At 34.7% G+C, this 140,350-nt stretch overlaps 3 protein-coding genes, 2 long non-coding RNA genes, 1 other non-coding gene and 1 pseudogene across 6 annotated transcripts in view; 2 read left to right on the top strand and 5 right to left on the bottom strand.

Moving 5' to 3' along the window:
• Positions 1-25,480: 25,480 nt before the first annotated feature.
• LOC112737628 (isoleucine--tRNA ligase, cytoplasmic-like) lies at positions 25,481-37,762 on the top strand (annotated as a pseudogene).
• A 16,765-nt stretch (positions 37,763-54,527) lies between these two features.
• On the top strand, positions 54,528-56,976 carry LOC112735807 (uncharacterized). The gene is made up of 3 exons (XR_003168548.2): positions 54,528-54,551; positions 54,661-54,775; positions 56,937-56,976. It is a non-coding gene; the product is annotated as an uncharacterized lncRNA (long non-coding RNA).
• A 2,690-nt stretch (positions 56,977-59,666) lies between these two features.
• On the bottom strand, positions 59,667-67,900 carry LOC112737627 (indole-3-acetic acid-amido synthetase GH3.10-like). Its single transcript, XM_025787602.2, is given in 6 exon segments — positions 59,667-60,303; positions 64,194-64,443; positions 64,611-65,190; positions 66,822-66,894; positions 66,897-66,922; positions 67,307-67,900. Coding segments are annotated over 6 exon segments (1,848 nt in total). The 5' UTR covers positions 67,684-67,900; the 3' UTR covers positions 59,667-59,761.
• A 3,916-nt stretch (positions 67,901-71,816) lies between these two features.
• Positions 71,817-72,735, bottom strand: LOC140178115 (uncharacterized). Its single transcript, XR_011870358.1, has 2 exons — positions 72,221-72,735; positions 71,817-72,116 (listed from the first exon to the last, which is right to left on the bottom strand). It is a non-coding gene; the product is annotated as an uncharacterized lncRNA (long non-coding RNA).
• An 8,110-nt stretch (positions 72,736-80,845) lies between these two features.
• Positions 80,846-81,223, bottom strand: LOC140177482 (uncharacterized). The gene has a single exon (XM_072210595.1). It carries the CDS (start codon positions 81,221-81,223, stop codon positions 80,846-80,848), a length of 378 nt encoding a protein of 125 aa, XP_072066696.1.
• Positions 81,224-99,047: 17,824 nt separating this feature from the next.
• On the bottom strand, positions 99,048-99,153 carry LOC112739469 (small nucleolar RNA R71). The gene has a single exon (XR_003170404.1). It is a non-coding gene; the product is annotated as a small nucleolar RNA R71 (small nucleolar RNA).
• A 40,664-nt stretch (positions 99,154-139,817) lies between these two features.
• The window catches only part of LOC112737626 (uncharacterized), a 1,424-nt gene continuing 891 nt past the window's right edge, over positions 139,818-140,350 (bottom strand). Inside the window, exon 1 of the mRNA XM_025787601.3 lies at positions 139,818-140,350. This exon is cut by the window's right edge and continues 891 nt beyond it. Within this exon, the coding sequence (XP_025643386.1) occupies positions 140,006-140,350 (345 nt within the window). The 3' untranslated portion in view covers positions 139,818-140,005.

Raw genomic sequence — 140,350 nt, 5'->3', positions numbered from 1 at the left:
ATAAGAATAAGAATAGACGAATGATATCGAAAACCAAGTTCTATTGTGCTGAACTTACATTTTAAATGGAACTGGTGGCACCGTCGGTGTGCTTTCATCAACTTTCTGGGGTTGTGGAGTGCTACAAGGTTAAAGAAAACGAATCAAATTAATTTTCAAGATATACACCTAAATAAGAAAACAATAAACCCAAATAATAACTAAATACACCTGAATATTATTCCTCACCTCTCTGTTGGGGGGGGGGATGGTTCCAATGGTGGCACAGGGCTTGCTGATATTATCTGGGATGAAGGCAGGCATAGTTGAATTGGAACTCTAAACAAGACAAAAATAATACGTTAAGAAAGCCCTTTAAAATAGATGATTAGAAGGTTGAAATTTAGTTGTAAAACTTACATATTAAGCGGTTCAGAGGGTGGTTGAAAAAAGACCATCTGTTGTTGAGCTGGGTCACTAACCGATTCTTTTTCCCTACTCAACCTGAAATCTACTCAAATAAGAAAACAATGCACCCAAATAATAACCAAATACACCCAGAAAGGCTCTTTTTTTTTTAGAACTTATGCAGTTGCAGATTTTTGTTTTTTTCCTACCTTTTTTTTCTTGAATAAAACATTAAAGGGCTCTTTGTTCTAAAAAAATATATACAGAATTAGAAGAATATGGTAAAAAAAGAATTTAGAAAATGGTACAAGAAAAAGAAATTACATGCAATCCGAGGTTTGTTTATACTGCTTTGATCCATTTGTCCTTGAAACAAAGGATCAGTCTCGTTTGCTAAGTTCACCTCTGGCATTCTAAGTATAGAATAAATATCATTCAGAAAAAATACTATTTAGTTAAATCAGGATATCAAAATTCTATCAAATAAAGCAAGAATAATAATCAGCAACCAAAACACCTTAAGAAAGGTAATATACACCCAAATTCAACATACCCCTGTGCAGGAGCCTCTTCATTTGTTTTCTTCTTTTTTGATTGTCTTAAAAATTCTTCTATTGTTTCAGTTCCAATTTCAGTTCTGACAGTACATTCAAAAGTACATATTAACAAAATATAGTTTTGATTATAGAGTGTAAGATAGCTTTAGAAAGTATCTTATACATCATAGGAATGAATTTCTTCTTCCGAAGACGAATCCTCAATTATGTGCTTTCTTTTTTTGGATTGCGTCCAGAAAATCAAAAAATCATGAATGAGACAAATACAACAATATTGATGATGAAATACTCTCGAAAGCAATGCATACTTTTTGGCGGGAGTGTGAATTTTTTTTCTTTGATTTTTGTTTTTTAATTGGCAATGATTCTTCACTCTTGAAATTAAATGGGAAACCCTCTGTTAATACATTAAATTTTGATAGAAACAGGAAAGAAAGTGATGATAATTTCAAAATCTTACTCATCATTGGATTCACTTTTGCTTTCTAAACTGGAATCCTCTAAAATCTGCTTCCTCTTTCTAGATTCCATTCTGGAAAGCAAACAATCATTAGCAAAAAACACCCTAAAACTGACAAAACACACCCAAAAATATTACTTAGTTTTTGGCCGTCCTTTTAGGTTGTTTCCTTCTAGGTTCCTCTGAGTCTTCTTCCGACTCAGACTCAGAGGAAAAATCAACTTCAGTCTCTGATAGATCACTTTCAGATGATGAACTTGGCTTATTTTTTGTTTTTTTTCTTTTCTTCTTTCTTTTCTTTTTTTTTTCATTTCTTTCAATTTCTTTTTTGTTTCTGCCATCTTGACAATGCCCCTGAAACAGTAGAAATGTTAGTTTACAACATCTACATAAATAAAACACACCCAAATTAAAGAAGGTATTCTGTTCGCTTACCATATGACCATCTATCTCTGCTCTCATCCTTGCAACCAGCTGCTCTCTGTTCCAGTTGCTAACCCAGGGCAGTCCAGGATTTTCTTTTCCTTTCTTGTCCTTGTTTTTTGTTAGATGGAAATAGATTATCATCAAGGCATAGAGGCATCCTTCGATTGATTTTTTCTTTTTCAGACGGTAATTTGTTATGCCTTTGATGATGAAATTCAACACATGGGCTCCCCAGTTGCCCTCCTTTATGTTCTCCATCTCAAAAATTAGAGCTATGTGCACGGGAGATACTTTGCTTATAGTAGTTGGCAACAAGAATGCCATCTGAATATAGAGGATGAAAATCCTCTTGAACATTAGGCAATCTTGTTAGTTTTCAATACCGATACTCATCTTGTCATCAATCAGATTCTTTAGAGTGTTGCCCTGGAACCTTCTAAAAATCAGTTTGTTCTCTTCAAAAAGTTTTTTATAACTCACTTTATCAAGAAATAGATCTCCAAAAAAGAAAACAATTTATTACTTGAAATACACCCAAATATCACTCATATACACCTAAATTTATTACTTGATTACATGAGATCAGAATAAGATATTATGAAGAATATATTACAGAGAATGGAAGTATAGAGGTTTTCTGTAATCAGTTACCTGATGTATTGAGGCCAAGGACAGCCCCTATTATTTTGGGTTTAACTTTAAAGGAACCATAGCTTGTTTCCAGTGTGTTTTTGCCCAATTTAAAGGAGTAGCCAACTCTTTTAATAGTTTGTGAGGCACATTCATTAGTGGGATATGAATGAGTCCACCAAAATCTAATTCACGAACGATCACTTTCTTTGGCTCGCTCATCTTTTCAAATTTTTCACTCAATAGTCTGGTGGCACACTTCAAGTCTTTGGTTTGCTGTAAACAAAGGAAAATTAGAGCCATTTAAATAACCTATATTTGTATTAGGAAAATTGACTTGTTCTAAGATATATATATGAACTTACATTGTATTTTTTTCCACCTTGATTTTTGGTTGCCATTTTTACTGCAAGGAAAAAGAAATACTGTCAATATATAAAAAATACACCCAAATATCAGAGACATAAACCCAAATACCAGTCACGTACACCCAAATACCAGCCACATACACCCAAATCCAGTCCTATACACATTTTTTTAATTAAACGAAATTAAATGAGTTCAAAATCATATTCAACTCAACCAAACATGCATAAAATGACACTACAAGGTCAAGCACAATTAGAACAGCACCATTTACACTTTAATACTCTCAATATATATATCAGTCCCATACACCTCTAATTTTTTTTTGGATTACATGACATTATATGAGTTCAAAATGATATTTAAGCTCAAAATGCCACTAGAAGCATCAGTCACATTCAAAGTCCGATATATACACCCAGAAATGTGCCATACAGAGTTTATATGTATACAAACCTACTTAAAAAATCCAAACATGCACAAAACAGAGTTTATATGTATACACCCAAAAATTATTTCACTAGAAGTACGTAAAACAGCGTAAACGACTTGAAGAGTTTCATCAGAACAGTAATATGAGATCTAAACCAAGAACAGTGAAACAGAGAGAGAAATACGACGATATAGTGCTTCGATTTCGAAATCAGAAACAGAAATGTGAAAAACCTATAAGAAAAATGAAATAGTACCTTGAATAATGTTTGTTCATTCTTTTTAGTGTTTTTTGATGGAGATTTGTATGTTTTCTTCTTGATTTCTTCTACTTTTCGCGAGGATTTAGACGGTTTCTTCAGAGCTTTGTTTGGTTTCAAACGTGGCTTGAATCTCGAGGGTCTCGGTATTGATTGAGGATGAAGAGGAAGAGTCTTTCATAATGAGCGCGCTTTGGAAAAACGAAACGGTTAAGTAACGCATGTGGTTTTTACGCTCAAGTGTGGGGAGTGTGGTGCGCGTGATTTTTGTTGGGTTTGGGCCAACTTGTAGAACTTGTAAGCCAAAAAAACTTTATGTGTAGCAGGCCTGAAAAAAGAAATGTTAAAGCGATGAAAGACAAATAAATGGAGCATCAAAATTTATATGATAAGAGTTAAGAAATTAATTTAAATGTATTGATAATATAAATCGTTTTACACTATTGTTTAATTATATTTATTCTTTTGGATGATTATTCACATAATCAATAAAAAATTGTTATTTTTATTAATATGATAATACATAATTAGATAAACATATAAACTTATTTTTATATTTACAGTGCATCAAAATTAAATATATAATTTAATTTTTTTATTCTAAAATGTTTGTCTCAAAACAAAAGGGCCACACACATGTATATCCTGTTAAATTTTTTTATGTCTAGCTTTTCATATATGATATCTTACAAGTAAATTTAATATTTGTTTTAACTAAGATAAGATTTATTTTATGAGTAAACATTCAATTTGGTCATTGTCTATTTTTACAAAAGATAAGACGATCTCTGTGAAAAAAAAATAAGACACTTTGACCCTCAACTTTTTTTATTTTGGGACAATACGATCCTTTTGTTAAAAAATTCATTAAATAGTAACGAAAATTAATTTTGTGGTGGTTTTATTTGTAAGAGTAATTATTCAAATTAGTTATCGATGTTTTTTAAGTCGAAATCTTTAGTCCCTCAAGTTTTAAATATACAAAACAATTCCAACGTTTATTTTCGTAGACAATACAGTTCCCTTCCGTTAGTCACTAACAGTAGCTACTGGTGTGGAGTGTTAACTTGCACACGTGTCTATGTGTGCATTCTAGACAAATCAATTCCCATAATGAAATACAAACAATCTTCAAAAAATTTTAATAAATTCCAAAACAGTACCTGAAAAATTTTAAAAATTCTAAAATAGTCTCTTCGAATATTTTAAATCTTTTTCAAAAGTCGTTGTCTTATGATATTTTTGTTAATCAGAAAAATAAAATATTATTTAAAAATATATAATAAATAACGAATACAAAAAATAACAAAATATATACTAAAATATAATTTTATTTATTAACACTAAAATGTCCTAAAAATAATATTATTTAATCATTAATATATGATACCTACATTGAGGTGATGTAGAAACTATAATAATAACTAAATTTAAGAGGTTATTGAATTATAAATGACATTATTTATATACCTAACTTCCTAAGATATTAACACCAAATAAACTTAAAAAAATATTCCCAAGTCAAGACATTTTTTCTTTAAGTAATGCAAAGAATGAGGAGCTTTATTTTACAATGTTGTAGATCATTGACAAACCCCATTTGTAGGGTTTATCTTGTATTGATTTTTGGGGATTTTATCAACTTTTACCCACATTTATTCAATGAAATATCATGGTTTTATAACTTCTCCCTTAATTGTGCTTAAGAGTGAAAACATGCTTTTTAGGACTTAAAATAGCTAAATTTAATTCACCTTGATTCTATTAGATGCCTTGATATGTTTGTTAAGTGATTTCAGATTTAGGAGGCAAAGATTGGATTAAGGGAATGAAGAAAAAGCATGTAAAGTTTGAGAACTCATGAAGAAATGATGGAACCAAAAAGCTGTCAAGCCTGACCTCTTCGCACTTAAACGACCATAACTTGAGCTACAGAGGTCCAAATGATGCGGTTCTAGTTGGGTTGGAAAGCTAACATCCGGGGCTTCGAAACGATATAAGATTTGCCATAGTTGCATCGCGCATAGGGGCGCGCACGCGCACGGTACGCGGACGCGCCGTTGGTGGCATATGACTCACTTAATGCAACACGTGGCCAGCGATTTTAGAAGCCTTGTGGGCCCAATCCAACTCATTTCTGATGCTATTTAAGCCAAGAATTGAAGAGGAATCAATATACTTTTCATTAGTCATAGTTTAGTTTTAGAAGTAGTTAGAGTTAGAGAGAGAAACTCTCCCTTCTCTCTAGAATTAGGATTAGGAATTAGGGTTAGATTAGGATCTCATAGTTCTAGGTTTAATTCAAGTCTCCTTCTACTTCTACCTTCAATTGATGATTGCTACACTTTGGTTCTTCTCTCTATCCCTATTCTCTTGTTGTAATTTCTCTTATTTTGTTTCTAGGTTTTGTAATTGAGATACTCTTGTTCTCTTTATTTTTTTTCAATAATGCAATTTGAGGTAATTCATGATAATTGTAATTTTCTTGATTGTTGTTGTTAATTCTTTACATTCAATTGTAGTTAGAATTCATTCTTGTTGTGATTGACTATACTTTTCTTTTGTGCCTTCCAAGTGTTTGATTAAATGCTTGGAAGAATGTTAGACTAGAATTTTATGTTCTTGGCTTGAGAAGGTAACTTAGGATTTCTTGAGTCACTAGTGTCCAATTGATTGATAGTTGATAGCCATTAACTCTAGCCTTCATTAATCCAATTAGTGGAAAGCTAGGACTTATGGACTAGGATTGATATAACTCACTTGACTTTCCTTTGTTAATCGATTTAAGGATGACTAAGTGGGATTAATCCTTGCAACTACCATACTTGTGGCTAGTGATATTGATGAAGACCCTTGACAACCAAACCTTGCCAAGACCATTTTGTGAATAAAGTTTTCCTACCATTTACTATTCACATTCCTCATCCAAAACCCCAAAATAAACAAGTCCATAACCAATAACAAGAACACTACCCTGCAAGTCCTTTGAGAGACGACCCAAGGTTTAAATACTTCGGTTTATAGATTTTAGGGGTTTGTACTTGTGACAAACAAATTTTTGCATGAAAGGATTATTGTTGGTTTAGAGACTATACTTCAACGAGATTTTAATTGTGAAATTCTAAACCGTCAAAAATCCATTCATCAAAATGGCGCCGTTGCCGGGGGTTTGCAATGGTGTTATGTTATTGGTTATTGTACATATGTGAATATTGTGAATAGGTTTATCTTTTGTTGTTTCTTAATTTTTGTTAGTTTTATTTTGCTCTCTCATTATGAATTCTCACCACTTTGGCTTTGAGTTTGGTTCTAAGTGTGTTGTAGGAAATGTGGACTTTAATGGCAACATGTACCATGGATGGAACCAACAAAGATGGGAAGAGCCTCAAGGAATTGATCACTCCTATTGGCAACAACCTCCGGATACTTATAGGTATAATTTCCATCCTAATGCATGCCAACTTAGCGGCTATGATGATTCTTTTTGTGACACTCAACAACCACCATCATATGCCTATGAATCTCATCCTCAACATGAACCTCAACCATTCTCACAAGCCTTTCATCACCAAGCACCACCCTATGATCCATATCCATCATATAACCAATCATCCATACCATATTTTTATGGCCATTATGAGCAAGAACCTCTAGAATCACCACAACCATATCAAGATTACTCCCAAGAACCACCTCAATACTCATCATCTCCATACCTTTACCAAGAAGAACCACCTTCCTACCATGAACCCTCCCTCCAAAATAATGAACCTTCCTATTCACCCCAAGCCCCAATAGACGATCCTCTCACTTTGTTACTCCAAGGACAAGAAGCCATGAAGCGGGATACACTTGAGTTTGTGACCAATTTGACCAAGGTGGTGCACACTTTAGCCCACCAATGCTTGAATACTCAAGGTACTTCCGTGACCACATGTGAAAAGTCAAAAGAAGAGCAAAGTATGAAGGAGAAATTGGAAAATTTGGTGGAGAAAGAGGAGTCAAATTTTGTATTGGAGCAACTAGAGGAACCTATAATCATTGAAGAAAAGGAAGAAGTGGTTGAAGATTTAGGAGATGTTGAAAGTCCAAGGGAATGTAGTCTCATGGAGCACTCTTCCAAGGAGCTTGATATTGAAGTTGAAGAAGGTGCGCAACCCCCAAGGCATATCATCGTTGGAGACTTGGAAGAGGCTTATCAAGAGATGGATTCAATCATGGATGAATTTCTCTCTACAATGGAATCCTCTCCCATTGGACATGGAGTTGAAAGTATAAAAGAGTGTGCACAACCTCCCATACCCTTGGTGAGCAATGAGAAAGAGAGCTACCAAGAGGAAAACGTTGGCATGGTGTATATCGAAATTGAAGAATATGAAGAGGTTGACCAAGAAATGGATTTATTCATCAATGAATTTCTATCCAAAATTGAACCACCTCCCATTAGGCAAGAAATCAAAGTTCTTGAAGACAACACCAAGCTATGTGATAAAAGGGGAAAGGTTGAAATCAAGGAAGCTCGCAAAGAGGTGGAAATACACAAAGAAGAGCACAAGGAAGTAGACCTTGCATTGTCTAAGTGTGGGGAGGTCTCCCTTCCCGAGTCACCATCCAACACAACATTCAAGTGGGTAAAATTCTTATCCATAAGCTTTAATTTCTCGCTTGAATATGGTTTGATTGAAACGGATGGACAACTTAGAGCTCTTTGTGGAATTAAAAGCAAGAATGAGTTGTGTAGTGGTTGCGAGTTAGGAATTAGGCTCATTAAGGTCAAAGCTTCAAGGTATAGGAACGATGATTGGAAGAATACCACTTTGCATGGGTCTCGACGGAAGGCTAGGTGTGCTAAAGAGAATTCTATATGTCAACCACCCGGAAAGAAAAAGTATGAAGATCAAATTGAAGACGGGTGCGAAGATAAGATATGGGATCCCGGCTCGCTGAATGAAGACCAACTATGGGGACTCATATCTTGGGTTGAACTTTGCCCAAGCTTGGTGAAGACGGTTGGATATTCTGTCAACCAATTGAGAGGCAAAGATCCTTGGAGATTCAAGGATGAGTACAAACATAAGCCACCATGACAATGAGCCCCTCAAAATGTCCAACTTAAGGACTTAAACTAAAAGTGCTAGGTGGGAGACACCCCACCATGGTAAACTCTTTCCATCCTCTTTTAGTTTTGTTTAATAAGTGATTTGAGTTGCCATTGTAGGTAGATTTTCATTTCATATTGATTTGTTTGTAAAGATTGGTTGTTAGTATGTTGTATTCATTAGTAGTAGATGAATAGATCCTAAAATCAAATTGCATTTTTGTGAATTGTTTGATATCTGATTGAATAAAGAAGAGTTTTGGACATTATAGGGAGCTCTTGGGCATTTTTTCTGCTTTTTGGGCAAAAAAAAAAAAAAGGCATCGGCGCGTTAGCACGCTGTGCGCGCGCGTGCACATTGCACTTCCGCAACTTCTGGTACAAAAACCAGAGAGTTGTGCGCGCGTTGTGCCAGCATTGTGCTGGGAGCACAAGCTCATCCACGCGTAAGCGCGCTGTGCGCGTGCGCGCGGATCGTCCCTGCTGCATCCACGCGTAAGCGCGCTGTGCGCGCGCGCGGATTTGCTCGTTGCTTTTCTCCTTCCTCCTTTCTCCTTCTTCTTTCCTCTTCTCTTCTTCTTTCTTTCTCATTTTTTTTCTTCTTCCTCTCTTGAAAGATTTTTTTTTCTTTTCTCTTTTAATGTAAATAAAAAAAATTAATAATAAAAAAAAATATATAATAATAAATAAATAAATAAATAAAATACTAAAAAAAAAAATTTAAAAATATAAAAAAAATTTTTTTTTCTTTCTCTTCTTCCATTTCCTTTTGTCTATTACATTTGCATACTTTTATTCTTTGCATTTTAATTCTATTTGTTCCCATTTTCTTTTCTAAATTTCTCATTTTAATAATGGTGTTGAATTCTCTCACTCAATTGTTGAGAATTTCTTGCATTTGTTTTGGTGCTTCATGACTTGTTACATTAATTGTAATATTTGTCAACACACAAGATTAGTGCTTTAGTCCTTCCTAATTCATTACCCTTTGTTTTTTTTCTTGTACCGCTTCATAATTGAGTTAGGATAGAATCAAATGCTTTCATGCGTATCACTAATCTTGTTTGTGTCAATTCTTATTTGATCTTGATGCTCAATATACTCGCCATGCTTTAACTTTACTCTTGCATCAAGTATCAGTTGATATGCCTTTTGCTTATATTGATTTCTCACTCACATGTTGTAGCTAGCATGTAGTAGAGAATCATACTCTTATTTGGCATTAGCCCCCGCCTATGTTCTATTTACTTTGATATCTTTGTTATAGGCTTAATTTTCTTTCTTTTTCTCTCCTTTTAGGCTGGCCACCAAGAAAGGAGGAAACGAAAAAGCTTTTAAATGGGGAAACGAACAAGTCATCCGCACAACCTTTCGAAGAAGCTCATCAATTGTAGCAACCCATTCACCTTGCTCTTCTTTGCATGCACCGAGGACGGTGCAATCTTCAAGTGTGGGGAGGTCATTCGACCGATCCCCATGGGTAACAATTTCCTTTTCAACACCAATTTTTTTTTCTTTGTTAGAGTAGCTATTGCATTGCATGATAGGTTGCATGTTAGTAGAATTTGTACATATTCTTACCACTTCTTTCATATTAGGACTACTTGGTTATGGTGATGATTTCTTTTCCAAAAAAAAAAAAACTATGTTTTTAGGGCACCCTACCAATTTGAAATTTTTGTTGAACTTGCTTGAAGGAATTTATTTTGGAACATGGTTTTGAGCTAAGAACACAAGCCTGTGAGATTTGAGCCTAATGGTGTGGTTACATCTTATAACCACTTATTCTCCTTCTTGCGTGTAATTGTTCTCTTTCTATGATTGTAATCTTTGATTTGTTTGAATCTATATGTCCCATTATTCCTTGTATTCATGCATTTATATGATTGAGGCCATCATTTCATTAGCTCACTTATCCAAATAGCCTTACCTTTTACTCTCCTTTGTTAGCCGATTTTGAGCCTACGCTTAACCCACTTGTTCTTATTTTAGCACATTACAAGCCTTAAAGCGGAAAATAATGAATGTCCTTTATTTGGATCTTTGATTGGCTTAGGCTAGTGAGTGTGAGTGTCATCCAAGAGTGGGAAAACTTTGGGACATTGGTTGGGATAAAAGGGTGTTTGTGTTTTGTATTTTTATATTGGAGAATTGGTACATACTCATGTATTGATTAAATGTATAGACCTTATGCATTGATGTTCTTGTGTATAGTTTGAAAGAAAAAGAAAAAAAAATGAAAAGAAAAAGAAATAAAAGTGAAAAAGAAAAAAAAAGAAAAGAAAAGAAAAAAATGTATATAGAAAAAGAAAGAAAAAAAAAAAGAAGAGCAATAAAGGGGACAAAATGCCCCAAAATGAAGCTCAATAAGAATCAATGCATAAGTGTTATGAAATGAAAAGAAAATGCATGAGTATGTGAAAAAGTGAGGAATGGGTAGTTAGATTAGTACTTAATTGTATAGGTCATTATATAGGTTAGGTGGGAAAGTTTAAGTTAATCAAAGATTCAAATCCTTAAGTCCACTAGCCATATATGATCCTACCTTGACCCTAGCCCCATTACAACCTAAAGAAAAGACCTCATGATACATGTATGCATGCATTGAATAATTGTTGATTGTTAGAAGAAAAACAAATCTTGGAAAGCATGATTAGGGGAGAATTGAGAGAATCAACCCCAAACACCGAGCGACTAGAGTGCAAACACTTCCGGTGAGGGTTCGATGCTCAATTCCTTGATTCCCGGCTTTCATGAGCGTTCTTCTCGCAAGTCTACTTGAACTTCATTTTGATATTCGAATTGGTAGGACTCATGAATCGTTATATGATCTTGGCCCTACTTGTGCACGTATGACTTGGAGGATTGATTTATTTTTAACCAAGTAGGTAAAACTATTTTGCATTTAGTTGCATATAGTTTAGGTTGCATGTAGTTCATTTACATGGAATAAATGTTGATACCCTTTGTTTCTCTCTTGGCTTAAGCATGAGGACATGCTTGGATTAAGTGTGGGGAGGTTGACAAACCCCATTTGTAGGGTTTATCTTGTATTGATTTTTGGGGATTTTATCAACTTTTACCCACATTTATTCAATGAAATAGCATGGTTTTATAACTTCTCCCTTAATTGTGCTTAAGAGTGAAAACATGCTTTTTAGGACTTAAAATAGCTAAATTTAATTCACCTTGATTCTATTAGATGCCTTGATATGTTTGTTAAGTGATTTCAGATTTAGGAGGCAAAGATTGGATTAAGGGAATGAAGAAAAAGCATGTAAAGTGTGAGAACTCATGAAGAAATGATGGAACCAAAAAGCTGTCAAGCTTGACCTCTTCGCACTTAAACGACCATAACTTGAGCTACAGAGGTCCAAATGATGCGGTTCCAGTTGGGTTGGAAAGCTAACATCCGGGGCTTCGAAACGATATAATATTTGCCATAGTTGCATCGCGCATAGGGGCGCGCACGCGCACGGTACGCGGACGCGCTGTTGGTGGCATATGACTCACTTAATGCAACACGTGGCCAGCGATTTTAGAAGCCTTGTGGGCCCAATCCAACTCATTTCTGATGCTATTTAAGCCAAGAATTGAAGAGGAATCAATATACTTTTCATTAGTCATAGTTTAGTTTTAGAAGTAGTTAGAGTTAGAGAGAGAAACTCTCCCTTCTCTCTAGAATTAGGATTAGGAATTAGGGTTAGATTAGGATCTCATAGTTCTAGGTTTAATTCAAGTCTCCTTCTACTTCTACCTTCAATTGATGATTGCTACACTTTGGTTCTTCTCTCTATCCCTATTCTCTTGTTGTAATTTCTCTTATTTTGTTTCTAGGTTTTGTAATTGAGATACTCTTGTTCTCTTTATTTTCTTTCAATAATGCAATTTGAGGTAATTCATGATAATTGTGATTTTCTTGATTGTTGTTGTTAATTCTTTACATTCAATTGTAGTTAGAATTCATTCTTGTTGTGATTGACTATACTTTTCTTTTGTGCCTTCCAAGTGTTTGATTAAATGTTTGGAAGAATGTTAGACTAGAATTTTATGTTCTTGGCTTGAGAAGGTAACTTAGGATTTCTTGAGTCACTAGTGTCCAATTGATTGATAGTTGATAGCCATTAACTCTAGCCTTCATTAATCCAATTAGTGGAAAGCTAGGACTTATGGACTAGGATTGATATAACTCACTTGACTTTCCTTTGTTAATCGATTTAAGGATGACTAAGTGGGATTAATCCTTGCAACTACCATACTTGTGGCTAGTGATATTGATGAAGACCCTTGACAACCAAACCTTGCCAAGACCATTTTGTGAATAAAGTTTTCCTACCATTTACTATTCACATTCCTCATCCAAAACCCCAAAATAAACAAGTCCATAACCAATAACAAGAACACTACCCTGCAAGTCCTTTGAGAGACGACCCAAGGTTTAAATACTTCGGTTTATAGATTTTAGGGGTTTGTACTTGTGACAAACAAATTTTTGCATGAAAGGATTATTGTTGGTTTAGAGACTATACTTCAACGAGATTTTAATTGTGAAATTCTAAACCGTCAAAAATCCATTCATCAATCATCTACATTAATCTTATGGTTGACCAACACTTACAAATTTGACTTTATAAATGACTTGATTCACATTGCATGCAAATTTCAAAGTGTTGGTTTATAAGCATTTGCACAAATATTTTTATCTGTTTATGTAAAAAATTTTATGTTAAACGGGAGTTCTCCTATTTTTTTAACAAACAATAATACTCATTCTCTTTTTCATTATTAAAGAATGATCATAGAATAGGACACTTATAAATTACGTTAAATTAATATCTTGGATGGTAAAAAATAAATGTTTATTTATTTTAAAAAAATTATTTCTTTTAAAAAAATACCTTTTTAAAATTAATTTATAATTTATTTTGAAGATATAAAAAAATTTGTATATAAATAATTAAATTTAAAATAAATAAACCAAAAATATTAGAAATTAAAATTTAAAAATTTAGAAATAATTATATATAAACATATCACAAGTTGATTGTTTTGTTAACAAATAATCATATGGCGATTACGTTATATTTAACAATTAATTAATTAACATGGGATAATTTAATATTTTATTTTATTTTTTTTAAATCTTACAAATAAAATTGATTGGATTACGTAAGCACTCAAAGAAAAATATACTAAAACATTACATTATAACAACTTATATAATTGTAGACCAATTTAAGTTAATAAAATCAAGAGAAAAGGACAAATCGATTCCTGACTTTTTGGTTCACGGTCATTTAAATTCTTGAAATTTTAAAACTATATTTAAGCCTACGACCTCTTCAAAATGTAGACATATCGATTCCTGAGTCTAATTTGTTCAATTTTAAAAGCTCTCTTATGTGTGCATTCGTATTAATTAGGTCAGTACAACAAAAGTCATATTTGATTTTTTCGTTGAGTCTGACAGTCCCAAGTGAACATGAGGGATCAATATATCTAGATTTTGAAAAGGTCAGACACTTAAATGTATTTTCAAATCTTTGAGGACTTAAATGTCTGTGGATCAAAAGGTTAATGACCTATTTGTCCTCTTCTCTAAAATCAATTTTTTCTGCATTAGTAATTAGTATTAAATTTAAGAGAGTGACATTTAATGTGCACCAACCAATGAAAAAGAGAGTCATTTAATACATACTAACCAATCAGAAGGCATTTAGCTGTAATTAGTAGTTCAAATTATCACCACCAACAACCATTTTTGCCCAAAAAAAATTGCTAAACCCGAGTGATATACCTAATGTACTGCAACTACTATTTGGTATCTAGTTCAACAATGAAAAGGGAGGGGGGGGGGACAAAAGTACTCATCAATGATCATAGTAAATATTTTACAAATCAACAATCTCAGATCTTGGCTAAGTTTAATTATAATTTGCAATGTGTTCTCCTCTTTATTCTCTTAATCAGCCCTTATTTAAATGGCAATGTATCTATTGTGTGATAAGATGAGTATTGGAGTTCTGATTAAGTCCTCCGGTGTTGAGGAATTTTCATCCTTTGAACATGGTTGCTGTAAGTGTAGTTGGAAGAACGATCTATCAGGTGAAATAAGTTTTGGAAATCATATCAATAAAAATGAGCCAGAATATGTGAATCAAATATTGAAGTAATGTATTCACCTTTATACATTTGGTGTGATTTTTCCCCTCTTTTAGCCAAAGTAATAGATTCAGATAATATATCGAGAAAGGTGGAATCAAGTATATAAAGATATGATGGACAATGAATTAGCTTATGTTCTGAACGGTTAACATTTCATATCACGTTTTGGCTTCTTAAAGCAAATATATGTATTCATTCTGTTTAGAAATTTGGAATTTGTGTGGCGTTACAAGCAAAAGCTTTTGTGATTAAAGTTGATACAGTTCTGCTAATGGGAGCATATTTGTTTATTAAATAACACTGCATAATTACTGTTACAGTACTGAATTTGGTAACTTATCAAACAGGTAGATCCTGGACATGCTATGAATGTCCTTGTTGTTCCTTTGGGTGCAATGTTGGCTGCAGCTTATCCTTTTTCATCTCGTCAACCATATGTGTTGTCATGGTTAAATACTTTGATTTCAGCTGAGGACATGATGGATGCATATTTGTTAAAAATATTGTTCTAAAATAATCTCTGTAAGTGCTTCTATTTATCCACTAAATTGCCTAATTTGTTAGAAAGGTTAGTTAAGTTGAGATTGACTGCAAGGGAGAATGTTTCTACTTTTTTTGATACCATATTTGGCTTGTAATGCTATGAACAGCTATAAGTTCTTTGTGGATGTACCTAATTTTGCTCCTATATACAATTCGGATATATAGATCATAACCTTATTGGCCTGGAATAGGTTTGGTACATGTTGTATACAAAAAGAGTGTATTTTATGGTTTAAGTAAATTATCATTTACTTGTTAATAGACTAATGTAACTGACTGTTGGATGAAATAATTACAATTGGTAGGTACTATACCAGTAAAACTTATCTTGCAACTCACAACAGCATTTCGAGAGCATGGGTTATTTAACAAGAAAGGGACCTTTTTTACAAAGATCATATACACAAAAGCAATGTCTTTATCTTAGCTATTGCTGGAGACCGTGGTATGATTTTCCACTTGAAGTTGTGGAAGATAAACACTATATTTATAAATGCTTATTTATTTTCTCCTAGAGAATTAAAGTTGATACGGTTCCGCTAGTGGGAGCTATACTTCGGAAACTACTTGGTAATAAGTAAAGCTATTAAGCAGTTTCACCTTATGCAGCTGTACCAATATAATAATCTAATATCTAAAACCATAACTAAATACCGGATAAATGAAATTGTTATGTCAAAAATCCCAAATGAACATTAATTGACTTTTAGGTGTGACTTCTACATAATATTTGGGAACCCGCCAGCATAAGATATTTGTGTAATTGATAGAATACGGACTTGGAGACCCAAATCCCCGGAGTAATCTAAATGCCTATCTTAATATTTCTAAGTAGTACTGCTACATGGATTATATGATTCCAATGGTTCATGGTTATACATGAGATTCAAAATTGAGTTGCACCAAGCTCTCTACTGTATTTTCTATTACACAACATTTAGAAGCTTCGCTACTATTGAATTTGACGCCTGCTGATAGAAGATTAAGAAAAGGATATGTGGTTGCTTCAGATTGCTTATTAATTAATAAGGCTATGGTTGTAAACTAATAAATTTTTTAAGACACTTCATGGCTAGTTTTTGGCTAATGATTATTGGTTATTTCAGGTCATTTGGGATAGGATGTCAGGAGATTCCAAATTTTAAGGGTAATCGTTCTACCAGGTAAAATCTGTCATATCAAATTAATATTTAAGTGATACATGCCTAAGATAGTTGCTTAAATAGTTGCTTAAATATGATAAATATGTCTAAAGATTGCATAATTAAATAGTTTATATTGGAGCAAAAGGAGTACCTATTTGTTGCGATGATTTTGCTTCGATTTAATCCAAAATTAACACGGAGTTAAGCAACTTTCTTGTTGTAAGATGCCCTCTTCAACAAACATTTCTAAATAAAAACAGGCTTTTTGAATAATAAACCAACCTTTGACAATGATTGCCCTTAGCTCTTATTTATAGTCATTGCGTAAGACACCATTATGGAAAACTGTCTCCGTTGGAACTTGAATGGTATTTGGTGATCTGACGGGCTTAGAGTCATCCTAGGAATAAACACTTTCTGACCTTTGTTCTTCCCAACCTTGCTACATGCTTCTGTGATGTGTTTCCAAAGCTTAGTGATAACCAATCGTGTACTATTGCACAATCCTGCAAAATGGTCTATATTCCTCAATAACATTATAGGGGTTCCAACCTTTCATGTCAACTCATGATTTGGAACCCCTGAACATCTAATTGTGTTTAGGAATTTAGGTGTGTGTATGAATGCTAATAAGTCATTGTTGGATTCTGTTGGGCATGCCTTGTCTGAGCTGTAATATGTTTGTGCTTCAGTAGGGTTTATGCTCATTATGTAGTTGTTAATCTCATCAATTATTTGCAATGTTGGCGCTAGTATCACTCGATCTTCAATATGTTCATCAATATTTGCAATGTTGATGAGACTAGGTATAGAGGAATGATTGGATCTCTTATGTACCTAACTTCCTCTAGACCTGACATTGTGCAAAGTGTTGGAATGTGTTCAAGATTCCAATCTAAACTAAAAGAATCACATCTTTCTGCAGTTAAAAGAATTATTAGATATGTTCATAGCACATCAAATTTTGGTTTATGGTATCCTAAGATTAATGAGTTTTTTGCAGTTGGTTATTGTGATGCAGACTTTGCTAGAGATAGAGTGGATAGAAGGAGTACATCAGGCATATGCTATTTTCTTGGGAAGTCCCTAAACGTCTGGTCTAGTAAGAAGCAGTCCACAGTGGCCTTGTCCATTGCAGAGGCTGAGTATATTGCTGCTTCTTCATGTTACTCTCAGCTTATTTGGTTGAAAATACAACTTGCTAATTATAAATTAAATGCTGAAAATATTTCCTTGTTATATGACAATATGAGTGCCATAAATATTTCTAAAAATCCTGTTTTGCACTCTAGAACTAAACATATTGAGGTGAGATTTCACTCCATATATTAGAGAACATGTTCAAAAAGGAAATATTAGCATTCAATTTGTTAAATCAGAAGATCAATTAGCAGATATTTTTACCAAATAACTAGCTGAAGACAGATTTTGCAAGCTTAGGAGTGATCTAGGGATTTTAAGTCATGATTCATTATTTGCGCATTGCTGATGTGTTTGTTGAAGTTTTTGTCTCTCAAGTTGGGATGAGACAATTCTGGGCAAATGAAGAACCATCTTTCTGAACTTCATTTTCTGGGCTCTAATGCACGTGCTGAATCATCTGGGCCAACCCTCAAATTCAAATTCTGTGTAGTCCAATATGTTTCCTTAAATACTACCATCTTTGGGCCCAAATGAGTGTTACATTGTACACATGTCATTTTTTATTATTATTTTGTCTTTTAGTAAAAAGGTTTCAATTTTAAATTAATTTGTTTTACTTTTATTTTTAAATAAAAAGCAAATCATCTTTTTGTGATGTCAAGTCTTTTCAAAGTCTAGTCAAGGGTGATGCAGTAGCATGGTTTCAAGAAACCTATTTCCTTGTGGCAGTTACCATACCTCTCTCTTCATAAAGCCTTCCACTAACCCTTCGTTTCTTCCCCACTACCATTAGTGCTTCTCTTCATTCAAAACCAAAGTTCACCCTAATGAGGAAGAAAACCATTTTTGCAAAGCCTTTTCGTGAACTAATCCTTAGACTCCTTGAGAAACCTAAACCCTCTACTCGCACCAGGGATCGCACGTTCACTCCATTTCCTTCTCCTCCTACCTCTCCTCCTCGTACTGATCCAATGGTAAGAACCAAAACCACACCACGGTTCCCGTCTTCTGCCAAGCCGACTACTCCACCAAAGGAGACTCCTTCCAAACCTAGCACATCGAAAAGGAAGCGCCATGCCAATGAGGAACCTGCTCCTGAGCCATCACGACCTAAGCCTAGGTCTGCTCCCTCTCATCCTCAAAGAAGTAATACTCGAATCCCTCTCAAATCTGTTAAAGAGCCTTCCATTGACCTTTTTGCACACAAATCACACTTCATGACCTCCCACTCAAACTACAATCCTCACCGTTTTTGATCTGCCATGAATAATGATTTCTATGAAGGTGTCATTACTCACCGTACCATATGTCCCACCTTTTTTGTTGATTTACCAAATCTGAAAAAGAAAGGTTTCACTTTTGCTGAAAATTTTGAATTTCGTGACTGAAACCATATTTTTAAAATAAAAAAACCAGTTTATCCTGATTTAGTCAAGGAGTTTTTTGCAAATATGACTTATCATGAAGGCAATGTTCATTCTTATGTAAAAAGCTGTGACATAGTTCTGAATAATGAAACCATTCGTGATTCTCTGAAATACACTGATGTTGGTGCTTGTGTCTACACATCTGGTAAGTGGGATGAAGGGGTAGGTCTCTCTTACAATGATGCTCTGGCCTATATATGTGAACATATCTCTTTGATTGATGGCATCACTCCAACTCACAAAGCCCTGGGTTACACTCGTGCTCATTTGTACCGTATAGTGAACCATATCATCCTTCCTCAGAGTGGCTCATATCAAAGAGTGTCTTACACTGATACTCTGGTTTTGTATACTATTCTCACAAAAACTGAAATTTTTTTTGCTTACTTAATGGTAAGGTATATGTTTGATTGTGTTAGAAGTGAGAAAGATAAAGCTCTTCCTTATAACATGTTCTTAACCTGTATCTTTGAACATTTTGGTGTTGACCTATCAAATGAGTCATATGAAAATAAACACTCATATATAAAAGGAGGTGGTTCAGTGAAACAACAAAAAAAGGGACCAACTCGAACAGAAAAGGTGATTTTTGATGATGATGATGATGATGACTATGAACCAGAAGAGTCCCCTCCTCCATCCGCCTTAGGTACTTCAGCCTCCACTGGATACGAAACTATTTTGTATAAAGTTGTTAAGGATGTGATGCAAGAGTTTGTCTCTTAGTCAAACCATCTAATTGCTATGAGTAAAGAGCAGAGGAAACTTGCCACTAAGCATGAAAACTTCCTCAGGAAATCCAGAGATAGAGTGGCAGTCTTCTTGAAATTCATTGATAACCTCCAAGAAGATGAAAATGCTGCCACGGATCCTGAAGAAGATGTTATTTCTGAAGATGATAGTTCGGATGCCTGAAATGAGCTCATGATGCTGCAGTCTTCTGTTTACTTTTGTCTCATAAAAACTCTTATTTTTACTTTTGGACTTTTTTTTATTATGTCTCGGATGACTGTAAACCATTTAACAACTGTTGCTTTTAATTTCAGTTATTTAAATGTTTGAACTTTGCATTAACAGTTTGTTGCAGGTTTTAAGTTGCACATTTGCATTTGATAAGATTTCCTCCCTTGATGACAAAAGGGGGAGTAGTAGTAATCGTAGAAGATTGCATATGTTGTGAATATGGTGTGTATCTATTGCATAAATTTTTGTTTTGCTCTGCTTTGCTTTTGATCTTCTTGATGGTGCTGCTTTGTTTTGTTCAGTTTCTACCATGTTTTGTTTGGTATTGGGCTGGATTTTAGTTGTTGTATGTGTACAATCCCTTAGTTAAGTTGAGATGTTAAATTGTTTAAAAATCTTGAGGATTGCTTCATCCATGGACAACATATAGTATGTAGTATATTATTGTATTCTCTATGAGAATATGTAAACAGGAAAGAAGAGAAGAGCACAAATCTAGGGGGAGCAACTCTTGAAAAGAAAAGAGAGAGCATTTCAAAAGCAAGTGACATCACTTAGAGGGAAGTACCTTAACTTTATTAAAATTCAACTCCTTTGATCAATGTCACAATTATGTTTGTCATCAAGGGGGAGGTTGTTGAGTTATGTGTACAACTAATTTAATTTGATGATGACAAACATGATTTTATTGGGTTAAACACCCAATTAGTTTTGATTGTGTTTGGTTAAGTGATGCAGGCCAAAAATCAAAGAAGCAGCAGCCTATTTGGAAGAAAACAAAAAATGAGATTATTGGTAAATCTCTAGCTAACAAAGCCCAAAGTAATTGAGCAAAGAAATCAAACGGGCTGAGAGGTAAGGAAAGCAAATCCAAGCCCAAGTTGATCCCACCAAGCTGATACACTCCAAAGCCAACGTTCACTTGTTGCTTTGGTCAGACTCAGAAGAAAAGAGAGAGAAAGCTTCGTTCTTCTTCTTACTCATTTCACCAGAGAAGAAAGAAAGAGAAAGCTTAATAAAAAAGGACAAAGGTCTAATCACCCAAATCAAACCATTTTAAACTAAGTCAGAAGTTAAAGGTGATTTATTTCCATTTACATGCAATTTACTTTCTTCACTCCTTCTCCAAATTTTTGCTCCTGTAATTTGGGATAAATGGAAAAGTGTTCTTTTATAATCACTACTGTGAATCAAAGGCTAAAACTGTATCTTGGGGACAAAGATCTTGCTCAAGGGTTCAGATTCAAGTTTATCTTTGAAACTTTTATCTTTGTTGATCTGAGGCATTCGGTCAAGCAAAAAGGGTCTGTTCCAAAATTTCTAATTTGAGAGTTAATGGAAGAAAGTGAAATGTCACTTCTGGAAAGCACACAGCTCAAAGAGTTGACTTGGAAGAAAGCAACTCAGCAACTGGGAAAGAGATACAAAAAAAATAAAATTTTCATCTTTCTGAAGAGAAGGAGAGAGAACCAGATTTTGAGTTTGTTCTAAAGAGTTTCTCTGTGAAGAGTTCATCAACTTTGGACAGTATTTTCTAGTAAAAGAAGCATTCTGCCAAGATGAAGAACTTAATCAGAGTCAACTGAATCAGATTCAACTTATAGCAACAGAGGCTGTTAATGCATCAATCTCCTTCATCTTCTATAGTTTGTTTTTTATTTTCAATGTATATCTTTCTGTAATTTCTTGAGTGAAAAAAGGCAGAAAGAGAGGAATCAAGAAAAAGCTTATGAGTGATAAAAGGTTGAGTGAAACACATGAGAGAAAAGCCTAGAGTGATTTCAGATTTCTTTAGGTTGTTTCATGTGTCTTGTATTTTGTACCTGTGAGGTGCCCCTCTCTAAGTTGGGTTAGCACTTAGAGTGAAGAGTTAGGTATTAGCATAACCAAGTCAAGTTAGTTGAGAACTTAAGAGAAAAGGATTGGGTGAATCCTATGAATTGGTGTATGTAATACTTTAACTACAGTGAAAATTCCACCACTGTTATGGTGGAGACTGGATATAGGTTGCATTGCACAAGGCAACTGAACCAGGATACATGCTTGTGTCATTCTTCTTCTCTTGCTCTAAGTTCTATTTTCTGTTATTTATGAAACAAAATGAAATTGTCTCATAAAGTTTTCGCTACATAGTTCAAACAGATTCTAAGTAAAAGTTTGTAATTAAAGGATAAGGTCATTAAAGTAAAAGAAGGTCATAGATTCAACCCCATTCTCTAAGCCTTCTACAACCTTCAGAGATTCCATAATATCATCCGAGTTCTAGTTCTAAGGGATATCAATACTTCTAAGCTTCAAAAGATAGTGAGATGCCGAACCTATTCAGAATCCCAATGTCGTTAACCCCACTCAGTAATTAGACAAGAGCCTAAATGAACACTCAAGTCTTAGGTGATTTTCTACTTCTCAGTCCTACATTGTTTTAGTTGCTTAAGGACAAGCAACAGTTCAAGTTTGGTATTGTGATGTATGAGCATCTTTACCCTATTTTCCTCTTATTTTCTAGTTAAATTTAGTTATAATTTTGTGAGTTTAATTATATTTTAGTGCTAAAATCCTCTTTAAATGCTACTTTGAGTTGTTTTGGTATTTTTATTATTTCAGGTGAAATTCGAATTAATTTGGCAGAGTTTTGTACAGGAAAGAGAAGAATTAGAGCTGCCCCTTTGGGCGCTTTAGCGCTAGCAACCTAGCGTTGGAGAGGAGTTTTTGCCCTCTTTGGACGCCAAACACCCAGGCAATCCGGACCACAACCTCTTTGTTGGAGCATCTTTAGTTGGATTTAGCTTTTAATTATTGTTTTATCTTTTATTTTTGTTATTTTTATTTACAAACAAAATTTGTTAGTTTTAGAATTTATTATTTTATTTTAGTTTGAAATCAAACTAGGTTAGATATAAAAAGAAAAAGATTCGTCCTTGAGGGGGATCTTCTCACTTCAGCACTTTCACATTTTTCAGAACTTTTATTTTTTCTGTAAGTTATGAGCCACTAAACCTCCTTGGTTAAGGTTAGGAACTCTGTTTATTTCTATGGATTAAGACTATTGCTTTTCTATTTTAATTAATGTATTGATTCAGTTTCAAGGATTGCTTTCGTTCTTCATCTTATGAATCTGGGTAGAACGACGGTATAACCTTTATTTTATATGTGTTCTTGTGATTCTTGAAAGAGTTATATCGCTTGAACAATAGCCTGAAAGCAAATTCCTCCTAAATTGCTAATTACTTGAACTAATCGGGATACGTGACATATAATCCTCTTAACTTTGGGTAGTTAGGATTTTTGTGGCCATAAATTAGAATTGAACTTAACCCTCTAATCTACATTAAGTGACCAAGATATTGGCGGTTGATTTAGGTTAGAGGAGACTAAATCACTAAGACATTAGGGTTTAGTCAATTATAGTTTGCCATGAAATGAATCTTGCATGATTAAAATAGTTGGTAAGAAAACTTAATTCGGATGAATAAACAACTCCAAAACCTTAACTGCTTTCTCCTATAGATTTCACCTCACTTTTATTGTTTGCTTTCTTGCTTTCTGAATTTCTGTTTAATGCATTTTAGAACCCTCAAAACACAACTTTCTGCTGGCCTGACTAAGTGAGTCATTCGACCATAGTTGCTCAGTCCATCAATCCTCATGGGATCGACCCTCACTTACCTGAGGTATTACTTGGTACGACTTGGTGCACTTGCCGGTTAGTTTGTGAATTTAGAAATTCTGCACCAACTGGTTGGGGTGATACTGTTCAACCTACTCGTATTCAGAGCCACCACCATCTCCTACACCAAAAAAGCCACCACTCCGCCTTCCTCAGTGACACATTCCCAATCTCACTTGCAAAACCCGAATATCAACCGACCTGACCCAAATTCCAACCGAAAAATAGAACTTTCTTCCCTTCTCCCAAAGTTTCCACAATGAGCTTTAACGGTGAGTTCTTCGAGCTTCACAAGATCGCAAAGCAAGCCTGGGTCGTCATTGAGGTAGTGTTTGTTTTGAGGTACTGAGACAGAGACTCAGTATCATGTTTGTTGGTTCAGAGACTGGTACTAAAATTTCTATTTCTGTTCCCAAAATTTCAGTATTTCAGTACCTCCAAAAAGTAGGGACACAAGGGACTAAAATTTTTAGAAATGGAGACTGAAACTTTATTAACATTTTATACCTAAAATACCTTCATTCTAATTAATTAATTCTAATTTTACCCTTTGTGCAAATTAAATTAGAATTTCATTCTTATTTCAATTTCTGTCTCTCACTTTGCACCAAACAGAATACTGAGATTTATTTCAATCTCTGTCTTTGTCTTTATCTCTCAGTCTCAGTCTTTCTATCTCTGTCTCTGTACCAAACGCTACCTGAAGGTTGTGGGAAGAGCTCAAATTGTGGAAAATAGAATTCGTTGCTAATCGGTTCCAAAAATAGTGGTGGTAAAGGTGGGCACATGTGGAAAGGGACTTGAAGATAGTGGTAGTGAACGGAAGGGGATGAAGGGGGATTGGAGCGGTAAGTCTGGAGAGAGAGAGAGAGAGAGAGAGAGAGAGAGAGAGAGAGAGAGAGAGAGAGAGAGAGAGAGAGAGAGAGAGAGAGAGAGAGAGAGAGAGAGAGAGAGAGAGAGTAATATGATGATGATAATGATGATGGGTGAGAGAAGAGTAATTTAGATTTTTAGATAGTTTTTTAGAGTTTGGATAATTTTGTTTGTCGTAGCCGATCTTTCATAAATACAACTTTAATTTTATTGTTTCATGATCAGAAAATGACTCTTTACTCTTTTAAAATGGTATTAAGGTATTATTGCTTCGCTAGAGCTTAATATGTAGTTGGATATTATGGCTCTTAATAAATCTTGATATATAGTAGCATATGAGTTTCGTGTGAGTAAATCGTTATATTTGATTAAGTTTTTATTCACAAATGTAAGACCACAATTTATTTATTTACATATAAATAAAAGAATAAATTTATGATAAAATCTGGTTTAGGACGATCTAATAATATGTTCTTCCATTTGATTTATACGTACTAGTATATCAATTGATTTACTTTTTTACTTACCCGAAGAAGACTTGATAGAGAGGGCCTCCTCTCAGCGAGAGGTTTCCAGTCACTGGCTCGGCTTTTTATTTTGGGTTGCAGACTTGGGAGACACAACATTTTAGCCCAACATTTAAAAAAAAACAAAGGTCTATCACGCGTCTTCTGCATGATCCTTGTCAATTACGTGGTCTTCAAGTCTCTTCATGCACCTTAGGCTACACATTCTTGGGGATTGACAGTGTCTCAGGATCTTTCAGATTACCTACTAATAAGAAAGGTGAAAACTTAATTGTAGTCGAGTCCAAGTGAAGTTGATAGTTAAGGGTTATTAGATAAAAATTTAGTCAAATTAGTCAAATCATATAATGGCGATGAGTTATTAACTTCACCTACACTGAGTTTTCACAAATTAGAAATTAAAAATATATAGATATAGGTATAGGTATTTGGAGAAAGGAAAAAACTATCCACTACCAGGTGTAACTGTCGAATAAACCCTAATAGTGCCTCCACACCGCATCAGTTAACGGACATGGAGGAAGTGAGCGAGGGGAAGGACTTCTCGTTCCCAAAGCAGGAAGAGAAGGTTCTAGAGTTCTGGTCCCAAGTGAAAGCATTCGAGACGCAGTTAGAACTTACAAAGGGCAAACCGGAATACGTATTTTACGATGGCCCTCCCTTCGCGACGGGTCTCCCACATTACGGCCACATCCTTGCTGGCACGATCAAGGATATCGTCACACGCTACTAGTCGATGACGGGGCACCACGTCACACGCTGATTCGGATGGGACTGTCACGGCCTTTCCGTTGAGCACGAGATCGACAAGAAGCTCGGAATCAAGAAGAGAGTGGACGTCATCAAGATGGGGATCGATAAGTACAATGAAGAGTGTAGGAGTATCATCACGCGCTACGTTAGCGAGTGGGAGAAAGTGATCTCATGCTCTAGGAGGTGGATAGACTTCAAGAACGATTACAAGACCATGGGTCAAAACTTCATGGAGTCCGTTTGGTGGGTCTTCGCTCAGCTCTACGAGAAAGGGTTAGTCTACAAAGGATTTAAGGTACCATGTTCTTTCTTTTCTATTTTACTATTATTATTGTTATTATTATTCGGGACACAATGTTGTAACTGTTGGTTTGATTATTGTTGATGTTCATAGGTTTTGGCCTATAGCACTGGATGCAAAACTACGTTGTCTAATTTTGAGGCGGCTTCAGATTATCAGGTTTGTGATTTTACGCTCTTACATTTTGTTATTGTATGTTGGTGCTTGAAATGAGAGATTATTTGTTGGGGCAGGATGTACGTGATCCTGAGATAATGGTGACATTTTCGGTGATTGGTGATCCTGATAATGCATCTTTTGTAGCTTGGACAACTACACCGTGGACTCTTCCTAGCAATCTAGCCTTTTGCGTCAATGCTAATTTTACCTACGTGAAGGTCTGTTAAAATTGTTGCTGACATATACATAGCTTAATTTTTTTGGGTAGTTATTTGTTTCTTGGAAAGGGGAGTCATGAAGAGAGGATTAAGTTGTCTTTGTGTGACCAAAGTTAGGCTGCATACATTATGCTCATTTGGTGGGACCATCTTTCGAACCTTGCTTAATGTGAAATACTTGTGCACCATGCTGTCCTTGTTTTTTTCTTGGCAACTAATACATAAAGTAAATAAACCAGGTTCGCAATAAATATTCAGGCAAATTCTACATTATTGCTAAATCTCGTATGTCAGCACTTCCTAAGGATAATCCAAAAGAAACTGCTATTAATCATTCAGTTAGAGTACCCAAAGAAAGTGTGAAGTCCAAGGAATCGTCATGTGTAAAGGCAGGAAATGTTGCGGATTTTTATGAAGTGCTGGAGAAACTCTCAGGGTCGTCACTAGTTGGAAAGAAGTAAGCAGTTCTTCCTTCAATATTAATTATTTAAATACTTTTACTCCTTTAATGTGTCACCTTTATGTTTTCTGTTGAACATATCCAGTGCTATCTTTGAATGTGAACTTGTGGAGTTTTGTCCTCTATTGACACTCAAAGGAATAATGTGTTTTCTAGATATGAACAATTATTTGGTTACTTTATGGAGTTATCCGATACCGCTTTTCGAGTTGTGGCCGACAACTATGTTTTTGATGATAGTTGTACAGGCATTGTCCATTGTGCCCCTGCTTTTGGTGAAGATGATTTCTGTGTTTGCATTGCCAATCAAATTATTTGTAAGGTTAGCATTGTTATACTCAAATTGTTAAAAGCTTGTGTTTGTTTCCTGCCAATTGCCAAACACTCCTGTGCGAGAGGTATGCATCTCTATTGTCTATGCTGTATGCTGTTGGAAACAATCTACGATTGTAAAAACATTCATATGGGTTGGTTTGTATGCATCTGTCTGTAATATTTTTAATTGGATTAGCCAGGATTCCCTCTTGGTTATTGTAAAGTATAGGATGAATACTTTTTCTATAGCCATAGCAGCTCAAATGATAAGTAATAACTGAGATTCTTTGTCATCTGTTTGATATTTTATTTTTACTTTTTTTTTACACATATTTACAACTTTTGTTTGAGAGAAGTTAGATGGGTTTTCCTAGATCTGGGCTGGATTTTTTATATCCTGTGCGTGTTAGGATTTTTCATTTAGGGTAGAATTCAACGGCGTCATTTGATCCATGTAGCTGATCATAGTTAATGGAAAATGGTTTTGTTGCTTTATGTTTATTGATTTGATGAATTCTTTGCTGTTAGCAATCTATGTAATATGATTACTCAGATATTAAGTTGCCATGTAGGATAACCTAATAGTAGCTGTTGATAATGATGGTAGCTTTACCGAGAAAATTACTGACTTTAGCGGCCAATATATCAAAGATGCTGATAAGGTTATCATTGAAACTGTGAAGGTATTGTCCATCTATCTAAAACCATATAAATATGTTCTATTTGATTTGATTGTAATGATTTATTGTGGTGTTGATTATTAGTTAGGATCCTCCCATGACCCAGTTGAACGCTTCATTTTTATTTTTCTATCTGAAATTTTTTCCGTCTTCTCTTTCCTCCATTAGAAGGTTACCTAACTTATGGAGTTATCAATGGCAGAGGTCTAGACTGTATGATAGATGACAAATTTAAATGTTGGAGTCAACATTTTTTTTTCTTGTTCTTTCCTGCAAATTCTGTTTTGTTTGGATTGTTGTACTTAAATATTTTTTCCCACATGTTTATCTCTCCTTAGGCCAAGGGTAGGCTGGTTAAGCAGGAAACTCTCACCCCTTCTTATCCATTCTGCCCGAGATCCGGTACTCCTCTAATATACAGAGCTGTTCCTAGCTGGTAAGTTTCTTTATGTTTTTTTATTTATTTTATTTTATTTTTTTATTGTTCAGCATTTGTATTGTTCAAACCATTTATACAAGTTTCAAATTATAAATATCATCTTTGTAGTTATTAATTATGATTTTTTATTGCACTGGTATTCAACTATTCATTATACAACTAGTCATTTTTCTTAATTATTTATCTTACATGCTCTTCATTTTAGGTTTGTTAAGGTGGAGTCATTGAAAGAGAAATTATTGGAAAACAATAAGCAAACTAAATGGGTCCCTGATTCTGTCAAGGTTATGTTGCCTCCCCTCTTTTTTATTTTTTGAGCTACTTAATTTGCTGTTTGTTCTTGTATCTTTCCTTCCCTTTGCTTTGTAACGAAGGTGAAGGCCAGTGTGGATAGGAAAGAATTGTTAAAAGGCTTTTCTTTTGTGTTACAAACTGCAACTTAGAAAAATAAGTAGAAAGGAGCAATACTTTTTTAAATAATCTGTTTTTTCGTATGTCTTGCAGGATAAGCGATTGCACAATTGGCTGGAAAATTCCAGAGATTGGGCAATAAGTCGAAGTAGGTTTTGGGGGACACCTCTCCCTTTATGGATTAGTGAGGATGAAAAGGAAGTAATTGTCATTGATTCTATTGCGAAACTTGAAAAGCTTTCAGGTGTAAAGGTTAGAATTTCTGTTAGCCTTTTTGAAATTGCTTCTGTACATTTTTGCATGTCTTGTTAATTTTTGTTATACTGGAATTCATACAACTATGGTGTTGCCTTTTGTGTTCTTTCATATATGTATTGCGCATGCGCAATTTTCCTATTTGAGTACATTTGGTAATGTTTATATAGCCGGTCCCAAGTTAAAAAAAACGAGAAAGATTGTGTTAGACTTGCGACAACCTACATAAAATTTTATCGCATCCCAATGCATGGCTACATCACAATAATGTCTTTGAATCCATGTAGAGTTATGATAGACTTGCAACAGCCTACGCAAAATTTTGTCACCTTCTAATACATAGACACGATGCGATGACGTCTTTGATCCATGCCGTTCCTACCTAGTGGGAAAGGGCTTTTTTAAGTAAGTAAGTGCACTTGTTAATGTTCATGTGATTTATAGTAGTATTATACTGAGGTTGTAATCATGTCAGTGTTGGCATGTTAACTGCAACATATTCTTTCCTAGTATTAATTGAATGCCATGCATGGCTCTACTTTCACCAGTTACCATTACATCCCATAGTTATTGGCTTATGCTTGTTGTCTAGCTAGACAGCTTCATCTAATTCTTATTTGCTGTGCACTTGTGCTAATCCTTCCTTGTAATTGCAATGTCTTGTACAGGTGTTTGATCTTCATCGTCATAACATTGATCATATCACAATTCGAACTGAGAGTGGTCGGGTGCTTCGACGAATTGATGATGTAATATATTTTTATTCATAGCTTTCCAGCAATGTTGCTATTAATTTGTGTCTCATTCTTTGCAATATTTTTTTGAGTATTTATTGTTAGTCGTTATTAAGATGCAATCTAGCATATGCCCATGTTGCAATGTGATGTTATACAAGTCCTCCAACAATCAAAACAATGCTTTAAGCATCACTAGCTTTAAATCATAATACCAGATAGTCAGACAAAGCAAAATAAATTTATTATCATGTGTTGAAGAATATTATTACACTTGATGGTGGCAAAGATATTGTGCCTTGTTACGGATCAATTGCTTATATTTCAGGTGTTCGACTGCTGGTTTGAAAGTGGATCCATGCCATATGCTTATATTCATTATCCCTTTGAAAATGTTGAGTTGTTTGAGAAGAATTTTCCTGGTCATTTTGTGGCTGAAGGGCTGGATCAAACCCGTGGTTGGTTAGTTTCTTTCTCTTCATATAATCTAGTTTATGATAGGAAAATTCGCGATTACTTTGTTGTGGCTTTGTATTATATTTTTAATGTCATTCTCTATGTCAATATCGTTCTAGTGGATGGCATTTTTTTTTGTCATTCTCAAGTGATGATTGGGATTTTTCATCATTTTTCATCATTCAAATTAGATTGCATTTTTCTTTGATTAAATAATCTCTCGAGCCTCAATAGTAGTTCATCGTGTTTTGTTATGGATTCTGTGACTATGATATGAATAATTGCATGTATATATTGACAGTGTTTTATCACTTGGGAGGATATCTTTATTACCGTATCTTAATGAGGTTTCTTTTTTTCTTCCTGCTTCATTCCTTATCTCAACCTCCCTAGTTGGGATAAATCTCTGCTTGCAGGTTTTATACCCTTATGGTGCTTGCTACTGCATTATTTGATAAGCCTGCTTTTACGAATTTGATTTGCAATGGACTTCTCCTGGCTGAAGATGGGAAGAAGATGAGTAAAAACTTAAAAAATTACCCTCCGCCAATTGAAGTCATTAATGATTATGGAGCTGTAAGAAAGTTTTCTAACTTAATCTGTTTCATCTTAACATACAAATGTGCATTGTGCTCGCTTTTCTAATCATGGGAAATTGACTCACATTTGATTTGGTTTATTTATAAAACAGCATTTTTATAACATATCCTTGTATTTTCGATAGGATGCATTCGATTATACCTTATAAACTCTCCCGTTGTGCGTGCTGAGCCATTGCGTTTCAAGAAGGAAGGAGTCTATGCTGTTGTAAGAAGCATCTGATTTGTTCAATTTTAGCTTTTTTTTATTAGTTTATTTTTATTTGAACTCCTTTTTATTTTAGTTGTAATAAGATGATTTTATTTAAGTGTACTGTTCTACCATTTTTCTAAGTTTATGCCTATATGTCCCAGGTTAGGGATGTTTTCCTTCCATGGTATAATGCATATAGGTTCCTTGTTCAAAATGTGAAGAGGCTCGAAATTGAGGGTCTAGCACCTTTTGTTCCCATGGATCATGCTACACTACATAAGTCGTCTAATGTTCTTGACCAGTGGATCAACTCATCCACACAAAGACTCATTTATTTTGTCAGACAAGAAATGAATGCGTACCGCCTTTACACTGTTAGTAATGCTTCTAAAATGAGTGTAATGAATGTGATTACTTCTCTCAACAATATTTAATTTATGAGCTCCAAGTTGTATAATGGTAAACTTATTTAATTTGTTTGTTCTCAACTATGACTTGATAATTTGTCTTGGCTATTTTAAGTCCATCGTTTACCTTATTTTATTTTATTGATAAGTGACTTAAACTAGTGGCTTCACCAATTTGACAATATTTAGGGGGCACTATCTCGCTTGTGTTGTGAGATTATTGCCACTATTGCTTAGGTTTTGTTCCACCTTTATTTTCTTTGGTGTTTTGTATTTTGCCATAGTAATACGTTGTGCTAAGTTTGTATCATGATGAAATGACCTTGTAGGTGGTTCCCTACCTCCTGAAGTTTCTTGACAATCTTACAAATATATATGTACGGTTCAACCGGAAGAGACTTAAAGGTCGTAATGGAGAAGATGATTGCCGGACAGCTCTCACATCTCTTTATAATGTATACATATCTTTCAACTCATCTATGGTTATAAATTATAAATTTTACAAAGCTCTGTTGTTCTTTCTAGGTTTCTGTTAGGGACTTAGGTATTCTTGGATACTTGATATTGTATTTAAAGAGAGGGGTTCTTTCCTCATGATATCTAGGCTTTAAGGTACGGTTTCCTATTTTCCTTAGGTACATAATAACTAGGGGTGGCAAACGGGCTTAAACCCGCTGGGCCGGCCCGCGTAACCCGCCAAAAAAGGTGGGCTGGGCTGGAAAATTGGGACCGCCAAATAGCAAAAGCCCGCTTAACCCGCACCGCTTAAACTGCTGGTTTTGGCGGGGCTGGGTGGGCTTCCCCACCGGGCTTAGTATTTTTTTAGCAAGGGGTATTTTTATAATTTTTTTTTACCAAAACCCAACTTCCTCAACCCAACTTACAAGAGAATGAAGATGAAAATTGGGTGTTTTAGATTATGTTTGTTTTGTTTTAGAGACAATATTGTTAATTATGTTTTGGATTATGTTTATTTTGCTTTGGAAACAATATTTATAATTACAAAGACTTTAATGTTTGTGAATACAAAAATTATAATTTGTTTATACTTTTAGAAATTATAATAGTTAAAAGTAAAAAACAAAAGAGATTTTTTTATATCTTTTATATATATTATTTAATAGTTAAAAGTAAGAAAAAAAAGAGGATATTTGGCGGGCTTAGCCCGCCGGCCCGCCAGCCCGCCGTTAGGCGGGGCGGGGCGGGGCGGGCTTCTGGCGGGGCGGGACGGGGCGGGCTTCCCCGCTTGCCACCCCTAATAATAACTATGGATTTAGGGCTAGGTTTTTTGTAGCACAGAAAGGATTACTTATAGGTTGAATTAGTGTTCATAGAGTGAAGCCGACGTCATGGGCGGTGTATCATTAGGGACTTGGGCATTATGGTGTGCCCAAAGTCCTACCACGAGTAGTATGGGACGCTTGAAGTATTTAAAGAGAGGGATTCTTTTCCCTGAACAGCTAGCTTTTAAGGTGGGGTTCTCTACTTTTCTCAGGTACTTAACAGTTTTCTAATAGCATGTTAAGTGATACACTGATAGAAACCAAATAGAACATACAGAAGAAAATGATAATTGTATTCATCACTGCCTCTTACACGACATATATCTCGTTTCCCTTCCCATGGATTTACGCACTTTCATGCAATCATCACGTTTCTCACGCGCATAGTGGTCAGCTCAGCAATTAGTCAGGGACACTGTCAGCCCTCACAACCTTTATTACCTGAAATACCATTTGAATCTCACTCTTTTATAAACTCTAATTCCATTAGGAGCTTGTCCCTATCATATACATTTCATTATTTGTTTCTTTTTCAGGTGCTTTTGTTGTCCTGTAAAGTAATGACGCCTTTTACCCCTTTCTTCACCGAAGTCCTATTTCAGAATTTGCGAAAAGCTTCTAATGGGTTAGAGGAAAGTATCACTATTGCAGTTTTCCTGAGGAAAAAGGCAAGGTATGCATCTTAATCAATTAATTTTTTTTTAATGTAGACGGTTTCATTTTCTTGTATGAATCCATATAAGTTGCTTGTTTTTTTAGAGGGAAGAGCAGATAGAGCAGAGTGTTTCCAAGATGATGACAATAATTGATCTGGCTCGAAACATTCGGGAGAAACACAAGAAACCTCTCAAGACTCCACTTAGGTATCTTAGTAGTGCATGTATTGATGTACATCTATATGCATTTTATCTTGGTTTTTATTTTCATATCAGAAATTTAATCAAATTTCTTTGCATTATAGGGAAATGATGATAGTTCATCATGATGCGAGCTTCCTTGATGACATAGTGGGAAAGTTGAAGCAGGTACATGCATGCCATATGCTAAATTTTATCGTTTGTACTAATGTTTGTTATCTTGTCAATTGTTTGAGTTGCATTTTTGTTTTCATGAATATTCTTATAGATTCTTATTATTTATTTATTTTAATTGCTAAGCTTCGATGATATTTTTTCCTTGTATGTGAATGTATACATTTGAGCTCCATCTTTTTGGTGTTAAAAACTTGTATTGTTCTGTCTCTTTGCTATTTGTGTTACAGTATGTCTTGGAGGAACTGAATGTCCAATCACTTATATCGTGTAATGATACTTTGAATTATACTTCTCTACGCGCTGAACCTGAGTATAGGTATGTGCTACACATGGTTATATGTTTTTTTTTTACTAAATTTGTCAGAATGCTTCATTCTCTTGCACCATTTTATTTCATATAATTTTTTTTATTTGTAGGAATTTGGGACACAGACTTGGAAAATCTGTAGATACTGTTGCCAAAAAGTCAAAGCAATGTCAGAAGAAAGAATTTTGGGTTTTGAGGTTGCTCGAGAAGTTGTCATTGCTGATCAATGTTTGGAGCTGAATGATATTAAGGTGCTAACCTCATTTAAATGCTGAGATGCATAAAAAATGACAATCGAAGTTGTCACTAGAAAGCAATTTTGTTCTAATTTTAAACCTGAATAATTTAAGGCTAAATAATCTTAATCGTGATTCTATCCTATCCTTTACCTCTATATATAATATATAACATAACTTCATAAGTGGATAAAATAATTTCTTCTCATTAATTCTAACCCATTTAAATTGGTTAGCATTCTTTCCATTGAATGCTTGGAGTCGGATGCCTCATTGAAGGATTAGTATTACCAGAGATAGGAGTCAAGCATTTTCATATACTCACCATATTAGAATTGAAACCAATAGGAGATGGTAGAACATCAACAACAACAACAAAACCTTATCTCACTAGGTGGGGTCGGCTACATGGATCAAGACGCCATTGTGTCCTATCATGAGAGATGGTAGAATTATGGTATATTATTGCACTGGGAATTCTTGACAAATCACCAAGAAAAGCAATGGTTCAAGAGGGATTGTTCTTTCTACTTCAGAGTAATGGAGAACAAGACACCGGATTTACTAATAAACGAACTTTTCTACAATGACAACAACCCTTAACAGAGTGTCTTCCCCCTTATGTGTAACAACTCTCTCTGTGAACCAACCGTCTTCTGTCTATAGCTGCTGCAGAAATATCTAAAATTCTCCTGGTTGAGTCATATTACTTGTCGACTGTTAGCCAAGCCAGTCTCAGCCTCCTCCCAACATCAGTTGTGTCTAAGGTTCCTAGGAATTCTCAGGAGTAGACAAGGCCCTTCATTTGATGAGGACTTTGGCCAATTCATCTGTAATATAAAGTACATCTAGGACACCTTCATGTTGCAGTAGAAGTTCCCCTACATCTGTCACATGCTGTTGGCAACTCTTGAGGCTCAATCTGCAGCAACATAGCCTTCTTGAAGAGGCCAACATGAAACAGATTGTGCAGCTGACTGGGATGCACCATGATATTTGCCTCTGGAATATGAGATTGCTGATACCAATTCTTAGATGTGATACATGAAATGGTAGAAGAAATGTATATTATTGAATTGGATATTCTTGACAGATCACCAAGCTTGCAAATGATACAGGAGGGATTGCTTCCTTTTTTTTCCTGAGAGAAATAGAGAGCCTTTGAATTCTCCAACAAATTACTCCTAACAGATTTTGTCAACTTTCATGTGACAACCCTCTCAAATAACTTAAATTAGCAGTGCTACCAATCTTTCTGAACAAATGTGCATTTTGTCATGAGTGCTGCCTTAAATGTTTTCTGGTTTAAAGTGACCATCAACCATAATGGAGCCTTAAATGTACTATATATGGCTCCTGAAATTATTGTAATCCTTTTTTCTTTTATCCCCTAAAGCATAAAAAATAATCATGCCTTTCCACTAGTAATTGTCAAGGGTAATTAATAAATGGCTTTTTTATGTTAATATCTTTTTCCCAGATTATTCGTGATTTTAAGCAGCCTGATGGTACAACAAAAGAGGAGATTGATTCCGCAAGAGATGGTGAGCACCTTTCCTAGCTGACAACAACTTAGTTTTGAATATTGATCTATCCTTCTATTAAATAAAGTGGAATACAGAGAAAATCTCTAACTGAAGCTTGTCTTTGTTTTAGGTGACATTTTGGTGATATTGGACTTGCGTCCAGATGAGTCTTTCTTTGAGGCTGGTGCTGCTCGTGAGGTAAGTTACTACTATGGAACACAATCGTAATCAACAATCCTCATATGTTTCATGCATGGATCGGAGAAAATATTGAATCTAATATACTTCATCATTGATTCAATTCTTATGCTTAAGCATTCCTTGAATTCTTAATTGGACAGGTGATGAATAAGCCACTCTTAATTAACTTTTCCTCATTATTTTGCATTGCTATTAAAGTTTTCAGGATATACACTATACTTCTCATAGTTGGAATTATCAAAACAGTTTTTTTTGCTTTGGGATTGCTTTTCTTAAAGTCTCAATAACATGTTGCAGAAGACAAGGAAATCCATGATAATTTATTTCTTGTGGCTTGTTGGATTTCTGTTTTCTAGTTTTGATAGAATTCAAAGCAAAATTCTTCGTTCACTGCTATTAAGAGATTGTTTACGTCTCTACAACCTAGCTAATAGATTGTCCTTTGATCTATATATATTAGGTCGAAAGTTAACTTACTCTTTTGCATGGTTGGAATTGCTCTGTATAGATTGTTAACAGAATTCAGAAGTTACGGAAGAAAATTTCTCTTGAACCAAGTGATATGGTGGAGGTTTATTTTGAATCATTGGATCAAGACAAGTCTCTTTCTCAGAGGGTCTTGCACTCCCAGGTATACTTAAAAAACTTGGGTTCAATTCAAATGCTACATTTTCTAAGTTAATTCTCGCAAATCTTTAATTCTTTATCAAATCAACACATAACCATTATTTAACTAAAATGTTCTTCTTGCAGGAATCTTACATCAGGGATGCTATTGGTTCTCAATTGCTTTCATATCATTTGAAGCCGGCACATGCTGTAAGTTGTTTTAAATGGTTTCCTTGATTTAAATATCTTATAGTTGCCCTTATTTTACCCTTAAGAGTGATAAATGATAATATTTTTAAGAGCCTTGCAACTCTTTAGTTAATTGTTCAGTTACTGCCGCCGAAGATCTGAAGTTTTTTTGTGCAAATGCAGGTTATCCTTGATGAAGAGAGGTTCGATGGGATTTCTGGCATGTCATTTGGTATCATTTTGGCAAGGCTTGCATTGATGTTCAACTCAAAAGCCATTCTTTCATTGTTTGAAGGTTTTTATTCTGTATTCCTGGATACGCCCTTTGTCATCGATCATATTCGTGATCCTTGTTTTTCTACAACTGATTGTTCTTTTCTTTCGGTAGGTGATGCAAATTATGCTCATAATCTTGAAACTCATTTGCTATCTAGAGAGAATTCAGATTTGAAGTATGAATTTCGAAATGGAAATGGAAAGGTTTGACCAATTTCCCTTGTTTTTTGAATTAATCCATTGTAATAAAAATGCTTATATTCTGATTTGTCTCTTATTGCAGATTATGGTAGACTGTATTGAAGAGCAACCTACTTCAGAAGTGGTTTTTGGCCTGCATGTGTTTCTTACGGTGGGAGACTGTTATGTTGCTGGAAAGGACGACAAAGTTGGCTTTACAAGAGGGCTGAAAATGAGCCGAGTTTAGCCGAACTAGATCAAGCTCAAGCTTGACTCACGAAAATTGAGTTTAACTCATAGATTGGTTTATTAACAATTGAGTCTATTTCTTAAGTTTAAGTTCAGCTCACGAGCTGGCACGAGTTGGTTTGAACTCACGAGCTGGCTCAAATAACAGAACATAATCTATAATTCTATATCAATAAATTATAACTTATATATATTAATAAATATTTAAAAAGATCTATTTTATATATTGACTATCTATCAATTATAAATTTTTTATTCATATTCTACATTAAAATTATATATAAAAAATATAAAATTTTAGTATATATATATAATCTAGCCAGCTCACGAGTTACTGAGCTGAACTTATCTAAACTCAAACTTGACTCATTTAATTTATTATCTCAATTTCAGGCTCAAACTCGACTCGCTAGTTTATGAGTTTAGCTTATCGAACTATTAATAAGTCGAGCTGGCTCATGATTCTAACCCTACTTTCAAGTGTTCTGTTAATCTTACTTATATATGCTCCATTGAGTTAGTTTAACTAAAATACCAAAAACATTAACGAATTTACCTATTAAACTAATCATTTTGGGTTTTCTTATAAAATTTAGTTTTGTATAGGTATTTAGTTTATGTTTTGATAGTTAGAATTATTTTCAGTCTATACCATTTTTATAGGGTAAAATATCACTACAACATTTTGGGTGTATGGCCACGGTTTTTTTGGTCATGGTAAAAAACCGTGACCATAGAGGGTCTATGGTCACGGTTTTTTACCGTGACAAAAAAAAAGCTATGGTCACGGTTTTAAGAAAAATGGTGGCCATAGAGTACCTATGGTCACGGTTTTTTAAAAAAAGGTGGCCTAAAAGGGTCTATGATCATGGTTTTGGGGTTGACCTAAAGGTATCTATGGTCACGGTTTTTTACAGTGACCAAAAAGGGTCTATGGTCACGGTTTTTCAAAAAAGGGTGACCTAAAAGGGTCTATGGTCACGATTTTGGGGGGTGACCAAAAGTGGTCTATGGTCACAGTTTTGGAGGTGGCCTAAAGGGGTCTATGGTCACAGTTTTGGGGATGACCTAAAGGGGCCTATGGTCACGATTTTTTACAGTGACAAAAAAGGGTCTATGGTCACGGTTTTTCAAAAAACGGTGACCTAAAAGGGTCTATGGTCATAGTTTTGGGGGGTGACCTAAAGTGGTCTATGGTCACGGTTTTGGGGGTGGCCTAAAAGAGTCTATGGTCACGGTTTTGGCAGGTGGCCTAAAGGGGTCTATGGTCACGGTTTTGGTGAGTGGCCTAAAAGGGTCTATGGTCACGATTTTTCGAAAGGGTGACCTAAAAAGGTCTATGGTCACGGTTTCTGAGAGTGACCTAAAGGTATCTATGGTCACGGTTTTGGAGGGTGACCTAAAAGAGTCTATGGTCACGTTTTCTTAAAAAAGGGTGACCATAGGATACCCTGTCCAAAACGGCGTCGTTTCCCTCCATTTAAAAATCCACAATTCTTTTTACCATAACGACGCTGTCCAAAATTCCCTCATCCCCTCAAATTTTCCCATTCCCTCGTAAGTTCCCCCCAAATTTCCCCAATCCTTCCTCATCATCTTGTAAGTTCCTAAGTTAGGGTTAAAAGAAATAAGAGAACTGGGCAAGCCTTCTTTCCTGCCCAGCCACGCACCCTCCTCCCCTCTCTTGTCGTTTTAATTCACGTCCGTTAACCATCTTCTTCACAAAGACACAAACACATCGCTCCTCTCTTCTTCTCTGAGGACCATAGTCCATAGAAGCCATGAATCAAGCAGCTGCTGCGTCCTGTAGCCACCGCAGCGACGGGTTCGACCACCACAGCCCCCATCGCTCCTCTCTTCTTCTCTGAGGACTATAGTCCATAGAAGCCACGAATCGAGCAGCTGCTGCGTCCTATATCCACCGCAGCGACGGGTTCGAACACCACAGCCCTCACCGCGTCGTTGTCGTCGCCGAGCTATCCTTCTCTGTGTTCGCCGGTGTCGTCTCCTCTGTCGTCGCCGGTAAGTAATACTCTGTTCAAAAACTTTTTAGCCATTTCTTCGGCGTCTGCTTGCTGGTTTAGGGTTTAAAGAGGGGTGACCATAGAGGCTATACGGTGAAAAAACGTGGCCTAAAGTGTTAGATTTTGAAAATTGAAACCGTGACCATAAAAACGGTGACCATAGATAAAAAAACCGTGACCATAGACCTATGATCACGAGAAAATAGGTCATGGTAAAAAACTGTGATTATAGGTCCAAAACGGTGACCATAGATCTATGGTCACCCTTTTTACTAATTATGGTCACGGTTTTTTACCGTGACCATAAGCCTTTTTTTTTGTAATGTATGTTTTTCGTTTCTAACATTTTGTGATTTTTTTTTTAAATATTTTTAACGTTTAATTGTACTTAATTTTATTTTTAACATTTTTTATTTGTATCAAAATTACTTTAGATGTTAAATTTATCTAAAATATTATAAATAAAATTAAAAATATTTAGTGATAGTTTTAAAACAAAAAAAAATGTTAAAGACAAATTTAAATGAATTGAAAATATTATGAGTAATAATTAAATTAAAATAAACGTTAGGAATATTAAAAAAAAAGTTGCAAACGTTATAATAAAATACTTTATTTTTTTTTATTCCTTGATCTAGTATATGTTTAATCAATTCTTCCCCTTGCTTCTATCCTCTAATAGAAAATTAAAAATTGCGTTAATATGTCATCTTTGTCTTGTGAAATAATATTTTTTAATCATCTATCTAGATATTTTATATTAGAAATTTTAGAGGTTGTTTATATAACCAAATTGTCGCCCACTAAGTTCATTGCATGTCATTCGACGCACCAATTGATAATATAACGGATCTGATGGGTTCTATATACGACAATGTGGCTCCAGGCTCTAACTTTGAGAAGAATCAGTCCCAAATATGTCTGCCAAGTAAATTTAAACAATTTAGTAATGCTTGTTTTGCTAATAACAAACAAAAAATAACAAAATTTATATAAAGTGTAAACATAATTAAGATAAGGGTTTATCTATTTTGTGTTCTAAGGCACATATTAAATTTATAAATTAAAAATTTTTTTATTAAAAATATAAAAAATTTAAGTTTTTAATGTATTTATTTTACATTCATTAAATGAAAATATTTAAAATTTTTTACTAATGATAAACTTATTATGTGTCTTTAGGATACATATTAGGCAACTACTTCAATGAAGATGTCAAAAATATCTTTTTATGATGATCTTTATTTAAAAAGTGTGACTTATTTGTTAATTTAAAAATGAGAGATAGAGTGAGAGAGAGAGAGAGAGAGAGAGAGAGTGAGAGGGGAAAACACACGGACGGGTAGGTCTAACGAACATGGCAAGGATCCTAGAGTTTGGAACAGGAAAGAGTATCGACGATTGGAACATGAATCTTTCTCCGTTTTTGTGGATCATCTCCCATAAGACATTTCAAAGAGAGAGTTGTTTCAATTGTTCAACTGGACTGGGCGTATCAACGATATCTATCTCTCCCAGAAACAAAAAAACGGTGACATTTACTTGTTTGCGTTCATACGTTACACGACGAAAGGAGGGGCTTTGAAAGCTATAGCAGAAATGAATCGGCTGAGACTGAGAGGTAAGATTATCTTGGTGCAAGAGGCAAAATTCAGAAGAACCTCTGGAGCCACGGATGTGGGAAACAGACGACGAGGTGACGCTAGGCTAAACCAACAAAATCCGGAGCCACGTGGGGAAATCGATGACGATTGCTCATTGTTGACTGCACGTGAATTACGGATGAAGGAAACCATGAAGCGAATGGTTGGGAATGGCGAGATAAAGAAAGTGGAAGCTGTAGTGGCGCCAGAAAATTTGGAATGGCTGCAGAGAAGTCTTGTAGGGGTGATGACGAAGTCTATTGATTTCATCTCTTTGAAGGAAGTGGTAGCAATTTCCATTCCTTTTGTCATTCAAATTCGGGAAATGGGAGCTTGCAAGGCACTTCTGACTTTTGACAGTGTTGTGTATGCGGATGAGACGTATACCTTTAAGTTGAATACCCTTTTGCAAGCTTGTCACAGAGTATGGAAGTGGAAGGAATCGGAGCGTAGTGAAACCCGTAGAGTATGGCTCGAATGCTTCGGTGTTCCGTTGTCTGCATGGTCTGTTGACACCTTCAAAATGATAGGAGGTTAGTGGGGAGCAGTTGTTAGGTGTGCAAAGGGAACAGAATTGTGCAGTACGTTCATAGCAGGTCGAGTGCAGATTGATACATATGTCATGGAAGTGATTCAAGAAAGGATTCATATCACTGTTGGTTCGGGGGGATATGACGTTTTGGTCATGAAAAGTGTAACATACAGTGTAAAGGAGTTTTTATTGATAACGAAAGCACCAACTGGGAGATCTGGAACCATGATATAACAAATCAGAGTACAATGAAGAGTACATGGCAGAGAAGGCAGCCGGACCAATCAAAGGCGGACGGCCATGATGAAGGGTTGATGATGGTGGTGCGACGGGAAGAGGAAGAGGATAAGTACAGATTAGTCATTTTCGATGATATTTTGAATGAATGGGTTAATTGCAAAGCCAATCCTAATCGCGGAAAACCAGTAACGAATCATTCCGTTAATGGCATCAATCAAGGAATACTTGATTTTGGAGGTGATTACAGTGCTAGCTATGAGGCTGACTCAGATAGAACGGTTACTTGTGATTACCGTGCTTTGTGTTATGGGCTAAAAAGGGCTGATGGGCTGAAAAGGGCTACTAACAAGGGGAAGCAAAAAAAGAAGGATGTCCTAAGCGCTAGGCCTATGAAAAAAACCACCTTGGAAGTGGAGGTTGGACCCACTTTGGGCCTCACTCCTCTGGCTGCTGGACACGACGTAGGATCCACTCTGGGCCTCGTTCCTCTGGCTGCTGGACACGACCCGGTTCGGAAGGGGAGTCCGAAGCTTCTTCTTCCGCATGCGCAGCAACATCGAGACCTAGTTGGGACGAGCTCCCTTGAAGGGGACGCCGGGACCCGCGGCGGAGACCGCAACGGTAGGGATCGCAGAACGCGCCTGGGACGCGGTGGGAATGGCCATGCCCGATCCGTTGGAGGTGTTGGAGAGGGCGACAATGATGAGGCTGGCCTTGTCGGTGGGGAAGCCGTCTTCCTAGGTCGGGTTGTGGACGATGGCGCATGTGGCGGTGTGGATCGGAGGGTCGTGGAAGATGGGGTGATTGGAGAGGTGCACGATGCTGTGGTGGAGGGCGAGCTGCAGTCGGCCCTACCCGCAGAGAGTGATATGACAGCAGATTTCGGGGAACAAGACGGCAATGATGTTGGCCTGGGGGGTAGTCGAGGGAACGTGCTGGACCACAGTAGAGGTTGTGGGGCTATTGGATGGGCTGTGGAAGGTTGTGGAGGTTCCGAACCCGGGCAGGGTGACTGTGACAGTGCTTAGAGGATCAGATGCTGGAAAATAAGCTGACTTGGGAGATGGCAAAGGAATCAGGTGCTGTGTTGTATAATGAGGAGGACGACATAATGGCGATTCTCCCGGCACAAAATGAAGAAATAGCACAGAGGAGGAAATTGGTGAAATAGAAGGCGAAGATGAGGCGTTGCAGACCCAAAACTAAAAAATAGGTGTGTACTAATAGTTCTAAATGACTTTCAGTTCTTGGAACATTAGAGGATTGCGGGGTGACGGGAAGATGAGAATGGTGAAGGATTTAAAAAATAAACATAACTTGAGTATGATAGGTTTGATTGAGACTAAAAGACAGGTTGTGACGAGAATTGACGTTGGAAGGATTTGGGGGTGTGTTGGGGCTGGATAGGAATATGTAGGGTCAGATGGTGCATCTAGTGGTCTCTTGATGATATGGGATGAAATATTTTTTAAAATGAATAACTGCTATAAGGGGGAAAGGTGGTTATGTGTGGAAGATGTCTTGCTAAAAAACAATTTCAACTGTGTTTTTTTCTTGGTCTATGGTACACATAGCAGAGAAGAGAAGAGCCATGTGTGGGAGGAGTTGAGTTATATTGCTGGGTTGTGTCAGGTCTCATACTGTTTCATGGGGGAATTTAATGAGATAGTGAATGTGGAGGAATGGAAGGGCATTAGTTTACCTCTGTCTGTAGAAGAATTCAAGATTTGGATCCAAAACATGCACTTAGTGGATCTGCCGATTACAGATCGCAAGTTTATGTGGTTCCGAGGCCGTTCATGCAGTCGAATTGATAGAGCGATGGTTAGCATAGAATGGTAGGAAGAGTTTCTTAATACTCGGTTAAGAGGCAATCCTAGAGGCCTGTCAGATCACTGTCATATTATTGTGGAAGATAAAATGATGAGGGGTGGTCCTAGGCCTTTTCGGAGCCTTGATTCGTGGTTTACACATGACGGCTTTCTTAGAATGGTTAAGGAGGAATGGAGAGATCTAGGGGAGTTGCAGTTCACAGATAAATTGAAGGCACTAACGGGTCCTTTGGGAAGGTGGCATAAGGCCAACTTCATTGAAATGGACAAGAAGATCTTGAAATTTGAGGAAGAGATAAAAAAGGTGGATGATTTGATAAGTAATGGAGTGTATGATGGAACTATCGAAGCTAGAAGAAAGGCGTTAGTTACTTGCTGTGAGAAGTGGTATGCGAGGAAAGAAATCCACTAAAAGCAAATGTCTCGGTCTCGGCAAGCTAATGAAATGGACAGAAATACAAGGTACTTCCACAATATAGCGTCGGCAAGAAGGAGGAATAATCGGATTGATACACTGATTATGAATGGTAGACTGGTAAGGAACCAAGCTCGAATAAAAATAGCTATTAGAGAATTTTATAAGGATCTGTATCACCAGGAGAGCTCTCCTTTGTTGGGGTTCAGAGATGGTCTCTTGGAAAGGATAGATGAGGAAGAATCTATCACCTTAGAGGTAATGCCATCAGCGGAGGAAATTAGAGAGGCAGTGTGGGATTGTGAGTCCTCAAAGGCGCCAGGCTGTGATGGGTACAATATAAATTTCATTAAGAGGTGCTGGGATGAAATGGGGGCTGAGTTTACGGCTGCTGTGATGGGGTTTTTTCAGACGTCCAAGCTACCGACAGATTCCAATATCACATGGGTTGCGCTGGCTCCTAAGTTTGTTGGTGCGAAGGAGATTAAAGATCTCAGACCGATTAGTATGGTTGGCTGTGTGTACAAGGTCATTTCGAAGGTATTAGTTAGGAGGATGAGAGCAGTGATGTCAGGGTTGGTAGGGGAGACTCAGAGTGCCTTTGTGAAGGGCAGAAAAATTCATGATGGGGCCCTCATAGCGTATGAAACAGTGCACTGGCTTAAAAGGAGGAAAAAGGAGGCAGTCATCATCAAGTTAGATTTCCAAAAAGCATATGACAGAGTCAAGTGGAGCTTTGTGGATATTGTGCTGCAAAAGATGGGGTTTGGGCACAGGTGGCGGGCATGGGTTATGGAGTGTGTGACCACATCTTCTATGTCGGTCTTGATTAATGGTTCACCATCAAAACCATTTAAAATGGAGAGGGGCTTGAGACAAGGTGTTTCGCTTTCTCCTTTCTTGTTTGTGCTGGTTGTGGATGTTCTGCATCGAATGGTTGGTGAAGCAATCAGGAACGGACATATTTCTCCTTTGGTAGTTGGTCGAGACCGGGTGGAGCTATCACACCTCCAGTTTGCTGATGATACCATTCTGTTTTTCCCACTAGAAGAGGAGACTATGAAGAATTACAAGTGGCTGCTGCGATGGTTTGAGTTGATGTCAGGGCTTAGTATCAACTTCGAAAAGTCCAGTTTGATTTCAATCAATTGTGAAGAGCAGTGGGTACAAAGTATGTGTAGGATGTGGGGTTGTAAGGAAGATACTCTCCCTATTAAATACCTTGGAGTCCCATTAGGAGCTAATCCAAAGCTGGTTAAGACCTGGAAGCCTATCATCGACAAGGTGGAAGAGAAACTAAGCCTTTGGAAAGCCAAGGTGCTAAGCAAAGCGGGGAAGTTGGTGCTCATCAAATCAATCTTGAACAGCTTGCCAGTGTATTATTTGAGCTTATATAATATGCTGCAGGCACTTGCTAAGAAGTTGATTTCTTTACAGAGAAGATTTCTATAGAGTAAGGAGGATGGGAGCAATGGTATGGCATTGGTGAGATGGGAGTTAGTGCAGGCCCCTAAGAAGCTAGGTGGGTTGGGGATTGGAGATGCTATGATTAGAAACACTGCACTGTTGTTTAAGTGGTGATGGCGTTTTTCTAAGGAAGAGTGCCCATTGTGAAAGAAAGTGGTCTGTTCCTGCAATGATTTGAGGCCAGATGTGTTACTGTCCACTCAAGTGATGCCTTCTAAAGGAGACCCATGGAAGGATATTTGTCATCTACAAATTAAGGAGCAGCATATAAGGGATAAGATGATTACAGGCTTGGCTATGGAATTGGGTGATGGACAACGGACTCGATTTTGGGAGGATGTTTGGTTACATTGTGGATCCTTGAAAGATCGGTTTCCCAGGCTCTTCTCTGTTTCAAACCAATGTGATTCATCTATTAGGGATTGTGGATTTTGGGATGGGTTAGAGTGGGTTTGGAACTTCCAATGGAGGCAAGAGCTTTTTCAGTGGGAGTTAGACCTTCTGAGTCAGTTACATGAGGTGTTGAGACCGGTCAGGCTAGTGAATAATAGGGAGGATAGAGTTGTGTGGAAATATGATAGATTTTGTATTTTTTCGACTAACTCCTTTGTGCAGGTATTACAAGAAGGAATGCTACCAGAAGATGTAACTAACTACAATTTTACGAAGTCCATCTGGAAAGGTTTGGTTCCTCCAAGAGTGGAGCTGTTTGCTTGGTTTGTCCTGGTAGGCAGGGTGAATACTAAGGAACGGCTCTGTCGATTCGGGATTATTAGCCAAAATGATAAGAGTTGTGTATTATGCTCTGAGGATGTTGAGCAGGTCCATCACTTATTTCTTTGCTGTGATTTTGCTTGGCAGGTGTGGAGTGCATGGTTATCTGTGTTTGGCCGGCTCTGGTCCTTTCCGGGATTGATGAAGGACCATTTCCTAAGTTGAACAGATGAGTCGCGTAGGAAAGAGGAGCAAAAGCAGCATTTGAGATGCTTCTGTGCGATCATTTGGCACATTTAGTTGGAAAGGAATAGAATGATATTTTAGAATCAAAGCAAAGGCATAGACGACATCATCCACATGACCATGTTGAGCTGCGATGAGTGGAGAGGTGCCCAGTCCTAGTGTTGTTGATGGCTATGCCAGAGATGACATGCGGAATTTCTTTCTTTTGGTTTTTGGTTTTTTCGTGGAGTTGCCTGTTTAGTCATGTGATTATTTGACACTATATGCTCCATCTTATTGTTCTGAGCTCTTTTGTTTTCAAAAAAAAAGTGTGACTTATTTGTTTAGCCACACTTTAAATAAAGATATTTTTATAATATATAAAAATCAAGCTCTACAACTTATCATCCAATAGTCAAAATAAAATATTTTCATGACAATCATAAAATCTTCATTGGGGTAACCATTTACATATTAACTAAACCCTTAAAATAAAAGCTCTTTAGTAATCACAAAAAAAAAAAGCTCTTTAGTACCCTATTTCGCTGCATATCATTTAATTGTTGCCTTAATTTATTCTTTTTCTATAAGTTTTGGTTTATTGCTAATGACTCCATTTGAAACAACATATGTTAATTAGAATTAATTATATCAATCAAAATAAGAAAAAATAACAATAATTAATTAGGAATAAGTGCTGATTGATTCTTATGATTTTGAGTAAAAATCGAAGTCGTTTTTAACTTTTTTTTTTAATTAAAAATGGTCCTGAACGTTAAATTTAATATTATAGTCATTCTTGTTGAGTTTAGGAAACAATAATTTTTTTATTTCTACAGTATCCCCCAATCCGACAGGCTAAGAACTAATCCGTCACGGATCTGAGTTCCATTTAAGGGTCTACCGTTGGCCAATGAATTGTTGTATGCACAAGGTGTGATTCGATCATCCGGCACTTGCTTAAACGGACGAGTGAGTTGACTACTCAACCAATCTAAGTTGGTTAGAAACAATTATTTTATTTTATTTTTTTGATAGTTAAAAGGGGCTTAAGGCCCAAAACACAAAAGGAAACTAAACATTTCTAATTCTAGCAAATTGCCATTCTCTTCTATCTGCATCCAAGAAAGGGTCGAGGAACGCAAAGGGAGCTTCAAAACGATGGAGACCCCTTGAGAGATGTTGGGTGTGCTTGGGCAAGGCGTCAATGCAAAAATTGGCCTCATGGAAGACATGGTTGAAAACGAAGTTATCCGACCAAGTTTGAAGATCTTTGATAGCTCTGATAAGGGAGGAGCTACCATGTTTGGAATTGCAAGGGTTCTCCAAAAGCTTCAAGGTACAAGTAGAGTTTGACTCTATCACCAGTTTCCTTAGTCCATGCTCAATTACCAACTTGATACCTGTGTATAAAACTCACATTTCTGCAGTTGTGATAGTGGCTTTTCCAATTTTCAGCATAAACCCAGTGACCACCATACTGTTGGAGTCTCGAACGAGGCCGCCGCAGCTACCTGAGCTATTAGGTTGAGTGACTGAGCCATCCACGTTGAGCTTAAACCAACCTTCATCAGGGTGTTTCCAATCAATTAAGCGGGATTGGGTAGGTTTTAGAATTTTTTAAGATAACTCCGTACAGCGAATAATCTCATCATATTGCTTTGCAATAACATTGACCATGGAAGAAATCTGATGGTCAGGAATTTTTTCTCTATTAAAAATTGAGTGGGCTACGAAGTTCCACTTATGGAGAGAGTAGTTTTGAGCAAGTTGTCTTTCAACCATTTTGAAAAGGAAAGATTGAAAAAGTTCTCCTGAAAGCTATTGTTGTTACTGCTAGTCCAGATACTGCGGGCATAAGGGCAATCCCACAATATGGAGCAGATTTTCCTCACAGTCTGGGCATCTAGGGCAACATCCATTGTCGGTAGGACCTCTTCTTAATCTATTAGCATTAGTTAATAGAGCATTGTGAGTTAGGAGCCAAGCAAAAGATTTAAGTCTTTGAGGGACTCTAGTGTTACAACAGACTTCGAAACTAGGAGTAGTGTTACAACAGACTCTAGTCTTTGATTTAATAGAGAATACTCCCTCCGGCTCACGGAGCCAACTAAGGAAATATGGTCCCAAAGAGCTATTAGGGGCTTTCAAAGTACGTATATGATCAATAACATCTTTCGGGAGGTATTGAGAAATCATCTCCCAATTCCAAGAGCCATCCTCCCTAGAAAATTCTATTACAATTTTGTTCTTGATATTCTCATCCAGAGTAGTGATAGCCACTTCGCTGAGATTGCAAATCCCTGGTACCCAATGTGTTGACCAAAAGTTGATATCTTTGCCATCAACCTATCACCAATTCTCCAAACAATATGCTACATAAACTGATTCTAGACTTTAGCTATAGCTCTCCAAGCATTCAAGAAGTTGCTTCTTTGCACCACTTTTAGGATAAGATAGTTCCCACAGTCATACTTCTCTTTCATAATCTTCACCCATAATGCTTAGTCCTTATTAAGAAGACCCCAGGCCAGTTTCATATGGAAAAGACTATTAGTGACATGAGCTTTTTCTCATACCCAGACCTCCATTTTTCTTAGGCTTACATGTAGTATCCCAACTGACAAGATGGATCTTCCTATCTTTATTACTAGAGCCCCAAATAAAGTCTCTGCAGTTTTGTCAATCTTGTTACAAACTTCTTTAGAAATCTTCATAGTTTGCATAGTGTAGCTAGTTATCGTAAAGAGAATTGATTGAACAAAGGTGCACCTCCATGCTAGAGATAGAGCTTCATTTTCCAACTTGACAACTTAGCTTGCATTTTATCAATGATAGGCTGAAAATGTTGTTTCTCACACTTTTCATGGATAAAAGGTACCAAAGGTACTTTCCTAAGTTGTTGGTCAATGGGATTCTAAGTGCGTTGTTGAGGTCTTCTTTCACAGTAAGATTCACGTTCTTTGAAAAGTAAATGCAAGATTTTTTTAGATTCATTCTTTGACCTGAAACCTCGCAAAAAATACCAATCGCTTTTATTATGACTTCTACTTGGTCCTTGCTTGCTTGAGCAAAAATAAGCAGATCATCTGCAAAACAAAGGTGAAATAAGTCAGGACCGTCTCTAGATAATCTTATCAGTTTCCATATTTTACTCTCAATAAGCGAGCATATAAGATGAGAAAGACACTCAATGCACAATACAAAGAGATAGAGAGAAAGGGGGTCTCCTTGTCTTAATCCTCTAGAGGGGGTGAGTTGTTCTGATGGAGAGCCATTTCAGAGGAGGTTCATCGATGGGGTCATGATGCAGTACTGAATAACGTTAATCATGTTATCCGGGAAACCAACATCTTTGAGGGTCTCGATGATGAAGTTCCAACTGAGCCTATCATAAGCTTTCTTCAAATCTATTTTAATAGTCATTAATCCTTTGCCGCTTTTTCTTGTCCTTATAATGTGAACAACCTCCTGGGCAACCAGAATGTGGTCTGCATTGACCCTACTTGGAGCAAAACTAGATTGAGTGTTAGACATAATATAGTTCAAATGGGGCTTTATCCTTTCAGCAATAAGTTTAGTGACGATCTAATAACAAACACTACACAAATTAATCGATCTAAAATGAGCAAAATTTTTAGGAGAAGGTATCTTAGGAATAATAGAGATGAGAGTTTGGTTCACTCTAGTAATATTCGCAGGATTACTGAAAATGGACTTTACTCCCCAAATTGAATAATCAAATTGACCAGCACTTTCAGCCATCAGTTCAGTTTCTTTAGTCTTTACAATAATCCAACAATATATTTTTAGCCATACTTTCAAACATTTAGGGGTGTTCATAGATCAGATCTGATACGCATATCTGCAGTATTTATCTGAATCTGATCCAAAAATTGCGGATATTGATCCAATCCACACACTAATAGGATCATATTGTGAATTTCATGCAGATATCTGCATATCTGCGGATCTGCAAAAATAAATAAATAAATATTTTTTTATGTTTTATTTCAACTAATAATTATCATATATGTTGTATTATTTTTTTTTATTATTTAAGAAAAGTATATTTAATAATATTTTAAGTGTAAAAAAATAAAAAAAAAAGGTAGAAAAAAGAATTTTATTGATATTTTTTAATCAAAATAAGTTTTAAAAATATTTTTTATGTTTTACGAATATTTTTAAGATTTGATCTGATTCGATCTGATCCAATCCGATCTGATCCGCACATGTACAATTTGACTTTTCAACATAATTTTATTACGGTCCCTATACGTAACTCTATTTGATTACGTACTTAGGTATTTTTAAATTCTTAAAGGAAAGGCTTTTCACTTTATTTCCAGTTAGTTTTCGTTTGACAAATTGACTTTAATTTAGTATGATACATTATTTACGTAATTGTTGTTCTTTTGAAAATATTAGGTTCATACCTTTCCTCTCAAGTATGGGCTAATTCTTTAAGCTTGTGTTTCTATGGTCATGATACTTGATTTTGTTTTTAACTACTCTTTTTCTTTTATGAACACCACTAGTAGTCACAGTTTTCCTTCTCTTGTGAATTTCATGCTCCTCTAAGTCAACTTAAATTGTTTCTATCTAGTGTGTTGTTTGTCCTCCCAATTGTCCTTCTTTAGTCAAAGGTTCTTTCTTGAAAATTCTCTGTTGATTGAGTTGTTTTTCCTGACGAGTGTTGCATCATTTTGAACCAATGGAAAGCTTGTTTGGTATCCCATGCTTCGTGGATCTTGTTTGAACTCCCTTGACTTGAGATCCTTTCTTGTTTGGTCTAATTCCCTTTTAAGTACATCTTAATACTCTTGAATATTCTTATGTGATGGCAATTTCAAGTGTATTCTTAGAGTTTTGATGTGAACTTTTGAAGCAAGTTTTGGATTCTCTTAAGAAACTTAAATCAATTCTTCTCGCTTAAAAATTGCATCCATAGCTATCCTTTAAATTGGAAAAGTTATTTTGGAGTTGACATGCATTATTTTAAATAAAGTTTTTGAAACCGACTGATAAGTAAATTTTTACCTCAGGGTTTCCTTTTCTAAATAAAGTTTAACTTGTTCCATATTTGCTATAAAATTTTATACACACTTGTTTGAATTTAGACTTTGAGATTTCTTGAACAAACGTTTGATTTTCTTACAACCCTGCCACAATATCAGTGTATACTTTTAGCTGATCGAGTACCTAAATGTCTTTCAGGATTTTCAAAAGGTTGTTTTGGCCTTAACCCAATTGACTTTCAATTTTCAACCCTCACCTATTCTATCTTTTACTTGGAAACTATTTGGACAAAACGTAATTTAGTTTTCTTTTAACCATATTGCAGTTTTGATATATGTTTATGTTACCCTTTTGTGAACTGCGAGTTACATACTTTTCTTTTAGCACAGGAGGTGATCTTCTTTCAGTTTTTCATTCTCTATATTAAAATGTATTATGTGAACTTGATCAAAAATTTTAAATCTTGAGAGTGCCATCACTAGCTTTAGTTGACCTTCTTCTATGATTTTATACTTGTTAACTCAGCTTGATTTAGTTCCAAATTACTGTCTTGCTTATCCTTTTGTGTTCCTATCAGTTGTCTCTGATTCAGGAGTCATCTTTGAGGTTGTTAAACTGAATTTCTTTCCAATACTCTTCATCGATTGTACATCCTTGTTTACTTGTAGATTCAACAATTCTTTCAGAACTCTTGCGGAGATTATCCTTGTTGTTTGTCCTTCTATTTCAAAGTCTTTTACCTTTCTGAGTAAACTCGAGAATTGTTTTGATGTCACGTGCGATCTTTAGGTATAGTAATGCGATGTGTAGTTCTTTAAGGCCTGTTCGTGGATACGGAAGGTGAAGTGGTAAGAGTGCAACGTTATGAGAAGTTGTGGGAGTTTTGTTTCTCGTGGAAGAGTCTGCGGATGTTAGGTTTGTGACCGGTTATGGAGTTGGGAAGTGGGAGTTTCGAAGGGGTAAGAGATCTGTGAGGAAATGTTATATCCGTTGTTTTAATACCAACTTGTCTTGTAGCCTTTTGCCACATTAACTATAGCTCTGCTTTGTTAACGCCTATCTTGACTTGCACCTTATATTGTTTCTCCAAGCTTTTGTAAGATTTTGAAACCATATAACCTTTTGCATTGAGCCTATCTTGTATCCTTCACCTTACACTATACCTTACCTTTACATTTAAATCTTATGGATATCAGGTATTTGAACTTATGTATATATATGTGTTAAGATCTCTTACTTTTCTAAAAGGTATTTAAGGCTATGTACTATATTATGTATTACTTTAATGTTTGAGGACGAAAATTTTTATAAGGTGGGTGGAATGTAAGACCCAAGACTTTTGAGAAGTCCTATTTTGAACTAATCTCAAATCATATATTTATTTATATTTTTAATTTCATAAATTATCTTATTGAAGGTAATTAAAGGTAGTTTTGATTAATTGGATTTGAAATAAATTAAGGTTTTTATCCAAACTCTATGCTTATGGAGTATTTCTCTATTTACAACTTAAAGTTCTAGAAATATAAAAATAATGAGTTTGGGCTATTTAAATTAAGATTTTATCTAATTTTATAATTATTGAGTTATTTTATATATTTAAATTGTAAAGTTGGTAGTTGTGAAATAATAAGGATTTTTATATGATTTGGACTAAATAATTAATATTTTAAAATACTGATACTACTATTTTGGAAAATAAAGAAATTTAGTATATTATTTCTAATTTTTGGATTTGAATATTTTATTAAAAATAATTTGCAAAATGGATGATCAAATAGTATTTTATATATATTATTATTGTTGGATTAGAATTTATTTTCAATTACCATATTATCCCTATTTTATTTGAAATTACAAAATTACCCTTGTACCTAATTTTACCCTAATCCTAAAACTCAACACACACAATCCTAACCCTGGAAACCCTACCCGGTTACCCGGTTCCCCTGACCCGGTGCACACTAGTGCACCTAACCCTAACAACAGCAGCAGTAGCTGCAAACAAACTGAAGAAAGGAAGAGATAGAAAGGGAAAAAGAGAAGAGGGGGAGGACTGGAGGGGAAAGAGAGGAGGAAGGAAAGGAGGTGGCGTCGGTGGGCGTCACTGCCACCGTCGCCGCTGTCGTGACGCCGCCAGGAGGTCGAAACGGAGAGAGAGTGAGGAATCGGGAAAGAGGGATGGTGCGGTGCCGGCGAGGAGCGCCGTCGCCGTTGCTGTCGCCAGGAGAGGGAGGAGCCGCTCCAGAGTTGCGCCGTCTTGCCGTTAGGTCACCACGCCGTCGCGCTGAGGGAGAAAGCTTGCGGGAAGGAAGAAGACGCCATCGAGCTTCTTCCCGTCGCCACCATCACCAACCATGGAGGAGAGAGAAGAGGCGAGCGCGAGCCAAGATCCGCGCCGGAGAGCTACCGCCTGGGTTTTGTCGTCGCCATCTTGCCTCTGCCGGCGAGCACGACGAGAGAGAGAGATCGGGCAGAGAGAGAAGACTCGAGAGGGAGTCACCACGGGAAGGAGTTCGCCGCCGCGTCCCATTGCTTGCGCCGCCGCCATCCACCCTCCCTGCTGCCAGTCGCCGTTCGCAAAGAAGAGAGGGAGAACCGCCGCGGAGCTGCTGTCGCCGCCGCGTTGCTGGCCTCGCCGTTGTCGTTCTTGCACTACTGTTGCGTCACCGGAGTTCCATGCTGCCGCTGCTGCCGCCGGGAACGCCACGGCCGGTAAGGGTTTAAGTTGGTCTTCATTTCCTTTGGGTTTCCGGAAGCTTCATTGTCGTTGCATGTTAATTTCAGTTGTTGTTGTCGGAATCCAGTAGCCGCTGCTGTTTGAGGTGGCTGCCGGGCTGCCGCCAAGCCGGTTCAGAGACCGCCGCTCTTTCGGTTCAGCCGTTCCTTCTTCGTTCGGTAAGCGTCTCGATCTGAAAGCCCTCTAGTTACTGCTCCATTATACGTTGAGGTGTTGTAGCATTCGTTGTTATGAGAGTTAATCTCGGCTATTATATGTTGCGATTAGAGTGGTTGTGGTTGCTGAGAAAGCGGGTTGGAGCTGAGGTTTTGACTGCAGTCGATTCGGGTCAATACGAAAGGAGTCAGTTAGCGAGTTTGGGTTGTGATTTCAACGTATCGAGGTAGGGGCTTTTTATACAAACTGATTCATTTTAAAGTGGAAGTTGTTATAAATAGATATGCTATACAAAATGTATTTCTGGTGGTTATGTGAGTCTTATGAATTGTCTGGTTTTATCTTGAATGAATATGGGTGCTTGTTTGATTGTAACAATGTCTGATTTTGATAAATTGGAGATTTATGGATTGGTTGATTTGAATGATTTTTGATAATTTGAAAGTTGAGTTTTGTTTTATTGAAAACTAATTTAGTCTTGAACCTGTCAGAAAGGATTGATGATTGGTTTTGTTGGGACCCGAAAAGGGTGGCAAAGTCCAAGTTTTAGGGGAGATGTTGCCGAAATTTCTAGAAAATCTGAGATTTTGATTGGAATTGTTATTTTGGAAAAGAATGAATTATGCTTTGACTTAAAGATTTGAGAAATAAATTATGTTTGAACTTGCCTTAGTAGGAAAATCTCTATATCTTGGATGTAATTATTAAGAAAGGAATTATGCCTTAAAAATCAATTTAAATATGAAATTTTTATGTTTTGGAAATTGATTTACGTAAACAGATTTTGGAGGGGGTTTTAATGGGTTTAAAATAAACGTGGTTTTCAATTAATCTATTTCACCTTACGACATTTAGGAAGAGCTTGAAGTATTTTCTGAAACTTTGATTTATTAAAATTGAAACACTTCCCGAGCCCTTGAAAACAGATTTAAGAATGAAACTGAAATTGGTTTTCGGTTTAAAAATGATTTGGTTTTGGCTTAAGTTTGTTTGGTTTTGAAATTGGTGCGGAATAATTGGAAACACGATTTGGTTTTGGGTTTAAACCCTATTCTATTTATTCAACTCAAGAAGTTAAAGTTTCGGAGGTTTTCAAGGAATTTAAGAAATGAGTTAGGTTATTCTCCCCTGAAGTCTTGAAACTCCGCTGAGGAATCTTACGACCAAATCTTGATTTAGAAATGAATGATTTTGAGTCTTTCAAAGAGATTTTGAACTTGGCATGGTTTTGAGATCTTTGGAAGTGTTGGAAAGATGTGAAAAGTGGCTCCATTTTGAAAAGTGATTCTTGGCTAGCTGTGAATTGAATACGTTTGTTATTTAAAAGAAAATGGGCCAAGAATGAATTTGAAATCAGTTATTGAGCCTTATTGATTGTGGATATCATCAAGATTGATGAGTTATTGGTTGTAGGCATAAGGGTCGGGTTCGTCCCGCTTATGCTGAGAGATTTGATAAATGACGAGATTGTTGATAAGTCGCTTGCGCCTGGCAAGGATGGTGGTTAATCCTGCTTGTCGAGGTTGCGGCGCCCGCGTAAGGACGGTGGTTAATCCCGCTTACGTGTAGATGTGAGGTCGGAGGCAAAGTATCCCACTCACATCCTTTCGGATCACAGGAGTGTGCAGGCACTAACATCCTGGACCGTGTGGCGGGCACGTTATCCCAGAAGGTTCCCATTTATACGTGACCGAAGGGCAACATTCCCATGGGAATGTGTCGGGTTGGCAATTGAACCGACAATGTGATATCACAGCCAGTAGGACAGGCATTCATCATTTGCATCTATGTGATATTGTTTGGGTGTGCATATTGTATTTGGTTTGCCTATGTGAATACTTATGTTAACTGCTAACTGTTATACTTGTTGTAATTGCTCTAGATTGTGCTTGAACCATATTAATTGTGATTGTGTTTGAATTGATTGGTTTGTGATGAGTTGGTTGCTGATTGAGCTGTTTGGGCCGGGGGCCGTGTTGGATTGGATGGGCTTGAGGTCGTGATTGGTATATTGAGTTCTAGTTCTGTATAAAGTATCTGATCGGTTCAGTATAGACTTAATGAACCTATGCTTGGAACGAGATGATCATTTATACCGCGTAGGTAACTGCTTTCATGGTTGCGGTCTAGGAAAAACTTTTCAGACATTTTCTTTGAGAAAGGGAAAAGGTTTTGTTTTAGAATATTTGAGAAATTTAGCAAGTTTTCAAAAAAAAAAAGGAATTTTCTGGATTACGAATGTGAACCTATGGTTTTTGGAAAGACTCATAAGACGAGCAATGATCACTGAACTCTAAGAATGATCTTATCTTTACGTATCTTGTTATAGCAATTTCTGTAATCCTATAGTGAGAACAAGCGAGGACGACGTTCTCACTCCCCTACAGGTTATTCCTTTTCAGGATATGGAAGACGAAGCTTCAGGAGAGTTATGTTTATTTTCTGTTTATTCGGTCTTTTTGTATCACCGTAGCTATTATTTTTTTTTCTCACCTTTATCTTTATGAAGCTTGTAAGAGGGATAGGAAATTATGATATGTATAATTGTAAACTAGTGTTATATATATATATATATATATATATATATATATATATATATATATATATATATATATATATATCTTAAGGTTATATCTGAATTGTATGTGCATGTATGTTTAGGTTTTCACAAAAAAGAGTTATCGAAGTGTTATGCGGTTTTAAGTTTTAAACAGGCTCATATTTTAGTCTTAAATATTATAAAAGTCATGGTAATACTCGAGCTATTAGAGTGGCGCAGCCGGAAGCGTGACATTTTGATAGTTAGGGTGTTACAAAGACAATGACGACTGTGCTCCGTCTCCGAGGCCGAGGCCGACCACCTTGCAATAAGTTGGATGTTTTTGTTAATTGATTAAATTGGTTTTAACATATATTTTGATGTTTAATTGATGAAATTGCTATGAAATTGGGGACACTGGAGTTAGGGTTTAAATTCTGTTAATGTGAATTGGGTTTAGATTTAGGGTTTTGATTCTGTTAATGTGAAATTGGGTTTATGTTTAAGGTTTGGATTTTGTTGATTGATAAATTTAGATTAGAGTTAGATTCTATTGCTGTAAAATTGGAATTAGAGTTTGGATTCTTAATTTTTTTATTGTAAAATTGGATCATAATACTGAAATTTTTGGAAAATTGTTGTTGTTTACTGAATTTTTTTTCTTTTCAAAATTTTTTCTTATTTGTTTCCTCAATTCCTCCAAACTCCGCGGATATCCTAATATCTGGTGGAACGGGGGAGGGACGGGGGAGGGTTTCTGGAGGCAGGAGGCAGGGGGCATGTTCCCGCCTCCACGGAAACCCGTTGCCATCCTATGTACAGGTTAAATTAATTTTAAAGATAAAAAGATAAATTCAAAAAATTGTGTTTTATATTTGTATTTAAATTCAGATTTTTCTTACTATATTTAAATATTAATAAACCCCAAACATATACATGATAAATGAATATTATTTTCGTACAATAAAAAAAAAATAGACATACATAACATTAAATAGTTGCACATAGCTATAAAGTTATGGGTTTAATTGCTAGTAATAACCTATTGTTAATTTTATAAATAATTGTCCCTTGTAAAATATACATTATATTATCACCAGGTAAGCAATTTGAAATTAAAATTTTTAAAATGAAAATTATTCCTAAAAATAATGTTATGATATTTATATAGATCTAATATATTTAAAGTTTTAGTATCATGTATGCATTAATAAAAAGAATTTAGACCATTTTTAAAGTTAGGATAATCTCATTAATTATATATATATATATATATATATATATATATATATATATATAAATAAAGTCTTGACTCGTGACATTATATTTTTGAAAAATTATACAATCATTCTTATATGTCAAAATAACTGTTTTTTAATCTGTTAGATTCATTTAAAAAAATAATATATTCAAATAATTATTTTGTTTAAATATACTAACTTTTTAATAAAATTAAAAAATAAAATAGATACTTATATTAAAAAAAGAAATATTAAATATCAAATAATTTTTAGACAAAATAAATTTAAAAATAAAAAATGTAAATATAGATAAAATAAAAAATTTCAAATATAAAAAAATTCATTAGAAAAAGAAGTTGACTAAATTAATGAAAACTTTTATTTAAAATAAAAAATATAAAAATTTAATAAATTACAAATCATCTTAAATTTTTTTATACGTAAAGAGAATAAATAAAATGGTTAAATATATACAAATTGATATAAGAAAAACATGACATTTTAATAGATGCATATCCATTTGTTAATTAGTAAATAAGTTTGTGTAGTATTAGACAAATTAGCCCATTAACTGCAAGCCATAGCTATATATAGCATGGTGTCACGGTAAGTTTTAGAAGGTTAGATTTAATAGTGTTTGTATAATTTTTTAAAGTGTTTGAGAATATTTTAGATGATTTTAGAACGTTTTAAAATGTTTTAAAAGATTCCAGAAATCTTAGAAGGTTCTAGAAGACTCTAGAAGGTTATAGAATAATCTAAAAGAGTTTAGATGTATATAAAAGCATGAAGAGTAGTATGAAATAATTTAGAAGTATTTAGAAAATTGTAGTAGAATAGATATTTGTAATGAAAATTTTGGATGATTAATTTAGATTATTAATTAGATTTAATCCTAACCATCTATTAAGGAGGTGGATGGCTATAAATAAGAGGTAAGAGTTAAAATTTGAGTATTAAATTATTTGTAACAAATACTTGAGTAATAAATTTTTTTTTCTACTAAAATTTTTTTTTTGTGTTCTCATATTTCTTGTTAAATATTAAGAATTAAACTGATTTGATTTTAATTCAAGAGATTTAATAAATTTAAATATTGGTACAATAACGTTAAAGTGTATACAAAACCGTGACAGTGGGTTGCCTTAAAAACTTTTTCAACATAAAATAACAAAACTGATGGTCAATGTTGTGTCAGTAGACTCCGTACCATTCGATCTTTTTACGTATTGTTCCAAGGATGTTTTGGGTATTACATTACCTGCTGCATAACAAATGTTTTCCCAGCTATTATTTTGTACATGACATAGCAGTATTTCAATAAAGTGGATGGAATATGTGAAAATTTTTCGATACTATATATATATGAAATTAAATAACGCAAGCGTTAATTAATTATATTATTAATTGTTCATAAATGATATTATTGAGTTCAAGTGTTGTAAGCAGTGCTACGAAACTTCTTGAGGGCGCAAGCCCTAAGGATATTAAGCATGCCATGGTTACTAGTGCACCTAGGAGTCTTGAACTGGCTCAAAGCAGCCCCATTAGCAATGAAGTTGTCCAGAATCTTCTTGAATGTTCCCCTCTCCACAATGCAAAGCTCAAGGGGCCCTATTGACTTGGTCTTTCTAGAAACCACGTAACCGTGATCGGCAAACGACGCGTCCATCTCGGTGCAACACGCCTCTAACAAACTGTCCTCGGCGTAACCGTCGATCTCCCAGAAGATCACGTAATGGCCGGGTTCGTTGGAGACATGAGCGTAGCTGGTGAAGTCAACAAGCTCAGCTTTCTTTGCTCTGTTCAGAAGTTGTGACCCTCTCTCTACTACTAATTGGAGGTCCTTCTCTGTGTTCTTGTCTATGTTTACAGTTAGAATTAACTTCCTTCTGCATACGAAGTTCAGTTTTGGGATCCCGTTGTGGAATCCTGCCACCTCTACCACATCTCCTAATCTGCACCTGTATAGTCCTAAAAGAGAAAAAACAGTTATTATTTCACAAATAAAAGATTTTTATGGCTAATACTTTTTTTTTTCATATATTTAAATTAATATTAGTTGATTCTCTTTTCTTTTACACTAAAGATATATCCCATAGTATTTTCCTAAAATTTATATCTATATGAAATTTTGTGTGTTTTACAATAATTATAAAAAAATAAATTTTAACTAGTCAACATTAATTAACATTTTAAAAAATTTAAAGTTTAGGATTAAAATTCAAAATGTAATAAAACTTAAAAATATTAATTAATATAATTTAAGAAAAAGTTAATTCTCTAAATGCACTCATATAATAAATGTTCTATTCAAATATCAAAAGTTAGTAGGCTAATAGTTTCAGTCCTACATGTTACATTCTATGATGGTTATTATTATTATTATTGAAAAACATATTTAGTTTCTACAATATCCGATCCATATAATTGTAATATTTTTTTCTATTTAAAATTTCTCATGTCTTAAATTTTTAAGAAGAAATACGATACTACCTCTAAGGAATGAGAGGGCGGCAAAATAAATAACAAACTAGAGTGGTCAACCCTAGAAACTAATAGAGTCTACAGATGAAAACATCATGACAGTTGTGGGGTTATTATTATTCTGAGTCATACTACAGTTAACAAATTTTGAAGCGCAATTATGGAGCTTGCCATGTATATCCTTGTCAGAAAGGACAGATGAAATGATAGCTACATTACATCAAAGTCATTAATAATCAAAGTAACGAACAGAAACCAAGCACAAGACTCAATGGTCACTACAGTAGTACAGATGAAACGTGGGTTGTCTACTATAGCTAGTCTACACTCTACACACAACATATATATAAGATAGAAATTAGAAATTAAATAACTAATGGAAATTTGTTATTTGTTAAATAAGTAAACTACAATAATATATAATAGTGGTAGAAACATAACACACATCGGCCAAGTACGTAGCAAAATTATGACCACTTATTATTATTGGTGTGATGCCCACTAGCCATTTTTTGTGTGCATTTCAATAATTAATGTTTCCACGTATTGCGATATATTGGGACCAACTTTGTTAAAGATTTTTGGCAAAATATGCAGCTAGATTGCATTGTCGACTGGGGTCTCCCCATTCAAGAAAAAACTGACGGTTATATTAGCTTAGATTAGAAATGACCCATCAATGTTGCAAAATTATTGAAACATTATTGTTAGGAGATAACGTTTCTAACATACACTAGGCGTTATTTTGTTGAGGACAGTGGGCTCAAATGGGGCTTACCTAATAATGATGAATAGTTTACAGATTGGGTAGCTAAAAAGCATTCACTTGGTCTTTATTGGCCAAAACAGATAAAAGTCAAAACTCAAAAAGTACAATATATATATAGTCATATACTCATATATAATGTGTAAGAAATTGTGCTGTACTCATATTTCATCAACTATTATTCATAGTTGTTACTGGTGAAAAAAACGCTTGTTATTTTTTATGTGGGAGAGAGAGAAGAGTATAACAAGAAGATGTGAGCAGAAGTGTGTTTTACATTGGTATGGAATGTACAAATCGGATGCACCGATTTGTTTGTTTTATTTTTTTTTTCAAACTAACAATCACAAATCGGACGGTCCGATTTGTGAATTCGAAAATAAAAAAATTTTTAATGTTGAAATCGGACCGTCCGATTTTTATTTTAAAAAATAAAAAAAATAAAAAATGCAAAACGGACTCTCCGATTTGTAGCTTATTTTTTTCTCCAAACAAATCGGACCCTCCGATTTGTAATTTATTTTTCTCTTCAAACAAATCGGACCGTCCGATTTGAATAAAACACCATATCAAAAAAAAAATACCTAATCTTCCAATAATAATGTATTACACATATATTTAAACAATATAAAAAAAAATTAGCCAGAAAAAAAGGGCCAGGCGACTTTTAGGAATTTGTGGATTAGCCTATATTTGATTTGATTTGGTCAAATAAAAAATATGTTTAAATTTAAATTATTTTAAAAGTTTAAATTTTTTAATTTAATAAATCAAATTCAAATTTATAAAATAATCTGTTTAGTCTGTTATGGTCTACATATGGTAAAATATATAAATACATAAGTTTATTATAATTTATTATATTAAAAATATAATAATAAGAGTTTAAATTTATATCATTTATTTTATTTAAAGATTTTTATTCATTAGACTATTTATATCTTTAATTACATATATATTTTTTAAAATATATTTAATATTTTTCATTTTACTTGATTATTTATTTATTATTTTATTATTTATTTAAATTATCAATTTTTTTAAAAAGTTTTAAATCAAGCTGAGTTTGTGAACAGACCATACTTAATATTTAGTAAATAGTCTATATTATAGGTCTAGTTATATGATAGAGATAAAGTGACATATTAGACATTTAATATATTCAAATAATGTATTATGTAAATATATTAAAAGTTTAATATAATATTTTATCTAAATTAATATTTTTTAAAAGAGTATTAACTTGAGTTCACATATCCATTAATAATATTTATTTATTTTTCGATGCTATTAATAATAATATTTTGAGAGTTAAAAGACACTTTGCATAGTGCAACGTTGTATTGTTGCCTAACAAAAGTCTCTTTTTTTTTTTTTCCGAAATAAAGTGGGTTGCTCATTAACTTTTGAGTCTCACTATTTGTTCAATAACCTTTCTTGTTTTGTATTATATTAAAGAAAATTGATATTGATACTTCTATTTTGATGTCATTTTCTTTTTTATAAATTTATGTAAATATATAATACAAAAAATTATGTATATGTAAAGTGATATTATAAAAAATAGGAGTAACGCCATTACCTAGAGTAATTTTAGTTAGTATGCCGATCAATTAGTTAGACAGATATTAAATATATTCAATTATTCCTTAAATAATAAACAATCAACCAAAACTTGATGAAATTAGGGGCTAATTTTTTTTTTTAATATTGGTCAACGTGTTACACTAGGTCATTTGACTTCAAGTGAGTTTTATTTTGCTATGGAAACATTTTTTTTTACTTTTCAAAAGACATGTTTTGTCTAAAATTTTTTTAATTAATTAAAAAAACGTAATTGTTTCTATATTTTTTTTAATTATTAAAATAATAAACGGCATCGCTATTTTGTTATTTTTAACAAATTTATAAAAATTAAAGTTATGACACCCTCACAGTTTGGTACAACACATATAATAAGTCATTTTGGGGGATAACATCCATCTGAATATAATATTACCAAAAAAAAGTTCGAAATTAGATAGTTTGAGAAACATATACTACTCTATTTATTTTAAAACAAAAATTATTTTGAAAAGAATTAATATATTAAAAGGTCATTGTATTTAGACAAAACAATTCTTTAAGGAAATATTCTCTTTGTTAAAAAAAAAAGTTATATAGATAAAAAATAAATTTATCATATGAACAACGAAGGATATGATTGATAGATAAAAAATATTTTTTTGTTAACAAAATTTATATGAATAATGAAAGATAGAATTGGTAAATAGAAAATAAATTTTCTCAATTAATGGTCAAATAAAAAAAATGAATGCAAAAACCAAAATTTTAATTTCGCTTAAATGTCGGTTAGACTACAATATCACGTTTGAGTTTTGAGGGAGAAAAAATAACCAAACAAAAAAACTTCTAAAAGAACTGAAAGTGAGTTTGATGCTCCAACAAACTCTAAACTAAACATACTCTATATATATATACTTTGTTTTAGAATGACATTTTTATATAACATTTATTTATAAATTAATATATCTAAACATAATTTGTATTTAATTGTGTATTAGAGACCTACTATGAATATAATGGTAGAAGGGAAAGAAGGATGTGTTACCGGTGAAAGTTGTAAGGACAATTTCATACTCTTGTCCTGCTTTAACCTGAGAAAGTGGAATTGGCTTGTCTTCAATAAAATCATCAGCAACAATTGATCTGTAATCTTCTTGCTTATTATGTCTATAAAGTGGAATGAACTCAAAGTAAGAGAAAGTAGGAACAACGGTGAATGTTACTTTCTCTGGTGGCAAACTTGGATCCACATTAACCCCAATCCAACTCTCAGTTGACCCATAATCAGCACTAACCTATAATTAATACAAATTATTAGTATCAAATATGGTACGACGACATGTAAATAAAACAACAAAGTAGTATTAAAATTAACGGCTAAAACGGCTGAAAGACTAGTATTTTTGAAATATTTAAAGATTTTTCTAAAGTATTTATTTGTGCATTAAATATAGACACTAACCAAAGGTAATCCATTTGCATAATGCCTAAGCTTTGTCACATAAGGTAGCATAGACCCTGTCATTATTGAATAAACATACTTAGCATTTGGCCAAAGCTTTGGAATCAAACCAAACCAATCCACCAATTCTAGCTCCTTGCAAATATTTTCCAATTTTGATGCCAAAATTGGGTTTGGACCAATGATTTCCAAAACTGCCTTTCTCATCTTTGGCAACTTAATTCGCGAGCTAAGCGAGCCGGATCTAATATCGTTGCATATCTCACACCAAAGCTCCTGGAAGCTGCGAAATGCTTGGATTATGCTGTAGACAAAAGCAGAGGTTATAAATTCGACTTGGTCGGAGAAGAAGAGGCCGAGGAGGAGGTGGCAGTATGTCGATTGCTTGTAGTCCCCGCCGGAAATTACTTCGGCCGGGCTACAAGTGAAAGATTTTGTTTGTTCTTGTTTGATCTTGAACTCTTCACTTGCATAGTAGTGTGTTGTGGCTGTTCCTACCGTTAGGCCTCCTTTTGTTTTGAACGTGTTGCTGCTGTATATGAATTCAAGAATCTTTCCTCCTTCTCTTATGGGATAAACCCTGTTAAAATTACACATTACACCGTCAAAACAATGATATATATGCCACATTGGATGGAAAGAAGCTAGATGTCTATGAATTTTTCTTTTTTTTGGCTTTAATAGATCTGCTTTTTAATTTAACATTGCCTCTAATCATTGAGAGAAGACACAGGGCAAATGATAATATCAGTTCTATTTTGATAATGTCGTTTATTTTTTCTACAAATTTATATATAATACAATATAAAAAAAATTATGTGAGAAGTAACATAAATAAGGATAGGAGTGACATTATCATATATCTCAAGATAAAAATATAAAATATTAAAGTATGTTTAGAATTAGGTATAAACTATGATACTTATAGTTATATCAGAATACAAATTTTTTATACATTTATTTTTTTCAATAGTGAAAATAATAATTTTTTAATCTCTAATCTGTGTGCTATTTTTACTATCTAAACATTTTAATATAATATTGATATAGCTTTATAAGTGTTATTTTATATTGCGATTTGGATGAAAATATTAGATGATGAATACAATAGAGAAATAAATACAATAACCTAAAATTTTATCAAATGAAAATTATATTTAAAAAAATAGATCCAAGGAAATCTATCTTAATACTAAACAACACTATTTCTATCATAAAAAATTATATATAATTCACTAAAACAAATTCTTAGAGGTAAACAAAAGATATACAAATACAATCATAATATCAATATTGACATGGGACGTACAAAAAATTTGAAATCTATACTGTATATAACAGAAATATAAAAAGATTAGTACACAACTTTTTTTGCTAAAATATTTTTTATTACATATAATTTAGCAACAATATTTTTTTTTTTTTTGCTATTTCAAATATTTAAACACAAGACCTCTTAATAAAATTCTAAAATATTTATCATTTTAACTAATTTTAATTTGTTTCTATTATTTTTATATACATTTAATAAATAAAAGTGTGATCAATAAATATACTAGTACCTAGGGTTAGGAGTGAGTCAAGCCAACTTATGAGCCAGTTCGAGCTCAACTCATTAATAGCTCGATAAGCTGAACTCGTGAGTTGGTGAGCCGGGCTTAAACTTAGAATTGAACTCATAAAATAAAAGAGCCGAGTTTGAGTCTAATATTATATATATACATATGAAATAGTAATATATATAATTTTGATGTAGGACATAAATAAAAAATTTATAATTTATTAAAAGATAAAGAATATATAAAATTGGTCTTTTTAAATGTTTTTTAAAATGTATAAGTTATATTTCTATTATTTGAACTAACTCGTGAGTTCGAGTCAGCTCGTGAGCTTTCGTGGAGCCGAGTTTGAGCTTAAGAAATATGTTCGATTGTTAATGAGTCGAGCCGTGAGCCAAGGTCAATTTTCGTGAGCCGGGCGTGAGCTTGGTCTAGCTCAGCTCACTTCCAACCCTACTAGTACCCATAAAAAAACGTTTCAGGTATACTATAGTTTTAAGTGTTTTAGTATTTTAATTCTATATATTTTATTTTATGATTAGGATCAATAATTAAATGACTGAAACACATAGAACCACACTTTAAATGCTTGCTATAGGTTATTCAATTCATGAAATGGGAATAGGAACACAGGGAACATTTAGAGGCATACCTTGATCTGTATGCTGCTGCTAAGGTGAAAATTTGAAGGGTAGTTTGTGCACTATGGCGGGTAAAAGGTACGACTTCTGCCTTCCCTCTGTAGTACCAGAACTGCAAAATTAAATAATAATACTTATTATTATTATTATTGAAGAAAATCCAGAAGTGCAGGAGATTCTTTCGTATATTAATTATATCACAAGAGAAAAGAAAAATTAAATAAATATTTGACCAAATTAAAAAGAAAAACAAAAGAAGAAGAAAAAGTAGGCCATCGTCAAAATATACATAATAATCATCATGCATGACAAGACTGCTAAGATTAATTAATTAGTACTTTTAACATGGACTTTTTATATTAAGTTGTGGTAGTTGTCATTAATACAAGAACAACCTAAGCTGGAAATAAAATTTATGGCCTCTATTGAATATTGTGGAATATTCCTGTGAAATGAAAATAAACGGAAAGAGATTAATTAAGAAAGTAATTATTACCTTAGGGAAAGAGTGGTAATAGGTTGTTGGGTGAGTAAAGGATTAGTGTCCCCATCTGCAATCCTTTGGATAAAAGGCTCAAAATCTGCATGAGAAGAAATTGGAACCACAGAAGTGAAAAGTGATTCCAATGCAGATGAATCCATTTCTTGGATGTTGTGATACCCCAACCATTTCTTCACATACTCAGCACCATGGTTCTGTTTCAGAATCTGGGATAGTATCTCTTTCTGAACAGAACCACCCTTCTGTGACACTTGTTCAAACCACTCAATTACTTCATCACTAGTACAACCATTCACAATAGCACAGCCATGTCCATGGCCATTGCCATTGTTCATTTTTGGTTCCATCAAAGTTTCTTGTCGCTGTGGCATTAGGGAGCTGAGGATGTTATGTGTAGGAATTGAAGGGTATTGTACGGTTCTGTGTAACACTATAAGCCTAACTATGGATCTATATATATACACATACACATTGAAATAAAGGTAATGGATATAGCTATGAAAAGTTATTAGTGAGAGAAGAACCACAAAGATTGGAAGAGTACCCACTTGTTCATGAAATATCCCTTTACTACTTCTATAGGCCCTAAACAGGGCATTTATTATTATTATTATTAGAGATATAACAATTTGTGCCTTTTTCAGTTTTTTTTTATCATTTTAAAATTAAAAAAAAAATATCATAATCAGAATTTTTATGACAAAAACTCTAAAATAGTAAAATTTCAATTCTTATTATTTCTTAAAAGAAAAAAATTGACATAAAGCAAAGGAATCATGACATTATTATTATTAACCTGATTCTGCACAAGCTGCATCAATGAATGGTTATTACAATAGATATAGACCACAAGAATTGGCGTTACGTTATCATTATTTAGGTATTGATAATCAGCTTATAAAAATGTTAACGTATCTGTAAATTGTGAATCGAATTTAAAGATAGATATTATAAATTAAGTATTTGAGTATGTACGGACCACGTCAAAATTAAAAAGATATAATAAAATTAGCTATGGATTATATGAATATAAAACCAATTATATTATAGAAACATGTATTCAGTAGTGTTTATGCAAAAAATTGATTGTACTGTTGTAAAAAATATTTATTATGTTATGACAAATTTAATTATTTTTAGTGATATATTTAATTATTTTAATATTTATTATTTTATTAAAAATATATAAAAACTAATTAATAAAATACACTAATAAGGATCATGTGGGGAATTCGGTAATAATGTCTATATGGACCAAAATACAGGTGATCCCTCTTTCCCTCCAATTTATTGTGAGCCACCATTTGAAATGAGCCCATATATATTCTTAGATATTTTTTCAATGAGTATCAGAGATCTATACATGTTTAAAGTTATATTCATGTGTATACAAGGTGGAATCTTTAATTTTTAATTAATAAAATTCTGTTTATCGATAATTAATAAAATTCTGTTTATCGATAAAAAGAAAAAGGATTATCAATAATTTTTTTTAATGCAAAAAATAACTAAAATTATTGAGATATAAGCTATGTTTATTTATAAGCATGAGACACTGAGATAAAGAGAGACACAGAGACGTAAAATTATGTTTGACAGATGAGATACATAAAATTATGTTTAGTAGATGACATATAGACAGAAATATTGTGTTTAAAGACATTCAATTAGTGTATTTTGTATCAATCCTGATAAAAAAAATACATAAATACCAATAAAAGACACAATTTATTTTTAATTTTTTTTTTATTATTTTTATTAATTTTTATAATTATTTTTTTTTCAAATTTTTTAATAAAAAAATATAATAAATTAAACTTTTATAATTTATTTTAATTTATTACCAAATAAAATATAAAAACACTAATTTTATATTTTTATTTTTATGTATTATTTTTAATATTTTATTTTGTCCTCTTCTCAAAACTAAATTCGGTCTAAATTCATCACCATTCAGGTACTTTGACTGAAAAGTTATATCTAAGATTAATTCAAGCATGAGCTAAAAAAGAACTACCACAAAAAATTGGGTGGCAAATATAATGGCTCAAGTCGTCTATCATAAACTATAATTTTCCTGAAAAATAAAAAATAAAAAACATAAGCTAATAATGGAATATGTCAAAAGCCCTCCATTATCAGAAAGTACAATAAGAGGGAAAGAAAAAATATACAATGACAAAAGAGTTTCCTGCAATTTTACGTATATTATAAAAGATTTTTTTATTATCTTGTATTATCTTTTTTTTTTTTTTTTTTGGTATAGATTATCTTATATTATCTGTTACATATGTATCATGTAATATTCGTTTTTGTAATGCTCATTTGTTTGGATGAAAAATACAACAAAAAACAAATAAGACGGATAGCACAATTTGGACGCGTTATAAGAACGGCCAAATCTGAGTATGTCCAAATTCCATGACCAAATTTTGCTATCAAACAACCCCAATGCTTTAAAAAAAAAAAAAAAAAGTGGTGGTGGAAAAGCAGGAGTGATGGTGGTGAAAACTGAAAAGAGAAGAATAAATAGAAGATGGTGAGGGAAGGATAATTGAGCAAAAGAAGGAAAAAAAAAGTTGGATTTGGATGATAGAATGTAAATAGAATTGTTTACCATAAACCTCCAATCAAAATAGTTTCAGCAGGTTAACTTAGGCACTAGTCAAAGTTAGTTATCACATCAGTTCATGTTTTTGGAATCAATTCAGTTGCATTTGTTAGCAATCAGTTCAATTAGTGATTTGTGTAGGTTCACTCTTGTGTTTCTTATTATGAGAAATGGGAACATATAATCATAATCCTTGAATTAGAAACAAAAGTTAAGCTTAACAATCAAGAATTAAATGCTTTTTTAATATTTTAGTTACTCTTTTACTAATATATTGTGTTTATAAAAAAATATATGTATATTATATCGCCAGATTTACATATACTATTGATAGATAATATGTTATATATTATATTCTTAGTATGTTTTATATCATATATATGCTAATTGCCTAATATTATATTTTTATGTTATATGTTATATGCGTTGACAACGTGTTATATATTGTAAAGCTATGTGAAGAACATCATTCTCTCTGGTTTATTTAGTACAAAGTTGAAGACATGTTGCAGAAATGTGAGAGAATGAATTATTTCAATCTGAATATTCATCATATGTATTATGAATTGTGTTAAAGAAGAATGTTAGAGGGTCAGTAAAAATTTATTGTTTTTGGCCAATAATTAATTATTAATATTTAAAAATATAGGTTAAAAATATGTTGATAAATTATTAAATTAAAAATTTAGATTGATGACTAAAATTGATAAACAAAAATAATAAATTCTTCTGATTTTTTAGCATATATCTTGTATTAACCATTTACAAAGAATATGAGTTTATATAGTATATAATTATACATGGTTAACAGATTTTGTTATTGTGGATAAGACTCTAAATAACATGATAATTAACTTATCCAATTATGCTAATGACTGACATTAGCTAATACATGGACTTTTTTAACTCTTTTCTAGTAAGTCATACCAAGTTACCAACTCCCTTTACATACATCCTTAAAACTTAAAAGTGTGTCTATATCACACTAAAATTAGAATTGATTTGATTATAAAATGAAAATTTTCTTTTAGAATAGACAAAAAATAAGAATTAAACTTATTTGTAAATCATATGGTGTGTTAGATATATAAAAAGTCATTTTTACACATTTTAAGTATTTAGTATATCAATATAAAAGAGGAGTTAGAAACAGGAAAAAATCCGGTCACGGTTTGGTCAACGACGATGGCGGTGGTTCGATCACCAACAATGGTGACACCGTGACAGTTCGATCACCGACAGCAACAATTATTGGTGGTGGTAAAAAATTGTATGATAAATAAAAAAAAATATAAAATCAAATTATTATATCAATTTATAAATCGAATCAATTCTTATTTTACATAATTAATTTTTATTTTAAATAAAATTAAATTAATTCTAAAATATTTTACTCCAAATACATCCTATTAGATGCCCATTTTCTGCAGAAGCATTACTAGTCACTGGAATATCATCTACATAGTAAGTTAGTTATTACTTCTACCCTAAGTAATGGAGTATTCTTGCTCACTTTTACCCCCCTCTCTCTCTCTCTCTCTCTTAAAACTCATGGTTATTCTCAGAATAGATTTTAATTCAATATTGAATTTGTCAAAGTCAACGAGGGAAAGATGGTTCGTAAAGATGTTTGCTGCGTATCTGATCCACTAATGAACTGGCAGAGACGGACAAGCCCCTGTTTCAACCCTTACCAAAGTTGCTGTTGTGGTTGATGTAGGTTTTATTTTATATGAAGGGGAATGTTCTTGTAGTTGGCAAATTTTGTTTGCTGTTATTTGTTGTTTATTTTTCCATATTTTTTTTATTGATTATGATGATAATTGTGATATGTTAATGGTGGCGATAGTTAAAAAAACTCTGTTAGGGAGATAATGATAAATCTAAACAATGTGAATAATAGGTTGTATATTTAACCTAAATATATATAAAAAATAAAAAATACTTCATAAATTATCTAAATTAGAAAATTCATTCAGTTATTTAAAAAAAAAATAACCATCTCAAATCCTAATTTATTAAAGTATTTCATTCTAATATCATCTTCTTTTTCAATAGGCTACCACTTCCACCTTTATCAATAATCATCTCATTTCACCGTCGTTGCTTGGCTTGCCACACGCCACCACCAACGTCGCTAACCCATAGTGAAAATAACCATCCATTTAAGGATAAAAATAATCATCCGCATACCTAATAAATTGAACATCCAACAATTTTTAATTATATATAACTAAATCCAATCAAACTAAAATAATCATCCACATAAAAATTAAAATAACCATCCGCATACTTACTAAAATGACCATAGACTGAAATTAAAGTAGAAGAAGAAGGAGATAAATGAACACAAGAAGCAACCATGATCAAGCTCTCGTAGCCGCGTACGTCCCTGTATGTTGATCAGATCTATCGCGGATGGTGACGCTGGAACGGTGAACGTAGTGGTCTGCGGGGGAGGCTGCACAGCCGACGGTGGATGGGTAACACAAAGTAGGCTGTCCGGAGCTGGTGCGGCGTGATCGGAGGTACCACAATCCACCAGCCGACGTCTTCCCCCACCGGTGTAGCGCCATCCTCGCCGGCTCAAGGTCATACTCAATGAGCCTCATTCCTTTCCCAACACCGTTGATAACTGCTTTCCCTCCAGGGTGCCCGCAAAAATGTTCTATCCTCACCTTGAAATTCAACCCTCCACCATTAAGAACGTTATTTATCACCAAGCTTCCCTTCTTCGTCTTATTCTTGTTTCAAAGAAAAATCTCAAAAACTCTTAAAGTTTCACTTTTCTTAACCAGGAAGAATTTGACTCAAGTGAGACTGCAACGGTGAGAAGAGATATTAGAGATTGGAAAAAAACGATGATATTAGGAGTAACTGTCTAAAGTGGGAATGAATTTAACTGCAAATCTTAATTTTTCAAATTTTAAAATTTAAAAATTAGATAATTAATTAAAAAATATAAATTTTAATTTGTAATTTTTTTAATTTTAAACTATTATTCACATTATTCATTATTCATAGATTCTATTATTTTTTCATACTTTCTCTAGTTAAAATGAGGAGATATTAAAGGTGGTAGTAATGATTGTAGAGCTGGGAAATAGATGGCAGTGTCAATAGAGCCAATGGTGGCAACACCGACTTTATTATTGATGGTGGTGTTTTAACTGTGAGGTAAGAGAAAGATGAAGAGAAGGATAAATTTGACAAGAAAAGATTGATCTATTGGATTTTTAATGGATTTGAATGACAATGGTATATTGAATCTATATTCAAAATGTTTGGGATAAAATTGATATAAATTAAATATTAAAAATATTTTTAAAATTTATTAAAAACACTAAAAACAAAATATATATTTTATTCTTTTAAAATTATCCATAAACACTACTTAATCATGATGGTATTTGTTGAATAACATGAAGTAAAATGAATTACTTATCAATTATCATCCAAGGATCAAGAATAGTATTACTTTGTGAATTTAATTTTGATGCATTGTCATTAAAAATAATAATAGATATGGTAGGATAGGGTATGGATCTAACTATAATTCTATTCACAGGTTAAGTTTTTTACATAAACTCAATTCTATTCTACTCGCAGGTTGAAAATATCTCAACTCTAACCCTACCTATTTTCAACTTGCAGGTATCTAATCCTATCCCCAGGTTACTAAAAATATGCAATATTATTATATAAATTGATAAACATGCGAATTAAAAATTTCAACACAAACAATACAATCATCCCACAAATAACACAATCATCTCATAAATAACATAAAACACCATATGCTTAATTTTATATAAAAGTCTTTACTAAAATTAATAACACAAACACAAATAAAATCAATGTAAATCTATGAGCATTTTATTTAATATAATTTTATATTTATATATCACTAAAATAGAACGGCCTTTTATATATATAAAAAAAGACGTATTAAAGAAAAATTGATGATTTTGACTTAGTGATTAAAATTTTCTTGAACCAAGTGAGAGGCCTTGTCTTTAGTTCAATATTCACCTAAAATATATTTTTATATAAATATATAACATATACATATATAGGATGTGAGACTCTATCTGGCTGTTGGGGTACATTAAAATTAAACTTCTATTTCATTTATACAACTACATTCATTACTTTATTTAGCTAACTATATATATAATTCCATATAATTTGATGTATTTAAACAAGATGGTCCATCTTGTTATGCTTGGATTTTTATTTCGAATCTGATAAGAACGTCACTTAAGCTTGTATTATAATTTTATTTCGAAAAGTAAATACGAATCCTCTTAAATAACAAATCTAAGAACTTTGCACAAAATGCTTATAGAATGAAATAACCAAGCTTTTATCAATAATAGAAAAATTTACAAGTTGTTAAAAATAACAATGATTTAGATGAAACTTGTAAAGGAATGAGATCCAACAGTAGATTACAGTAAAATTTGGGAATTGAAAATAGCTTAAAACTAGGAGCAAAAAATGAAATGGAATTGAAAAATGGAACTATTGGTACGAATTTTAACTTTTAAAAAAATTTGACTATGATTCATAAAAGTTAGAATAAGGTCGACGGCTCAGATATTCAGCTATAAAAAACTCACTTTCGACTACGAGAGGAATGTCGAAGTCGAGAGATTAGCGATTCGAGATAAGTCAAGAATTGGAGTCGAAACTAGATACACCACGTGGTTAAATGTCAACACGATGCAAGAATATAGGATTTGGAGACCAAGGCAAGATAGAATGTGCGTGGGAGTCACTATGAAGATTCTTCAAAGTCAAGGCACAATCGTAGCCTAAGAAAAAGGAGGAATTGGGTCGTGGCCTGAGAAAAAAAAGAAGAATTGGATCGTGGTCAAGATTCTTCAAGAGCAAGTCTATCTTTAAGATTTATAAATAGAAGAAGTTTAGAAGAAAAAAGAGGGATTTCAATCAAAAACACTAGATCATCGCATAAAATTCTGCAAGAATTCCTAGTCTCAGCGCTACGGAAGATTATAGAGTGCATGTGTATGTGAGTGTTAGGAGCCAAATTTATTTTAATTATCTTTCAATTTTCTTTCTTTTAATTTCTTTGTTTTAAATATTTCATTGTTATTCATTCTTCTGTTAATTTTCATTTCACTTTTACATTTTCATTTGTTCAAAATTTCCTTTTATTTCTTTCACACATTTTCATTTATTTGTTATAATTTGCCACTAATAATTCGACATAGTTCTCTTTGACAAAAATACTAAGTAATTTTTGGATTGAACTCACTTTTTTTAGAAGAGTCGTATCTACTTCTCGAATTAAGATATTGATACAAGCTCAATTCGACACCTTATCGAAATTACTAAAATTCGAGTGAAACAGGAACAAAAAGTAAAAAAAAAATGTAAACAAAAAAGAAAGAAAGAAAAATAATAATCACTTCGAATATTCACATGTCCTTACACTCTATTGCTTTCACCTTGTTAGTGTAACCTCAGAACTCTTTAGAATGTGTGTGTTTGTGAGTTGCCAAATGAAAGTCCTTTTCCTGAGTTTGTCCTGTATTTCTAAATGAGCACCCAAGTTTGAAATTGTTTACTTGATGGCAAGCACTTCTACCCAAGTTCTTGGTAAAAATGGTTTTTCTTGGATGTAAAGCTCTTCAACACACGTTTTGGATTTCTTTCACTAGTCCACATTGCTTTGTGCTCAAGTTTTGGAATTTAAGCACGTTTTTCTTTTAGTCTTTATCCCTTTTTTTTATTCGATTCACTAGCCGTAAATTTTGTGAAAAATTTAGCTAAATTTTTTGGTTTTGACCTTCAATGCTGCTTCTCCTCAATTGATATCTTCTTCTCTACAAGAGTAGTATTATTTTGACTCTCATGCTTTATTTGTCCCTCGTGTAGAAAGCTTTTTCATGTTACTTTCCCAATTTTCTAATTTCCATTCTTTCATAAAGAGGTTATGAAGTCTTATTACTTTTTCTTTTTGACACTCAATGTTTTTCTTAAGTAAGTTATTTTTTCGAATAAATTTTATGATATCTATTATTTGGTATTTAAATTTTGTCAAACTTATTTTTTATAACAAATTTTAAATATTTTAAATTTATTATTATTATATTTTTAAATTAAATATTAATTTTTATTTTTTTTTTCAAATTAGACACCATCTTTTAAGTATAATAGCATTTTTCTTTGACTTCTTAACTTTGAATTCATTCACTTACAAGATGGAAAGAACCCTTCTTACTTCTTGATCTTACTCAAATTTCCTCAACTTTTTGCTAGGTTGTAAATATTTCGCACCAACAAACCTAAATCAATTTTAGGAGGTCTATATTGAGTTAAATTTACACATTAAAGTGATAATCCTAAATTGAATTAAGATAAAATATTTAATCATAAGCTTAAATAAATCAAACGTGTCCATTTGATAGTCGTTATGCATAATAATATTATGGGTTAATCTGTCATTAGATGGATTTTAATATTCTCCTATTGTCAATAAATTTTGTTATTCTATTAAAACGAAACCATCATAACTCGACATGTTTAAGCTATGAGCTTAAACCAGGCTAAAGGTTGCACGTTTATTTATCCATGAGCTTGTGAAGACCGAAGAGAGGATGGTTTTTCATTAAAAAAGTATAGAAGAAAAACGTTTTTTTTAAATAACGTAAATAATACGTAAAAAAAAAGAGTTAATTTTAATTTTAAAATTTTAATTTGAATTAATTAGGTTTATTCATGTTTAGTGGGTCTAAGATGTAGCCATTGTTCACATTATTCACAATTTTTATTGTCTACCTAGCAGAATTGATATATTTATTCAGCGTCTAATTAGATATGTTAGGTATCATGTATGATGTGAGTTATTATTTCCACTACAAGAAAACCAGGCTTTTGCCACGCTTTTAAAGCGTAGCAAAAAGTAAAAAAAAAATGTAGCGATATCTTTTTGCCACGCTTTTTGAGCTATCAACATGCTTTTGAAAGGGTCACATCTGTAAGCGTGTCGATTGCTCTATCGCCATGCTTTTCTCAATCTATTAATACACCTTTTCTGTTGTCACGCTTTTATCTATTGTCACGCTTACAAGCGTGGCCATATGCATAACCCTATAAGCACACTTTCTTAAACGTACCTAGATGTGAACTATGGCCACGCTTTTTAAATCCTGAACCTATTGCCATGCTTTTAAAGCGTGGCTACATCCTTATCAAATTTTTTTTTAAAAAAAAATATGTTTTAGATAAAAAAAAATAGATTTTTCTAACAAAAATTGATTTTCATACAAAATAAATATAGTATATTGTTACTTATATCAGATTAAAGAGATTACAGTGGTAATAGAGCAAGAAGTTTCCATAGCAAAAAATTAAGAGTAAAATTAAGATTAGGAACAAGAATGTTATAACTAAATTAGTAAAGTCTGGGTATGTTAGAGAAGTTCATAGTAATATAGTATATTAGTATCATATGGTTTCTTTGATCATAGGGGATAGTCCGAAAAGCAAGAGAAACTACTTTTAAGATAGAAGAGCATTCAGAAGAGCTCCCTGTTTAACATATAAATGACCTCAATATATTCTATTAACTTCATGTCACATAAAACTGTATATCATACAGTGCACAACATTATGGAAGGAAGGAAGTTTCAGAAACAGAACAACTGACCCAGATTGGAAACCGTCTTCACTGCTCCAACACATATTTCACATATCCTACCAACTTTGAGGACAACTGTATGCAATTCATACGTTAAAAATATCCAGAGTTATAATAGGCAAAAAAAGAGTTGTTCTTGCCTGAATGTTCCGAGGTATGAGTCGTCTCAAAGTGAGGGTTGCCGAGCTTTTCAGCTAATATGTGACACACGTCGGTGATAGGCAGAACGACGGGGTGGGGACCTGCAAAAGACACTCCGATGCCCAAGTCAATAAGTATTCTAATGAGCTTAAACTTCTTTAGAAATTGTACATACCTCATAGATCTTTTCAGACTGTTCTTTATAGTTTGGAGAATGGGAGTAGCCGAATAATAACGTCTTCAAGATGAGTTAATGGCCTATCCAACATTATGGAATAAGGATCGGTTACGATATTATATTTAAATCCTCGGTTACACTGCCGAGCTATAACTGCATAACTGACATGTACTGGTCATATCAGAGCCCCAAGCTTGGCCTGGTTTTGGTGAGACAGGTTGAGCTTTCTTTGGACCGAGTTATAGCTCGGCAAGGGGAGCCCCCAGATCAACATGGCTCAACGTTCTTGTAGATTGTTTGTACCTGAAAAGACTAGAAATTTTAAATTATATTGGGATTAAAAAACCTTAAATGCTGGTGCAAGTTCCAAAGCAATTTCTTAACCGTTGATTGAATGGGACCTTTAATGGTTTGTGATTAATCAATGGAACTGAACGGTTTTATTAAATGAAAGTTTAAAGTTATTTTTAGTTTTTGGAAGGATTGGAAACACGCTTCCTGCTTTAACTAGCGTCATTCCAAAGACTCAAGGGAAGACAACATGAGTAAGAGAGGTGAGTGAAAATCCCTTCTCCGTTTAGTTTTCTAAGTTTCATTGCTTGTTTTAGTTCTTTGAAAAGATGGGTGAGAAAAAGTTGAAAGCTTTATCTAAGATCAACGATGATGATTGTTACGACTGGGTTGATGATGATGTTAGAATATGCGCTTCCCTTTTTTCTGATAAAGAGAGTGTTAGTAAGGTTAATGTAGGTAGGGTGGTCAGGCCTGGTTTTCATTTGGAATTACTGCCATGCAACCGGTCTGATTGTGTTTTTCATAGAAAAAAGGATTTCGAAAGCTTCTTTATGTATAGTTCTGTGCTGGAAGAACTACATGTGAGGTTACCATTTACGGATTTCGAATGTGATGTTTTAACACAAATGAATTGTGCACCCTCCCAGCTCCATCCTAATGGCTGGGCGTTTTTGAAATGTTTTCAAGTTGTAACCCAATTTCTCGAAATAGAACCTGAACTGCAACTTTTCTTTTCACTTTTTCAAGCCAAAGGAGTTTGGAAAGTTTTGTGGGTTAACCTAAACAGTACTCCTGGATTTGCTGTTTTTAAGCTCTATAAGTCTTCTTTCAAAGATTTCAATGAGATGTTCTTGAAGGTGAAGTCAGTAGACGAAGATTTTCCGTTTTATCTTGATGAGAACTTAGGAGAGAAGTTCCCTTTATACTGGTGTTGTCAGCCCCAGCATATATTAGGTACCGAGCTTATAGCTCCTCGGAATGAATGTATAATGGCATACCTAGTGGAGATGGTTGATAAGGGTGGCTTGCTTTCTATGTCTGAGTTACTTCCATGGGAAGAGAACAAGTTGTCTATCTTAGAATATTTTGGTGAGATGGCTATATAATAGATTAGATTGGTACTGTAATTTTCATTTAACTGATGAGTATATATATAATTTTGCAGCTGGTAAATATCCAGGGGTGTCAGCATCAAGCCTTAGAGCGCGTTTCAGAAACAAAAATTTTGAGGGATCTTCCTCAAATCCTAACAAGATGGAGGGTGGGGCTGAAGTTAACCAGCCAGCACCTAGGAAGAAGGGCATTGTTTTAAAAAAGAGAAAATCAGATGCTATTAACTTAGACGAGGAAAAAAAGGGTATTCAGCTTGACGAGCTAGTGAACTTTACTAACAAGCAAGAGAAATTGTATAGCTTTGATGGTGATGGAGATGGGTCGTCAGTTTGGGACAAAAAATTTCTGTCCAACATCGTTGCCGACGAGGTTGTCCAAGCTTCATCGGACATATCCAGAATTGAAGAAGCTGGGGATGTAGAGGTTGATCAGTTTCTACAGGTTTGTGTTGACAAGACTCTATATACTTGATGAAAATTTTCTTACTACTTATGCAAAAATATAATTGTAGGTTCTAGGTTTTCATCTAGCTAGCATAGGACGTTGTCAATAAAAAAGGCACAGAAAGTTATTACTACAATTGACCGAGGAAATTCGGCTAAAAGAACAACTAGAGAAAAAGGAGGCATATCTGTCTGAATTAGAAAAGAAGTTGTCCTCGGTGGAGGAGGAGATGAAACTGATGAAAGAAAGTCATGAGAAAGAAGCGGAAGCTTGGAAAAAGAAAAAGGATGAAATCACAAATTTGAATAGTAAAATTGCTGAAGCTACCTCGAAGATGAAAGAGATGGAAAATACTCGAGAGGCTGATATCTTGGATGCTGTTGCTGAGGGCTTTGAACGTGCTATTACTCAAGCAAAACATTTTGCTCTAGATTCTGACTTTTTTGCTATGGATCCAAGTAAGGTGATCCATGATGGTCAGCTGGTGGATGATGAGGAAGTAGCTGAAGAAGGTGATGATAACTTGGCAGATTAAACTGTACGAAGAAGTGATCTGTTGTTTTCATTTTGTGTTTTGCTCACTGTCTGAATTTGGGACTTTTATAATTTCTGGAACTGTTTAATTTGTAATATGTAGTCAGACTATGCTAGCTTTGCTAGAAACTGTTGTTTTGAACGTTTTGTGTTCAATTGAGTTTAGGCGTTATGTATGCCTAAGTATTGATTCCCTTACTAATGAGGGTTTGATGAAGTATATTGATCGTATTAAGCAATGATTAGCTTAACATTTTACAGGAGATAAGCCTTTGCTGGAAATAATAACACTTTTAGTTAGAAAGTTTTTTTTTTTTTTGGTGACTCACAGCCACAGGTTTAGTTGAAGATGTTGTTATTGAGAGATAAACTCTTGCATGAGTAGCTGTAAGTAATGAATATACTAGAACATAGTAGAATGCATGTATTCATCATAATACCTTTACAAAAAAAGTTTCAAAATGGCTAGCCTCGTTAAAACCTTCTCGGGCAAAACCCTCTTAGGGAAAAATCTCGAGGTAGGAAAAAGAGTACTAGCATTTCTTGTGATTAACTGTAGTAGCGCTTTAAAGAGCTAATATTCCATGTGCTGGGCACTTTGGTGCCTTCCAGTGTTTCTAGTCGATAAGCTCCTCGGCCGACAACTTCATATATTCTGAAAGGTCCCTCCCACTTTGCAGCAAGTTTTCCATGAGAGGGTGATTTTTTGGCATCCTCGGTTTTCCTTAACACCAAATCTCCCGCGTCAAAAGATCGGAAACGTACTTTCTTGTTGTGTCTTCGAGCCAGTTGCTGTTGTAATGCTTCATGATGCGCAGAAGCCATGTTTCGTATTTCTTCTATTAAGTCAAGCTCGGCTAGTCGGGCTTGATTAGAATCTTCGGCTTGTGTCCTCAGGGAGTGTTGTGAAATCTCAATAGGTATCATGGCCTCAGAGCCGTATACCAGACAAAATGGCGTTTCCTTAGTTGTTGAGTGTACTGTGGTGTTATATCCCCGAAGGACCTCAGGAATAAGCTCGGCCCAAAGGCCCTTAACGTTGTTTGAGTTTTTTCCTCAGAGCTTGCAGGAGGACCTTGTTGGCGGCCTCAGCTAATCCATTTGACTGTGGATGCTCAACCGATGAGAAGTGCTGCTTTATGTTCAAATTCTGCAAAAAGGTCTTGAACTTATGGTCGGTAAACCGGCGACCATTGTCAGTAATAATATGACGAAGTATACCAAATCGGAAAATTATATGCTTCCAGACAAATGATATCATTTGGGAAAATGTTATCTTTGCCAAAGGCTGGGCTTCTACCCATTTAGAGAAATAATCAATTCCCACAATTAAAAATTTTACCTGACCTAGAGCAGTGGGGAAAGGTCTGAGAATGTCAAGCCCCCACTGATTGAATGGCCAGCTTACCTCTGAGTGATGGAGGTTTTCGGCTGGTACGTTGATAACCGGAGCATGTTTCTGGCAACTGTCGCAACTTTTGACTTTTTGTCGGCAGTCTTCCCATATCGTCAGCCAATAAAATCCTGCGCGGAGTATCTTCTGCGCTAAGCTTCTGCCTCCAGTGTGAATCCCACAGATTCCTTCATGGGCCTCGGCTAAAATAAGGTCGGACTCCGATCTGTCTAAACATTTTAAAAGAGGTCGAGAGTATCCTCGCCTATACAAAATATTGTTTAGTAGGGTAAAGAAAGAGGCTTGTCGTTTGAATTTTTTCTGGTCAGTGATGTCATCTGGAATAATTCCATCTTGCAAATATTGAATATAAGGTTTTTGCCAACTATCTCCATCATTGATATTAAAAATACTGGCTGTATTAATGCTTGGTTTGTCTAATATTGATTGTAAAATAGTTGCAGTATTTGGTTGTGTAGTGGCTAACTTTGATAAAATATCTGCACGGTGGTTTTGTTCCCTTGGGATATGGTTAATATTTATTTTGGAAAAATTAGTCTGAAGGCTTTTAACCACATCCAGATATTTTAACAAAATAGGATCCTTTGTTTGAAAGCATTGATTAACTTGTTGAACAACTAACAGCGAATCACAGTATACTTTAATAGCATCAATCTGTAGATCAGCGGCTAACCTGAGCCCAGCAATAAAGGCCTTGTATTCGGCCTGATTATTACTTGCCTTGAATGAGAAGCGAAGAGAATGTTCCAGCACTATGCCATCTTGATTTTCAAGGAGGATACCTGCTCCTGATCCTTGAGTGTTTGAAGCACCATCGACGAACAAGACCCATTCGAAGCTCTTTTCATCAGGTATATGAGCAGTGAGTTCGGCAACAAAGTCTGCCAAATATTGTGATTTGATGAACCCTCGTGGTTGATATTGAATATCAAACTCGAAAAGTTCAATTGACCATTTGATCAATCTTCCTGCCAATTCGGGTTTGGAGAGCACCTGCCTTAGTGGCTGCCCTATTTGGACATAAATAACGTGACTCTGGAAATAAGGTCGGAGCCGTCTTGCTGAAAAAACCAAAGCAAATGTGAGCTTTTCCAGTCTCGGGTAACGAAGCTCGGCGTTCTAGAGTGACTTGCTGACAAAGTACACAGGTTGCTGGACTTTGTCATTTTCTGTAACAAGGACAGAGCTAAGAGTGGAGTCAGTAATAGATAAGTATAAGTAAAATGGCTCGCCAAGTTTAGGTTTTTGCAGGATCGGAGGTTTTGAAAGGATTTGTTTTAAACTAGTAAAAGCTGTTTCACAGTTTTCATCCCATTGAAAATTCACATTTTTTCGTAAACATTGAAAAAAGTGAGAAGATTTGGATGCCAAACAAGGTAAGAATCTGGATAAAGCCGCCAGCCTTCCAGTCAATCGCTGAACCTCTTTGATCGTCCTAGGGCTCTGCATGTCCAAGATTGCTTGACATTTTTCTGGATTTGCTTCAATACCTCGACTAGTCAGGATGAATCCCAGGAACTTTCCCCCCCGAACGCCAAATGCACACTTTTCAGGGTTTAACCTCATATTGTATGATTGGATTTGTGCAAAAATTTCCTCAAGGTCGGCAACGTGAGAGCTTTCGATCCGTGTTTTGGCGACCATGTCGTCAATGTGCACTTCAATATTCCGACCTATTTGTCTGTCAAAAATTCTGTTCATTAATCTTTGCTAAGTAGCTCCTGCATTCTTAAGACCAAAAGGCATGACGTTATAACAGTAATTACCATATGCAGTTATAAAAGTTGTTTTTTTATTGGTCTGATGGGTGCATAAAGATCTGATTATAACCAGAATATACATCCATAAAACTCAAGGTGCCATAACCACAAGAATTATCAACTAAAGTGTCAATACAAGGTAAGGTATATGCATCTTTAGGACATGCTTTATTTAGGTCGGTAAAATCGACGCACATGCGCCATTTACCATTGTTTTTCTTTACCATAACCACGTTGGCCAACCATGTTGTAAATCTGATTTTTCGGATGAAGTTGGCATCAATGAGCATTTTAGTTTCCTCCATTGATGCTAAGCGCTTCTCTGTGCCGAGATTGCATTTTTTCTGGGAAACTGGTCAGGTTGTCGAGTTAATTGCCAGCCGGTGAGTTATCACGGACGGGTCAATTCCTGGCATATCAGCTGGAGTCCAGGCAAAAAGATCGGCATTTTGGCAGAGGAAGGTGATCAGCCGTTCCCTCTCGTCGCCTTTTGCGGATGTACCTACAAAAGTAAATTTTGTTGAATCATCAGTTAATATTACTTTAGTCAACTCTTCATTTGGTGTTGGCCGATCTTCAAAGTTGGCTCTTGGATCTAACTCAGTCATCTTGTGTTTTGCATAGCGGGTGCTCACCCAGTGTAGTTTGTAACCATACTGAACCCAAGAGAGGTACCCGCTCTCCTGAGAAGCCGACCAAGTCTCCAACGGATGGCTGGAGAATGTTGCTGCTTAGTTTTATTTTCTCAAATGTTGAAAAAAATAAGACGTCAGCGCTGCTTTCAGGGTCTAGTAGGACCTTTTTAACGATCAAATCTCCTAACTGAATTGATATCACAACTGGATCATCCAAATTGGTGTCACTGCTATTAAAATCTGAGGGGTGAAAAGTCATCCCTGGAATGGTTGCAGTCCTCAGTTGCTCATCATTCGTATGACCGGTTGTTAGCATTGTCCGATACGTACGCTTCCGAGCCGAGCTTGTATGTCCTCCACCCGCATACCCACCAGAGATGCAATTGATGATGCCTCGTGGTGGCATGGGAGCTTTATCCTTCTCCCGAGTTGATGTTCCTACCAGAGTTGCATCGCTGCTTGGTACCGCTCTCTTCTGCATGTGCCCTGCAATGTACTTGTCTAGATGTCCCTGCCTTGCTAATTGCTCTAAAAGATCCTTAGCAATGACACATTCGTCAGTTGTGTGTCCGTATTTTTGGTGGAACGTACAGTACTTGGATTTGTCGATATTCTTCGGTTCGGGATAGTTGCCTGCTTTCCGGGGTGGCTTGATCAGCTTTGCACTGAGTATTTCTTTAATAATGTCGTCCCGGTTTTTGTTGAACTGTGTGTATGAGTCGTATCGAGGTACCGGCTTGAAAGTCTTTTTGTTATTCCGAGGCTTATCATCGTCCTTGGCGGTAGATGCTTTTTCTGCTCTTTGCGCTTGACGAAGTTCTTCGATATCTATCTGACCTTTGGCTTTCTCTCGAAACTCAGCCAAAGTTTTCGGCTTGGCCATTGCAATGGCCTCTTGGAACTTTCCTGGGCGTAGCCCACTCTTAATAGCATGCAAATGTACCTCGGGATGAAGGTTAGGAATTCACATGGCGATCTTTGTAAAATGGGTGATATAATCCTTCAAGCTCTCCTGTTGACCCTGCTTGATTGTATTCAGGTAATCCGAATCATGCAAATAAATTGCCAATGCTACGAAATGATCTTCGAACTGCTTGCCTAATTCCTGAAATCGAGAGATAGAATCTGCAGGCAAAGAGCAAAACCAGTCAAGTGCAGGACCATCTAAAAAAGAAGGAAAACAACGGCATAAAATAGGATCAGATGCACCGTTTACTATCATGATTGATCAGAATTTCTTGAGGTGCTGCTTTGGATCTCCTAACCCATCGTAAGGAGTAAGGGTCGTCGGCAGGGTGAACTGCCGGGGCATTTGATAGTTCATGATATCGGCCGTGAAGGGTCCAGCGGAATTGTTGGGTTTAGCCTCCTCATTTTCTGGTCCTCTATCGTCATCATTGCGAGAAGTTTCAGAAACGTGCGTTGGTTCTGATCGACGCTCCTCATTTTCATGGTGCTCTTGGCGATCATTATTATGCTCTAGCCGAGCATTAGCTAGCTCTGCAATTTGGTTCTGCATCCTTTGATTTTCTTCAGCCATTCGCTGATTTGCCTCTGCCATGCGCTGATTTGCCTGCTGCAATTCGGTTACCATTCGAAGAAGTTTGGCTGGGGTAGGTGGAGGCGCATCCGCCATGGAGAGACGTCGAGGTTTTTTAAGGGCCGCTTGGGGAAAAAAAAGGGATATTAAAAAATAAACCTTCGGCCCCACGGTGGGCGCCAAATATTCTTGCCTGGATGTTCCGAGGTATGAGTCGTCTCAAAGTGAGGGTTGCCAAGCTTTTCAGCTAATATGTGACACACGTCGGTGATAGGCAGAACGGCGGGGCGGGGACCTGCAAAAGGCACTCTGATGCCCAAGTCAATAAGTATTCTAATGAGCTTAAACTTCTATAGAAATTATACATACCTCATAGATCTTTTCAGACTGTTCTTTATAGTCTGGAGAATGGGAGTAGCCGAATAATAAGGTCTTCAGGATGAGTTAATGGCCTATCCGATGTTATGGAATAAGGATCGGTTACGATATTATATTTAAATCCTCGGTTACGCTCCCGAGCTATAACCACATAACTGACATGTACTGGTCATATCAAGAGTAATCATCTTCAAATCTTACACAAGACAACAAGACATTACTTCGAACTAAAAAAATACAGAAATCAATTCTAAAAGAATGTGGAAAGCAAAACCAAGGAATCAGACCGTCATAAATAACAAACAACAATTACTGACCATCAAGATTCAGGACAGCAAAGAACAACCATATTTTGTTTATCATTAGTGCTGAACGTGAATTATAGTGAGAGTCTCATGTATCTAACATGAATAATATGCCAAGATTTTAGAGTTTGACAGAAACAAAAGAAACTAACCATGCATATTCATATCTAGACTGCAAAATTATAAAAGCTTTTAATATAAGCAAATTGCAATTGCAAAACAATTTTCAGATAAGATAAATACTCTATGGCCTTTATACCTTGTAAAACCTCACCAAAGCTGCACTAAGAAATTTGAACAATGCAAATAAATTACCTTCATTATTGGATTCAGAATTTTTCTCAAGCCCGAGAGCACCACCGAAATTCTTCTTGATATTCTTCACACTCTCCTGAAAGCTTATTCACCGCTCCTGCCAAATCCGGGAAGCTACGCCATGTGTTGTTCATACTAAACCACGTCATCTCTGTCGCTGCAAACCAAAACAAAGCCTACACATTATGCGCATCGCCAATTACAAACACTAGCCGCACTGTTTGTGTGACCATTAAGTAGCACTGTTTGTGTTGCAATATAATTTTCAACAAAACTTTTAGCAACTAAAAAAGCCAAATACATATCATATAAGTAGTGTTACTGTTAGGTGTTTACCTGGAAGTTTTGGAACACCAAGCCTCTCACAGAATTCATCGCAGAGTGGTTGCAGCTTATGGCCAATAGATCATACAAACACCTAGGCCACTCTCTACTGAGTTCTCTTAATATTTGATTTACCTTGTAAATGGAACATCTTGTTTTTCCAGAACAATAAATTCTCGATATATGTACATTGGATTTTTTCCAGAAGGGCAACTAAAAACTCCAGTACCTTATTCACAGAATCCAAATGACCATTCATCTTCACCATAAACTTGTGTCAGCAGAACACAAAATCCTAATAAGTCAGCATGTGACAAAATAAAACACAAATTTCTATTACAATTTTTCAAGAAAATATGTATGTGTAGCATTGAATTTTCTGACATTTTACAAAAATGTAACCATTTTGTGACACTGTAACTCTTGCCTATCCAAGATGTATAGTACACAGGTATGGCACCTTAGAGCCATAAGTTAGCTTTATAGCATGAATGCATCAGTTATGGTAATCAATGTCCATAATCCATATCTCAATTTATTCTCTATGCTTTTACATCCATGCACTCTACAAAGCTAAAGTCAACTCATAAACATTTCACTCCCAAAATAATTTAATGTGAAACATCTAGAATTAACACCTAGTATTTCTCTAACAACCAAATTAATTCATAGAATTAAGAGCTATATAGTTATACTACAAACAAGCCAATCACAACTGTTTCTCAATCATATAAGAATTACTAAGTAAAGATTAAATCTAATCACAAAACAGTAGTGTGAATCACATACTGAGACAATTACAATTCGGTATTAACAATCTCTAATGAAAAATTCAATTACTACACATGAATCAAGAAAAAACAGAGAAAGACACAAGAAAAAAAAAAGAAGAGAAAAAACCATATCCAATCAATAGTGAGAAAAAGCCACCGACAAAGAGAAGAAACAATTAAGACCTGAACGGACGACAAAAAAGTGTGTCGACAGGCCTTTTTTCTTGTAGTGTTCATATCATCAATCGTTTACGAAAACTATTAATTGAGTGACTGAATGACGAAAATAATTAAGTTATAATCTTTGAAAGACCAATTTGATTGATAAAATCTTCTAAGGACGAATTTAAAGACAAATCATCTTTTATGCTGCGTTTGTTTACAGGGACAGGATACTGAGATAGAGATACAAAATCGTGTTTGACAAATGAGACATGGATAGAGACATTGTATCCAAAGATACTGAATTAGTATATTTTGTGTCCATCCTGACAGGAAGGACACAGAGACACTAACAAGGAACACAACTTATTTTTTATTTTTTTATTATTCTTTTTAATTTTTTATAATTATATTTTTTTTCTTAAATTTTTTGAATGAAAAAAATGAGAATAAATTAGATTTTCAAAATTTGTTCTAATTTATCACCAAACAAAATATAAGAATACAAAATTTTGTGTCTCTCTTCATTATATCTTGTTTTCAATGTCTTGTTTTATCTTAATCTTAGAAACAAACGCAGTCTTAAGAACTAATTTGATTATTAGCCCGAATTTCTAGAATGTAAATTACTTAATTATCCACTTATATTGACTTGAGTATCAAAATGTCTTCTACATTCCATGTTCTCAATTTTTGAAGTGTATCTCATTCACGCCCAAGCATATATTTCATCCGTCAAAGGAGAAGCAAGTTCAACTTCAAACACACACAATCGAATCTGTCATCGAACTGGTAAAATTAGAGATTTAAAATGTCTAATATAATCTCATATATTAATTAATATTTAAATTTAATTCTTACATTTATAGTATTTTTAAATTTTAAAAGTTATTTTACCAAATGTATTTATTATTATTGTTTGAGCTTATTAAAAGTTATTTTTAATTTAATCTACTAAATATAAATGCTACAACTTTTAAAAATTAACTTTTATAAATTATTTTTCAAAAAAAAAAGTTTTACCAAACGAAACCTTACTCTATAGTTTTCAAAACTCTGTTGTTTTGGTCTTTTGGATACATAATCAATGACAATTTCGTTAGGTAGACAACGAAAATAGTGAACAATGTAAACAATGGGCTACATCTCAAGCCCACTAAACATGAATAAACATAGTTAATTCAAAATTTAAATTTTAAAATTAAAATTAACTTTCTTTTTTTTAGCCTATATAAAAATAAATTTATCAATTTAGTGTCGTTAGATTGTATTAGAATTAGGGTTTATATAATTGAAAAAATGGACTAAATTGATAAATTTTTATAAACATATTTGTTAAGCATCCAATTAGACATGTTAGATGTCATGTATGATGTGAGTTATCATTTTACATCATCAATCGTTTATGAAAATTATTAATTGAGTGATTGAAAGACGAAAATAATTAATTTATAATTTTTAAATAACTAATTTAATTGATAAAATTTTTGAGAAACAAATTTAAAAAATAATCTATCTTTTAAAAATTAATTTCACTATTAATAATCCTCTAAAATTCCAAACATATCTCCTTCAGAATTTGAAAAATTCTTCTAAGTATGAGTTGCAAGATAAACAGCGGGCGGTATTTCATACGGTCGGTTATAACTTATAAGTAAAACATAAATGATCATAATAAGAATAATAATTGCATATGTAACCGATTATAACTTTAAACAAAGCCGTTTTTATTTCGAGGAGATATTCGATTACATATGAGTTATAATGACTAAATCAGTTTCCTAACTGTGGTTTAGTTATTCAGCTCTACTGTCTACATACATGTGGTTAGTTCAACTAACTAAGCTTCAAAAATCGAAACTACTCTATCATAGTAACATGCATAATAACCTATAGATCAGCCCGCCAGCGCTAAAAAAGCATTATTTTCATATACAGAAATATTTGATAATAAAAAATAATTATAATTTATTTTATTTAATATTTATTAATTAGTAACTTTATTTAATATTTTATTAATTATTATAACAATTAATAAATATTAAATAAAATAAATTTTGACTATTTTTTTATCTTTTTAATATTACCATTTCATATAATAACAACGCTAGCTAGTCTTCCATGATAATTGTATAAAATAAAAACATAGATTGTCATTTATAATATATGTTGGATTGATGAGCACAGACAACATTTATTAATTTATGGTATAGTAATTCAAATAATTACTTCATCGAATTCCCTTTAGAGTAACTAAATTTATTACATTTGTAAATTTTTACAAATAATTACTTCATTGAATTCCCTTTAGGGTAACTAAATTTATTACATTTGTAAATTTTTAAGTTCTTTTCATATAATATAAGGTAGTGTTTGGTGGAGAGACAGAGATGGAAAGGCTGAGACTGAGAGACAGAGATTAAGAGGCAGGGATTGAAATAAATCTCAGTATTCTGTTTGGTGCAAAATGGGAGACATGAATTTAAACAAGAATGAAACTCTAATTTAATTTGCACAAAGGGTAAAATTGGAATTAATTAATTGAAATGAAAGTATTTTAGGTATAAAATGTTATTAAAGTTTCAGTCTCCATCTCTAAAAATTCCAGTCCCCTGTGTCCCTACTTTTTGGAGGTACTGAAATACTGAAATTTTAGAGACAGAGACAGAAATTTTAGTACCAGTCTCTGAACTAACAAATACGATATTGAGTCTCAATCTCTCAGTCTCTGTCTCAATACCTCAAAACAAACGCTACCTAAGGGTTTTAAACATGTAATATATCCAAACAATCCCATAATAAAAAGAACGGCAGCTGATTCCAGAGTGTTATAAATTATCAAAAATATTTTATAAATACTAAAAATTAATTATTGCAGATCTATTTATACATATTAATCCATATTTAATAAAGTGATCAACTATTTAAATAAGTAAATTTTTATAATAAAATAATTAATTTTTATAACAAAATAATTAATATTTTATAAACACAAAAAGTCAACTACAATTATATTATTTATGATGTTATAGTAGTTTTGAAAACAATAAACGACTGCACAAGCTCAAGTTGTCAACTTCTTGGACTGTTGCGTTTGTTGTTGATGGCTTAATTCAAATGTTTTATGGCCATCTATGTCGGCATTTTTTGTTCTTGAATACACTCAAATTACAAATTTGATTCCTTTCCCACTATTGTCATTTTCACCTATTGTTTCTTTCTTATTATTTTGGAATGAATTATTTATTAGCACATGTTTAATTAGTTTTTGTTGTGCCAAAATTTTTGGCACAAATAGTTGATGTTGAAAAAAATTTATAAGGTAAATTCAAATATCATATATACATGCATGAAGTACATTATGGTTGGAGAAAATAAAAATGAATTAAGTTTGGTAGTCAAGTTATTTTATGTTTGGTGATCAAGTTTACTTCAGATGCAAGACTACCTAGAGTTTGAGTTTATTTGAGGTTCAAGACTATTTAAAGTCTAAATTTATTTGAGGTGTAAGATTATTTGAAGTTTAAAGTTATACCAATTAGCTTAGAAATTTTTCTTTATAAATAGAATTATTTTTATTTTCAATAAGTTAAGAGAGTTTTCATTCATTCACACACTCAACTCACCCACTCTAAAAATTCCTAGTCACACTAACATACGGAAACATGATTCACGAGTTTATGTAAGTATTGGGAGACTCCATTTTTGTTTTAGTCATTTTAATTTTTTTTTTGTTATTTAAATACTGTTATTTTCATTCAAGCTCTTGTCAATTTCTGCACATTTTAATACAAGTCTTGTAATTTTCAATTCTTTATTTTTTTGCACTTGTCATTTCTTACTTCTTGTTTTCTATAATTGTTGCTTTTAAACTTCTATTGGATATAGTCTCCAAATTCTAAGGACAACACACAAAAATGAGTCGTATCTGCTCCTCGAATTGAGATAATTGATACAAGCTTGGTCAACACTCCTGTCGATGTCTAAAAAGCAAAATCCAAGCGAAACAAATTGGCACGCCCGGTCGGACCTTGGGTAAGATTGATTGCCTAAAGTGGTTATTGTGTATACGTTTGTGAAGTGATAAATTTATACACTATAGCAATCTAAACGCATCTATTTCTTTGTCATCTCAATCGTCCTCTTCAACAGAAGGGTCAGACCACAACTCTGAAGAAATAGTACTATAAACCCTAAACCACACGTCACTGAATTGATATAAGTGCCTATGCCTTTTCTAGAAGCCCAAATAGACTTATGAACAATACAAATGTGATTTTAGTGGTTTCTCCTAGTGTAGTCGAAGTAAATCTGACTACTTAGCCTATGTATGGTATAATATTCTATCACACAAAGCCTTACACTATAATCGTAAATCAAAGGTAATGAGGTATTTCAACCTCTAAAACAAAAAAGTATATACATTGTCTTCGAAAAAATACAATGTAACTAGGAGCCTGTGAATGAAGGATAAAGCAAAAGTGATAAATCGTCATCACACACATAGCTTTAAAGGTAAAACCACTGATATATAGAAATAAAAGATATATATATATATATATATATATATATATATATATATATATATATATATATATATATATATATATATATATATATATATAGGATTCAAAGGAGATACATAGTAAATACTAGTCTTGACATATGAATAAAAAGCTGGCTAGAAAGTATTACAACCCAGAAGTATAACCAAAATACAAACTGTTTCTCCTTAAATTAACCTCTAAGAGGGATATATAATATGTGTTCAAAAGTGGAGAATGTAAAAACACTAAACACAAAAGACAAAGAAGTATTCGCTTTCCAAAGAGAGTCTGGCATGCTCAATGAGGTGCATCATGACCTGCATCTGAAAATAACAAAATGCGACAACGGGTGAGAACCTGAAGGTTTTCAGTAGGGTAATAATTCCAAATAAAGACTATGAAAAAAAGATATGAACCCGCTAGGCAATTCTAAACTGCAATCATTCAAGGTTCAAGCTTAGGGTCCCTTCTAATCCAAACAAAGTAAACATACTAAGTCTCAACTATTTTTAGTGATCTCTAAATCTCAGTTCTTCCTAATACAAGTCATCATCTCTCTCTATATCATAATTATCCAAATTTAGTAATTCTATATCAAAACTCAGTTCCAATGGTATCAATTTATTATCAATGTTTAGTCTCAACCTCTTAAATTTTCAATTTGTTTCCAATGATTAGTTCAGTAGTAGCAACTACAAGTAAAGCAATTCAAACACAATCAATAAATCACATCGCATCTAGAACAACCCTCAATGTCACCATCGCCAGCATAAGAGATCTCTCAATTGTTCAAACACATACAAAACAATACAAATAATACACAAATAGAGAGAACAAATAAAGTAATTAGCTCAGAGAGCATATAGATACAATTATTCAACAAGGCAAGACAAATACAAGATACACACCCAATCAATACACACAAATGCAAATTATGCATACATGTCCTACTGGCCATGAGCTCACGTGTTGGTTATATTGCCAGATTTAACTTGAGTAAGCGGGATTAACCAACTGTCCTTACCCTTAGGTTCCATAAAAGCAAGCGGGATTTACCAGCCGTGCTTGTCCAGAACGTTCTCAGATCAATATGCAAGCGAGATTTATCACCGTCCTGCCAGTTACATTAGCCAACGAGTAAGCGGGATTAACCATCGTCCTTACTGAGTACCTCGAACAAGTGGGATTAACCATCGTCCTTGTTCGAAACAAATATCAATCAATGCGCAAGCGGAATTAACCATCGTCCTTCCCATTGTAGTAAATCTCGAGCAAGCGGAATTAACCACTATCCTTACCTAAAAAACCACGAACAAGTGGATTAACCACCATCCTTGCCTTGGCATAACTCAACTCAGTGTGCAAGCGGGATTTACCACCATTCTTGCCACGAGCAAACATCAGTTCACAATAAAGTCTTTAATCAGTTTTTGAAATCATTAAATTCACTGACCACATTCTCATTCAGTTTACCAATTTCTTTGTCTCGTGAGTGGGATAACACCACCGTCCTCACAGTGGGTGGGATAAAATCTCTGTCCTTACAACTACACCGCAACCATGGAGAAAGCGGGATTAGACCTCCGTTCTTACCACGTGCAGGTGCCAAAGCAATAACAAATCAGTATGCCAGTGGGATGACACCCAGACCCTGCCACAAACAGATATTCAGTCAATACACAACTGGGATATCACCCAGACCTTGCCAATCAGCCATTCAGGCCAAAATAAATCATTATCAGTGTTCTTAAGTAATTTCATAATTGATTTAACTCATTAACCCTAATTAGTTATCCATTTCATCAATTTGAATTCATAAACGCCCATTCATGTATCAGTTTCCCAATTTCTTTAACATGTGAACGGGATGGAACCCCCCCATCCTCACTGCGGACGGGATAAAGCCACCATCCCCACAACATATTATCTAGTTTAACCAAGCGTTTATCCAGGAATCATTCAATTTAATGCCTTAAATATACTCTCACTCCTTCTAGAGCCTAAAAACTAGTTCTCAGACCTTGAACAAGGGTTACAGAGGTGAAAAAAATAGATTGGATAGGTAAAAACAATTAAAATCAATATTTCTGAAAAACAGGACAATCATGCATAAGCATGCCTCGCGCGTATGCACGAATCCACTTTGTGCATACACGCAGAAACACACATGAAAATTGTTTTCTACAAGTCGTACATACGCATGGGTCGTGCATATGCATGATTTGGCTTTTGTGTGCATGCATGGTATGCGCACAACTATTTCACTTCTGTAACACCCCTCATGTGTACGCATGACCCCAGTTTTCTACAATATTCAGATTTCAGTTTTAATCCCCCCAAATTCAAACTTCTATAACTTTTTGTTCAATTATCTATTTTTCTTCATTCTTAGATGATTTTAAAGTTCTTTTTATTAGCTTTAATTTAAGATAAATTTCACTCAATTTCGAACTCCAAGCACCAAGTTATGACCTGTCGAAGTTAGCTAAAAACTACAATTTACCAATTTTCTGCATAATGCTCATTTACCAATTTTCTCAATTCATTCCATTCCAATACCACCCAAAGCCAATTCTAGGCATCACCTTTACACAACTACCAATTTCTATTCATTTTCTAGCCATTTAAAACCTAATCAACCAATCCAATCCATTAGAGACCTAACTCCAATTCAATTAATTATTTCCTACGTTTTTCATCCAAATCAATACCAATAATGCACTTATTCAATCAAATGTCACCAATCAACTAATCACAACATGACAATTATCCAACATACCAAGTAGGGGATACCTTGCCCTATCACGGTCTTCGGCCCAATTTTCACACACATTGCCATAATAGGCAATAAATCCACAATCTCATATCCGACTTTATTCAAACTAACACATATTACACACCAAGTATTCAATGCTCAAAATCATACTAACATATAATTCATCATCAACATACACTATTTTCCATTCAATCCTATCCTAGGGGCAATTAACCTAGGCATTCACATAATATTACATACTGCCTACCCAAAATCAAAACCCGTATCTCTAGACGGTGGTTCCTCCAATACTTGGCTTTCCTCTGGGCAACTCCAACATTCACCAAATCAACTCAACAAGCCAAGAAATCCATATAATCTAATCACAAAAATCAATTTAACATTCACACCAGGGTTTTACTTAAGATTAAGGATAATTAAAGATATTAAGCCTCCTTACCTCAGCCTACTCAAAAATAAGATGGAACCCACCAAGAACACAAGTTAGAGAACTCCTATAACTTTAAATTCACCAAAAATTCTCAATACCCAAGTTCAAATTGTGAATTCAGACTTGAATGAGAAAATTGAGCTAGGATTTTGAGTTACTTACCAAACTAATTAAATAGAATTGAAGAGGATGAGGAGAGCGATGCATGATCGCAAACGGCTCGTCAATCGGAGTTCCAGAACAAAAGTTATGTGGATTTTTGTGTGATGGGTGCATAGTAACTCTAGGGAACTCTTTATTCTCCCTCTCTTTCTCTTTCATCTGCTCTCTCTCAAATTAGAGGGTATTGGGTACTAAAATGCTAAGTTATGAGCTTATGTATCATGGACTTGGGCCCAACATAGGCCCGTTTGATAATTTTTGGTCTGTTGGCCCTATCTTGGGCCAAAACCTTTAAGATAAGTGATGGGTTTTCTATTCTAAATATTTTTCTCGTCATTTCTACAGTTTTAATTTCCTCACACGCAGTACTAAACAGACTTAAACCGGTACAGCTAATTCTAATGCCAATTGCATTTTTTTCATAATTGATTATATTTTTGCACTCAAATTTTATTTTCTAAATTAAATTCTCACTGTCATTTTTTTAATTATAAATATTAAATTCATAATTTTTTTGCTCTCATTTAACCTATTTATTAATTATTTATCATTTACCCAGATTTTTACATATGGGTTACTGATGCGTGAGCATCATATCTATCTTTTCCTTGTGAATTTGCACTTGAATTGCTAAGTTTAATCAAAATTTAAATATCTTTTAGCCACTATGGATGTTAGTTTGATTTGTGCATAATTCTATTTATTTCAGGTAGTATTTCGAGGGATTTGACGGAGTTTTGTAGTAGAAAGGAAGAAAGCAAATGATGCTGTTAATCCTGACCTCCCTGCACTCAAACAAAAATAACTTGAGCTACAGAGGTCCAATTGACGTGATTTCAGCGGCATTGGAAAGCTAACTTCTAGGTCTTTCCAACGATATATAATAGTGCACATTTCTTCTCCAGCGACCTCTACATCCTCCACGTTGAACTTGGTTCCTGCCAAGTTCAGCGAGGATTTGAGAACTCCCAGGGAAGCACACGCTGCCTTCTCCACGTTGAACTTGGAAAAAGCCAAGTTCAGCGTAGATTCAAAGGAACACACTAAAGACCACTCTGCCTTCTCCACGTTGAACTTGGAAAAAGCCAAGTTCAGCGTGGAGCTTAATGAATCCAATGGTCCCCACGCTCCTCAAGCCCTGCACGGATCAATCAAATTAATTTTGATTTAACTTTTATTTTATTTACAATTAAGAAAAGATATTATTTTAGTTTTAGAAAATATATTTTACATTAATTAGGATTAGATATAAAAGGAAAAAGAATTATTTTTTCGGGCTCTCTTCTCTTCTACCTCATTCTACAATTTACAGTTTTTCAGAATCCTTATTTTCTCTGAACCATGAGCAACTAAACCTCCATTGTTAAGGTTAGGAGCTCTGTCTATTGGATGGATTTATACTATTATTTTTCTATTTTAATTCATGTACTGATTTATTATTCAAGAATTATTTTTGTTCTTTATTTTATGAATTTGGGTGGAACGGAAGTATGACCCTTGTTCTAATTGAGTTCTTGTATAACTTGAAAAAGCTCTTTACTTGAACAACAGCTTGAAAACATATTCTCCTAAATTTCTAATTATCTGGACTTAAAGGGATACATGACATATAATCCTCTTATATTTGGGTAATTAGAATTTTTGTGGCATATAAACTAGAATTGAACTTCACCCTCTAATTGGAATTAAGTAACCAAGGAATTGGCGGTTGATGAATTTTAGAGGAGACTAAAAAGGTCTAAGGAATTAGGGTTTAGTCACATATAGTTTGCCATGAAATAAATCTTGCATGATTAAAATGGTTAGTAATAAAAGTCAATCCGGAAAATAGATATCTCTGAAGTCTTAACTGTTTCTCAATATATTATTCACAATTTGTTTACTGCTTGCTTTTCTGATTCTCTGATTTACTGTTTAATGCAATTAAACTTTCAAAACACCATTTTCTGTTTGTCTGACTAAGCCAATCACTCAACCATTGTTGCTTAATCCATCAATCCTCGTGGGATCGACCCTCATTCACCTGAGGTACTACTTGGTACGACCCGGTGCACTTGCCGGTTAGTTTATGGGTTATAAATTTCGCACCAAGTTTTTAACACCGTTGCCGGGAATTGACTGTAATTGACAACTATTCATTGTTTGATTGCTTAGATTAGATAATTTTTCTTTAAATTAATTTTTTATTATTATTAATTTTTTTTAATTTCTTTTGTTTCCTTTATTTTTTTCTCCTTGCCTTTCGTTTCCCATCCCCCTGTCCCCTGTTTTCTTTTTTTACTTCCTTTTAATTTTTTTATTTAAATCTCGTCCGTTCTTTTTTTATTTTTTTTTTATTTTTCATTTTTTTATTTTTGTTTTGTTTTGTTTTTTTTCATTAGTTTTTTTAACTTTCTATATTTTATTAGTTTTTTTTATCTTTAATTTTAAAAAAAATGCATCTTATATTATTTTTTCTTAATTTCTAAAATTAAGTTTGGTGTTTTCTAGTTATTTTTATTTTAATTTTTCTTATTTATTTAGCTCCCTAATTTCGAATCTTTTTGTCTTAATTTTACAAGTAATTTCAAATTTTATTTATTTGATTTAATTAGTATTTTTATTTTATTATTTTACACAGGTTACTTTATTGGGAATTCTCTGCATTCTGACGTAGAGAATCCCATCTTTTCTTGTCTTCTGTCTATTTATGAGCAGGAACAGGGACAAGGAACATCTGTTAGACTTTGATCCTGAACCTGAATGGATTTTGAGGCGGCGTTTGCAACAAGCAAGACTTTACAAAGCTGCAGAGTCCACTATGGATCATAATAATGCTATTAATGCCAATGTGACAAATCCAGTTGGGAATGAGCAACCTAGAAGAGTGCTTGGCTCTTACACTGCTCCTAATGCAGATCTTTATGGCAAAAGTATTGTGGTGCCTCCAATAATTGCAAATAATTTTGAACTGAAGCCACAGCTAGTTACTCTTGTGCAACAAAATTGTCAGCATCATGGACTCCCTTAGGAAGACCCAAATCAGTTTATTTCTGATTTTTTGCATATTTGTGATACTGTAAAGACCAATGGAGTGAATCCTGAGGTGTACAAACTTATGCTCTTCCCATTTGCTGTGAGGGATAGAGCAAAGCTGTGGTTAAATTCTTAACCCAAGGAGAGTCTGGATACTTGGGACAAGGTTGTCACTGGCTTTCTGACTAAATTTTTCCCACCTCAAAAGCTTACTAAGCTAAGGGTGGACGTTCAGACTTTTAGACAAAAAGATGGTGAGACCTTTTATGAAGATTGTGAGAGATTTAAGCTACTGACTAGGCAATGCCCTCCAGATATGTTCTCTAGATGGACTCAGCTGGATATCTTTTATGAGGGCTTATGTGAGATGTCCAAGATGCGCTTGGATAATTCTGCAGGTAGTTCTTTGCACATGAAGAAGACACCAGAGGAGACTATTGAGCTTATTGAGTTGGTTGCTAACAACTAATACTTATATTCCTCCAACAGGAATTCGTTACACTCTGAGACCTCTCAGAAGAGAGGCGTGTTGGAAGTGGAAGCTGTTAATGCTCTTCTTGCTCAGAACAAGCTTTTGTCTCAAAAAATAGATATGATTACTCAACGGTTGAGTGGAATGCAAAGTTCAGCTGTCAACACTCAGAATGCCCCCCAAGAAGTCTCTTATGACATGACAGGCAATTTTATGCAAAATGAAAATCATGATTATGCTCAATCTTCTTCTAAATAGGTCAATTACATGGGGAGTGCTCCTAGAAATCCCAATAATGATCCCTATTCTAAGACCTACAATCAAGGGTGGAGAAATCACCCAAATTTTAGGTGGAGATAGCAACCTTAGAGGCCATAAAATTTTAATAATAATTCTCAGTGTGGTTTTCAACAGAATAATTTTGATAACCACCAGTTTCAGTCATCTCAGCAAGCAACTTCTCAGCCTCAGCAGAACAATGATTTGGAAGCAATATTGGCAAGTTTTAGACAGAAAACTAAAGCATCAATCAAGAACTTGGAGATTCAGATGGGTCAATTAGCCACAAAAGTTAATGAAATTGATCAGAGGACCACTAATAGCCTTCCTGGTAACACACCCAAATCCAAGAGAGGAATGCAAGGCTATTACCTTGATAAGTGGACAAGTGGCAAGTACGGAAGCACAAGTTAATGAGGAGCCAGTTGAGAAAGAAGCTCTAGAGGAGAAGCAGGAAGAAGTAGAGCACGTCCCTCCAAAGCGTGCGGACAACCCATTCCCAGGCTCTCTTGACACTTATCCTATATTGCCAAAGGCTCCTGAGTACAAGTCTAAAATGCCATATCCTTAGAGACTTCAAAAGGAGACCAAGGACAAGCAGTTTTCAAAGTTCTTGAAAGTCTTCAGAAAGTTGCAAATCAATATTCCTTTTACTGAGGTTTTGGAGCAAATGCCTCTCTATGTCAAATTCATGAAGGAGTTGTTGTCAAAGAAGAAGCCTTTAAGGGGAGATGAGATAGTGGTCCTGACTAAGAAATGTAGTGTCATCATTCAGAATAACTTGCCAAGGAAGATGCCGGATCCAGGGAGCTTTCAAATTCCATGCACCATTGGGAGCACAACCTTTGAGAAAGCGTTATGTGATCTGGGAGCAAGCATCAATTTAATGCCTTTGTCTATGATGAAGAAGCTGCAAATCCAAGAGGCACAACTCACACAGATAGCATTACAGATAGCAGACAAATCTCTAAAGCCTGCATACGGATCAGTGGAGAATATCTTGGTCAAAGTGGGTAAGTTCTTCCTCCCAGCAGACTTTGTGATTCTTAACACAGGGGAGGATGAGACTGCCTCTATAATTCTAGGAAGACCATTCCTAGCCACTAGAAGAGCTCTGATTGATGTGGAAGAAGGTGAATTAGTGCTTAGAGTGCATAATGAGCAACTAGTTTTTCATGTTTTCAAAGATATACATTCAGCAGCTGAAGAAGAGAGGTGCATGCAAACTGAGCTTATTGATCCAAACCTTCAAGAACCCCCTGATGATGCACAGCAGAAATTGCAGCTCAAACCTCCTTTAGTGACAACCAATAAAATCCCTCATGACATCAAACCTAAGTTTGGTGTCGGGAATGCATCATCCACCAAGGAGGAGGTCCCCAAAAAGAAGAAAGTACCCAGGGGATGGAGAAACAAAAAGATCCCCACTGAAGGTTTTTCCCTAGGAATGAAAGTGGTGTTGACTAGCAATCCAGTGTGGATTTATACAATAAACATAATCCTCTCTCTGGAGCATATTGAGCTAATTTATGGAGACACAGGAAAGAAGTTCAAAGTAAGGGGTGAAGAGCTGAGCCCCTATGATCCTCCTCCTTAGAAGAGCTGACCATCAAGCTAGTGACGGTAAAGAAGCGCTTATCGGGAGGCAACCCGATGATTTTGTATCCTTAGTCTATTTTCCGTAGTAGTAATTTTATTATTTATTTGATTTTTTATTGAGTTCTACTATTTTTCCTTTGTTTTATGTGTATTTCGATCATGCAGAAATTTTAAAACAAGAACCAAACACTTAAAAAAATTTTTGAACGCTATGGAGGAGGTTGATTCTGCCTGTCCCACGCTGAACTTGGAGAGTCCAAATTCAGCGTGACAAAACGACGTAAATTGTGTGATTTTGGTTGAAGCCCACGTTGAACTTGGAAAATTCCAAGTTCAGCGTGGTGATCGACGTAAAAAGGGGAGAATTGGCTAAGAGTCCACGCTGAACTTGGCATACCTCAAGTTCAGCATGGAAAGGAGGATTGCACGCGAGAGATACGGCGCTGAACTTGCTTGTTTTCAAGTTCACCGTGAATTCAGCCTAGTGATATGTATCCTCATTGAAATCTCACCAAATCTGCACTTGAATGATCTTTCCCCAATCAGAATCCCCCTCATCTGGCCCCATTCAATCCCAAGATCCCTTTTTCTTTTACCCCATTACCCATACTCACTCAATATCCCACCAAATCACAACAAATCCTTCACCACAGCACCCTTCCATTAAACTTGACCCCCAACCCCTTCTATATATGTAACCATCCCCTCCCCTTATATATCTACGTTCCCCATTATATATAATTATATTACTACCCCCTTATATTTATATATACACCCCCTAGTTTATATTTATATATTATATATCTATGTCCTCCAATACTATATATATATATATATATATATATATATATATATATATATATATATATATATATATATATATATATATATATATATATATATATATATAAAATAAAAAAATCAAATAAAAATAAAAATAAAAACAAAAAAATAAAAAAACAAAAAAGTAATATATATCTTTTAATTATTTTCATCTCTCTTGTCCTTTTATTTTTCTATTTTTTTATATACTAATATTTGTTTTTCCTTCTCCGTCTGTCTTTTTATGTCCCTCTCTATTTTCAGTTCTTCTTTGTTTGAGGACAAGCAAACTTTTAAGTTTGGTGTTGTCTCTTCGCTTTTGGCTTTTCTGTTTATTTTAATAGCACCAAAGGGAGGCGAATCATCTCCACGGAGGAGCATAGCCAGAAGAATGAGATGGCCACTAGGATAACTGAGGTGGTTAAGTTCCTTTCATTCTATATTTTCTCCTGTTCTTATTATGATTAGGTTCCTGTTTTCTGTTTATTTTGCTATTGCATGATCAGTTATTATTTCAATTCCTAGGTTCTAGTTTAATTTACCGTTTATTTTGTTATTTGATTTTTTTTATGCTGAAAAAGAGTGTCTCATGTATTGCTCACTGAACTTGAAATCAAAAGAAAAAAAAATGAAAAATAGAAAGTGATGTGATGCATGAAAAGATTGAGTTTATATTAAAGAATAGTCTTATTTACTTAAATGTGGTGGTATTATTTGTGATTCTGAATGCATGACATGAACAGTGCATATTTGAATTTGAATCAAATGATGTTGATGTATGAGGAACAGGAATTTAGAGAATTATTATGACTTCTCTGAAATAAACAAAAAAAATTTAATCCTTGAAGCAAAAGAGACAACAAAATAAGCATAAAAGCAAGGTCCAAGGCTCTGAGCATCAATGACTAGAGAGTCTGAAATAATTAAAAACTTAAAGAGTTGTTTTCCTAGTCATATGCTTGTGGTATTCTTGTTTCAAGTAACCTTTGAGACAGAATATTTAGGGTCGTGACCAAATGCATTCAGCAGAGTATGCCAAAGGCTTTGAGCACCACTGTCTGGGAGAAATTGAAAGAGCAATCAGAACTTAGAAAGAGTTCTCTAGTCAAGTACTTGTGGTGTTTCTGTGTCAAGTAAAGCTTGAGACAAAACATTTAAAGTCACGGCTAGGGTCAAGGTGCAAAGCACCAAAGAAAAGAGAGTTAAAGTAAATTTTGCTGTATTCAAGGATTAAACTGGAGTATAAAGCTCAGAGAATTCATAATATGATCCGGATTCTAATTCCAAATAACACTGACATTCCTCTGATTCAAAGGAGAGTAAGATGCCAAAACTGTTCAGAGTTACAATTAATAAACCTCACTTTAAGAATAGACTTGAGCATGACTAACCTCTCACTTCTCATGCAAATTCACATCTTAATCATGCACTTATTTTGGTTGTTGGAGGACAAGCAACAATTCAAGTTTGGTGTTGTGATGCGTGAGCATCTTATCTATCTTTTTCTTGTGAATTTACACTTGAATTGCTAAGTTTAATCAAAATTTAAATCTTTTGGCCACTATGGATGTTACTTTGAGTTGTGCACAATTCTATTTATTTCAGGTAGCATTCGGAGGGATTTGACGGAGTTTTGTAGCAGAAAAGGAAGAAAGCAAATGAAGCTGTTAATCCTGAACTCCCTACACTCAAACAGAAATAACTTGAGCTACAGAAGTCCAATTTACGTGATTTCAGCGGCATTGGAAAGCTAACTTCAAGGTCTTTCCAACGATATATAATAGTGCACATTTCTTCTCTAGAAACCTCTGCATTCTCCATGTTGAACTTGGTTCCTACCAAGTTCAGCGGGGATTTGAGAACTCCCAGGGAAGCACACGTTGCCTTCTCCACGCTGAACTTGGGAAAAGCCAAGTTCAGCGAGGATTCAAAGGAACACGCTAAAGACCACTCTGCCTTCTCCATGTTGAACTTGGAAAAATCCAAGTTCAGCGTGGAGCTTAATGAATCCAATGGTCCCCACGCTCCTCAAGCCCTGCACGGATCAATCAAATTAATTTTGATTTAACTTTATTTTATTTAAAATTAAGAAGAGATATTATATTAGTTTTAGAAAATATACTTTACATTAATTAGGATTAGATATAAAAGGGAAAAGAATCAGCCCTTCGAGCTCTCTTCTCTTCTACTTCATTCTATAATTTACAGTTTTTCAGAATCCTTATTTTCTCTGAACCATGAGCAACTAAACCTCCATTGTTAAGGTTAGGAGCTCTGTCTATTGTATGAATTGATACTATTATTTTTCTATTTTAATTCATGTATTGATTTATTATTCAAGAATTATTTTCGTTCTTTATTTTATGAATTTGGGTGGAACGGAAGTATGACCCTTGTTCTAATTGAGTTCTTGTATAACTTGGAAAAGCTCTTTACTTGAACAACAGCTTGAAAACATATTCTCCTAAATTTTTAATTATCTAGACTTAATGGGATATGTGACATATAATCCTCTTATATTTGGGTAATTAGGATTTTTGTGGCATATAAACTAGAATTAAACTTCACCCTCTAATTGGAATTAAGTGACCAAGGAATTGGCGGTTGATGAATTTTAGAGGAGACTAAAAAGGTCTAAGGAATTAGGGTTTAGTCACATATATTTTTTCATGAATTAAATCTTGCATGATTAAAATAGTTAGTAAGAAAAGTCAATCCGAAAAATAGATATCTCTGAAGCTTTAACTGTTTCTCCATATATTATTCACAACTTGTTTACTGCTTACTTTTCTGATTCTCTGGTTTACTGTTTGTCTGACTAAGCCAATCACTCAACCATTGTTGCTTAATCCATCAATCCTCGTGGGATCGACCCTCATTCACCTGAGGTACTACTTGATACGACCCGGTGCACTTGCCGATTAGTTTGTGGGTTATAAATTCCGCACCAGTTACCTCAATATTCACCATCTTTGGCTAATGCACTTATTCCTAGGATATATATAAATGTTCAGTCGAACCCAATTGTTGGAATAAATCCACAAGATTTTATAAAAGGATACAATCCGTACTACCTCAAGAAGGCATTTTATCAATGTTGACACAACCATATGTATGGGCAACGTCAACCCAGATTGATTTGTCGATTCAATCGTCGACACAAATGGAGGTACCTTGTTCGACCCCGTCATTCATTCGACACCTAGGAAAATGCACAAAGGCTCATTGTTCTTAGAAAGTTCAAGGGAAATACCAATGTCGTGGGCAAATCTACCTAACACTATAAATTCCTTAGTAGTTTTTAGACAGCAATAGCAAAAAGCCATCATGATTTAGTCAACCTGTTGACTCAGCAAATGGCAACTGTCTTAAACCATTTGATAGAAAATAATAATGCTAAGTTTGAACAAGTATGAAGACAGATGAATGAATTAATTAGGGAAGTCCAGGATAACTATAAGACACTAAAATTGCTGGAAGGTCACCAACCTCACTTGGGAGGTTGTTAATTACCCGTGATAGTTAACAGGGGACAAAAACCTGATGATGTAGTGAATAGTACTCGACAAAATTAGTTTCCCCAATGTAACATTGAACAATATGATGAGCAGAATGTTATACAAGTTGTTGAGCATATGCTAAATAGGATAGATTTCAACATAAAGTTGAATCACAAACTATATTCTATATCTCTTTTTGCTAATCATATGTTGCAAGCAGAACTCCCTAGAAGAGTCAAGTCCCCAAAATCACTCACTAAATTTTTAGAAGAAAATGGTGAGTCGATTGTAGAGCCTATGGCTTGTGATACAGTCAAAATCAGAGTTTGAGAAACTTAAAATGAGATATCTTCTTCTTCTTTGACTACGAATATTTTCACTTGATTTCAAATTTACAGCCAGGTTGATCTATTCATAGGAACAGTTGGAGAAGATTTTTCATGATCAGTTTTTCAGAGGAGAACTACAAGTTACACTCTCTAATTTGTTCTCAATAAAAAATCCAAGGTAGAGACGATGGAAGACTATCTTATTCAATTCAAAAATATGAAAAATAAGTTCTATAATTTGATTTCAGAGTCTAAAATTGTTAAGATATTGATTAATGGGCTTAACTTCAAAAGTAAAAAGAAGCTAGTTAACTAATAATTTATTGACCTTACTCAATTAGCAACAATGTCCAACAGGTTGAAAGGTTACAAAAAGAAAAAGTGCAAGAAAATGAGAATTTTTTTTGAAGAAAAAGTAGTGGCTTTTATTGGTTGTGTGATGTATTCTGACTTGAAGGTCAAAAATGATGTGTTTGTAGTTGAAACAAAAGACAAGTCACATTTTGTGTGTCAATCTCTTAATCTTGTTGAGGAAAAGGTATTCCCAAGAAAGAAAATTACTAAAAGCAAGTTATGATTTTCTAGCAAGACACTAGATACGAAGGTTGGCAAAAATCCATGCAAGTTGACCTCGAACCTTGCTAAATTTGAGGGGTTTATTGTATGATGGTGAAACAAAAAATTCAGTTTGACACCAACATACTCAAAGTAAGACCTATATACCCTAAAGCAGGTGAAAATTCGTTAGACTTTTTGACCCGAAAAAGAAAGTTGAAAATGAATATGACTATGTACTTTATGTGCATTGCAAAAGAGAAAAAGTGTAGTAGTAAACAAACAGTCAAGATAAAAGATACACTTGTGAAAGTTGATATAGAAGACAATGATCAATTCAAATTTACTTTTGGATCAAGTTTAGAGGTAGTTTCGAAGTTTTTAATACTTCTTCATCAAAATCGAAGCCATTTAAAACTTCAAGGGGCATTTGTTGTCCCAAAAAATTTGGCACAAATGGTTGACGTTAGAAAGAATTCAACAGTTAAAGTCTAAGATCATATATACATGAAGCATACCATGGTTGGAGAAAACAAGAATGAGTTAGGCTTGGTGGCCAATTTATCTTATGTTTGGTGCTCAGGTTTGCTTGAGGTGCAAGACTAATTGACATCCAAATTTGCTTGAAGTTCAAGACTATTTAACGTCCAAGATTGCTTGAGGTCCAAGGCTACTTGAAGTTCAAGCTTATACCAATTAGCTTAAGATTTTTTCTTTATAAATAGGATTAGTTTCAATAAGCTAAGGAGGCTTCTATTCATTCACATACTCACTCACTCTAAAAATTCCTAGTCACTGCGACGCACAAAAACATGAGTCACGAGTCCATGTAAGTATTGGAAGACTCAATTTTATTTCAATCATTTCAATACTTTTTTTCATTCTGTTATTTAAATTCTGTTATTTTAATTCAAGCTCTTGTCAATTTCTATACATTTTAATACAAGTCTTGTAATTTTCAATTTATTATTTTTTGTACTTGTTCTTTCTTACTTCTTGTTTTCTATAGTTATTATTTTTTACACTTCTATTGGACATGATCTCTAAATTCTAAGAGCAACCCACAAAAAGAAGTTGTATCTACTCCTCGAATTGAGATTATTGATACAAGCTTAGTCGACACCTCCTGTCGAGGTCTAAAAAGTAAATCCAAGCAAATTTGAGGTATAAGTCGCACCAAATTTTACTTTTTTCATTTCTAGACTCTAGTCACCTCTTTCTCTTATTCTTACCTATATTTATCCCTAAAATGTCTCAAACACTGTTGCTATCAATTCATTATGATGAAAAATGGTATTTGATCAAAATGGATTGATGTATTTACTTATATTCAAGGTTCAGAAAACCGGACCGGTCATCAAACCGCTCTCGTCACTGGTTCACTGGTTCACTGGTCTAACCGGTTCAACCAATGGTTCAACCGGAAAAACCGTTTTAGAGTAGAATAATAAATAAATTATAAATACACATCCTAAAATATAATTATAGTCTGATACAAATCTTTCAAGCTAAATCTGTTTTTCCCCTAAGGTTAGAAGAACCTTGTGAATGACTATCGTTAGCACTACGGGAATTAGGATTAGCAGCATCATTCGGAATAGGAGTATCGGCAGGCATGTTATTATTCACAGAAGCATTGTTATTAGCAGTTGCTTCTTGATTAATACTATCTTCCATAACTGAAATTAATAAAACATGTATGAAATTAAACAACACAACACAATACAACACAACACAATGAACAAACACAGCCACTTACTTTTCAGATTATTAATTTCTTATGCTAATTGCTAACCAACAAACAGTCAAATAGAAATTGAGCAGAGGAACGAAGTTCACAGAAAATGCACAGTTCACAAAGAGCAAGTTCACAGGAATTGAAATCAGAAACTGAAATCAGAAAATGCACAGAGCAAGTTCACCAAACACAAATTGAGTAGGAAATGCACAGTTCAGTTCACAAAATAGAGCAGAAAATAGAGTAGAGGACCAAACACAAATTGACCAACAAATAGAAATTGTGCAACAAAGAGGAATTATTGAATTAAGCTGCAAAATAGAGCAGAAAATGCACAGTTCAGTTCACAAAATAGAGCAAAAAATGCACAGTTTAGTTCAGTTCACAGAAAATGCACAGTTCACAAAGAGCAAGTTCACAGGAATTGAAATCAGAAATTGAAATCAGAAAATGCACAGAGCAAGTTCACCGAACACAAATTGAGCAGGAAATGCACAGTTCAATTCACAAAATAGAGCAGAAAATAGAGCAGAGGACCAAACACAAATTGACCAACAAATAGAAATTGTGCAACAAAGAGGAATTATTGAATTAAGCTGCAAAATAGAGCAGAAAATGCACAGTTCAGTTCACAAAATAGAGCAGAAAATGCACAGTTCAATTCAGTTCACAGAAAATGCACAGTTCACAAAGAGCAAGTTCACAGGAACTGAAATCAGAAATTGAAATCAGAAAATTAACCCGAGGTCTAAGTTCAGTTCACATTGAGGACAAAGAGAAAGAGAACATGAGCAGAGGTCTAAGTTCAGTTCAGTTTACAGAGGAAGAGGCGAAGGACAAAGAGAAATGAGCAGAGGACGAGTCACTCACCTGGGGTCGATGGAGGGCTACCGGTGTTGACTATTGAGGACCGCCGATGAGAGGCTACTGCGTGCTGGTGTTGAGACTTGAGAAGATGAAGACGATCGAAATTGAGGGCTACTGGGCAGGAACCAGGCGACGATGGAGATTGGAGGGTTGCTGGAGCTGAGGATGGCGACACCACGGGGGCGAGGGATGGCGACAGGGCTTCAGGCAGCGCCGCTAGGGTTCTTCTTCTCCATTGGAGATGATTCAGATGATGATTGATGAACGAATGGGGTCGGGGCTCGGGGGAAGAAAGGGGGATGAGGTGCTCCACGGGCGGGTCGGGTCGGGTTTGCTTTTTTTATTTTTTTTAAACGTAAAACGGCGTCGTTTAGTGTAAGCTGCGTAACCGGCCGGTCACCGGTTCGGTCCAACCGGCCGGTTTTTGACCGGTTCGCCGGTTCTTGAACGGTTCTTCTCTCCGCGGTTTTTAGTTAAGGACCGAACCGCTTAGAGCGCCGATTTGCGGTTAAACCGGTCGAACCGGCCGGTCCGGTCCGGTTTTCAGAACATTGCTTATATTCAACCGGTCTTTATTTACATGCCAACTGAGGTGAAATCTCTAACGACGTTGAAAAATTTTATTCTGCACCCCATTGGTTAGCAACACATAAAGCGAGTGAAAAAATTTATTACAGATATCCTATGGAAGCAAATAAAACTTTTTATTACAAAATGTATTATTTCAGGGGAGGACTTTGGTGGCTAAGGTGGCCAAGCTCAATAAACTAATCCGAGATTGATATCTATTACATTTAATGGAAGTGGATGCAGGCTTTGACCCTCTTAACAACGATAACTCTGCTAACGAAGGAAAGTAAAATATTTCAATCATTAAACTATAGTAATTAAGTATCCCAGGACATAAGTAAATCAATTGAAAGGAATTTAGTAATTCCAAAATGCATAAATACAAAAATTAGTAAATAGAGTTCAAGAAAATAAAAAAATTTCCAAGACGATTGAGAAAACATAGTAGATCTAGAAAGAGTAAAAATAGTAGATCTAAAAAGAGTGGATGAAGAACTAGGTTCCAGGTGTCATTGGTGCTCATGTATGGGAAGGTTGAGCCCTCCCACTTCCTACAGCTAGTTCTTCATTAGGCTTTGTTGAGAGGAACACGATAGTGGTCATCCGTGTTGAAGTTGCACGTCAATAAAAGTATCAGTAGGATCCTCGTCTTTGTCGGAGGGCTACAGTCGTCAGCAAAGTAGCAACGGTGATCTTCGACCTAGATTTGAAAAACTATGTTCATATTTTTCCTTTTTTACAGCCACTCTATCTTAGCTTCTTTCTGATTTTTGTCAATCTAGTCAAAAGCCCCACATAAAAAACAAATTAGTTTTCGGCACCAAAATTTCCATTTTTGCCATCGGAGTTAAAGTTAAAAAGTTACTGCACTTGCCTTTAAAGTAATCTTCCTCAGCATTTTAACGACTGGCTTCGACGCATAATCAACTATTCCAGGTGTCATTGCACTACTCGCTAGTTAACCTATAGACATCGTTAGCCATCTTAACACAAGCCACCAGAGAATGGCCCATTATTTTGTTGTTTATTCTTATGTCTTCACACTTTTAGAAATAAGAATTAATTTACAATTTTGTCGTGTTCGACTGATTGATAGTGTTATTTTGTCTTGTTTGAAACATGTACCGGCTACATGATGATGAAGACATAGAACTAATCAGAGGTTAGCAAAATCATTATCCAATAATCATGTGTTAAAGTTATTTATTTTTCTAATTAACGTGTATGAAGAGAGTTGTTTGGATGTTGGTGATAATCACACCCAGTCAAGTGAGTTTGCTAGAACAAATATTAGAAGGTTGATAGTTGATCTAAACATATCATCTGAGAATAGTATCGAGGGGTCTAATCTAAATATCTATTTCTATATTAATTAAAAATTATTTCTATATAACATTGTCTAATATAATATCATATGAATAAAAAAAGAGAGATGAAAAGAAAAAAATTACCTAGATTCACGTTGCGGGTGAGAAGATGAGGAGAGAATAACAAAGTTTGGTAAGATGTAAATGAGTGAAAGGGCGAATCACTGGGCGAACTTGGCCTGGTACGCACGCAGATTGCTGAATCAGGAGGCAAGCTGCATGATGGAAAGGCAAATTGCTGCTTTTTGGCAAATTGGACCGGATCGCCTACCCACTAGGCGAACTGCATGCAAAGTCCGAAAAAAATTTATATCCTTATAAATAATGTCATTTTTTCTTCTTTTAACAAATAAAATGTTTTCTTTATTTTATTCAAGAAAAAAAAATCTTCACACAACTTTTTTATTTTATGGATTGACAATATACAAGATTAATATAGAAAGTTGTGGATTGCCAATATACAAAATTAATGAAACTTAGTTAATGAAAGGACCAACATATCTTATTTCTTAAATCTTGGTCATTAAAGTTCTAATAGGAGATAGAAGAATGCTTTATATGAAAGTTTTTTTATTAACATACATCAATTATTTTGGTTAACAATTTTTTAATTTTGTTTTTATTTCACATTTGCATTATTTGTTTTTCCTTTTCAACTCTCTCTTATCCATTGTTGGAACTGTGATACGACGAATAGCCATTCTCCAACCACCATTGGCTAGCATCCTCTCAGCATCAACCAGTGATATTACTAATATCTAAATGAATAAAATTATTATCATATTAGAAAGTGGGATACCTAACATCAAGAATTCTAAAATTATCCAAAAGAACAACCAAGACATAATGTTGAGTTTAAAGAAATAATAACAATTAATTGATGATGACTAAATATTATTACTCGATTAAAAGCTCAATTATGTGGATGATTAGTTTGTTTATTGTGCAAGAGATTATTGGAATCAAATCAGGCCCAATAACAAGCTAACAAAGCTCTAAAATGGTTTAGGTAGGGGTGGCAATGCGGCAGGTTTTTGCTCTACCCGACCCCGCCCTGCCCTCCTTTCATTCCACTACTACCCGCTCCACCCCTACCCACGGATACCCGTCCCGTCTTTACCCGCCCCTATAAAAATTAAATAACATTTTAATTTTTACATATTCATATATAAACTAAGATAAAAATTTAAAATTCATACCTAAACATACAATCATAAGATTCATACAATGTCAAATAACTTGAAATGAAAGAAAGTTAATGTTTGATTACTACAAATTTAACACCATAATAAAAAATTGTATCATTAAATATAAAAGAGTATTCGATCCTTATTTTTTATCACTTTTCACATCTTCATCATCATTAAAGGTTTCAAGGTAAATATTCAAACCTGAAAATAAAAAGAGATAGCAATTAATAAATTAATTAATATTAAGTAAAAAGTTAACATAAATGAATATTAAGTAATATATCACCTTTACTTCTTAAAACTGCCTACAACCAACTTTGGCCACACATCAAAGCTTAAATTATACTTTCTTTGAGCTTTTCGCGATGAGGAAAAATTACACAACCACTTGTACTAAAAGCAGATTCAGAAGCAACAGTGGACACTGGAATAGCATATATATCTTTGGATATTTTTGCAAGAACTTTAAATTTTATCTGATTGTTCTTCCACTATTTCAAAACATTAAAGTTAGGATCATTTGGAGGATGAATTTTCTCCTCAAGATAATGATTAAACTCAACATTCACACATGAACCCCTTGTCATTTTTTTTCTTTTAAGATGCACCATATAATCATCACCCCAAATAGGCTTACATTTCCACTTTCATCAACTTCTTTTGTACCAACATGTGACACATTCGAACTCATTTTTTTATTGTATTCATTAACCAACTCATTACACAACTGTTAAATCCTGTCAACTTGCTTGGAACATTCTGTTCAATCTGATACATTTTTTCAAATTGAAACTCGACCTCAACCATCTTGTACCTAGGGTCTAAAATAGCAGCAACACCCATAATGTCATGAATCTCATCCCAATACTTTTCAAATTTCATCTTCATACTAGATGCCATATTAGCAATTAATAGATTACTAGAAAGTTGCTATTCTCCAATGAGACTTTTATTTTACAAACCAAAGTAAAATAAAGATTGGCAGTTGGACATTTCGAACCAGAAAACAGTTGAGTAACATCATAAAATAACACTACAAAAAAAATCACTTTTGGCGGTCATTTATTTTATTTTTAGTGGCAATAAAAATAGCCATTAATACATTTACCAGCAATTAGACATTAGCAGTCTTATGCTTTGTCGCTAAAAGATTTTAGCGGCAATTATAACATTTGCTAGTAAAGACTATTTTAATGGCCGCAAAAAGTATATAACTTTTAGTGGCCACTACTATTGCCGCCAAAACCCATTTTACCGGCAATTTATATGGCCATTAAAAATAATTTTAAAATTGTAATGTTATTCACTTTTAGTTGCCATTACTATTACCGCTAAAATCTTAAAGCTTTTTTAATTATACTCACTCTTTTAGAAATAACAACCTATCATTTTTCTAAAATTTTAAAGTATTTTTACCAACAATTATTATTATTGTACATAATATAAATATACTAAAATTAATTACTACAAAATAAAATATTTCATTAAATTCAAAATATTTATACACAAATTTTTCTTGAAAAATAATAAAGCATAATACAAATTTAAACAACACAAATGCTACAAGTCTATGATACATCAATGATTAGCACATAGCAAATGATCAAAAGTAAGATCTTGCCTGAGGATATTTTAAAAGCCTCATCATTGTCAATTTAAAGCGGATGAACAATGGCATTCTAAATTAAAATGCTTCACATCATATGAGAGTTTTTGCAAGTAAGATGTGATACATCATCTGCTTGCTTCCTTATCTGCTCCACGATTTACGGCCCGGTTTGCCGCCTCTGCCTTAAATCTAGAAGTTCCTGTGCATAGGGTGCAGCAATCTTTGCAAGCGAGAAATCTGGATTCAATGTGTACCCTATTCCTGTCACAAACTTCCAAAGTTAACTAACTAATTAAAAAAATCAAAGCTATCATTCACTGAGAGATGTATGATTATAAAAGAAAGGGAAAAAAAACCTTCAAGTGTTGAAAAGGCCCTGATAACAAAGGTGAAGGTAGATGGAAAACGAAATGGCTGATCTTGTGCTATAGCAAATAGATCCTGTCACAGAAATATAATTTTGATTTTGAATAACCGAGTAAGAACAATTATTTTTGCAGCAATAAAACATTCAACTGAAGGAATAATATAATATTGAGATACAAACCTCACCAATGGCAGAAAGAGTCTGTGCCTGATTTGGTGTCTGGTGTCTGGTTAAGCAGATTGTTCAAGAAAAACTGGACAAATCTTCTTACCTGCAAACCAAATGCAATTATATGAACCATAACGTACACCTCTATTGCTTGTTCAACTAAATAATCAACTTAAGGTTCTTACTGATGATAAGTCCCCTGTAGGTTGAGGTGCTCCTAGGTCTATGAGGCTTTGCATTACCTGCATCACATATATGTCAGATTCTATTTTCTTCTTGGTGAAGAAAGACCATCACCAGACAAGTCAAGAGTTCAAGACCCTTTTGGCTTCTTTTTCATAAACTGCATAGAAAAGCTCTAACAGTCTCTCTCGAGTAAAAGATTTTATCTCTATATTTAGATCACACAATAGCATAGCATCTTGCATAATGAAATCACATTTAAACTTTCAACAGTTGTGCCAACAAACTCCATAGCTTTATATGTTGCATCAGCCATAGTTATTTCAACTAAGCTCATTTCTTGTAAAAAGATTATACAACTTAACTAGACTTTATATAACACTTCGTCCCACAACCCTACCAACTATAATGCCTTTAAATCAGCAGGTATATGAGTAAATTATGATAGAGATTACTGGAAAATTTATGTGACAATGACAGTCAGATACAAAAGCAGTGAATTTTACAGTTAAGATATATATTAGGTAATGCCTTTTTATCTACCAGTCAAATATTTGAATTGTGCATCACGCCTTGCACCATAGCGAATTCTTGAAATTGAAGGGACTACTGCAAGAAGAAAACAAGTTATTATCTCCATTAAATAGTATATATAGTGGTGGACCAAACAGTGGTACACTATATTTTTTAAGTGACTTTTTTTTACTCCAAAGTTTTAGCATGACATTAACAGGGTTACTACTTACTTACCAGTAGTTAGAGCAAGACAAGTTTCATAGTTCAAAAGATTCATATCATCATGTCATCTTATCATATGTTAAAATACCCTTGAAATCACACTTATGCGTAATGTTTCATATTTTTGTGCGGTCATCAGGGGCATTAATATGGAAATAACATGGGGAACAATTTCTGTTTTGATCCACTATTATATTGAAATGCCACTCCTTTTTAATAAATTCAGCAGTATTATGTGCAGATCTCTTCAAATCAAAAGGGATTAATATAGTATACCTTAATGTTTTTGTTGAAGTTTCTTTGGATTCTCTTGGTTCTATACCTCTCAATCTTAAGTTTCTTCTCCTCACGGCTATACCTACATGCTCTACTCATTCTATCAATGATCATGCTGCTTTCACTTGACAATGGACTATCAGCTGATTCATTATTGTTATGCATGATGCCGCCATGAGTCCTTGATAAACCCCATTTTTAGGGTTTATCATGTGCTTAATCTAGTAGATTTTATCCATTATTCTCACACTTATTCATACAATTCGCATGTTTTACGTTTTCCTTCCTGATTTTGTGCTATGATTGAAAACATGCTTCTTTGGCCTTATATTTGCTAATATTAATCCCCTCTTAGTACCATTCGATGCCGTGATATGTGCGTTAAGTGATTTTAGGGTTTATAGGGCAGGAATGGCTTAGAGGATGGAAAAGAAGCATGCAAAAGTGGAAGAAATACAAGAAGTTGAAGGAATTGCTAAGCTGTCCAGCCTGACCTCTTCGCACTCAAACGGTCATAACTTGTGCTACAGAGGTCCAAATGAGGCAGTTTCAGTTGCGTTGGAAAGCTAACATCTGGGGATTCAAAATGATATATAATTTGCCATAGTTTCTCTGAAGAAAAGTGACGCGCACACGTGATTCCACGCGCATGCATGGTTTTGTAGAAAAACTAGCGACCTGTACGGATCAGAATTGGCCCCCGGCGATTTCTGGGCTGTTTCTGACCCAGTTTTCGGTCCAAAAAACACAGATTAGAGGCTATAAAGTGGGAGAATCGATTCATTCAAGAGGAGAACATTCATATTCATAATTTTAGGTTTTAGATGTAGTTTTCTAGAGAGAGGGGCTCTCTCCTCTCTCTTAGGTTTTAGGATTAGGATTTCTTCTTCTTCTCAATTCCAGGTTCAATGTTCCTTTAATTTAGTTTCTTTTCTACTTTTATTTATTCTAAGCATTCTAGTTTATATATTCCTTTTATTGATTACTTTATGTGGCAATTTAGTTTATGAACTCTCCATGTTAGATTTGATTTCTTATTTAATGCAATTTGAAGTATTTCATATTTATGATTTTAATTTAGCTTTTTACATTCTTAGCTTTAATTGATGAATTGATTAATTGGAGACACTTGAGTTGGAATGCTCAAGTGATTAGTTAAATTGGAAGTTGTTGGCTAATTCTCTATTTACTAACGCTAGTCCTTCCCAAGGGAGAGGACTAGGATTTGTGAATAAGAGTTAGCTCAATCACTTGACTTTCCTTTATTTAGTAAGGGTTAACTAAGTGAAAATAACAACATCTTTATACTATACTTGAGAAAATTCCAACAAGGATAGAACTTTCAATTAATCATTCTTCCATTCAAGGCTTTTTATTTTAATTACATAAAATCTCTTGTTAATTTTCATTGCTTTAATTTATAATTATTTATTTTCCCATTCCTCATTCCAAAATTTCTCAGAAAATTCATAACCAATAATAACTACACCTCCCTGCAATTCCTTGAGAGACGACCCGAGGTTTAAATACTTCGGTTATAAATTTTATTGGGTTTTGTTACTTGTGACAACCAAAAATTTTGCACGAAAGGATTTCATGTCGGTCTAGAAGCTATACTTGCAATGCGATTATTTTTATTAAATTCTTTACTGGCAGAAAACCGATCGTCAGTCCCCTGTACCAAGAAAACAAACGTTCCATGCCAAGGGTAAGAGAATGAAGGAATGAACGAACAAAAGAAAGCTAATATATGGTGCGTACGTGAAGATCACCGGTGCTGCAAACTCTCCTAAGAGGAGCGTCGTCGTCGAACAACTCAGCCAAGAGAGCATAAAAGGGATTCTTGAAGGACTGCATTGCATAACAAGAAATAGGCGGTACTTGAAGGAATTTTGTCTTGTTAAGCTGATGGTATATTGCTACCTCTGTTGTGTCTTGGAAGCATTTGTTCTTGGGTCTACCTCTGCCTCTAGCTATAGGACAATCCTACCTCTGATTCACTATCCTAATTTGAGCCTATAATCAAAGATTAAATTGAACCATTATTCTCTATAATCAACTCTATTATGGCAATTCCTATTTCTGATTAGTTGACAATGTCAAAACATCAAAATTAAACTCACACATCAATAAAAAAGGAACAAATCTGTAACAAGGAAAAGGCTAAGTAATGCTTCACCAATTCATCAGGTATCTGAGAAGAGGAAAGAGTTGGTCCAATGTTCAATCAAATTTAGGAAACAATTCTAATGAAGGAGCTCAAGCATAGATATTACATAAATAGAAGAAAACAGAACAAACCATAGGAGTATAATTCATTAACGAAGCGAGAAACTCAGTGAGTGTAGCATCGCATCATGCCTCCTCCATCGCTTGATTGCGGATTATGGTTAGGGTTCATCTCCTCCTCACTCTATCTGTACAATAATCTACCTAGCGAATTTATCAATTTTCTTAGAATTTACTTCAAATTCATATACACGAGCCATTCACATTACGCTAAGTTTGTAAATTAAGGATTAAAAAATCAAGAGAAAAATTTTTGGTACGCAAAAATATGCATTAAACTAATCAAATTGAGAAGAGTGACACGCAATTGCTTCCTATCCTGCAATAGAATGCTGACAGACTGCAACAGTGTCGTTCGCAAATGAGATGTGTTAATGGGAGAGGCTCTTTCTCTCGTTCTCAGGGGATTCACATTGCTACAAATATGGAGATGATACATTAGCGAAGCTCGATCCCATAAGCTTTATGACAGCAGCGAAAAGCAAATGAACTACGGTGGTAGCGGCGGCGGCGACGGCTACGGCGAGCTTAGGGTTTCAGCGACGAACTCTCTCTTTTCTTTGAATCTCTCTTTTTCTGACACTCGCCACTCCTCTGATCTCACTCTTCCTCTATTTGGTCTGGTTTTTCCGTTTTGGCATTTTGGGAGAGTTTTAGTTTAATTATGAATATTGACATAGGCTTTTTTAGTTATGTTATTAAGAATAATAGTGGCAATAGCACTATGGCCATAAAATTTTGTTAATAAAAACATTCTTTTTGTATTTTTCTATGGCAACAGATATATGGCTACTAAAAATTTGTTATTAAAAATATTTTTTGTATTTATTAGTGGCAATAATGATAATTGTCACTAAAATATATAGTATTAATAGCAAATATATAATTGCCACTAAAACATAACTTAAATAAACAAAAAAATGGCTATTATATTATTGCCACTAAAGGTTTATCGCTAAAACTAACATTTTTTGTAGTGCAACTTCAATCTTTCACATATTTCCTTGGCAAGTTCTCACTCTTCATTACTTAGGATAGTTTTATATTGAGGTTTTCTTCTGCCTTAACCTAGGAAAGACAACTCTATACAATAAAGCAATTTTTACAATCAAATAAACTAAGTTCCACCTAGTCGGACAATCAAGAACTAATTTCTTAGTAAATGGAATCCCTGTTTTATCACACCAACTCACAAAAGTTTCATTTTTTTCTGCGTTGCAATCGAATACAATACACTACAACGAATCTTTTCAATACTTTCATTAACTATACTTAAACCATCCTTCACAATCAAATTCAATATATGAGAACAACAACGCATATGTAACAATTTACCCCCCAACATCAAGAATGAAGAATCTAAATGCCTCAACAGTTCATCTATCATAGCATCATTAGTAGAATAATTATCCAATGTAACAGTAGACAATTTTTATCAATGTTACATTCTAACAATATTTTCATCAACGTTTGAGTGAGAACTTCACTTGTATGGAGACAAGGAACATAACAAAAGTTGAAAAATAAAACAAACATGCATGCATTTTAGATTAACAAAACTCAATATACAAAGACAACACAATGTATAGAAGTTTATGAAATTTTTGAAGTACCTCAATAAGCACATTTGCAACTTCCACAAACTATCAATATAGTGAGCCGTGACAACCATGTATCCTTTTTCTTGATTGGAAGTCCACATCCTGCTAGTTATTGCAACTCTACTATCATTTTCATCTAGTTGAAGAGTTAACTTCAGCTTCTCATCCCCAAACATTTTCAAGATGTCTTTCCAGACTGTGTTTCGACGACTAGGCATTTTAAATGTTGGTTGCATTGATACAAATGCTTGCCTCAATCCATAGTGGTCCACACAACTCAAAGGATACTCATGCAGGACAATCATTTTGGCGACATACTTTCTTGTCTTTGAAGGGTCAAACACAAAGCCATCTTCATTTACTTTTTGCATTTGTGCTTGTTTTGCTAGTGATTCAACAATTGATGATTGCCTTGAGTTAGCCACTTTTATTCTCTTACAATATCGGTCCACATGGTTCCTCAATGACTTAGTACCATTCTTCGAATTTGCATTAAGCACACTCTTACAAAATTTGCATTTTTCCTTCCATTCACCTTCAACTTTCAAACGATCAAAATACTCCCAATTAGCATCTTAACATTAACCTTATTGTCACCTTCAACAGGAGTTGATCCTTCTGGATTTGAGGCATTGTTATCCATTGCTTGTGGAGTTTCTAAAGTTAGATTAGCATTACTCTAATTTAATTATCAGTAGGAGAAACACTGTTGCTTTGTGTGTCTTCTCTAGCATTACTAGCCATGAAATTATCTTAAAGAACCTACATTGAAAATATTAAAAAATTAAAGTCATATAATCAAGATGAAGAATAAAAATACACGAGTCTTATGCTCAATAACAAAATTACATATAAGCTCATTAAGCTATTTAAGAAGAAAGATATACAAGATTTTAATTTGCGATATTATCTTTTCATATCCTTCAAGGATGGTGTAAATCATTTCCTCCCCTAATTAAGTGGAAATCATTAGAACTATCCTTCTTATTGTGCTAAGAATTAAGCATATAAACTATTTAAGTTAAGCATTATGATTAGTAAACACAATGTTCATATAAAAATTCAATGATTTATATAACAATAAAATTCAGAATGCACAAAAATCAAAATGTATAAAAATGATAAATCATAGCATAAATGCCTAATCCACATTCAAATCCATAAAGTTCCACCACAAAGACAGATTATCAATTTTATTTAGAAATAGATAAGTGACTAAAATGATAAAATCAGTAACAACTAAGAAGAAAGTCAGGAACACAGTATAACAATCAGCCATCAACAAGTAATAACACAAAATCAACAATCAATAACACAAAATCAGATTATGAACCATCAACAATAATCATAAATAATATTAATGAGTCTAGTTTAACTGTTTTAACATAAAAAATAAATCAAAAAATTAACTCAGAAAAAAAAACTAAAGAAGCACAGTAGCAGTAAGTAGTGAGCGAGGAGTGCTTACCAGAGAGACGACAAGGGAGGAAGGAGGGATAACAAGGTAAGAAGAGATCAAAGACCGAAGACCGCAAACCAGATAGGCGAGCCGGCAAGGAGAGAAGTGAAAATGACGTGAGCTCAGTGAGGGATAGTGGCAAGCTGAGCGAGATGAATAAGGAGGGTTGGTGAGCGACGGTGGCTGTGACAACGCCGACCAGCTACTGCGACGGTGACGAATTGTAATGGGGAGTGGCGCAACTGAGCTTGGCTGTTGTCTTTGGAGAAGAGGTGACTTTGGTTGAGGGTTGGCAACTGAAGGTGAGCAGCGGTGAAGGTCTGAGGTATTAGGAACCCTGATTCCTAAAATTATATATATATATGCACTTCGAGGCAGGTAGGGGTAGGTTCACCCTAAACCTTACCCCGCCCCGCTCAACTTCCTGTCCCGATTGGAACCCGCTCCAGGTCGGGTTTAAACCTGCCTTGACCGGGTAAGGGCGGGTCGGGTACTCCTGCCATCCCTAGGTTTAGGCCCATAAGCAATCATTCACTAACTAATAGCCCAACGAATAGTTGCATATCACCATCCAAGAAGGAAAGAGGCAACACATTTCCATCTGAACCAAGCTTGTGGTCAAACTCAATCTTTCTCTTCCCTCTTCTCTCACCCACATGAAATACCCCAAAAGGGAAGCAAGAAAGAGGAAGTCTGATTAGGGTTCAAATCAAAGAATAAAAAGTAGATTACCAAATTCAAGCAAGTCAAAAGCTAGGGTTCAGAAGCTAAGATCGAATTAAGAGGTAAATCAGAAAATATTTTTCCATTTTGGTGCTTCATTGAATCATTGGTAACTTGTTGAGAATGCTCTTCTCCTACAAGCACCGAACTAGAAATTTGAAGAAAGCAGAGGTTATGAAGTTCTGCTACAAATCTAGGGTCAAGAATTAAACTTAGAGCCAAACTTTTGATATACGGCTCAGATCCTTGAAGAAGATGGAAAAAGGATGAAAGAAAAGTAGCAAGGTTTGTTTGCATGTTAACTTTAATCACTACTACTGTCTTCTGCATTGTTGCTATTGCTGTGATATTTGGGGAAGAAGAAAGTCAACTATTCAAGCCAATGTTCAAGCTTTGGAAGCTTTACTCCTCTATTAAAAGGGTAAATGGCAAGAGATTGATTCAAGGAGTGAGCACACTGTTTGGGTTCTCATAGCTTACAAGCTATCCCTTTCTTCTCCTTCAGAGTTTTACACCGAATTTTCTGTTCTTCAGTGTTTGTCTTTCTTTGTTTATTTTCAATGGAAAAAGGCATTCAGTGAGAAATCAGTAAAAGTCATTGAGAGAAAAGGAAAAAAGAGATATAAGAAAAAGCCAAAAATTATGTCGAAGCTCTTTTGCATATTTTTTTGTTTTATACACATGATCCTGAGGGGATTCCCTTACTAAGTTGGGTGAGCACTTAGTGGTTGAAAATCTAGGGAGTGAACCTAGTCAAATCTAACTTGGGTAGAAGTTGAGTTTATCCCAGATAGGATTGGGTTAAATTCCAGAAAAATTGGTGTATGTAATCTTCAAAAAATAGTAAAAATTCTACCACTGCTGTGTGAGAGACTAGATGTAGGACACATTACACATGGTGCGTGGCTGAACTAGGATACATGGCTGTTTGAATTTCTCTTCTCTACTCTTCTTCTGTTTTTCTTTCGTGAAGAGATAAAATAAAAATGTCTCCTACATTATCTCTATCTCAGAAGTCACAGCTATTAAAAAAGTAAAAAGTTAGTTGCTCTGTGTCTAAAAGCGTCGTGAAGAGACAAAATAATATTGTCTCTTGAACTTCTACTTGGCAAGATATTTCAGTAACCAAGTTTTCCTTCCAATCAAAATTAAAAGAAGGCAAAAATTTTCAAAATGAGGCCATAGATTCAACCCTATCTCCCCTTTTCTAGGCCATTCTGAAACCTTCATGTAATACTAAAAAAATTCCAAAAGTGAGCTACTTGTATTAGATTTTCCAAATCTAAAAGTTAGTTAGATTCATTTATGTTAAGTGAAACTTTCAAAATTAAAAAACATTAAATCTAACATATATTCAAAAAAATTTTCAAACTATCCAAATGAACATTCAAAACTTAATACACGAAAACATCTAAATCTAGAGCTATCGAAATGAGCCACAACTCATGAGTCTACTTGGCTCGCTCGTAATAATATAGTAAGTTAAGCTAGTAAAAATATTACTTGTTTATAGGCATTGGATTCGATGATCCCAAAACGTTTAGACCATTAAATGGTCCCATAACAAAATATATTTTTTAAGTTTTTTTTATAACTGTTAAATAGTCCTTATTTAATTTTAATTACAAATTAGTCCTTTATATATTATTTAATTATAAAATTTATTTTTTATTTTATAAATTATTATTTTATCATTCATCTATCATATTTATTGAGAATAAAATTAAAACAATAATAAATTAGATATTCCATTAATTGTAATAAATATTTTGCAATCTTAATCGATCATAATTTTATCATTAATCTAGTTACATACGTACTAGGTTGAAAAAATATATCATATTTTTTAGAAATTCAATCGATTGGATGCACAAATCAATCTATTGAAATTCAAGCTTCCCAAACTTCAATCGATTGAATTTTGCAAGGCATGTGAGGTTTTCTTATTCAATCGATTGGTCATATTACCCAATCGATTGAAATCTTCAATTGATTGGTTCTGTTATTCTCTCAGTAAATTTATCTCCAAAATCTTGTTCATATTCATATTGTTTATCCATCATATCTTGGTCACATACTAGCTCTCCTTGTTGGCTAATGTCATCGTCCTCATAGTATTACTCATCCATCTCAATGTCCGTAAATATACCTGACATCTTCAAAATTTACCAATGAAAAAAATTCCAGTACACTTCCTATAACACTAAAATCATTTTTACTTATCATTTAAAAAAATATCATTTTTCAAAATTTCATTTTTCAACTTTAATTTTTTAAATACGATTTTTTTATTTAGGGCAAGTTAGCCGCACTCTATATTTTTTATAGAGTTCGCCTAACCTCCCGAACTCTATAATTTTTATAGAGTTTGCCTAGCTCCGGTGAATTTCACTCAAATTTTTTTCAAAACCAACGAAACTCAAATTTTTAAGCCATTATTATCGTCTACAAGAATACATAGGAGTACACAAAAATACACCGATAACAAGCATGGCTTTTTCAACATTAATAGCAACCATTATCATCGTCTCCAGAAATACATAGATACACGGGAATAAGACATATTTAACCAGGATTTTTTCTCATTATAAATTAAAAAAAAACTATTATTGTCTATTGTGAAGTTTAAGAACTTGAGTTAGCTATTTTTTTTAGAATTCGAAGTGAAGTTCGTCGGGTTAGGCAACCTCTATAAAAATTATAGTGCGGCAAACTTGCTTTGCATAAAAAAACTCGTATTTGGGGAATTAAAGATGAAAAATGGGGTTTTCGAAAATAATAATTTACTGAGGGGTAACAGAACCAATCGATTGAATTAACTAAACCCATATTGCTTTGATGATTTCAATCAATTGGGTAATATGACCAATCGATTGGGTAATATGACAAATCGATTGAATAAGAAAAATCTCACATGCCTTGCAAAATTCAATAGATTGTGTATCAATTCCAATCGATTAAAGTTTGGGAAGCCTGAATTTCAATCGATTGGTTTGTGCATCCAATCGATTGAATTTTTAACAAACACGGTTTGTGCATCCAATCGATTGAATTTTTAACAAACACGATTTTTCCAATCCAATACGTATATAATTGGATCAATGATAAAATTATGATCGATTAAGATTGTAAAATATTTATTACGATTAATGGAAGATCTAATTTATTATTGTTTTAGTTTTTTATTCTCAATAAACATGATAGATGAATGATAAAAAAATAATTTATAAAATAAAAATAGATTTTATAATTAAATAATATATAAACTATAAAGGACTAATTTATAATTAAAATTAAATAAGGACTATTTAGCAATTATTAAAAAACTTAAAAAATATGTTTTGTTATGGGACCATTTAATGGTCCAAACGTTCTGGGACCATCGAATCCTTTGCCTTATTTATAAGCAAGTCATTTTAGCAAAGCTCGGATAACTCCTAAGTTGAGTGGTTTGAGTTGAGTGAGCACGAGTGGGCTTGTTTTTCTTTTCTTTATAAACTCTTTTGTTAGTATAATATTAGTTTCTTAAATAAATTATTAAACTTTAGTTGGTTAATATGAAAATATATTAATGTATGATAGATTTCTTAACTTGTGTGGATATTAGCTAAAAATTATACTAAAATGATCCAGTATTTTTATTAATTTAGGTTCTTTAAAAAAAATAGCCAAACAATCTAATTTGTTTATAGAATTGTTCATGATTGAACTTGACAACATGCAACTCATTGGAGAATTAAACAAAGAGGAAGGTAGAATGTAGCAATGCTATCAAATAGAAAAAAAGGGGCTAAATCTACGTGTAAGGAGATTTGCATGGTTGTGGGTTGTGAGCAAGAAGGCGAGGACCTCAACAGTGATGGACCTAAACAGCAAGGGCCGATGTGTCGATGACTTCATATGTGGAGTATGCTATGACTAGCGTCATTGGAGAGATTATCATAGTGACGACTGGAGAAGATGGACTAGAGGAGGCACATGGTGGTGGCAGTAGAGAACCACAACTAAAGGCAAAGGTAGCTTATTGGACAAACAAATGCAAGAGAAAAGGTAGCTTGGAGAAAAAACTGAAAGAAGAGTTGAGAAAAAGCGTTTGAGGTTACTGAAAGTATGAATGTCAAATGGATTGGCTCATTCTATTTAGGTCCCCAGTTTAAGTCCGCAAACTTAAACGGACAGGGCATTATATATGAGAAAGTATGGGGAAACAATAATTTTAGTATACAATGTGTACAATAGGGGTAAAAAGAAAATTAAGATCATATAATAATTAATTTAATTAATTATTAATAATGACCATTTTTGAATTAAAAAAAATAGGATTTGGAATTATGGTCAGTTACGGAGAGAGCAAACCCGCCTCCCTCTCCGCATGTGTGTTCTCTTCATCTCTCCCATTCTCTTCTGTTCTCACTGATCCATTGCCGCAAGCAATACAAGCCGTTGCCGCCCAGAGTACCAGCCGACGCCACCCTGCTCACCGAGCACCCCCTTCGTGCCACTGTGCATCCATAGCCGAGGCAGTTTTCAACAGACCTGGTTACGTGCTTCTCCCTTTGCTGCTGCACCCCACACCACCGCAGCATCACCTGCGCGTTGTAACCTCCTCCTGCAAACCGTGCCGACGCCAACGCCGCCGCGGGCTTTTGCCGATACCACCGAAGCCTTACGTAATCGTTGATGGTTGCCACTATGGGTGAAGTAATTGATACTACACCATCATCATTAATCATTGACAACTCTATTCTTTCTAATAGCAACTGCGTGTATTGGGACAACAGTCTAACCAGGTAAGGAGGAAAAGGTTTATTTTAGATGCGGATGTTTAGTTTCAAATGGATGGGATGGTTGTTGTTGGTGCAAATGGATTATTCCATTATAGTTTAGTAAATTATTAGCTCTTACCACTACTAAGTCAAGGCATATTTTTATGCTTCCCTGTTTGTTCTGTTGAGATCTTAAATTATGTTTTAAATTGATGCAGAATTTATTTGTCTTTACTTATTGATTTTTTGTAGCATTGGTGGTTAATATAAATTGAGATTAATAACAATTTTGGTAAAAGTTATACAGTAACAATAATTTTTTTATTTGAATCGAAAACCGTTATACTTGTGAAATTGGCTAAATATTTTGATTTGAAGGTAACGATTAGGAGATCTAATAATAAATATTTTAGGATGGTTGTTTGTTGTTTGATTCTTCTATACGATTCAGTTGGTCTTGTTTTGTGTTTGTTTGTTTTTTTTTTTTTGCCGTATCTTAGGTGGTTTATATTGCCGATATTTATGTCATAGTACTATATGTCACTTAATTCATTTGGTTGGCTTTTTTTGTTTGTATTCGATTGCAGGTCGTGGAAGTGACAGACGTAACTGAACTAGAAATTGATGAGATGGAACGCGGTCATTTGTTGAATTGGATTTAGTTTACCATTCATTGATTTCAAGTATGCTTGGAGTTGTTGCAGTCAGAGGCGGAGCCACATATAGCAAAAGGGGAGCAATGGCTCCTCCCAAACTTTAAATTTTCTTTATAAATTGTGTATAAATTTTACTTTAGCCTCCCTTAAAAATTTTATTTTGCTCTTTTTCTATTACAAGATTAATTTTTGGCCCCTCCCTAAACTTCAACCTAGCTTCGTCCCTGGCTATAGTTAGATATAAGTGATTAAGTTATAATAGACATGTTATTATATTGCTAAATCCTACTTAATTATGTCATATTTCATAATGTAAATTTATCACAAAGTGGAAATTTTTTCAATTATAAAACATATGCCATTAGTATCATGAATATGTAATTAAAGAGAAGTTTAACCCAAAAGTTTTATAAGTTGTGGTCAATGACGAATATTCCAAATGTTCATTTCACTATGTTGGCATATGGTTATTTTTATTCATACGTGGATGGTTATTTAAGTAATCACATGTTAAATATATTAAATGCTCAATTCACTAGGTGTGCAGATGGTTGTTTTAATTAGTAATTATATGGTTATTTTATTGGATTCAGTTTAAGTATAAACAGTTAACAAATGTGGAATGTTCAGTTCTCTATGTATCCAGATAGTTATTTTATATGCTATGTGGATGGTTGTTTTGTTGGACTTGGGACTATCTCAAACTTATCAGGATTTGCAACAGAATCATGGAGTTTTACAAAAAGAATAGCGCATATACGTAAGTGTGACTAGAAAAACATCACCATGTGTCTTACAAAAGGAAAATCCCTATATTCAATAAAATAAAATGTGGCAAAGTAAATTGTACTATTCAAATTTATCCGTCTATTTTTTCCCTCCCTTTGTCAATCCTCTTCATGGGTAACCCTTCAGCCCTTTGTACCAGGGTTCTTGTGCTTGGTGCTATGAACGGTGTTCTGACCTCCTTACGCGTAACTCTGGTCGGTTGGTAGACTGTTAAGAACCAATAAATCATTAGGTTTTTCTCAATCTGAAAATCATAATTTGATTACCAAACAAGCATGTAGCGAGCAATAGAACAGCATGACATTCATGCTTAAAAAACATTATCAATGATACTGTTAAACTCGTCAAACTAAGTAGGTAAAACTAGAAATATTCCAATAAAAACTTATTCGACCTAAGTGAGAACTAGAAAAAGTGTGATTCTTGCAAAATTAAAGTGCTTTTTAACCGATAACTCAACTTACTCTTCCCTGACCAAAGCAAGGAGTGTATAAAAAGTAACTCAGCCAAATCCATTGCATAAACATCATGTTATCAGCTAAACTCTTACTCAACAAGTATAAAAAGTTACAACCACCACTAAGCAAATTAAGAATACAATCAGTAAAATGTGCGCAACTAAATATGTCTCAAGTGTTCAATAAACACACAATCCAAAACAAACAGCAATCAGTATGGTGTTCTTAATTAAATCCAATGCAACCATCAACAGCAACAACTTGTTCGATACGTTCCAATACATTCAAATTCCAACCGTGGTGTTCTTAATTATGAAAAGCCAACTAACTCGGCAAGATTCATAGCATGAACATCTAGTTACAAGTAAAACCATTATTATCAACTAACCATATTAATCAACTAACCTTTGGTAGCAGGTACGGCTGGTCGTGGGTGCCGTAGCAGCAAGGAGGGCGACCTTTTCAGCGGTCACGACTTCAACAGGCTGGGAGGTTAGGGCGGCGGACGTAGGACGTGAACCTCAGAATGGTTGCCGGCGCGCGAGAGAGCGGTGACCCAAGCAGCAGCGATGCACGACTGGAACGACGAAGAAGGCGTCCTGCAGATGACACAGGAGACCCACGATCAGAAGCATGCACTGTCCGAGCTGTTGGCTGCTGGCGACGGGGACAAATGCACGCCAGAGGGGTGGTGCACTACGGTCGACGGTGTTGGATGGTCAAGTCTATCTCCGATGCTTCTGAGGTAGGATGGTTAGTGAAGAAGGGGGGTGCCGGCTGAAGAGGAAGAAAGATTTGGGTGAAATCTGTTTGCAATTAGGGTTTGGATGTTGGTTTAGTAAAGTAACTAAATGGGAGTTTTTGGAATTAGGATAATTTGTGGGGTAGTTAACTCCATAAATTAGTTCAGAATAAGAGATAACAATAGTTCGCATTTAACAACAGCAGATTAAATGTTAGAGAGAGAGAGAGAGAGAGAGTGTGTGGGTGGGAAACACTGAGAGGGGTAGCTATAGGAATCAGGTTAAGGATCCTAGGGTTTGGAACAGAGAAGAGTATCGTCGATTGGAAAATGAATCGTACTCAATTTTTTTGGATAATCTACCAGAGGACATCTCGAAGAGAGAATTGTATCAGTTGTTCAAGTGGACTGGCCGCATAAATGACATATACCTCTCACAGAAACAAAAAAGGGGTACAATCTACATGTTTGCGTTCATACGATACACAACAAAGGGAGGAGCGTTGAAAGCTATAACAGAAATGAATCGTATGAAGCTAAGAGGAAAGGAGGTGTTTGTAGGAGAAGCAAAGTACAGGAGATCTGTGGCTACGAAAGACATGAAGAAGATACAGATAGCAGATGACAAGCGAAATGACATGATCCGCCAACCGCTGCGGGAAAGCAAGCCTGCTCAGATAATTCCATCTAGCTGCCCTGAAGAGGTATCCAAAGGGAAAAAGATCCAAGATCCACATGGAAATGGATGGACAAAGAAACTGGAAGTGGCCGTGGCAAAAGGAAATTTAGACTGGCTACAGAAAAGTATTATAGGTGGTACGACGAAGGCCATTGACTTTAGGACACTAGAGGGCATGGTTGAGAAGATGTTCCCTCAAGTAGTTCAAATTCGTGAAATGGGAACGTATAAAGCAATGTTGACCTTCGACAGTCTGCTGAACGCTGAAGAGACGTACACGTTTAAAATGAATAGCCTACTGCAGCTGTTTCATAAGGTATGGAGGTGGGATGAATCAGAAAGAAGTGAATCTCGCAGGGTGTGGTTAGAGTGCTTTGGAGTTCCGCTTCATGTTTGGTCTGTGGATACCTTTAGGTCGATAGGAGGTCTGTGGGGAGAGGTGGTCGGGTGTGATAAATCAACGGAGTCATGCTCTTCGTTCAGTGTCGGACGGGTCCTAATTGATACCTGTGCTATGGATGTAATTAATGAATGGGTTCATCTCACAATAGGCACCAGTGGATTCGATGTTTTGGTAAAAGAGGTGGGTAAGGAAGTTTATGGTTCGTATTGTAACATGAACAACGTGGCAGATGATATACAAAGACGCGATTACTGGGATTATGCAACAACAAAGGTTGGTGATAATAAAGGTATAACGTCTGGAACATCAACAAAGCTGATAGGCTATGATGATCAGGCTACGGAAGTTGCTATGAAGGTGCTAAGGGAGGAGGTTGAAGATGAGGGTAGACCTGTAATTTCAGAAGTAATTTTGAACGAGTGGAGTTATGATAATTTAATACAGAATCAAAGTAAAATGGTAACACACCAGCCTATTAATGAAGCGAATAAAGGATTGGCAGATTCGGCGGGATTTGATGATTGCAATGAAGGTGAATCTGAGGCTACCTTATCGTGTAATTATAGTGGATCACATATTGGGCTGGGAAAGGGGGTTAGTATGGTTAACTCCAATGCAAGGGGCTTGATAAAATCTTTAGATAGTTATGGTTTGGGCCAAGAAGGCCCAAGATCACAACCAGCAGTGCAAACAAACCCACAACGCAAGAAGGGCGCTGGTGGATCTCCTGGGCCGGATTCATGCAAGCTGATCCGGGTAGGTGGGCTCCAAGGTGAACGGGGCGGGTCTGGTCATGCATCTGTAACGCGAAGGAGCTCCCGTGTGTGGAGGAGCGATGGCGGCTCATCGCGCCAGGAAGTCACAGGCGCTGAAGGCCGCCGATGGGACCTGGCGGTGATTACAGAGTCGGTGCAGGCGCGCCATTGGGTGGGTGATGAACCCACGCTGGAAATCGGAAACTTGACTGGCGAAGTGCAAAGCCCCGTGGAGGGGGAACAAGCTTTCGACCGATCTGCTGGAGGGGTTCCGAGGTTGCCTGGCCCTGTTGACGGTGGGGATGAAGATAGAGGAGGCCGATCGGTGATGGTGGTGGACCGAGCAAGAGAGGGGGCAGTTGATGCGATCGTGTTCGACAAGGCTACAAACAAACCTGAGGAAGGAACTACCTTCGGCCTTCACGGGGAAAAAACTGCTGCTGCTGGTAATGAAATTAGTGGTGTTGGCTTTATAGAAGACACTAATCTCACCTATCAGAATATTAGCAAGAGTGCCGGTGACAGACATAACCAACCGGGGGAAGAAGGCTACGCGAATTCCGATGAGGGCAGTGGCACTGAGGCCCCAAGCCTGGATGAGCAGGAGACGGAAAATAAGAAGACCTGGGAACTAGCCAAGGAATCAGGAGCAGTGCTGTATGATGAAGAGGATGACATTATGGCTATTCTCCAAGAACAGGATGAAGAAATCGCTCGGAAAAAGAGGTTGGCAAAACAGAAAGCTAAAGCACGACGGAGCAGGCCAAAATCTCACAAAAAGGTGTGTAATTATATTGTAAAATGAATATAGGATCATGGAATGTTAGGGGGTTAAGGGGGGATGGAAAGATGAGGATGGTGAAGGACCTAAAGAAAAAATATAGATTGAACATGTTAGGCCTGGTAGAGACTAAAAGACAGATTATAACAAGATTTGATGTTTTGCAAACTTGGGGAAATGGCTGTGTAGGGTGGGAGTATGTGGGGTCTGATGGTGCGTCTGGTGGGCTAATGTTAGTGTGGGATGATGCTTTCTTTAAATTGCGTAATTGCCATAAAGGAGAGAGGTGGTTGTGTGTAGAAGGGAGCTTGGTGAACAATAATGTTGATTGTGCTTTTTTCTTAGTTTATGGTGCACATTGTAGAAATGAAAAACTTATTGTGTGGGAGGAGTTGAGTTACATAACTGGTTTGTGCCAAGGCCCCTGCTGCTTTCTTGGGGACTTTAATGAGATTCTACAGGTGGAGGAAAGACAAGGCTCAGATACGTTAACTCCATCGGCGGAAGATTTCAAGAATTGGATAGCTGACATGGGTTTGGAGGACTTGCCAATCACTGACCGTAAATTTACATGGTTCAGAGGACGATCTTGTAGCCGCATTGATAGAGCCTTGGTCAGTTTGGAATGGCTTGAGATGTTCCCGAAGACTCGCTTGAGAGGTGGGCCACGAGGATTGTCAGATCACTGCCCTATTATCGTGGAGGTTAACAGGCGAAGGGATGGCCCGAGACTGTTCAGAAGTCTAGATTCGTGGTTCACTCATGAAGGCTTTATGAGATTGGTAAAAGAAGAATGGAGAGGGCTAGGCGAATTACAATTCACTGATAAATTAAAGGCTTTGACGGGTCCTCTGGGAAGGTGGCATAGGGCGAATTTTAGTGATATGGATAAGAAAATTGCGAAGTTTGAAGACGAGATTAAGAAGCTAGATGATATGGTGAGTAACGGGGTTTATGATGGAACGATGGAGGCTAGAAGGAGAGCCTTAGTTGTGTGTTGCGAGAAATGGTATGTGAGAAAAGAACTACATTGGAAGCAACTATCAAGGTCAAAGCACGCTAAGGACATGGATAAAAATACCAGATATTTTCACAACTTAGCTTCTGCCAGAAGGAGGAATAACAGGATTGATGAGCTGGTTATTAATGGACGACTGATAAGGAATGAAGCTAGGATTAAAGTTGCCATCAACGGTTTTTACAAAAACTTATATCATCAAGAGAGGTCGCCCAGGATAGGTTTCAGAGATGGTCTGGTGAATGTGATCTGTGAGGAAGATGCTTTGGCATTAGAGCTACAACCGACACCTCAGGAGATTAGGGAGGCAGTGTGGGATTGTGACTCCTCCAAGGCTCCAGGATGCGATGGGTACAACATGAATTTCATAAAGAAGTGCTGGGATGAAATAGGTCCTGAATTCACGGCAGCGGTACTGGACTTTTTCCAATCCTCCAAGCTACCGGCAGATGCTAATGTTACCTGGGTGGCACTGGCCCCCAAGTTTACTGGAGCCAAAGAAATCAAAGATTTGCGGCCGATCAGCATGGTGGGGTGTGTGTATAAAGTGATCTCGAAGCTATTGGTTAGGAGAATGCGGGGAGTTATGCCAGGTCTAGTGGGCGAGACCCAGACTGCTTTTGTCAAAGGCCGGAAGATCCATGATGGGGCCCTGATAGCGTGTGAAACTGTCCAGTGAGTCAAACTAAGGAAAAAGGAAGCGGCAATTGTTAAGTTAGATTTTCAGAAAGCATATGATAGGGTGAAGTGGAGCTTTGTGGATCTTGTTCTGCAAAAGATGGGGTTTGGAGAAAGGTGGAGGGGCTGGGTTATGGAATGCATTAGCACGTGTTCTATGTCAGTGTTGTTAAATGGATCGCCTTCTAAGCCGTTCAAGATGGAAAGGGGTTTGAGACAAGGTGATCCTCTGTCCCCCTTTTTATTTGTTCTTGTTGTGGATGTCTTGCATAGGATGATTGCAGAGGCCGTTGGGAACGGTCGTATATCGCCGTTGTTGGTTGGGAGGGATCATATCCAGCTGTCACATCTTCAGTTTGCAGATGATACGGTTTTGTTTTGCCCACCTGAGGAAGAAACCATTAAAAATTACAAGAGGTTACTACGGTGCTTTGAGTTGATGTCGGGCTTAAGTATCAATTTTGACAAATCTAGTTTGATTCCTATTAACTGTGATGAGCTATGGGTACGGCGTATGTGCAGGGTGTTGGGGTGTAAGGAAGCAACTCTTCCAGTAAAATACCTGGGAATCTCTCTTGGAGCAAATTCGAAGTTGGTTAAGACTTGGAAGCCAATTATAGACAAAGTGGAGGAAAAGCTCAGCCTCTGGAAAGCCAAGGTCCTCAACAAAGCTGGAAAGTTGGTGCTTATCAAATCTGTGCTGAATAGCCTCCCAGTGTATTATCTGAGCTTATATAAGATGCCTAAGGCGGTAGCAGAGAAATTGATCTCATTACAGAGAAGATTCCTATGGAGTAAGGAGGATGGGAGGAATGGTATGGCTATGGTCAAGTGGGAGGTGGTGCAGGCTCCTAAAAGGCTAGGAGGGCTAGGAATTGGAGATGCTATGATCCGGAACACAGCTCTCCTATTTAAATGGTGGTGGCGATTTTCTAAGGAAGAATGTCCGTTGTGGAAGAAGGTGGTCTGTTCCTGTAATAATCTAAATCCAACTGTGCCTTTGTCCACCCAAGTATTACCAGTGCGGAGGGGGGCCGTGGAGGGATATTTGTCAGTTACAGTTCAAGAGTCAAGAACTGAGGCAAAAGATGATTGATGGGTTGTCTATGGAGGTTGGAGATGGAAGAGAAACTCGCTTCTGGGAGGACGCCTGGCTACTTGGAGGGTTGTTGAAAGATCGATTTCCTAGACTTTACTCTATTTCAAACCAAGTAGGATCAGTGATAGGGGATTGTGGGTTTTGGGATGGGTTAGAGTGGATATGGAACTTCCAATGGTGCCGAGAATTGTTCCAATAGGAGTTGGATCTTGTGAACCAGCTACTTGATGAGTTAAGGCTGGTTAGACTTGCATATGACAGACAGGACAAAATTGTGTGGAAATATGACAAACAAGGTATTTTTACAACTAACTCATTTGTGCAGGTAATGCAAGCGGACATGGTCCCGGAGGAGATCACAAGCTATAGCTTTACAAGTACTATCTGGAAAGGACTCGTGCCCCCAAGAGTGGAGGTGTTTGTTTGGTTTGCATTGACTGACAGAATCAGTACGAAGGAGCGACTGAGTCGACTTGGAGTTATTAACCAACAAGATAACTTATGTGTATTATGCAATAATTGTGTCGAGTCTGGTCACCACTTGCTTCTAGGATGTAGCTTTTCTTGGCAGGTTTGGTGCGCATGGCTATCTTATGCTGGTAGATTATGGTCTTGTCCGGGGTCGTTGAAGGAACATTTCCTAAGTTGGACTGAGGTCACAGCTAGAAAGGCGGATTGTAAGGCATGGATGGTGAGCTTCTGCGCGATTATCTGGAATTTGTGGTTGGAAAGAAATAGAAGACTATTTCAGAACAAGAGTAAAGGAGTGGAGGAGATTGTTGACATGTACTCTCTGAACTACAAGGAGTGGCTCGGTGCAAATCCCTTTGGTTGTTGATGGCAATGCCGGAGATAACATGGGGATATAAGTTCCTGTTGTGTTGATGCTTGTCTTTATTCTCCGTTTTGTATTGCTCCACTTCACGTGTTGAGCTCCACTTTCAAAAAAAAAAATTGTGGGGTAGTTTTCATCTTTTATTCTTATTGGACTAAATAATAACCAGTCCATAGTATATATTATTAAGATTTCTCATTGTCTCTTTAGCAGAGTTCATCATCAATATATAAATCTTTAAATTGAAAGATCAATTCATTTTAGAGAAGTCCATCGAGCTAAGTGGACTAGTAGTTTATTTTTTATTGTGTTTAAATAGGTAATTTTTAATTGAAAAAAAAAACTAATGAAATTAATTTTTTAACTAAAATATTAATTCTAGGCCAATTTTTTTTTTTTTTTGGTTGTCTTTTTGAGGGATTATTGGATTGAAATTTGAGATAATTTGGCTAGAATTTGAGATATTTGAGTTGGATTGTTAAAAAAATTGTTAAAGATATTAATACATGTTAGACCCACTTTGATCAACGACTAACGTATCCAGCTAGATGACAAGTAAAGTTGGCACAATTATAACTAACCAGTTTTAACAAAAAAATTTTATAAATAAAAAAAAAATCACTCATCAAGTTAATTATGATATATTTGTATACATTTATACATCCTATTTTATATATTTTTCAATTAAGTAATAAACCACCAAAATAATTAAACTTATCATAATAGAACAATCAAATTATTTTACAATAATAAAATAAAACTTTTTATAAATACTAAATACATATTTCTATAGAAAAACTGTTTGATGTGTAACATGCTTATAATTCTAATATTGACCAATATAGTTAACTAATTCTAACATGATTGGAGCCAATTCTTTCAAATAACTATACTATCTGAGATATATATACTCACTCTTCCACATGATCCACTTTGCCCTACCGTTAGACTTTTGATAGTTTTCCTTATCTAAATTCTGAACAATGTTGGGTTTATTTCAACCTAGAGGACAATAATCAATTTAGAATTTTAGATGTATGGGATGATTTTTGCCTTAATTCATTGGAATTGTCCGGCATGCACCCAGTCATATTCCTTCCTACTTTTTACCCGCTTGGCGACTTGCAAGACTTGCATCGACAGTTCACTTTCTGAAAAGCCTACACTACTAAAATTGTCATTTTCCTAGCATTTATGATCTCCCTTATTAGTGATCTTTTTTTTTTTTTTTTTTTGTGGTTGTGGAAATGGCGAAATGTTTTCTAAAGGTTACTATCTTTGATGCAAAAACTACGGTACAGAATGTGTAAGGTATTGGTGGATGCATAAGTTTCATGGATGCATAAGGTATTACTAAATTTGTATGAATAGAAAAACGTGCTGCAAACATACATACGAGAAATGCTACTCACAATAATTTAAATAAAGTATTTATTATTTACTATTATTTTAAATTTTAAAAAATTATCTACAGCAGTGTAGAGTTACTAGTTGGACATATATTCTACAACAGATAGTTTGTGCATATATTCATTAGAAAACTAATTTTATAGTACCTATGAATTGTTGTTTAAATTTTGTTTAATTTATTTTTTATAAGAAGCCTACTACACATACAAACATTTTTGGCTTACAAGTCTTATAAGTTGGTACAAGTTCAACAAAACACACGCACATTACACTCCTACATTTAAGAGTAAATACACGCACGTTATTCAACCACTTCCTGTTTTCAAAGCGCGCTACTCACCATGCATTATGAACGACTCTTCTTATTCTTCCTCCATGAAAACGAGTTTCTTGCCAAATTTGTTCGATCTCCTTCATGCGTTCTCTCTTCGCCTTTTCATTCGTTGTTTTACCTGCGTTTATCACTGGTATTCTTGCTACGTTTTTTTTCGATTTTCATTGTTTCTGAAATCAAGCTTTGAAATCGTTTTGAATATAATGGAACTTCAAAAATACACCCAAACGATTACAGAAATACACCTAAAAGATTACAGAAATACACCCAAACGGTTACAGAAACTCACCCAAACGATTGCAGAAATACACCCAAAAGATTACAGAAATACACCAAAGGATTTCAGAAATACACCTAAAATTTGTTGAAGTACACCTTATGCATAATTCAGAACTCTTCCTCTTTTTCCTCCTCATCTTTTGCTGCTTCTTCTTCTTCATTTTCTTATTTCATATTCTTATAATTTCTTTTGGGAGGAAAAATCAAACAAAGAAGAAAAAAATACATAATGTTGCAAAATCAAAAGAAGAACGAGGAGAAACACGACGATAAAGATGAAACACTTCAAAAACGATTTCAAAACTTGATGTCAAAAAATAATGGAAATCGAGAATAACGAAGAAAAAGAACAGAGAAAAAAACACGTAAATGAAGAAGGAGAAAGAGAATGCAAGAAATTCGAAAAAGAAAACAGAATCTTTTTAAAAATTAAAAATTTGTTAGAAGCGCCTTTGAGCGTAATATCAATCAAAAGACTTGTAAGACTTGTATAAAAGAATCATTTGTATGTAGAAATTAATCCTTTTTATAATAAATTTTAATTTTTTAAAAATTATTTATTTTTATATCTTTTAAATTAAATATTAATTTTTAATTTTTTTTTAATAAATAAACACTACTTTTGACCAATTTTACTGACGCCTCATGGGCATTAATACTTGTAACCATCGATAAATCACATGCATCGGCGAATTCAATTATTATTATTACAAAGGCTAAGGCATTGGTAATAATAAAAAAAAACACATTATAATTTTTAAATAATATTTATGGCGATAAAATGATTTTTTTTTTTTTTTGTGAAATTAATTAAAACAGAAAAGAAAGAAAGAAAGACAGAAAACAAACAGAAAAGACAGCAAAGACATAGCACCAAGCTAAATCTTCCTCCAAGATGTGCAGGAGAGTAGTTGGAGGGAGGCTCCAGTATGCACACTCTGATCTTCTTTGAGCATCTTATTTTATCAGGTGTCAATTTAATATGACGTCATCTCTCTATTAATTAACTTAAATAACATTTTAAAATTTAGGATCTAATTTGAGTCAATTTAAAAATTGATGGCCAATTTGAATCCAATAATCATATTTCAAGGAGTATTTGAAGTATTAGCAGACATTGAATCAGACTAACATTTGATGGGAACACTAAAGAAAACGAACCCATGAGTATACATGTGTGGACCTTGCCGACTTGAATTTGGAAACGTTTTAAAATTGCATTATTTGTTATCCACCGAAAACCACCGATAAAAGATCGAGAATAAATTTCAATTGAAGTTGACACCTGCATTTTAAAATACCAGGGATTTATACGGCAAGGCGTGGTCCAGTGTACACGTGATAAATTGGTATTGTAAAATGTAAATTCATAAACATCCATTAAAACTACATCCTGTTGTATTTCATTTTTCAAAAATCAAATCGAGTTTCAGCTTATAGTTTCGATTAGATGGAGTTAAATATCCTACTGAATTTGATATATGGTATATTTTTGTGTGTGTGTTGTGTTGGGGGGGGGGGGGTTTACTACTTACCAGGAGCTGATTTCTTTTGGGTAGTGAATTAAAACTTTTTTTTTTTTACAAAGTAGGAAGAACTAGAATTGTTAAGGTCTAAATCATAAATTCAAATATTAAATTTTAAATTCTAAATTTTAAAACTTTAAATTATAAATTTTAAATTTTAATTCTAATTATAAGTCACGGATATAAAATATAATAAATAAAAAAATTAAATTTTTTTAATAAACAATTTTTTTTGGTAAATTAATAAACAAGAATTAATTAATAAAAAATACAGTCCTTATTTTTTGGTCCAGTTTTCGTTTGTTATGTTTTACAATAATTAACAAACCCAAATATATAATTGGGCCTTTTCCCTGGATACAAACCTCTCTTGTTTTTTTCTTTAAAAAAACCATGCTGTGTAAAAAAAAAATAGCTTGCAAATATTAATAAAAAAAATCGTACTTCTTCCATAATAATAATAATAATAGTTAGTTTCAATTTTCAATGTAAAAGTTTAATTTTCAATGCAAAATCTAGTTTTTAATGTTGATATATCCGTAATAGATCGGTTACATATTATAATTTGATTTCGAATATTATAAGATCGGTTATGGGGTATATATATTATAACTCGGGTTATAAGATTAGTCATTAATGTTAAAACGTTTTAATATGATTTATTTGTCATTGATACAATTCAAAAATGATGAACAAATCTTAAACACTAACTCCAATTATAAAAAGAGATTCTTTCAAAAAAAAAATTATAAAAAGAGATAAATGAAAAAAAAAAAAAGTGAGTGATATGAGAATTGCTTCTAACTTCTAAGATAGAGCTCAAAGAGATATTGTCCATCCAATTCTTACGTCCATTTTTTCAGGCCAGCCCTCCACACACTTGAAGCAGACAAAAAAGGTAATTTTTTTTTTAAAATTGAATTAAAAGACCTTTATACCTCATTAGTCCTATGCCCCCACCCTTCAAATTATTTTTCTTACCTTAAAAATATGTTCATTACACAGTTTACTGTTTACCAAATAAATTTAGTATGAATTATTTTTTACAGAAGTAATTACCGAGTGAAACACGAAAATATAGAATCATCCCAATTTCCACTATAATACAAAATTAGAAAAAAAAATTTAAAAAGGAAATACAGCTACAAAGCACTTAATTAATATTAAAGTCAAACTAATTATGATTGTGACTGGAAATGAAAGTGACGCCGTGTGAAAGATCTTCTAGAATTCAAAAAATTAACAAGCTTTGAAAGACGTGCTTCTACAGAAAAATAAAGCACTCCATGGAAACAAGTGGGTTCTCAATGGACTCTTCCTGCAAAACGGCGTCGTTTTTCTCCTCAGTCTCCTCACTCTTATTCTCACCACTGTCATCACCTTTCTCCTCTACTTTTTCCACCGCACCCTTCGCCGCTGGCACCTCTTTCCGACCACCGGAAATAGCGCCTGCCTTGCCCGCTGTGCTAATCGCCCTGGCACATGATGGCGACCTCGACCGCCGGCCGGATCCTTCGCCGGCGTCTCGACGTACTCCGGCGGATCCCACATTGAGCTTCCGGTTCGCCGCCGAACCCGATTCCCTGCCGCGAACCGGCCTTAAACCACC

Source organism: Arachis hypogaea, chromosome 13, assembly GCF_003086295.3.
Source record: "Arachis hypogaea cultivar Tifrunner chromosome 13, arahy.Tifrunner.gnm2.J5K5, whole genome shotgun sequence".
Taxonomy (NCBI): domain Eukaryota; kingdom Viridiplantae; phylum Streptophyta; class Magnoliopsida; order Fabales; family Fabaceae; genus Arachis; species Arachis hypogaea.
This window is presented reverse-complemented; position numbering and strand designations above follow the sequence as displayed.

Coding starts and splice junctions, on each gene's coding strand:
- LOC140177482 (XM_072210595.1), bottom strand. CDS start 81,223: ATGATACCTATTGAGATTTCACAACACTCCCTGAGGACACAAGCCGAA.